At 43.9% G+C, this 114,886-nt stretch overlaps 2 protein-coding genes across 5 annotated transcripts; both read left to right on the plus strand.

Annotated features, from left to right (window-relative positions):
• The first annotated feature begins 26,672 nt into the window (after positions 1-26,672).
• LOC120057349 (A disintegrin and metalloproteinase with thrombospondin motifs 2-like) lies at positions 26,673-84,319 on the plus strand. Of its 4 annotated transcripts, none has more exons than XM_039005931.1 (22): positions 26,673-26,823; positions 28,108-28,532; positions 52,058-52,229; positions 67,665-67,891; positions 70,261-70,344; positions 70,965-71,121; positions 71,231-71,336; positions 71,574-71,720; positions 73,255-73,387; positions 74,864-74,977; positions 75,119-75,264; positions 75,380-75,555; positions 76,828-76,961; positions 77,397-77,562; positions 77,714-77,794; positions 78,191-78,354; positions 79,067-79,226; positions 79,634-79,784; positions 79,943-80,150; positions 80,278-80,407; positions 80,523-80,597; positions 82,552-84,319. In XM_039005931.1, the coding sequence occupies exons 1-22, from the start codon at positions 26,739-26,741 to the stop codon at positions 83,445-83,447; spliced, it is 4,137 nt and encodes a 1,378-aa protein (XP_038861859.1). In that variant the 5' UTR covers positions 26,673-26,738; the 3' UTR covers positions 83,448-84,319. The 4 variants fall into 4 exon arrangements, with proteins under 4 accessions (XP_038861859.1, XP_038861860.1, XP_038861861.1 ...); XM_039005932.1 differs by having other exon boundaries at positions 26,674-26,823; positions 79,634-79,766; XM_039005933.1 differs by having other exon boundaries at positions 26,674-26,823; positions 77,439-77,562.
• Positions 84,320-102,764: 18,445 nt separating this feature from the next.
• si:dkeyp-72g9.4 lies at positions 102,765-103,775 on the plus strand. Its single transcript, XM_039006181.1, has one exon. The coding sequence runs from the start codon at positions 102,765-102,767 to the stop codon at positions 103,641-103,643; it is 879 nt and encodes a 292-aa protein (XP_038862109.1). The 3' UTR covers positions 103,644-103,775.
• The last annotated feature ends 11,111 nt before the right edge of the window (positions 103,776-114,886 follow it).

Genomic DNA, 114,886 nt, shown 5'->3' on the forward strand with positions numbered 1-114,886 from the left:
GTCTGAACTTGGTCTTGATTACATTATCGAGGTGTCACTATGAGGTAATGGCAGCGCGGCTTGTGCCATGCTTTACTGTGGTATGCATGCCCCGTAAATTCTGCTCAGACCTGCAGTAGTCTGCCTTCACTTGAAGAGCTTTCTCTATGTCAACATACAGATCCTCGTTTTCCCTGATTCTGTATTGGCTTCTAAATTCAATTTAGGGAGAAGATAAAGAATATAGCACTGTCCTCAACAATCTAGACACCACACACGTGTTGCATCTTGGGCAGGTTAATTTCATTTACATTGGGAATCAGATGTGCCTTTCAACGTGATTCTGTGCTCTATGATGTAGATATTATTTGTGAGTGAGGGGCTTTATGAATCAGACAGTAAGAAGTTCGAGCCACACATCTCATAAGGATAGCAGTGTGATCTCTTTGCTGGCCCCTGGCTTCCCTCTGGCCCTGTAAATGTCACTAAAGGACCCATCATCTCCCACCTCTTGGCAGAGCTCCACTGATGACCCAGGTCTTCAAATGTCAGTTCCTAGTGAGTTGTACAATTTTATTAACTTTAAAAGGGCTGATCTCACACACGCAAAATAGGAGAGCAAGACGTGCCACTGAAAACATTATTGTGTTTAAATAACGGCTTACTGAAATCTATCAAATGTTGACGTTGCCTTATCTGTTCATCTTATTTAGACAATGTATGAAAAAATGTTGCCTCGTGATTCCAACAGAATAAAACCCCATTTAAACATCATAGTAAGTGCACGTGTGTCCATTTGCACGCATATGTATGTATCTGTGGGCGTGTGCTCTCCAGTGTTTGTGCACGTGTATGTGTCTGTCAGTTAGTCCGCCTGCCCGCCCACGCATATGAACCAGCCACAGCTGCTGCAGGGATGTGATATGTAGGGCCGTGACAGCCTAGCGCTGAGCTCCTCTGATGGAACAGGGATGGAGAGATGGAGGGGAGTAAATGGGAAACACAGCCTGGCAGGGCAATCAGACTAGGCCACGCTCCAGTTGTTGGCCAGGAGTGACGCCACTGCAGCCCCTCTCCTTAATAAAGAGCACACAGCAAGTCCCCAACTAAGGCATCCATCCCCCAGTTGGGACCAAGTACAGTGCATGCTGGTAAATCAAAGCAGAACATTGATGGGATGGATGCTCCTGATTTTTCCATCAATCCATTCTGAGGACAATAATTTGTTTTGTGATGTTTGGTATTCAAGTACAGAGCTTAGGCTACTCAAAATACACTATTGGGAAACACATACAGTTGAAGTCGGAAGTTTACATACACTTAGGTTGGAGTCATTAATACTTGTTTTTCAACCACTCCACAAATGTCTTGTTAACAAACTATAGTTTTGGCAAGTCGGTTAGGACATCTACTTTGTGCATGACACAAGTCATTTTTCCAACAATTGATAACAGACAGATTATTTCACTTATAATTCACTGTATCACAATTCCAATGGGTCAGAAGTTTACATACACTAAGTTGACTGCCTTTAAACAGCTTGGAAAATTCCAGAAAATTATGTCATGGCTTTAGAAGCTTCTGATAGGCTAATTGACATCATTTGAGTCAATTGGAGGTGTACCTGTGGATGTATTTCAAGGCATACCATCAAACTCAGTGCCTCTTTGCTTGACATCATGGGAAAATCAAAAGAAATCAGCCAAGACCTCAGAAAAACTCCACAAATCTGGTTCATCCTTGGGAGCAATTTCCAAACACCTGAAGGTACTATATCTATATCCACAGTAAAACGAGTCCTATATCGACATAATCTGAAAGGCTGCTCAGCAAGGAAGAAGCCACTGCTCTAAAACCGCCATAAAAAGCCAGACTACGGTTTGCAACTGCACATGGGAACAAAGATCGTACTTTTTAGAAAAATGTCCTCTGGTCTGATGAAACAAAAATAGAACTGTTTGGCCATAATGACCATCGATATGTTTGGAGGGAAAAGGGGGAGGCTTGCAAGCCGAAGAACACCATCCCAACCGTGAAGCATGGGGGTGGCAGCATCATGTTGTGGGGGTGTTTTGCTGCAGGAGGGACTGGTGCACTTCACAAACTACATGGCATCATGAGGAGTGAAAATGACATGGATATATTGAAGCAACATCTCAAGACATCAGTCAGGAAGTTAAAACTTACTCGCAAATGGGTCTTCCAAACGGACAATGACCCCAAGCATACTTACAAACTTGAGCAAATTGGCTTAAGGACAACAAAGTTAAGGTATTGGAGTGGCCATCACAAAGCCCTGACCTCAATCCCATAGAAAATTTGTGAGCAGAACTGAAAAAGCGTGTGCGAGCAAGGAGGCCTACAAACCTGACTCAGTTACACCAGCTCTGTCAGGAGGAATGGGCCAAAATTCACCCAACTTATTGTGGGAAGCTTGTGGAAGGCTGCCTGAAACGTTTGACCCAAGTTAACCAATTTAAAGGCAATGCTACCAAATACTAATTGAGTGTATGTAAACTTCTGACCCACTGGGAATGTGATGAAAGAAATAAAAACTCCGGCCTCCACCACAATCTGACGAGACGGGTCAGGATGAACCAATATGGGAGCTATGGTGAAGCAGTGCTTGAGGTCCCGGAACGCCCGGTCAGCAGCAGGGGAGCACGTGAACGGAACCTTGGGAGAGGTGAGTGCAGACAGGGGGGAAGCCAGGGGGCTGTAACCCACTGATAAAGCTGCAATAAAATTTGGCAAATCCCAGGAAACGTTGCAGTTGCACTCTGGACGTATGCTTGGGCCAATCCACCACCACTCTCACCTTCCCGGCATCCTTCTGTACACTCCCTGCAGCGATGATGTAACCAAGGAAGGGGATGGTGGAGCGATGGAATTCGTGCTTCTCCGCTATCACAAAAAGCTTGTTCTCCATGAGGCGCTGGAAGACCTGTAGGATGTGGAGCACGTGTTCTTGGGCTGAGTGGGAGAAAACGAGGATGTCATTGAGGTAGACGAAGATGAACCGGTTCAACATGTCGTGGAGAACATCTTTAACCAGGGCCTGGAACACAGCTGAAGCGTTGGTAAGGACAAATGGCATGAAAAGATATTCGTAATGACCGCTGGCCATGTTGAAGGCAGTCTTCCACTCGTCCCCTTCCTGTATCCACACCAGGTGGTAGGCGTTCCACAGGTCCAGCTTGGAGAAAACAGTGGCCCCCTGGAGCGGCTTCGAAGGCCGAGGCGATGAGTGGTAATGGGTAGCGGATCTTCACCGTGATGTCATTGAGGCCCTGGTAGTCGATGCACGGGCACAGGGTTTTGTCCCTCTTCTCCACAAAGAAGAAACCAGCGCCGGCGGGGGAGGCAGAAGGACGGATACACCCTGCAGCTAGGGAGTCCTCGTTGTAGGTGTCCGGACCAGACAGAGAATACAATCATCCCCGGGGCGGTGTGGTGACTGAGAGAAGGTTGATCCCGAAATTATAGGGTCGGTGCAGAGGAAGCGAAGTGGTCCTTACTGAAAACCTCTTGGAGGTCCTGGTACTCCGCGGGAATGGCGGAGAGGTCCGGGGAAACTTCCGAGCCCCCAGGGGACGCCCTGGGGCAGGCTGCGCTGACTTTAGGCAATGGCCATGGCAGAACCGGCTCCAGCCCATGATGTCACCAGCAGTCCAGTCAATGAGGGGATTGTGTCGCTGGAGCCAAGAGAATCCCAAAACCAAAGGAACCTGAGGAGACTTTATTAGCATGAATTTGATGGGGGTGGTATTAGGGGTGACCTGGCCTATGGAGTGCACGCCCAGCGCTCTAACATCCATGGAAATTGAGAGGGGCTGAGTGGGGATGCCCAGCTCGGACGCCAGGGTAGCGTCCATAAAACTCTCATCGGCCCCAGAGTTGATGAGTACCCAGAGAGATTTCGACTGGTTCCCCCATAGCAGGATGGGATGGAAAGGGGTGTGAGTAAGGGTAGAGGAAAAGTTATCCGTATTGTCTACCAGAATTCTCACCCCAACTGGTGAGCCTGGTCTTTTAGTGGACAGGAGGACAGTAAATGACCAGTAGTCCCACAATACAGGCAACTCTTCGTGTGAAGCCTGTGTAGACATTCAGCTGGAGACAGCCTAGCTCTGCCTAGTTGCATCGGCTTGGGAAGCGGTGAATCGTCAGACTTTGGAGACTCTCGGGGGAACTCGGGTAGCCTCGGGTTCTTTCGGCAATGGAGACGTGGTGGAATGCTTGGGCGGGCGAGTGGAATCGGGCCTCCTCTCCTTCTTACCTTCCCGTAGCCGCCCATCAATCCGGATGGTCAAGGCGATGAGCGAGTCGAGATCCGTCTGTAGTTCCCGGGCTGCTTGCTCATCCTTAACTTCCTCCGATACTCCGTGCAGGAACATGTCGAACAGCGATTCCGGGTTCCAGGGACTCTCAGCTGCCAAAGTGTGGAAATCCACCGCATAATCTGCCACACTGTGGGAGTCTGGCCGAAGCTGGTGTAACTTCAGGGCAGCCTCTCTCCCTTACAATGGATCATTGAAAACCTTCTTAACCTCTGCCACAAACTCCTCCAGACTGAAGCATACGGCTGACTGTTGTTCCCACACTGACGTAGCCCAGGCGAGAGCCTTCCCGGACATCAGCGTGATGAGGTACGCTATCTTTGAGCAGTCCGAGGGGAAGGAGGAGGGCTGCAGCTCGATGATGAGATAACACTGAGAAAGAAATGCCCGATAGGTTCCCGACTCTCCAACGAAGCATTCCGGGAAACCGGGGTGACCGTGGAGGCCGCGCTGCTAACAGCCAGGTAACTGAGAGGCTGAGAGGTTACCGGCATGGTAGGCTGCCTGACAGACAACGCGCATAATTGCTCCAGCAATATGTTCACCGCTAGGCCATGGCGTTCAGCCAAGGTCTGGAACCCTTCCATAAGACCACGAAGCAACTCCTCGTGCCTTCCAATGGTGGATCCTTGGGAGGAGACGGCATTGCGGAGCTGGTCCGAGTCTGCTGGGTTCGTCATGGCCAGTTCATACTATCACGGCTCAGGAGAAGACCTAGATGCAGACAGTTTCGAAGTAACAAAAGTTTATTACAAAAACAGGGGGGCAGGCAAATGACAGGTCAAGGGCAGACAGAGGTTAGTAATCCAGAACAGAGTCTAAAAGGTACAGAATGGCAGGCAGGCTCAGGGTCAGGGCAGGCAGAGGTCAGTAATCCAAGGCGGTGTCACAAGGTACTGAACGGCAGGCAGGGTCAGAGTCAGTGCAGGCTAGAAAACAGGAACTAGAAAACAGGAACTAGAAAAAAACAGGAGTACGGGAAAAACGCTGGAAAGCTTGATGAGACAAGGTGAACTGGCAACAGACAAACAGAGAACACAGGTATAAATACCCTGGGGATAATGGGGAAGATGGGCGACACCTGGAGGGGGTGGAGACAAGCACAAAGACAGGTGAAACAGATCAGGGTGTGACAGTATTCATATTGCATAACTGTAATAAATCTGATTACTTTGAAATGGATACGAACCATAGTCCTCATATTTCTACGTAATATTACTTGTATTATTATTTGGTGAATGATCTAATGGTAAATATTATTTACACTACACATAGCATACAGTGTATGTTTGGCCTCTAACTGTGCAGCTCTGAGCTACAGTGAAATCAATAATTTAATGCTAGGAATTTGATTGCAAGATATTAGCTTCTTGTCGCTCAGCCTCTTAAAAATAATTGCACAACAGTTACCTTGGACACATGCAACTTATAGTATTCCAAGTGGTGATGCAAGGCTCACTACCTTGGCTAGACCCATTGGATACGCTTATGGGCCCATAGTGTTCACATGATAATAGGGTCCAATTGAAGATTATATTATGGTCAAATTCCTCTTACACTAATTCTCTATCATCCTCAGTCTAAGTGGATTTTCACCAATCTACAGTAATTGATATATAACGCATGCTCAACTCTCAAGTTGAAGTTGAACTTGTTGACTGATGCCAAGGCGGCTGCTGCTAACATGAAAGGGAGCAGCTGCGGACCAGAAAACTGCAGCCAAGGCAGCACTGGTCCTCACCTGTCCTGTCTGTCGGGTGAATCATATTGGTAGATACTGTATGTGCTTTAGGCTCCTCTCCATGTGTAGGCTATTGTACTGGCCTGTGTGGTACAGTCTTTCATATGTGTAGTAGTTTGTTGCATCGTATTGCTTAGTTTACCAGTCGTGTCAGCTTTGAATTCAATCTAAGCTCCTACACTTTCTGCACTTTCAGAGAAAGCATCCCAAGTCTCCAATGGTTACAGAACAGCATCATGAGTGCATTCAAGTGCATGTTCCATGACAAATTTTCGTCACAATATGACAAACAGCCTCATTCTGTCCAGAACAACCCAGGGTATAACACATGTCATCCTTGTAACTGTGGATCAAAACATAGTGATTGTAAATGTTGATACTGTAAATGACATGAGTTTTCAAATATGGAAACGTGAAGTGCACACTTGGACACGTGGGTGTGTGGTTTGCTTGTATGACATCAAAGTGGTATTTATTATAATCCTCAATGTCTCATCTATCTTTCAGAACACGTCCGACTCCTCTTGATTTACATCATTTACCTCACTCAGACAACAACAAATGTGCAAAATAGCCAAGTTAGCGGGAGGGATGGGGGCATCTTCTTGTCGCGTGCAGTGTTCAAGTTTATAACTGCTGTCAGGCAAAAGCCATACTGCGCTGTGAAGCGGAGAACTGGAGCTCTCACATCATGTACAGCATGTTACTGTACAGCCACTGCGTTCCAATTTAGCCACTTGTCAATGACAAAATCTGCCATTTTCAACCTCTATATGGGATGACAGGGGCTGTGAGTAGAATGGCAACAGCAAAATATTCCTACATACGGGAATTTGCTATTGGGGTTCAGTATCATGAAAATAATGAATATACATGACCATCTGTTTTTACAAACTCACTTTTCAGCAGTTCTGCTAACATACTGTTAGAGGCAGTCAGACAACTGGCCAAGGTGTAAAATATTCTTCATAAAAAAAAACACTTTTGTTGAAGTCTAAGAATTGTATTCCTTTATGTTGTTAAGCTGGCAAGTTGCTTAGCTGTACATTTAGATGACGTTGTGTGGTAATGTGTGTTTTTTGGCTTTAGTATATGATACCGCACACAGAGATCTGGGATATACTATACACTAGACTAGACAGACACCAGGCCCTCTTGTGGCAGGATGAGACACATGAGGTCCTGCAAATCATATGGAGGCTTATGGCGTGGTGTTGGTTGTAGCTCTTCATTGTGTAATAAGGTGGTTTGATGAACCACGCTTGTATAATGTCTAACCGTTCCTGAGACCTGTAGACTTAAGTTAACACCATGAGCAAATGCCAAGGCTTTAGCTCAGCAGGCTAACATAGCTGTGGCACCCAGACAACCTGGGGTACCTAGAATTTTGTGAGGCTGGAAAGCCTGCCATTTTTGAATAAAGAGAAACAAAATCCATAAATGTTTTATTCTTGTGCAATTTATATCTATAGGCTACATTGAGGTTTAGTGCATAAGCCTAAGCTTTAGGGCTTAATTGTACGCACGCCAAATAGCCTACACAGCCAATCGCCAAATTATGCTTTTGGGAACGGGCAGAAAAAGTTAACGTCATTCCATGGAGGCAAAAAGGACATTGTTGAAGTTTAATTCTGTCACACCCTGATCTGTTTCACCTGTCCTTGTGCTTGTCTCCACCCCCTCCAGGTATCACCCATCTTCCCCATTATCCCCTGGGTATTTATACCTGTGTTTTCTGTCTGTCTGTGCCAGTTCGTCTTGTTTTGTCAAGTCAACCAGCGTGTTACTCCGAGCGCCTGCTTTTTTCCCTTTTCTCTGTTTTTTACTAGTCCTCCCGGTTTTGACCCTTGCCTGCCTTGACTCTGAACCCGCCTGCCTGACCATACTGCCTGCCCTGACCTCGAGCCTGCCTGCCACTCTGTACCTCCTGGACTCTGACCTTGTTATGATATTTTGCCTGTCCACGACCATTCTCTTGCTTGCCCCTTGGATAGTAATAAATATCAGAGACGAACCATCTGCCTCCCGTATCTGCATCTTGGTCTCGCCCTGTGCCCTTATAAATTCAAAAAGACAAAAGCTGCAAAAGGAGAGTTGAAAATAAAGAGAACGAAGGGCCAGAAAAGTAATGTTTGGAAAATGTTTGGTGAAGTTGTAAAGGAGGATGATAATTATTTGTGGTGATTGTCAGTTGCTCTAGAAATTTGACAGTCACAAGATGGGACTTTAAATAGGCATATGCCATGTCAAGGGATGTTTAGATGAGTTAAATGGAAACTGAAATGTGGGCACTGACTGTATGTCTATAACCTCTCTCATAGCCTTAATATTAACTCCTGCAGAATTAAGCATTTTTTTTGCAGCAAAATTATACACCAAATGTAGGCAAAATTTGGTCTTGGGAACAGGAGTGGAGAAATGTATTTCTGCATCTTGAGAGAATGCAATGCTCAGTTCTACTTTGATATTTTATTAGGATCCCCATTAGCTGTTGCAAAAGCAGCAGCTACTCTTCCTGGGACCACACAAAACATGACATAATACAGAACATTAATAGTCAAGGACAGAACTACATCAATTTCAAAAAGGCACATGTAGCCAACATATTAGTGTATATACACACAAACTATCTAGGTCAAATAGGGGAGAGGCGTTGTGCCTTGAGGTGTTGCTTCATCTGTTTTTTGAAACCAGGTTTGATGTTCACTTGTGCTATATGAGATGGAAGGAAGTTCCGTGCAATAATGGCTCTATATAACACTGTATGCTTTCTTGAATTTGTTCTGTATTTGGGGACTGTTGTATAGACCCCTAGTGGCATGTCTGGTGGGGTAAGTGTGTGCGTGTAAGAGCTGTGTGTAAATTGACTATGCAAACAATTTGGGATTTTCAACACATTAATGTTTCTTAAAAAAATAAGAACTGATGCAATCAGCTCCTCAATTCTTACCCAAGGTAGACTGGCATGCATAGTATATATATCAGCCGTCTGATTACAATGAAGAGCAAGACATGCCACTCTGGTCTAGGCCAGCTGCAGCTTAACTAGGTATTTTCTTGCAGCACCCGACCACACAACTGGACAATAATCAAGATAAGACTAAACTAGAGCCTGCAGGACTTGCTTTTCGAGTGTGGTGTCAAAAAAAGCAGAGCATTTCTTTATCACGGAAAGACCTCTCCCCATCTTTACAACAATTCAATCTATATAGTTTGACCATGACAGTTTACAATCTAAGGTAACACCAAGTAATTTTGTTTCCTCAACTTGTTCAGCTTTGATTTGTACCAAATACAACGCTCTCAGTTTTAGAGATGTTCAGGACCAGTTTATTACTGGCCACCCATTCCAAAACAGACTGCAACTCTTAAGGGTTACAGTGACTTTATTAGCTGTGGTTGCTGATGCGTATATGATTGAATCATCAGCATACATGGAGATTCATGCTTTGTTTAATGCCAGTGGCAGGACATTGGTAAAAATAGAAAAGAGTAGAGTGCCTAGAGACCTGCCCTGCTGTACACCACACTTTACATGTTAGACATTAACAAAGGTTCCATAAAAAAAAACTTTGAGTTCTATGATAGAGATAGCGCTGAATCCACGATATGTCAGAGGTTGAAAAGACATAACACATACTGTACATTTTCTCAACAACAGGTTATGGTCAATAATATCAAAGGTCGCACTGAAATTTAGCAGTACAGCTCCCACAATCTTCTGATCAATTTATTTCAACCGATCATCAGTCATTTGTGACAGTGCAGTACATGTTGAGTGCCCTCTTCTCTATAAGCATGATGAAAGTCTGTTGTTAATTTGTTTACAGAGAAATAGCATTGTATTTGGTCAAACACCATTTTTTCCAACAGTTTGCTAAGAGCTGGCAGCAAGCTGATATGTCTGCTATTAGAACCGGGAAAGGACACTATTGGTTAGTGGAATTACTTTGGCTTCCCTCAGACCCAACCCATCTGGACAAGAGGAATACCAATGTAAGAATGCTGTTCATTGACTATAGCTCAGCATTCAACACCAAAATACCCTCCAAGCTCATCATTAAGCTTGAGGCCCTGGGTCTGAACCCCGCCCTGTGCAATTGGGTCCTGGTCTTCCTGATGGGCCACCCCTAGGTGGAGAAGGTAGGAAACAACATCTCCACTTCGCTGATCCTCAACACTGGGGCCCCACAAGGGTGCGTGCTCAGCCCCCTCCTGTACTCCCTGTTCACCCATGACTGCGTGGCCATGCACACCTCCAACAATCACCAAGTTTGCAGATGACACAACAGTAGTAGGCTTGATTACCAACAACGATGAGACAGCCTACAGGGAGAAAGTGAGGGCTCTGGGAGTGTGGTGTCAAATCAAATCAAATCAAATTTTATTTGTCACATACACATGGTTAGCAGATGTTAATGCGAGTGTAGCGAAATGCTTGTGCTTCTAATTCCGACAATGTAGTAATAACCAACAAGTAATCTAACCTAACAATTCCACAACTACTACCTTATACACACAAGTGTAAAGGGATAAAGAATATGTACATAAAGATATATGAATGAGTGATGGTACAGAACGGCATAGGCAAGATGCAGTAGATGTTATAGAGTACAGTCTATACATATGAGATGAGTAATGTAGGGTATGTAAACATAAAGTGGCATAGTTTAAAGTGGCTAGTGATACATGTATTACATAAAGATGGCAAGATGCAGTACATGATATAGAGTACAGTATATACATATACATATACATATGAGATGAGTAATATAGGGTATGTAAACATTATATTAAGTGGCATTGTTTAAAGTGGCTAGTGATACATTTTTACATAATTTCCATCAATTCCCATTATTAAAGTAGCTGGAGTTGAGTCAGTATGTTGGCAGCGGCCACTAAACGTTAGTGGTGGCTGTTTAACAGTCTGATGGCCTTGAGATAGAAGCTGTTTTTCAGTCTCTCGGTCCCTGCTTTGATGCAACTGTACTGACCTCGCCTTCTGGATGATAGCGGGGTGAACAGGCAGTGGCTCGGGTGGTTGTTGTCCTTGATGATCTTTATGGCCTTCCTGTGACATCGGGTGGTGTAGGTGTCCTGGAGCGTAGGTAGTTTGCCCCCGGTGATGCGTTGTGCAGACCTCACTACCCTCTGGAGTGCCTTACGGTTGTGGGCGGAGCAGTTGCCGTACCAGGCGGTGATACAGCCCGACAGGATGCTCTCGATTGTGCATCTGTAGAAGTTTGTGAGTGCTTTTGGTGACAAGCCGAATTTCTTCAGCCTCCTGAGGTTGAAGAGGTGCTGCTGCGCCTTCTTCACAATGCTGTCTGTGTGGGTGGACCAATTCAGTTTGTCCGTGATGTGTACACCGAGGAACTTAAAACTTTCCACCTTCTCCACTACTGTCCCATCGATGTGGATAGGGGGGTGCTCCCTCTGCTGTTTCCTGAAGTCCACAATCATCTCCTTTGTTTTGTTGACGTTGAGTGTGAGGTTATTTTCCTGACACCACACTCCGAGGGCCCTCACCTCCTCCCTGTAGGCCGTCTCGTCGTTGTTGGTAATCAAGCCTACCACTGTAGTGTCGTCCGCAAACTTGATGATTGAGTTGGAGGCGTGCATGGCCACGCAGTCGTGGGTGAACAGGGAGTACAGGAGAGGGCTCAGAACGCACCCTTGTGGGGCCCCATTGTTGAGGATCAGCGGGGTGGAGATGTTGTTACCTACCCTCACCACCTGGGGGCGGCCCGTCAGGAAGTCCAGGACCCAGTTGCACAGGGCGGGGTCGAGACCCAGGGTCTATGGTGTACTATGGTGTTAAATGCTGAGCTGTAGTCGATGAACAGCATTCTCACATAGGTATTCCTCTTGTCCAGATGGGTTAGGGCAGTGTGCAGTGTGGTTGCGATTGCGTCGTCTGTGGACCTATTGGGTCGGTAAGCAAATTGGAGTGGGTCTAGGGTGTCAGGTAGGGTGGAGGTGATATGGTCCTTGACTAGTCTCTCAAAGCACTTCATGATGACGGAAGTGAGTGCTACGGGGCGGTAGTCGTTTAGCTCAGTTACCTTAGCTTTCTTGGGAACAGGAACAATGGTGACCCTCTTGAAGCATGTGGGAACAGCAGACTGGGATAAGGATTGATTGAATATGTCCTTAAACACACCAGCCAGCTGGTCTGCGCATGCTCTGAGGACGCGGCTGGGAATGCCGTCTGGGCCTGCAGCCTTGCGAGGGTTAACACGTTTAAATGTTTTACTCACCTCGGCTGCAGTGAAGGAGAGCCCGCAGGTTTTGGTAGCGGGCTGTGTCAGTGGCACTGTATTGTCCTCAAAGCGAGCAAAAAAGTTATTTAGTCTGTCTGGGAGCAAGACATCCTGGTCCGCGACAGGGCTGGTTTTCTTTTTGTAATCTGTGATTGACTGTAGACCCTGCCACATACCTCTTGTGTCTGAGCTGTTGAATTGTGACTCTACTTTGTCTCTATACTGGCACTTAGCTTGTTTGATTGCCTTGCGGAGGGAATAGCTACACTGTTTGTATTCGGTCATGTTTCCGGTCACCTTGCCCTGGTTAAAAGCAGTGGTTCGCGCTTTCAGTTTCACGCGAATGCTGCCATCAATCCACGGTTTCTGGTTTGGGAATGTTTTAATCGTTGCTGTGGGTACGACATCGTCAATGCACTTTCTAATGAACTCGCTCACCGAATCAGCGTATTCGTCAATGTTGTTGTTGGATGCAATGCGGAACATATCCCAATCCACGTGATCGAAGCAGTCTTGAAGCGTGGAATCAGATTGGTCGGACCAGCGTTGAACAGACCTGAGCGCGGGAGCTTGCTGTTTTAGTTTCTGTTTGTAGGCTGAAAGCAACAAAATGGAGTCGTGGTCAGCTTTTCCGAAAGGAGGGCGGGGGAGGGCCTTATATGCGTCGCGGAAGTTAGTATAACAATGATCCAAGGTTTTACCAGCCCTGGTAGCACAATCGATATGCTGATAGAATTTAGGGAGTTTTGTTTTCAGATTAGCCTTGTTAAAATCCCCAGCTACGATGAATGCAGCCTCAGGGTGTGTGGTTTCCAGTTTACATAAAGTCAGATAAAGTTCGTTCAGGGCCATCGATGTGTCTGCTTGGGGGGGAATATATACGGCTGTGATTATAATCAAAGAGAATTCCCTTGGTAGATAATGCGGTCGACATTTGATTGTGAGGAATTCTAAATCAGGTGAACAGAATGACTTTAGTTCCTGTATGTTGTTATGATCACACCACGTCTCGTTAATCATAAGGCATACACCCCCGCCCCTCTTCTTACCAGAAAGATGTTTGTTTCTGTCGGCGCGATGCGTGAAGAAACCCGCTGGCTGCACCGACTCCGTTAGCGTCTCTCGAGTGAGCCATGTTTCCGTGAAGCAAAGAACGTTACAATCTCTGATGTCTCTCTGGAATGTTACCCTTGCTCGGATTTCATCAACCTTGTTGTCAAGAGACTGGACATTGGCGAGTAGTATGCTAGGGAGTGGAGCGCGATGTGCCCGTCTCCGAAGCCTGACCAGAAGACCGCTTCGTTTGCCCCTTTTACGGCGTCGTTGTTTAGGGTCGCCGGCTGGGATCAGATCCATTGTACTGGGTGGAAGGCAAAACACAGGATCCGCTTCGGGAGAGTCATATTCCTGGTTGTAACGATGGTGAGTTGACGTTGCTCTTATATTCAGTAGTTCCTCCCGACTGTATGTAATGAAACCTAAGATTACCTGGGGTACCAATGTAAGAAATAACACATAAAAAAACAAAATACTGCATAGTTTCCTAGGAACGCGAAGCGAGGCGGCCATCTCTGTCGGCGCCGGAAGTAGATCAGGAAAATAACCTCTCGTTCAACGTCAACAAAACAAAGGAGATGGGCCTCCCGAGTGGTGCAGTGGTCTAATGCACTCTATCACAGTGCTAGCTGTGCCACTAGAGATCCTGGTTCGAGTCCAGGCTCTGTCGCAGCTGGCCGACATCGGGAGACCCATGGCGCGGTGCACAATCGGCCCAGCGTCGTCCGAGTTAGGGGAGGGTTTGGCGCTGTAGCGACTCCTGTGGTGGGTGGACGCATGCACTCTGACATGGTTGCCAGGTGTTTCCTCTGACACATTGGTGTGGCTGGCTTCCGGGTTAAGCGGGCATTGTGTCAAGTACCAGTGCAGCTTGGTTGGGTCGTGTTTCGGAGGTCGCATGGCTCTCGACCTTTGCCTCTCCCGAGTCCGTACGGGAGTTGCAGCGATGAGACAAGACTAACTACCAATTGGATACCATGACATTAAGGAGAAAAATGGGTAAAAAACACCAAAAAAATCAAAAGAGATTATCGTGGACTTCAGGAAACAGCAGAGGGACCACCCTACCCACATCGACGGGACAGCAGAGAAGGTGAAAAGTTCCTCGGCATACAAACTGAAATGGTCCACCCACACAGACAACCTCAGGAGGCTGAAGAAATGTAGCTTGTCACCTAAAACCCTCACAAACTTTTACAAATGCACAATATAGAGCATCCTGTCGGGCTGTATCACCGCCTGGTATGGCAACTGCATTGCCCACAACCGCAGGGCTCTCCAGAGGGTGGTGCGGTCTGCCCAACACATCAGCGGGGCAAACTACCTGCCCTCCAGGACACCTACAGCACCCGATGTCACAGGAAGGCCAAAAAGATAATCAAGGACAACAACCACCCGAGCCGCTACTTGTTTACCCCGCTATCAATCAGAAGGTGAGGTCAGTACAGGTGCATCAAAGCTGGAACCGAGAGACTGAAAAACAGATTCTATCTCAAGGCCATCAGACTGTTAAATAGCCATCACTAGCCCAGAGAGGCTACTGCCTACATACACAGACTTGAAATCACTGGCCACTTTAATAAATGGACACTAGTCACTTTAATAATGTCACTATAAAGTTTACATATCTTGAATTACTCATCTCATATGTATATACTGTATTCTATACTATCTACTGTATCTTAGTCTATGCCGCTCTGACATTGCTCATCCATATATTTATATATTCTTAATTCCATTCCTTTACTGAGATTTGTGTGTATTAGGTATTTATTGTGAAATTGTTATATATTACTTAGATATTGCTGCACTGTCAGAACTAAAAGCACAAGCATTTCGCTACACCCACAATAACATATGTTAAACACGTGTATGTGACCAATACAACTTGATTTGATTTGACCTGAGGACAAACACCTTAATCTAGGCTCAGATTAAAGATATGACAGATAGGAGTGGCTATAGAGTCAGCTACCATCCTCAGTAGCTTTCCATCTAAGTTGCCAATGCAAGGAGGTTAGTCATTATTGATCGATAGCAATAATTTTCCCACCTCTCCCACACTAACTGTACAAATTTCAAATGACAATGCTTTTCTTTCATTATTAGTTTTTTTAATGCATGAGTACGATGGCTCACTAGTCGTTGTTGGAATTTCCTGCCTAAGTTTGCCCACTTTGCCAATGAAGTAATCATGAAAAGAATTGGCAACATCAAATGGTTTTTGTAAATGAATAAGCCATCTGATTCGATGAAAGATGTAGTTGAATTTGTCTTTCTGCCCATCATTTCATTTAAAGTACTCCAAAGTTTTTTTTCTCCATCATTCTTTATGTCATTGATCTTGACTTCATAATGCAGTTTCTTCTTCTTTTTGTTGAGTTTAGTCACGTAATTTCTCAATTTGACATAAGTCAGCCAGTCAGATCTGCAGCCAGACTTATTAGCCACTCCTTTTGCTTATCTCTTTCAGCCATACAGTTTTTCAATTCCTCATCAATCCATGGAGCCTTAACAGTTCTAACAGTCCGTTTCTTAACAGGTTAATTTTTATCAATAATTAGAAGAAGCAATTTTTAAATTCATCAAGTGCAGCGTCTGGATGCTCCTTATTAATCACATCATACCAACAAATATTTTTAACATCAGCCACATAAGAGTCACACCAAAATCTTTTGTATGATCTCTTATACACTATTTTAGGCCCAGCTTTTGGAACTTTGGTTTTCCTGGATATAGCCACTATATTGAGATCACTGCATCCAATGGGTACGGATATAGCTTTAGAACAAAGTTCTACAGAGTTAGTAAAAATGTGATCGATACATGTGTATGATCTTGTTCCTGTAGTGTTTGTAAACACCCTGGTAGGTTGGTTAATAACCTGAACCAGATTACAGGCACTGGTTACAGTGAGAAGCTTCCTCTTGAGCAGATAGCTTGATGAAAACCAGTCAATATTCAGGGCACCAAGAAAGTAGACCTCTCTTTTTACGTCACAATCACTATCAAGCATTTCACACATATTATTTAGATACTGACTGTTAGCACTTGGTGGCCAATAGCAACACCCCAAGGAAAAGGCTTTAGATGTACCAAGTGAGCCTGCAACCACAACACTTCAATAACACTTGACATACGATATTCTCTAAGCATTACAGAGATATGTTATATCCTTGTATTGCTACTGCTGTATCATCAAACATATTATCTAATTACGTCTCAGAAATGGATAATGTACAGTATGAATGTTATCTGATGTTACCACCTGTAGAGGTGTTGTCTTCATCAGTCAGTGTCCAGATTTCAGTTTCCATTTAACCCATCTAAACAGTAGGCTACAGTTCCCTTGACATGCCATAGGCCTATTTGAGGTCCCGTCTTGTGACTGTCGAATCTCAACCACAGACAATATGCATGGAAGCCGAACTGAAATCTTATCAGAAACACGTTGGGTTGTTTTCACAGATTTCGTTTTCCTTAAAACTGGTCAAACTGATGTAATGTGGACATTTTGCAAAGAAAATATTTTCTGTTTTTTTATTTTGCGTTTTTGTATTTTCTCCCCGGTCCCTAAATGTCCTTGCTCCGCATAAGATGACAGAGAAAACTTTACCGATGTCAACTAGATTGAAGCATTCATTCTATCGATTATTACATTATTCTGTTGAGCAAAAGTTTATTTAGTATCCTAGGGAAACATAAAGTGCATTCGGAAAGTATTCAGACCCCTTGTCTTTATTTACATTTTGTTACATTATAGCCTTATTCGAAAATGGATTACATTTTTTTATTAATTTCCTAATCAATCTACCCCATAATGATGTAGCAAAAACATGTTTTTAAAAATGTTTGCACATTAAACATAAAAAATAGAAATATCACATTTACATAAGCAGACTTGTCCTGAAGCCACTCCTGCGTTGTCTTGGCTGTGTGCTTAGGGTCATTGTCCTGTTGGATGGTGAACCTTCGCTACCAGTCTGAGGTCCTGAGCCTTCATGGCCTGGTTTTTGCTCTGACATGCACTTTCAACTGTGGGACCTTATATAAACAGGTGTGTGCCTTTTCCAAATCACAGATGAACTCTAATCAAGTTGTAGAAACATCTCAAGGATGATCCATGGAAACACGATGCACCTTAGCTCAATATCAAGTTTCATAGCAAAGGGTTTGAATACTTATGTATATTTTTAATACATTTGCAAACGTTTCTAAAAACCTGTTTTTGCTTTGTCTTTATGGGGTATCGTGTGTAGATTGATGAGGAAAATGTTTTTGAACATCCATTTTAGAATAAGGCTGTAACGTAACAAAATGTAGAAAAAGTCAAGGGGTCTGAATAATTTCCGAATGCATTGTATATGTACTGTATATACAGTACCAGTCAAAAGTTTGGACACACCTACTTATTTTCTTTATTTTTACTGTTTTCTCCATTGTAGAATAATAGTGAAGACATCAAAACTATGAAATAACACATATGGAATCATGTAGTAACCACAAAAGTGTTAAACAAATCAAAATATATATTTATATTTTACATTCTTCAAAGTAGCCACCCTTTCCCTTGATGACAGCTTTGCACACTCTTGGCATTCTCTCCACCAGCTTTGTGAGGAATGCTTTTCCAGCAGTCTTGAAGGAGTTCCCACATATGCCTAGGACTTGTTGGCTGCTTTACCTTCACTCTGCGGTCCAATTAATCCCAAACCATCTCAATTGGGCTGAGGTCGGGTGATTGTGGAGGCCAGGCCATCTGATGCAGCACCCCATCACTCTCCTTCTTGGTCAAATAACCTTTACACAGCCTTACACAGCCTTCTTCCTATTGGTGTCCTTTAGTAGTGGTTTCTTCGCAACAATTTGACCATGAAGGCCTGATTCACGCAGTCTCCTCTAAACAGTTGATGTTGAGATGTGTCTGTTCCTTGAACTCTGTGATGCATGTATTTGGGCTGCAAATTTCTGCAATTTCTTCCTTTCCTGTGGTGGTCCTCATGAGAGCCAGTTTCATCATAGTGCTTGATGGTTTTTGCGACTGCACTTGAAGAAACTTTCAAAGTTCTTGACATTTTCCGTATTAATTAACTGACCTTCATGTCTTAAAGTAATGATGGACTGTTGTTTCTCTTTGCTTATTTGAGTTGTTCTTGCCATATTATGGACTTGGTCTTTTACCAAATAGGGCTATCTTCTGTATACCATCCCTACCTTGTCACAACACAACTGATTTGCTCAAACGCATTAAGAAGAAAATAAATTCCACAAATTAACTTTTATCAAGGCACAGCTGTTAGTTGAAATGCATTCCAGGTGGCTACCTCATAAAGCTGGTTGAGAGAAAGCCAAGAGTGTGCAACGCTGTCATCAAGGCAAAGGGTGGCTACTTTGAAGAATCTAAAATCTTCCATTTTTTTTAATTTGTTTAACACTTTTTCATTACTACATGATTTCATATGTGTCATTTCATAGCGTTGATGTCTTCACTATTATTCTACAACGTAGGAAATAGTCAAAATATAGAAAAACCCTTGAATGAGTAGGTGTTTCCAAACATTTGACTGGTGCTGTATGTATAATGAGAAAAGAGAAGCTACATGTATCTAATTATCAGGGGCGCAACTTTGGTTTCAGAAGTGGGGGTCAGAGGGTCCTCCCTTTTATGGGGGCAGCTAAAGGTAATTTCCTGAATATCTACACAATCTAATATGACCTATGGCCCTTTTAGCCGTCTCTATTTAGAACAACAAAAAGTGAGCAAAAATGCCCACGGTCATCAAGCTAGGAAAGAGACCATTATTAAATATATTTAAATGATTGATAAGACTTAACTATATTAATGACAATTCAATAATCAATATTAACCAATAGCCTAACAAATTAACAACACTTACAAATAAAGTACAAAGACTTAACTTTTGATTGTCTTTGATTGTCTCTTCCCAACACAACTTCCTTCCCAATCTTTTTTTTTTATGTCTCAATGGAAAGGTTTGGAAATCAAAAGTTTCATAAAAACACACATACACCTCCTACACATTAACACACAGAAACAGTATATCCTCCATATAACTCATATCATAAGCCTAATAGTGTGTATGTAAACTTATGACCCACTGGGAATGTGATAAAAGAAATAAAAGCTGAAATAAATAATTCTCTCTACTATTATTCTAACATTTCACATTCTTAAAATAAAGTGGTGATCCTAACTGACTTAAGACAGGGAATTTTTACTAGGATTAAATGTCATGAATTGTGAAAAACTGAGTTTAAATGTATTTGGCTAAGGTGTATGTAAACGTCCGACTTCAACTGTATCTGTATTAATTCATCATCATCAATAGCTTCGCCCAGGTCTTCCTCACATTTTTGTTTTACATGTTTTGTGTCATCGAGAAAAGCCACTGCAACCCTTGATACAGTTTGGAAATCAACTTTAGAGGTTTGTCACACTGTCTCACGATCGTCTTCTTGTGAGAAAGTGGACCAAGGCGCAGCGTTTGCAAAATACATATTTTATTTTAGAAGAGAGAAAAAACAAGAAACTAACAACTATACACAAACTAACAAAATAACAAACTGACGACCGTGAAGCTATACAGACAAATAGTGCTGACACAAACACTACACATAGACAATTACCCACAAAACAGCTAAAGCCTATGGTTGCCTTAAATATGGCTCCCAATCAGAGACAACCATAACCAGCTGTCTCTAATTGAGACCCAATTCAGGCAACCATAGACTTTCCTAGACACCTACACTGAACACTAAACCATCTACTCTACTAAACCCCCTAAACCATACAACACCCTAGACAATACAAAAACACACAAACTTCCCCATGTCACACCCTGACCTAACTAAAATAATAATGAAAACAAAGATAACTAAGGCCAGGGTGTGACATAACCCCCCCCTTAAGGTGCGAACTCCGGGCGCACCAGCATAAAGTCTAGGGGAGGGTCTGGGTGGGCGTCTGTCCACGGTGGCGGCTCTGGCACTGGTCGTGGTCCCCACCCCACCATAGTCACTACCCGCTTTCTTAACCCCACTGGAATAAGGGGCAGCACCGGACTAAGTGGCAGCACCGGACTAAGGGGCAGCACCGGACTAAGGGGCAGTACCGGACTAAGGTGCAGCACCAGGATAAGGGGCAGCACCAGGATAAGGGGCAGTACCAGGATAAGGGGCAGCACCAGGATAAGGGGCAGCACCAGGATAAGGGGCAGCTCCGGACTGAGGGACGGCAGCTCCGGACTGAGGGACAGCACCGGACTGAAGGGCAGCACCGGACTGAATGGCGGATCCTGGCTGGCTGGCTCTGGCGGATCCTGGCTGGCTGGCGGATCCTGGCTGGCTGGCTCTGGCGAATCCTGGCTGGACGGCTCTGGCGAATCCTGGCTGGACGGCTCTGGCGGATCCTGGCTGGACGGCTCTGGCGGATCCTGGCTGGACGGCTCATGGCTGGCTGACGGATCTGGCTGCTCATGGCTGGCTGACGGATCTGGCTGCTCATGGCTGGCTGACGGATCTGGCTGCTCATGGCTGGCTGACGGCTCTGGCAGATCCTGTCTGGTTGGCGGCTCTGGCTGCTCATGGCTGGCTGACGGCTCTGGCAGATCCTGTCTGGTTGGCGGCTCTGGCAGATCCTGTCTGGTTGGCGGCTCTGGCAGATCCTGTCTGGTTGGCGGCTCTGGCAGATCCTGTCTGGTTGGCGGCTCTGGCAGATCCTGTCTGGTTGGCGGCTCTGGCAGATCCTGTCTGGTTGGCGGCTCTGGCAGATCCTGACTGACGAATGGCTCTAGCGGCTCCTGACTGACTAACGGCTCTGACGGCTCGGGACAGACGGGCGGCTCTAATGGCTCGGGACAGACGGATGGCTCAGACGGCGCTGGGGAGACGGATGGCTCAGATGGCGCTGGGGAGACGGATGGCTCAGATGGCGCTGGGGAGACGGATGGCTCAGATGGCGCTGGGGAGACGGATGGCTCAGATGGCGCTGGGGAGACGGATGGCTCAGATGGCGCTGGGGAGACGGATGGCTCTGGCCGGATGAGGCGCACTGTAGGCCTGGTGCGTGGTGCCGGAACTGGAGGCACCGGGCTAAGGACACGCACCTTCAGGCTAGTGCGGGGAACAACAACAGGGCACACTGAACTCTCAAAGCGTACTATAGGCCTGGTGCGTGGTACCGGCACTGGTGGTACCGGGCTGAGGGCACGCACATCAGGGCGAGTACGGGGAGAAGGAACAGTGCATACTGGACCCTGGAGACGCACATTTGGCCTAGTGCGTGGTGCCGGAACTGGTGGTACCGGGCTGGGGACACGCATCTCAGGGCTAGTGCGGGGAGGAGGAACAGGGCATACTGGACCCTGGAGACGCACATTAGGCCTAGTGCGTGGTGCCGGAACTGGTGGTACCGGGCTGGGGACATGCATCTCAGGGCTAGTGCGGGGAGGAGGAACAGGGCATACTGGACCCTGGAGACACACAGGAGGCTTGGTGCGTGGTGTAGGCACTGGTGGTAATGGGCTGGAGACACGCACCACAGGGTTAGTGCGTGGAGGAGGAACAGGGCTCTGTTGACACACAGGAAGCTTGGTGCGTGGTACCGGACTGGAGACACGCACCATAGGGCTAGTACGTGGAGGAGGAACAGGGCACACTGGACTCTCGAGGCGCACTATAGGCCTGGTGCGTGGTACCGTTACTGGTGGTACCGGGCTGAGGGCACGCACCTCAGGAAGAGTGCGGGGAGAAGGAACAGGGCATACTGGACCCTGGAGACACACAGGAGGCTTGGTGCGTGGTGTAGGCACTGGTGGTAATGGGCTGGAGACACGCACCACAGGGTTAGTGCGTGGAGGAGGAACAGGGCTCTGTTGACACACAGGAAGCTTGGTGCGTGGTACCGGACTGGAGACACGCACCATAGGGCTAGTACGTGGAGGAGGAACAGGGCACACTGGACTCTCGAGGCGCACTATAGGCCTGGTGCGTGGTACCGTTACTGGTGGTACCGGGCTGAGGGCACGCACCTCAGGAAGAGTGCGGGGAGAAGGAACAGTGCGTACAGGGCTCAGGAGACGCACAGGAGGCTTCCCAACCTTACCTGGTTGTATGCTCCCCCATATCAACATCTCTCTCTCTTCGCTCTCCTCCAATAACACCAACAACTCCTCGAATGTCTCATAATCTCCCATCCTTTCACTTTCCTCCAATCTGTCCAATAACTCCTCCACATTCTCCGACTAATACCTTAGTTTAGCCAACTGCTCCTGATGGTAAGCACGGGGAACTGGCTCAATTCTCCCACTTGACCCAGCCACACTCCCCGTGTGCCCTCCCCCAAGAAATTTTTGGGGGAGCCTCTCGGGCTTCCAGCCACTCTGCCTTGATTTACGCTGCTTGGTCCGATGTTGGTGGGTAATTCTCTCACGATCGTCTTCTTGTGAGAAAGTGGACCAAGGCGCAGCGTTTGCAAAATACATCTTCTTTTATTTTAGAAGAGAGAAAAAACAAGAAACTAACAACTATACACAAACTAACAAAATGACGACCGTGAAGCTATACAGACAAATAGTGCTGACACAAACACTACACATAGACAATTACCCACAAAACAGCTAAAGCCTATGGTTGCCTTAAATATGGCTCCCAATCAGAGACAACCATAACCAGCTGTCTCTAATTGAGACCCAATTCAGGCAACCATAGACTTTCCTAGACACCTACACTGAACACTAAACCATCTACTCTACTAAACCCCCTAAACCATACAACACCCTAGACAATACAAAAACACACAAACTTCCCCATGTCACACCCTGACCTAACTAAAATAATAATGAAAACAAAGATAACTAAGGCCAGGGTGTGACACACTGCCTTAAAATCTTTGAAGCATCTTGCTTGTCCAGTGTTTGCTGCACTGAGAGAATAAAGTGTTGTATCTGCAAAGGTTCACCTCTGCACAGTCACAGACTGGTCTTCCCTGGCTGCCTGACCCTGATGAGACCCCTGTCACCATCTGATCCTGATCCTCCAGAGAAAGGCACGACAAAGAATTATCATGGTATACATTTATACATAATATTATCCAAGAATAGAATCAATAGTTCAATAATTGAAATGACAATTATTCCCAGATCTCAGACTGTAACCTACCCATCAACTCAAGATGGATCTTTGTATCCATTCACTGATTGTTATGGTATACTGCAAAATTCACCTGAGCTCTGTAGACTGGTCTTCCCTGGCTGTCTGACCCTGCTGGGATACCTGTCACCATCTGATCCTGCTAAAACATTGTCAGGACTCTCCTGTGAGGATCCAAAGAATCAGGTTACAGTGTATCAGCGCTACAGAACTCCCTCTCTTCCCCAGAGGGGGCTGGGGGGAGGGAGGGTGGATGTGGGGGTTTTATGACACCTCACGCCCATCGTAAATTGTAAGGCAGCAGACGATTTCTGCTCCAGCATGGGTGACTGGAATATCTTAGTGTCCTATGAAAAGCTCACAGCCCAAAACTAGAACATCAAACAATGGACACGGGGACACTATATTTCATCCTCCGAATGCTGGTAATGATAAGAGATGGAATGTGGAAGTTGAATGTCTATTTTGTGACGTCATTAAAAGTTAAATGAAGACGTTATGATGAAAACATTGTAACTGGAAGAGTTTTCATAATGTGTATATGATGTTTACACACTTTACGTTGTTTCGAAAATATCCAGATTAAAGAGAATGTTTTTGTAAAGATGAACTGTGATTTTAGTTGTCTAAACTAGATCATAGTAAATTGTGATACCTTGCCTCGTAACGAGCTACGCCCCAGGGATCCCAGAGAGCCTGCCAGCAAGACGGAAACGCCCCTTTCTACCCGAAGGTATAAAGCATTTGAGTTAAGAATTAACATACCAGACTAGGATGACCACGCGCTGCGGCCGAGGTCTACGATTAGTCACGACCCCAAAACGCAACACGAAGTTGAAGAAGACAAAGGAACCTCTTACAGAACAAGTACGAGTAAACAGACAACTAAGAGAAAGGACATTGTGACATCTTGTGGACAATCAGAGACTTACACCTGAGAACGAAAGACCAGGCCCAACAGAAATACCCAACAGAGCAAACCATTTTTAGATTGTAAATCAGTCTTGCCAGCTATCTAAATTTGTAGTAATCCTGGCCCAATTCCCGACTGGTCACACAGGGCACGTGCCCAGGGGCCCTGACCTCCAGGGTGCCCCCATTCGATTTAGTTAGTCACTCTGATTCAGAGGGGTTGGGTTAAATGCGGAAGACACATTTCAGTTAAATGCATTCAGTTGTACAATTGACTAGGTATTCCCCCTTTTCCTTTCCTTTCTTACTCAGATATCATGGCATAATGTAAGTCATGGCAAAACGGGCTAGAGCTGGCCCTGGCTTAGATCTTTGACAACATGTGAACTATATTTAGTCTCTACGTAAATACTTTTGCACAATGAGCACTTGTTGTCTCTCAAATAGATCATTACAGTAGCTGCTTAGCTAGCTAGCGAATTTTGTGCCATATTAGCATGGACATTGCATGAGTCAAAACACCTCAAAACACGACATGGTATCGATAACAAGATACAACAAGCTGAAACTAGCCACCTAAGATTCCCCGCATGGCAGATTCTTGTCCTTGTTGCTAGCTATCTGACCGTTCAGAATCGTAACGCCACACGGCCTTCTGCCTCATCGATGCGCGAGCATCATTTTCATGACTTTGTCAGCCAACCCAAAATAAAGGAAACACCAACATAACGTGTCTTAATAGGGTTTTGAGCCACCAGAACAGCTTCAATGGCCTTGGATACTAGAAGTGTCTGGAACTCTATTGGAGCGATTAGACACAATTCTTCCACGAGAAATTAGATCGTTTGGTGATTTGTTGATGGTTGTGGAAAATGCTGTCTCAGTCGTCACACACTCTTTTAAATCCCCTATGCTCCATTGAGACCCCTCTTTCAAAGTCACTGAGAAATCTTCTTCTAGCCATGGTAGCCAAAATAATGTGCAACTGGGCATTTTATACATGACCCTAAGCATGATGAGATTGCTTAATTAACTCAAGCACCTGCTTTCAATATACTTTGTATCCCTCATTTACTCAAGCATTTCCTTTATTTTGGCAGTTCCTCTATGTCCCTGCTAATATGGCTACAAATACCATCAATCAACTTGTCTGTGTAATGCACAGCGTAATATGCAATCAAATAAATTGCTTATTAACAGGGGTGAACGTACCACACAGTCCTATTTTACCATGCACATAACACGATGGAGATTGTAAAGGCACGGAATACATATTTTAAAGGCTGCAGTGGCCACATCTTCACATGCAGACCTGGCATGTAATAAAAAGAGATGGGTTATGTGCTTTGGTGAGACGTCGCATATTTGAAGCGTGGTTGAGGGATCTGGGTAATGTCTTGAATACATGTTTCGACAGCTGCCGGACTCAAATGCTCAGTAAATTATAGAAGCCATAGCTAAAATACCTGCAGGAGGTGAGGGCAGCAGAAGAGGCTCAAGATTATGATTGCTTTTTTTCTACTTAAGGATGGCACATCTTTTTGTGGGGTTTTAGCAATTCTACAGTATGTTGATTGCTGTCACTGTGTATAATTTAGAGAATAAAGAGCTATTTTCAACTCAACTTGAAATATATATGGGGGGGGGGGGGGTAGAGCATGGCACTTGCAACACCAACATCGTTGTTTCGATTGGTGGTCATGTAGGAACAGCATGACTAAGTAGCTTTCGAAAAAAAGTGTCTGCTAAATGGCATTCATTATTATTGTTATTATTATGTAAGGCTCCATAGACCATGGGAAATTCAAGGTCAGAGGGTGATGGACAGTCTTGATTCCCACACCGATATGTCTTATAACCATTTGTAAAGTTCGTTATCGATTTAAAGTGGCCAAATATGTGCGCTATATCGTTATCACTGTTCCCTGTGAGTGATAATGTTACATGATACAATAGCTTAATTTCTACATATTACTTTATTACGTTGTGTGTGTGTGTGTGTGTGTGTGTGTGTGTGTGTGTGTGTGTGTGTGTGTGTGTGTGTGTGTGTGTGCGTGTGCGTGTGTGTGTGTGTGAGAGAGAGAGAGAGAGAGAGAGAGAGAGAGAGAGAGAGAGAGAGAGAGAGAGAGAGAGAGAGAGAGAGAGAGAGAGAGAGAGAGAGAGAGAGAGAGAGCACTTTGCGATCTGTTCCGGAGGGGGTTCGGGGCTGGTAGATCGCATTATCTAGAATCTCAAAGTCCGCCTCTCTGATGTGCGGTCTTTTTCTTCATACCTGCAATGGATGTTACGCCTGGATTTGCATTCTTTATTATTTTACTGCATTTAATTCACGCGAATGGACTTTATATCTCCAATGGCATAGGTATGTGTGATTGATGGTTTTATACGTTTGATACAATTGTGTAAAGCTTAGGCTTTAATAACCTGGGTAGGCTACCACCCTTGCGAAAATGATCTGATCACGATTCGATCTTGGAGCATGTTAAATCCACACAGGTTATGTCGTAGCCTATACAAGTTAATTAACATTTTACATACACAGAAATATCGTTGACTAGCTATGGTATTTTTTTTTTGCAGTGTCTCAGTACGTTTCCCTTTCTTTTGCATGAGACCAACTTTTTCCACATTTCTTTTTAATTCAAACACAGTTTACGTGCGCTCAATTTCAGCATCTGAAGAACATTCCAATGGAACATAGATCATGCACTATTGATTCAAATTCGTTATATATATAGTCGTATGAATTAGCACATTTATTGTTAAAGTTTTTATAGCAGTTATAGCTTAAGTTAACCTAAAAACGCCCGTCTCCAAATAATCAATTGCATTTGACTAGTAAAATAAATGGTTGAAATGAAATTCAACTTTACGCTTCAATTGGATTTTACATTTGTAATTACCTGATTTCATGAATATCGACCTCAGTTATTCTTCATAGTTGACAGCTTTAATCATCACCCGGTCTTGACATGTGCTTGTATGCGTGCTGGGTCACAGCTTCCAACCAAAACTGTCGCAACTCGCAAGTAGACAATAGATGCAGTCATGCATATAAATTGATGTGTTTGCTCTGAACTTGGAGGAGACGAGCGTGCTCATCTGCGCGCGAACGGGCGTGAACACAGGGGCACACCGACATTTTTTGTTGTTGTTGATAGGCCTATTAGTCAATGCTCATTATTGCCTGTGGTTTATTGATAAGGTAGGAAATATACCAAAGTTAGTTGTGGTTGTAAAATGTGTCAGCGATAGATTCACATTTTATGATATAATGTGTTTATAAAGTTAGACCCAGCATAAGTTTTGACCTATGCTATAGCAGTGGATGCTGGTGGGAGGAGCTATAGGAGGATGGGCTCATTGTAATGGCCCGAATGGAATTTATGGAATATATCAAACATATCAAACATGTGGAAACCACATGTTTGACACTATTCCACTTCAGCCATTACAATGAGCCTGTCCTCCAATAGCTCCGCTCACCAGCCTCCACTGTGCTATTGATACTATAGACACACACACATGCATGTGCCTGTGTATGTGTGTGTATGAGGGGGGGGACTGTTTGAGTGCATCTGTGCTCCTGTGCACGATTATGTGTGTATTGATCAGTGTGTGATTCTGTCTCTCCCTGTGTATACAGAGTCTCTGCAGCATGTCCTGAGGGAGTATGGCGTTGTTAAGCCTGTGAACACTGATTCAGAGGGCCGCTTCCTCTCAGGTGCTGTCTCTGCACCTCAACTGGACAGCCAGCACCAGCAGGCCCACAGACGCTGGAGAAGAGAGGCTGTAGCCGCCTCAGACCCCAGCCATGGAGACCTGGAGGAGGGAGAGGGTACAGCCAGGCACAGGGAGACACTCTTCTACAATGTCACTGTGTTCGGCCAGGAGCTCCACCTACGCCTGCACCTCAACTCCAGGCTGGTGGTCCCCGGAGCTAAGGTGGAGTGGCACGAGGAGGGAAGCCAGACCACCTATGAGCCTCTACGGGACAGCGACTGCTTTTATGTAGGAGAGGTCACCAACGTCAGGGACACATCCGTCGCTATCAGCAACTGTGATGGCCTGGTAAGTGCTGCACTGTTGATAAATGTGTCCCTCATGTATAGTTGTTACACTGATATTGCTCCTGTAGAACTGTATTAGGTACAGATGATAGACAAAGGGGCAATCCCATAGTATTGAAGGTGGCTAGACTTATGTCATCCAAAAAGACAGGAGAGGTTGGAGAGTTGAACCTCTGGCACATTGTTGTGGTTGTGTATCTCTGCACAGAAGGACTGAAGTGTTTTTTATGTAGGCAGATGTTATTCATAATTGTCTGCATGAAATATAGGACTGTAAAAAACAAAAGCAGCATACGTAATCTCATGTCAGACTTCTCTTTCCCTGCTTGGCATTGCTGGTTGGCCTCCAGCAGGCAGGGCGGCAGTATTCAGTATGCAGGTCTCTGTGTTGAGGGAGGGAGCGAGGCCCAGTGGAGCTGTAAGTCCCTGGAGGCTTACGCTTCATATCCCAGACAGCTACTTTATCCACTCCTCTTTCCCTCCCACCCAGCTGGAATAAAACCACATATCTTAATGATGACATGAAATAGTTTAGCCAAAGCCCCCACCCCGTCTTAAAGATACACAGAGCACTCATTGCAGAGTAGTACTCTCTCAAGGTGGGTTTCAGACAAGTCTGAATTTAGAATTAGCAATAAAGTAAACCATTTGTTAAAAACACACCACTGTGTTTTTCTCTCTTTAACCCCCGTGTCATCTGGACAAAACACACTTGCAGTGATGTGATCAGAACTGTCCAATAAACAAGTCCAGACTATGGTGTCAGAAAACAACTGTCAAGAGAAAGACCGGTATTCAAACATGGACAGTCTCATTGCTGAGTTTCTGTCTGTGACTGTGAGTGACTCTTTCCTACTCTTTCCTCTGTGAGGAGTGTTACATTTCTCTGCTTGGAGCACATAGCACCACAGCATGTCCATACAGAGTACTGTCTGTGTTGTGACAGACTAGTGCAGGTTCTCTATTTAATCCCTCAGTCCACATACAGTCTCTTCGAAAGTATTCCGACCCCTTGACTCTTTCCGCATTTTGTTATATGTTACAGCCTTGTTATAAAATGTATTCAATCGTTTTTTTCCTCATCAATCTACGCAGAATAACCCCTAATGACAAATCAAAAACAGGTTTTTAGAAACACAACACCATACACGTGGTCTGCAGTTGTGAGGCTGGTTAGATGTACTGTCAAATTCTCTAAAATGACGTCGGAGGCGGCTTATGGTAGAGAAATGAACATTCAATTCTCTGGAAACAGCTCTGGTGGACATTTCTGCAGAGCATGCCAATTGGATACTCCCTAAAAACTTGAGACATCTGTGGCATTGTGTTGTGTGACAAAACTGTCCGTTTTAGAATGGCCTTTTACTGTCCCCAGCACAAGGTGCACCTGTGAAATGATCATGCTGTTTAATCAACTTGATATGCCACACCTGTCAGGGGGATGGATTATCTTGGCGAAGAAGAAATGCTCTCTAACAGGGATGTAAACACATTTATGCACAACATTTGAGAGAAATATGCTTTTTGTACATATGGAACATTTCATGGATTTATTATTGAAACATGGGACTAACACTTTACATGTTTCATTGCTATTTTTGTTCAGTGTGGGTTACTCTACTGCATAAGAATTACAATTTACAAGTGGAGTCGGCTAGGAACATTACAGAACTAAGATGTAATTCTAAATTACATAGACAAGTTGAACAATATAGGCCACCTACTGTGGTGCAACAGTAGTGTCGTTATCTGCTTGATCTCTCGCAGTGCAAACACTTGCCTGTTTAAAGTTGATCCTCAGCAACTATAGGGTTGAATAAATTCGCCATCAAAAAGTTGCAATAGTAAACTCCACATCCTTAATGAAAACACTCAGCCAGCTAGCAACTCCAGCAAAGTTTGCAAGAGGATGAAGGTTTGTTTGGCTATAGGTTAATCACCCACTGGTAGGCTATGCAGATTTGCAAGCAATGCGTGTGTGGATCTATCTGTTTGTGAGCCAGCTAAATTAGCTTACCAGTAGACCGAGCGGGCTTTTGTGACTATTATCCATAGTGTCCAGCATGCTGCTGGCACTGGTCATGCTGAGAAGTCTGAAATATGGTCCAACTAGCAAATGTTGCACTAGGAAAATATTCTCAATCCCTTGCTGAATGAAAATCGCCCACAATTCCAGTTTTCATTCAGAAGCTCAAGCAAGCAACATCAAAGCAATTTTGTAACGACAAACCCACCAGTGTTTTCAAATCTGTGCCCCGGCCTATCGTCAGCTGTCGCACAGACAGGCAGACGTACAGACGGACTGACAGCCAGGAGCCACATTTATTTGTCAGCTAAACTACATGTTTATTCTGTATCACTCAACTCTCATTTATGTGTCTCGTTTGTATTGAGAGGATATAGCTAGATATATATTGTTGATGTGTTGCTGTTTTATTTATGTTTTTATTTTTTTATTTCACCTTTGTTTAACCAGGTAGGCCAGTTGAGAACCAGTTCTCATTTACAACTGCGACCTGGCCAAGATAAAGCAAAGCAGTGCGACAAAAACAACAATGCAGAGTTACACATAAACAGACGTACAGTCAGTAACACAATGGAAAAATCTATGTACAGTGTGTGTGTAACGGCAGTCTAAGTCGTCCTCCTCCTCAGACGAGGAGAGGCGAGAAGGATCAGAGGACCAATACGCAGCGTGGTAATTTTCCATAATGAATTTAATCACCACAAAACAATACACTATACAAAATAACAAAAACACATACCGTCACAGTCCTAGCTGGTGCAGAACACAAACACAGAGACAGGAAACAACCACCCACAATCCCCAACACAAAACAAGCCACCTATATATGATTCTCAATCAGGGACAACGATTGACAGCTGTCTCTGATTGAGAACCATATCAGGCTGAACATAGAAACAGACGAACTAGACACACAACATAGAATACCCACCCCAACTCACGCCCTGACCAACTAAACACATACAAAACAACAGAAAACAGGTCAGGAACGTGACAGTGTGCAAATGTAGAAGAGTAGGGAGGTAAGGCAATAAATAGGCCATAGAGGCGAAATAATTACAATTTAGCACTAACACTGGAGTGATAGATGTGCAGATGATGATGTGCATGTAGAGATACTGTTGTGCAAAAGAACAAGAGGATAAGTAACAATATGGGGATGAGGTAGTTGGGTGTGCTATTTACATATTGGCTGTGTAAAAGTACAGGGATCTGTAAGCTGCTCTGACAGCTGATGCTTAAAGTTAGAGAGGGAGATAAAGGACTCCAACTTCAGTGATTTTTGCAATTAGTTCCAGTCATTGGCAGCAGAGAACTGGAAGGAAAAGCAGCTAAAGTAAGTGTTGGCTTTGGGGGTGACCAGTGAAATATACCTGCTGGAGTGCGTGCTACGGGTGGGTGCTGCTATGGTGACCAGTGAGCTGAGATAAGGCGGGGCTTTACCTAGCAAAGACTTATAGATGACCTGGAGCCAGTGGGTTTGGTGACAAATATGAAGTGAGGGCCAGCCAACGAGAGCATACAGGTCGCAGTGGTGGGTAGTATATGGGGCTTTGGTGACAAAACGGATGGCACTGTGATAGACTGCATCCAATTTGCTGAGTAGAGTGTTGAAGGCTATTTTATAGATGACATCGCCAAAGTCAAGGATCGGTAGGATAGTCAGTTTTACAAGGGTATATTTGGCAGCATGACTGAAGGAGGCTTTGTTTCGAAATAGAAAGCCAATTCTAGATTTAACTTTGGATTGGAGATGCTTAATGTGAGTCTGGAAGGAGAGTTTACAGTCTAACCAGACACCTAGGTATTTGTAGTTGTCCACATATTCTAAGTCAGAACCGTCCAGAGTAGTGATGCTGGTCGGTCGGGCGATTGTAGGCAGCAATCGGTTGAAAAGCATGCATTTAGTTTTACTAGCATTTAAAAGCAGTTGGAGGCCAAGGAAGGAGTGTTGTATGGCATTGTAGCTCGTCTGGAGGTTTGTTAACACAGTGTCCAAAGAAGGGCCAGATGTATACAGAATGGTGTCATCTGCGTAGAGGTGGATCAGAGAATCACCAGCAGCAAGAGCGACATCATTGATATATACAGAGAAAAGAGTAGGCCCGAGAATTGAACCCTGTGGCACCCCCATAGAGACTGCCAGAGGTCCGGACAACAGGCCCTCCGATTTGACACACTGAACTCTATCAGAGAAGTAGTTGGTGAACCAGGCGAGGCAGTGATTTGAGAAGTTAAGGCTATTGAGTCTGCTGATAAGAATGCGGTGATTGACAGAGTCGAAAGCCTTGACCAGGTCGATGAAGACGGCTGCACAATACTGTCTTTTATCGATAGCGGTTATGATATCGTTTAGGACCTTGAGCGTGGTTGAGGTGCACCCCTGACCAGCTCGGAAGCCAGATTGCATAGTGGAGAAGGTACAGTGGGATTCAAAATGGTCATTGAAAATAAGAATGTGTTCTTAACCTCGCAAACATCACAACAGCATTGATTCAAGCCAAAAATAGCGATAACGTATAAACCACCAAAATATATTACTTTTTTCACTAACCTTCTCAGAATTCTTCAGATGACAGTCCTATAACATCATATTACACAATGCATATAGAGTTTGTTCGAAAATGTGCATATTTAGCGGCACAAATCGTAGTTATACAATGAGAAAAGTTGCCAAGCTGCCCAGAAAATGTCGGGAGAAATCTTTGGAGAGGCACCTATTCTAATCAATAAATAATCATAAACTTGACTAAAAAATACAGGTTGGACAGCAAATGAAAGACAAATTAGTTCTTAATGCAATCGCTGTGTTAGATTTTTTAAATGAACGTTACTGCGCAATACAGCGTGCGCTAAAGCGAGACCGCACCATAATTCATGGCGGAATTATTATTTGACATTTGTCAACATAAGTACGAATTAACAGCATAAAGACTGCTTACTATTTGCTGAGCTTCCATCAGAATCTTGGGCAAGGTGTCCTTTCTCCAGAACAATCGTCTTTTGGTTGAAAGATGTCCTCTTGTCCTGTCGAAATAGCCGCTAACGTTAGCCATGTGCAGGAGAGGTGTCCAACTCCTGATAGCGCGTCACAAAGAAATCCCAGAAAATCGCAATAAACTGATATAAACTGCTATAAGTCGGTTTAAATTAACTACCTTATGATGTCTTTAACAACTATAACGAATAAAAACATGACCGGAGATATAGAACTGCTAAAACGAAAGCTTTGCAGGACGCCATTGTGATGTCCCTCTTGCGCCAGGCGCACCGTTGAAAAGAACGGTACTTCCGTTCCACGGTCTTATATAGGGCCCCAGATGGTGCAATCCACTCCATTCAAATTCTCACCGCTTACTGACATCTAGAGGAAGGCGTATGCAGTGCATGTAGCCCCATAGCTTACATGGGGACTTATTAACTGACCTCAGAACAGGGACCTCGATTTCAGAAATCTCACTTCCTGACAGGAAATGTGCTGCAGAATGAGTTCTGTTTCACTCAGAGAAATAATTCAAACGGTTTTAGAAACTAGAGAGTGTTTTCTATCCAATAGTAATAATAATATGCATATTGTACGAGCAAGAATTGAGTACGAGGCAGTTTAATTTGGGAACGAATTTTTACAAAGTCGAAATGGCGCCCCCATAGTGTCAAGAGGTTTTAACTGACTGCCTAGTTAAATAAAGGTAAAATAAAAATAAATAAATATAGGTCTATAACAGTTTGGGTCAAGAGTGTCTCCCCCTTTGAAGAGGGGGATGACCGCGGCAGCGTTTCAATCTTTGGGGATCTCAGATGATACGAAAGAGAGGTTGAACAGGCTAGTAATAGGGGTTGCAACAATTTTGGCAGATAATTTTAGAAAGAGAGGGTCCAGATTGTCTAGCTCAGCTGTTTTGTAAGGATCCAGATTTTGCAGCTCTTTCTGAACATCGGCTATCTGGATTTGGGTGAAGGAGAAATGGGTATGCTTGGGCAAGTTGCTGTGAGGGGTGCTGAGCTGTTGGCCGGGGTCGGGGTAGCCAGGTGGAAAGCATGGCCAGCCGTAGAAAAATGCTTATTGAAATGATCGATTATCGTGGATTTATCCGTGGTGACAGTGTTTCCTAGCCTCAGAGCAGTGGGCAGCTGGGAGGAGGTGCCTTTATTCTCCATGGACTTTACAGTGTCCCAACATTTTTGGAATTAGTGCTACAGGATGCAAATTTCTGTTTGAAAAAGCTATCCTTAGCTTTCCTAACTGACTGAGTATATTGGTTCCTGACTTCCCTGAAAAGTTGCATATCGCGGGGGCTATTCGATGCTAATGCAGAACGTCACAGGATGTTTTTGTGCTGGTCAAGGGCAGTCAAGTATGGGGTGAACCAAGGGCTATATCTGTTCTTAGTTCCACATTTTTTTTAATGGGGCATGCTTATTTAAGATGGTGAGGAAAGCACTTTTAAAGAGCACCAGGCATCCTCTACTGACGGGATGAGATCGGTGTCCTTCCAGGATACCCGGGAATGGTTGATTAGAAAGGCCTGCTTGCTGAAGTGTTTTAGGGAGCGTTTGACAGTGACGAGGGGTGGTCATTTGACCGCGGACCCATTATGCACGCAGGCAATGAGGCAGTGATCTCTGAGATCCTGGTTGAAGACAGCAGAGGTGTATTTAGGGTGCAGGTTGGTCAGGATGATATCTATGAGGGTGCCCGCGTTTACGGATATAGGGTTGTACCTGGTAGGTTCCTTGATCATTTGTGTGAGATTGAGGGCATCTAGCTTAGATTGTAGGACAGCCGGGGTGTTAAGCATGTCTCAGTTTAGGTCACCTAACAATACGAACTCTGATGATAGATGGGGAGCAATCCTGGATGGGGGGCAATCCTGGATGGATCAGTTGTCCTGGATGGATCAGATGGACAGATAGAAGGTGCGCAAGAGAAATTATCAATAGGACTATGCGTCATAATTACCAGGAGAAACCTTACCTGCAGTTTGTAAACAATAATTCATAAAACCTTCACATGTATCACTTTGAAGTGATCCAAATGGCAAATACATATTTTGTCTATACTTTTCAAGATATAATATACCAGAAAAAAAAGTGACATTTAATTTGGGGCTTACTGAGTCGGGTTTTAAGGCCCCAGGTCTTCTCATCGTCTGCTCTATGTTCTCCACACATCCCTCTGCATGGCCATGGTATTGCAGGCCAGGCATGAGTATCATCATTAGCAGACTGCACCATGCCAGAGCCGAGCAGGCCGCTACCCCTGCTAAGTGAGAACTGAGTAGGAGGTGCACTACAAGTGTCCGCTTCAGACATCCAGCAGAGGCACAAGCTGTTGCCATTGCCGCAGTATCTATAGGAAACTGAAATTGGAGAAAGTGACATCCACCAAATTATTATTGGGGGGGGGGGGGGCTGAGCAAATCTGTTGTGGCCTATGCTACAGTTGTCATGGAAACCACCCTCTTATGCAATTTGTTCCAAGGGGTCAGCGTGTCAGCTTGGTCTGCGTGTGTGTGTGTGTGTGTGTGTGCGTGTGCGTGTGCGTGTGCGTGTGCGTGTGTGCTTGTATGCGTGCGTACGTGATATCTATCTGTTTTGCAATTTTGCGTTTTGATGGTTTCTGTGTTGGTTGAAAATCCTCCATCAATTGCATTATATTAACTGAGTATACAAAACATTTAGAACACCTGCTCCATGACATAGACTGACCAGGTAAATCCAGGTGAAAGCTACGATCTCTTATTGATGTCACTTGTTAAATCCACTTCAATCAGTGTAGATGAAGGGGAGGAGTACTTGAGACAATTGAGACATGGATTGTGTATGTGTGCCATTCAGAGGGTGAATGGGTAAGACAAAACATTTAAGTGCCTTTGAACGGGGTATGGCAGTAGGTGCCAGATGCACCGGTTTGCGTCAAGAACTGCAACGCTGCTGAGTTTTTCACAGGTATATCAAGAATGGTCCACCACCCAAAGGACATCCAGCCAACTTGACACAACTGTGGGAAGCATTGGAGTCAACATGGACCAGCAACCACGTGGAACACTTTCGAATTGAGGCTGTTCTGAGGACAAAAAGAGGGGTGCAACTCAAGGTGTTAATAAGTTTGGTGTACTCAGCGTATGTCAGTTGTGTATAACCTCCAACATCCAGTTGTTGGGGACTTGGCAGAGGATGCAGCCATCTGTTGACCCCCTCTCTGGTTTGGACCAATAGGAGACACTCTCTTTTGTGGAGCTGAGTGAGCAGTGGAGAGGGGTTAAAGAGGAGCACACTTGTCAGCTAGGGCCATTCCACAATCCCCTGGATCTGGTCTCTATGGATCTATATATCATATATCTATCATATATCTGTGGCCTTTGATGATGCCATTAACATTCCACAAGCCACACTTACCATTGCTACAAGCTGGAGGAAGCAGCATTGAATGATAGAAGTGAGGAGCCCACTGCACAGGCACATTTCCTTTCCTCTCACCAGAGTTCAGATCTCTTTCTATATAAGTGTGGATGAAAACCTGTCTTAATTGTAGAATACAAGAAAGCATTCTTCTTCCTCCACCACTAAGCGCTCATGTGGCCTGTCTGTCTGTCTACCACACTGTCTGTCTATCATGTTGTCTCTCACTGTCTGTCTGTCTAGTGTCCGCCTTCCCTCTCTCCATCTCTCATCCATCTGGCTGAATGCCCAGTCCAGCAGGCTGTGTGTTACATTACCGTTTCAAAGTGACATATTGGCGCTCTTGTCAGGATTTATAGTTGAGATAACAAGCCCAGCTTGAGCGTAAAGAGGATCTTTGAACCGGAAGACACAATGCCTCTGCTGTAGAAAACAGGTCTAAACACACGAATACAGCTGACCTCCTTAGAGATGTCTTGCCGTGTTTTGTTTTTGTTTGATTCTGTGTCGGCTTTCTTTCAGGGCCATGATACTTGATCCAATTATGCAGATGAAAAACATGGAACGTCTTGAAGAATTCCATGACTGACACCGTAGCATTTAGAGTTGTCTATGTATGTCATGGTGTAAAGGAGCACGACCTGGATACGTACAGTAGATGTTTCTGCGGAAAACATTTCAAAGGAAAAGCGTGTCAGGGCACACACAGACAAAGTGTTGAGTGTGACTCTATCCAAATGCAATGTTAAAGTGATGGGCGGGAATGAAAACGAGGAGTTGGGTCTTGATAGTTCCCTCCGGTCCTGTCTGTAGTTACAGTATGCGATGTGATCTCAGCCACCTGGCTTGGCCAGTCCCTGCAGGAGTTGCGGTCTCCAAATGGAAAACCGCAGTGTGGATGTTAGTGTTACGTTCCCCAGTTTCTGTGTTGAAGTTTCTATTTGAGTGTGTGTGTTTCAGGAGATGGCCTCCTGGAATTTCTCCCCAAGCAGCTGATTGGTCGGCCCCAATGGATGATTGGAGAGCTGACCCCGCCCCCTCGTCAAGATGCAGCTGTCTCTAATTACCATTGCCATCTGAAGCTATATAAAAGCCAGTGTTCTGTTCAGGAAGGCAGAGATCATTGCTGGAGAAGTTGGTTGTGATTGCGTGTTGGTTGTGATTGCGTGTTGGTTGTTTATCAGAAAGCGTTGGTAGGTACTGTGTTAGTTGTTGCTGGGAGCAGTTGGTATGTTCTATGTGAGATTGTTGCTCAGCTAGAGCTTATTTGATGTCCTTTGTTTAGTAGTTTGTCTGAGTATTGTTTGATTTAACTCAAGAGAGTTCCGAATGGAGGCAATACATGTGAGATCTGACCCGATGACTCAGGACAGTTTAATGTGTGTGCATGCGTCAGTGGCCTACAGCAGTTTTGCGGTTCCCCCAGCATCTAAGCTTTTCTTCTAATTCAACACATTTTCCCATGGGGCAAAGAGAAAATGTTTTAAAGTTAATTTCCTGCAATTCAACACATTATAATGGTTGAGGAAAATGTCCAGTTTTATAACTACTATTCTAAATTTTTGCAATGAGGCTGAGAGAATTTAGCGTTCTTTAATTACATTTCCTGCTATTCTACACATTTTGCCATATGCTATCCACATGCGTGCTGGGGGGAGGGGGGGTTGTGAGTGTGAGAGAGAGGGAGAGGGAGAGCAATATTGTTTGCATTAGACCATGCTTGTGTATATATTGTACTTTAAACAGTTATTGTTTTATTAGGCTTTTATGATTTTAGTCTGTTGAGGTTAACATTGATGTCGTTGTGTTGATTCCTGACACCCGTTAGCAGGGCTGGCTGCTGTGAGTTTGATTGTCAGCTTGTAATGAAGAATGAATGCAGCCCAGAAGGGATTTCAGTTTCAATCTATCCATGTCCTATATTTCTGCTTCCAGTGGTTAGCAGAGAAAGGAAAGGGATTACTAGAATGAACATCAACAATCCAGCACAAATCACAAGTAGCTTTGGCCCGTCAGTCAATGCGGGAAATTTCAAGAACTTTTAAAGTTTCTTCAAGTGCAGTCGCAAAAACTATCAAGAGCTATGATGAAACTGGCTCACATGAGGACCGCCACAGGAAAGGAAGAGCCAGAGTTACCTCTGCTGAAGAGGATAAGTTCATTAGAAATTGCAGCCCAAGTAAATGCTTCACAGAGTTCAAGTAACAGATACATCTCAACATCAACTGTTCAGAGGAGCCTGCGTGAATCAGGCCTTCATGGTCGAATTGCAGCAAAGAAACAACTACTAAAGGACACCAATAAGAAGAAGAGGTTTGCTTGGGCCAAGAAACACGAGCAATGGATATTAGACCGGTATCATCTAGAAGGCGAGGTCAATACAGGTGCATCAAAGCAGGGACCGAGAGACTGAAAACAGCTTCTATCTCAAGGCCGTCAGACTGTTAAATAGCCAGCACTAGCCGGCTACCACCCGGTTACTCAACCCTGCACCTTAGAAGCTGCTGCTCTATATACATAGACATGGAATCACTGGTCACTTTAATAATGTTTACATACTGCTAGATTTATTTCATATGTATATACTGTATTCTATTCTGCTGTATTTTAGTCAATGCCACTCCGACATTGCTCGTCCTAATATTTATATATTTCCTAATTCCATTATTTTACTTTTAGATTTGTGTGTATTGTTGTGAATTGTTCGATATTATACTGCACTGTTGGAGCTAGGAACACATGCATTTTGCTACAACTGCAAAAACATCTGCTAAATATGCGTATGTGACCAATACGATTTGATTTGATTTGGAAATCTGTCCTTTGGTCTGATGAGTCCAAATTTGAGATTTTTGGTTCCAACCACTGTGTCTTTGTGAGACGCAGAGTAGGTGAACGGTTGATCTTCGCATGTGTGGTTCCCACCGTGATGCATGGAGGAGGAGGTGTGATGGTGTGGGGGTGCTTTGCTGGTGACACTGTTGGTGATTTATTTAGAATTCAAGGCACACTTAACCAGCTTGGCTACCACAGCATTCTGCAGCGATACGCCATCCCATCTGGTATGTGCTTAATGGGACTATCATTTATTTTTCAACAGGACAATGACCCAAAACACACCTCCAGGCTGCGTAAGGGCAATTTGACCAAGAAGGAGAGTAATGGAGTGCTGCATCAGATGACCTGGCCTCCCAATCTCTAACCAATTGAGATGGTTTGGGATTAGTTGGACCACAGAGTAAAGGAGAAGCAGCCTAAAAATGCTCAGCATATGTGGGAACTCCTTCAAGACTGTTGGAAAAGTATTCCAGGTGAAGCTGGTTGAGAGAATGCCAAGAGTGTGCGAAAATTTAATCAAGGCAAAGGGTGGCTACTTTGAAGAATCTAAAATCTAAAATATATTTTGATACTTTTTTGGTTACTACATGATTCCATATGTGTTGTTTCATAGTCTTGATGTCTTCCCTATTATTCTACAATGTAGAAAATAGTAAAAATAAAGAAAGACCCTTGAATGAGTAGATGTGTCCAAACTTTTGACTGGTACTGTATATACAGTTGAAGTCGGAAGATTACATACACCTTAGCCAAATACATTTAAACTCAGTTTTTCACAATTCCTGACATTTAATCCTCGTAAAAATCCTCTGTCTTAGGTCAGTTAGGATCACCACTTTATTTTAAGAATATGAAATGTCAGAATAATGGTAGAGAGAACAATTATTTCAGTTTTTATTTCTTTCATCACATTCCCAGTGGGTCAGAAGTTTACATACACTCAATTAGTATTTGGTAGCATTGCCTTTAAATTGTTTACCTTGGGTCAAACGTTTCAGGTAGTCTCCCACAAGCTTCCCACAATAAGTTGGGTGAATTTTGGCCCATTCCTCCTGACAGAGCTCGTGTAACTGACTCAGGTTTGCAGGCCTCCTTGCTCGAGCACGATTTTTCAGTTCTGCCCACAAATTTTCTATAGGATTGTACCAATACCAATACCATTTTGCCACAACTTCAAAAGTATGCTTGGGGTCATTCTCCATTTGGAAGACCCATTTGCAACCAAGCGTTAACTTCCTGACTGATGTCTTGAGATGTTGCTTCAATATATCCACATAATTTTCCTCCCTCATGATGCCATCTATTTTGTGAAGTGCACCAGTCCCTCTTGCAGCAAAGCACCCCCACAACATGATGCTGCCACCCCCGTGTTTCACGGTTGAGATGGTGTTCTTCGGGCTTGCAAGCCTCCCTTTTTTAGCTCCAAACATAACGATGGTCATTATGGACAAACAGTTCTATTTTTGTTGCATCAGACCAGAGGGCATTTCTCCAAAAAGTACAATCTTTGTCCCCATGTGCAGTTGCAAACCGTAGTCTGGCTTTTTTTATGCCGGTTTTGGAGCAGTGGCTTCTTCCTTGCTGAGCGGCCTTTCAGGTTATGTCGATACAGGACTCGTTTTACTGTGGATATAGATACTTTTGTACCTGTTTCCTGCAGCATCTTCACAAGGTCCTTTGCTGTTGTTCTGGGATTAATGTGCACTTTTCGCACCAAAGTACGTTCATCTCTAGGAGACAGAACGCATCTCCTTTCTGAGCGGTATGACGGCTGCGTGGTCCCATGGTGTTTATTCTTGCGCACTATTGTTTGTACAGATGAACGTGGTAACTTCAGGCATTTGGAAATTGCTCCCAAGGATGAACCAGACTTGCGGAGGTCTACAATTATTTTTTTGAGGTCTTGGCTGATTTCTTCTGAATTACCCATGATGTCAAGCAAAGAGGCACTGAGTTTGAAGGTAGGCCTTGAAATACATCCACAGGTACATCTCCAATTGACTCAAATGATGTCAATTAGCCTATCAGAAGTTTCTAAAGCCATGACATCATTTTCTGGAATTTTCCAAACTGTTTAAAGGCACAGTCAACTTAATGTATGTAAACTTCTGACCCACTGGAATTGTGATACAGTGAATTATAAGTGAAATAATATATCTGTAAACATTTGTTGGAAAAATTACTTGTGTCATGCACAAAGTAGATGTCCTAACCGACTTGACAAAACTAGAGTTTGTTAACAAGACATTTGTGGAGTGGTTGTAAAACCAGTTTTAATGACTCCAACCTAAGTGTATGTGAACTTCCGACTTCAACTGTATATCACAGGAGGTTGGTGGCACCTTAATTGCGGAGGACAGGTTTGTGGTAATGGCTGGAGCGTAATAAGTGGAATGATATCAAATACACCACAGACATGGTGTCCATGTGTTTGACGCTGTTCTCCACTGTTATATATATGATGGGATGTATAGACATTATGGACAGTATATGGATCGAATATGTAGTATATCTGAAGAATATGTAGGATAGAATAGTATATGTATAGCAGTAGTTGAATGGGATATGACTTGACTAGAATACAGTATATGCAAATGAAGTGGGTAAAACAGTATGTAAACGTTATTAAAATGACCAGTATTCCAGTGACCAGTGTTCCATATGTCTATGTACATAGGCAGCAGCATCTAAGGTGCAGGGTTGAGTAACCAGGTGGTAGCCGGCTGGTGACAGTTCAGGGCAGGGTACTTGGCGGAGGCCAGCTCTGTCTCTGATACATCATCCAAAGTATAATTAATAACTTTACCTCAAAGCTCAAAGGGACATTCAGTGTTAGCTTTTTTTAATAACACATCTTCCAATAGGTGCCCTTTTTGCGAGGTCTTTGTGGTTGAATCTGTGTTTGAAATTCACTTCTCGACTGAGGGACCTTACAGATAATTGTGTGTGTGGGGTACAGAGATGAGGCAGTCGTTTAAAAATCGTGTTAAACAGTATTTTTGCACACAGAGTGAGTTCATGCAACTTATTATATGAGTTGCTAAGGAAATGTTTACTTTAGGCTTGACATAAGGGGTTGAATACTTACTGACTCAGTTTTTCATTTTTTATAATAAATAAATAAATAAATAAATAAAAACACAATTCCGCATTGACATTACGGGGGGTTGTGTGTAGGCCAGTGACCAAAAAATCTACATTTTATTCAATTCAAATACAGGCTGTAACACAAACAGCAAAATGTGGAAAAAGTCAAAGGGGTGTGAATCATTTCTGAATGCACTGTACAGTATACTTTTTCCATATTTTGTTACGTTACAGCCTTACGCAAAAAAATTCCCCTCATCAATCTACACACAATACCCCATAATGACAAAGTGAAAACAGGTTTTTTATTATTTTTGCAAATGCATTCAAAACTAAAACAGAAATACCTTATTTACATAAGTATTCAGACCCTTTGCTATGAGACTCAAAATTGAGCTCAGGTGCATCCTGTTTCCATTGATCATCCTTGAGATGTTTCTACAACTTGATTGGAGTCCAGCTGTGGTAAATTCAATTGATTGGACATGATTTGGAAAGGCACGCACCTGTCTATATAAGGTCCCACAGTTGACAGTGCATGTCAGAGCAAAAACCAAGCCATGAGGTCGAAGGAATTGACCGCAGAGCTCTGAGACAGGATTGTGTCGAGGCACAGATCTGGGGAAGTGTACCAAACATTACTGCAGCATTGAAGGTCCCCAAGAACACAGAGGCGTCCACCATTTTTGAATGGAAGAAGTTTTGAACCACTAAGACTTTTCCTAGAGCTGGCCGCCCGGCCAAACTGAGCAATTGTGGGGGAGAGGGGCCTTGGTCAGGGAGGTGACCAAGAACCCGATGGTCACTCTGACAGAGCTCCAGAGGTCCTCTGTGAAGATGGCAGAACCTTCCAGAAGAACAACCATCTCTACAGCACTCCACCAATCAGGCCTTTATGGTAGAGTGGCCAGACGGAAGCCACTCCTCAGTAAAAGGCACAAGACAGCCCGCTTGGAGTTTGCCAAAAGCCACCTAAAGGACTCTCAGACCATGAGAAACAAGATTATTTGGTCTGATGAATCCAAGATTGAACTCTTTAGCCTGAATGCCAAGCGTCACGTCTTGAGGAAACCAGGCACCATCCCAACGGTGAAGAGTGGTGGTGGCAGAATGCTGTGGGGCTGTTTTTCAGCGGCAGAGACTGGGAGACTAGTCAGGTTCGAGGGAAATATGAACGGAGCAAAGTACAGAGAGATCCTTAATGAAAACCTGCTCCAGAGCGCTCAGGACCTCAGACTGTGGTGAAGGTTTACCTTCCAACAGGACAACGACCGTAAGCACTCAGCCAAGACATCGTGGATGTGGCTTCGGGACAATTCTCTCAATGTCCTTGAGTGGCCCAGCCAGAGCCCGGACTTGAACCCGATCGAACATCTCTGGAGAGACCTGAAAATAGCTGTGCTGCGACGCTCCCCATTAATCCGACAGAGCTTGAATGGATCTGCAGAAAAGAATGGGAGAAACTCCCCGAATATAGGTGTGCCAAGCTTGTAGCGTCATACCTAAGAAGACTTGAGGCTGTAATCACTGCCAACGGTGCTTCAACAAAGTACTGAGTAAAAGTATTGAATACTTAAGTAAATGTAATATTTCATATTTTAATTTGTTTTATAAATTTCTCAAAAACTGTTTTTGGTTTGTCATTATAGGGTATTGTATGTAGATTGATGAGGAAAAAATAACAATTTAATCCATTTTGGAATAAGGCTGTAAAGTAACAAAATGGGGAAAAAGTCAAGGGGTTTGAATACTTTTCGAATGAACTTTATGAGTCATATACAGTATGTTACTATACAGCCACTGCATTCCAATTGAGGCACTTATCAGTGACCAAATCTGCCATTTTCAAGACATATACGGGATGACAGGGATGTGAGTGCAAAGGGCTACAGGGCTGGAGTTATTACAATGGCTCGTTCATTCATATCAACTGGACAATAGTACTATTGTCAACCCTATTAAACCTACCACTACCTCTTAGAGATGTGCTTAGCTGCAGTATACAGTATCTGCAATTGCACACAGAGCTGTCTATTTTGAGAGCTAAGGTAGTGCTCAGGTGCTTCCACCCCTGTTCAGACTGACAGACAGACAGACAGCTGTCTGGTTCTTAACAGCAAGTCAGCCTGAGTGAGAGCTCTGCTCTGTCTGCTTCTTATTTGGAACATGTCAGGCAGGCTATGTTCTCCTCTCCCTTCTCCCTACAGACATGACTACCTCTGTATTCATTCATTTTCCTGCCCCCTCTCCCTACCTCTTCTCTCCTGACTTCTCAGCTTTTTTCTCTGGTTTGAAAATAGTTTAAACCTGCCCTTCTCAGTAAAATGGAATTAGCTCTCATCTTTACTTGGAATTGTTTATTTAATTTTTGACTGAATCAAAAAGTGAAGTCCCCTGTACCCAAGATAAGTTTGTTGTCTTATTGGAAATGTTTTGTTGTTTTAGGCCTGTTCTATGGCCTGGTATATTGCAGTCCCTGAAAATACGCATGCAGGCACTCAGAGTTAAACACACACACACACACACACACACACACACACACACACACACACACACACACACACACACACACACACACACACACACACACACACACACACACACACACGCACACGCACAAAAATCATCAAATGTATTTATATAGCCCTTTGTACATCAACTGATATCTCAAAGTTCTGTACAGAAACCCAGTTTAAAACCCCAAACAGCAAGCAATGCAGGTGTAGAAGCACGATGGCTAGGAAAAACTCCCTAGAAAGGCCAAAACCTAGGAAGAAACCTAGAGAGGCACCAGGCTATGAGGGGTGGCCAGTCCTCTTCTGGCTGTGCCGGGTGGAGATTATAACAGAACATGGCCAAGATGTTCAAATGTTCATAAATGACCAGCATGGTCAAATAATAATAATCACAGTAGTTGTCGAGGGTGCAGCACCTCAGGAGTAAATGTCAGTTGGCTTTACATAGCCGATCATTAAGAGTATCTCTACCGCTCCTGCGGTCTCTAGAGAGTTGAAAACAGCAGGTCTGGGACAGGTAGCACGTCCGGTGAACAGGTCAGGGTTCCATAGCCACAGGCAGAACAGTTGACACTGGAGCAGCAGCATGACCAGGTGGATTGGGGACAGCAATGAGTCATCAGGCCAGGTAGTCTTGAGGCATGGTACCAGGGCTCAGGTCCTCTAGGAGGAGAGGGAGAGGGAGAGAGATTTAGACGGAGCATACTTAAATTCACACAGGACACCGAATAAGACAGGAGAAATACTCCAGACATAACAGACTGATCCTAGCCCCCGACACATAAACTAATGCTGGAGGCTGAGACAGGAGGGGTCGGGAGACACTGTGAGGGAGGGGTCGGGAGACACTGCCGGTTCGACGATACCCCCAGACAGGGCCAACCAGGCAGGATATAATCCCACCCACTTTGCCAAAGCACAGCCCCCACACCACTAGAGGGATATCTTCAACCACCAACTTACTATCCTGAGACAAGTCTGAGTATAGCCCACAAAGATCTCCCCCACGGCACGAACCCGAGGGGGGCGCCAAACCCGGACAGGAAGATCACGTCAGTAACTCAACCCGCTCAAGTGACACACCCCTCCTAGGGACGGGATGGAAGAGCACCAGTAAGCCAGTGACTCAGCCCCTGTAATAGGGTTAGAGGCAGAGAATCCAGGTGGAGAGAGGGGAACCGGCCAGGCAGAGACAGCAAGGGCTGTTCGTTGCTCCAGTGCCTTTCCGTTCACCTTCACACCCCTGGGACAGACTACACTCTATCATAGGACCTACTGAAGAGATTAGTCTTCAATAAAGACTTAAAGGTTGAGGCCGAGTCTGATTAAAAAGTTAAAAAATTCCCACCATCCACTTCCTTATGTTTGAAACACAGGCTTCCAGGGATGGCAATTTTGGGGCTTCACAATGTTTCATCGAAATGTACAACTGTGTATCGTCTGCATAGCAGTGAAAGTTACCAAGAGGTACAATATATAGTGAAAACAACAGTGGTCCTAAAACGGAACCTTGAGGAACACCGAAAGTTACAGTTGATTTGTCAGAGGACAAACCATCCACAGAGACAAACTGACATCTTTCCGACAGATAAGATCTAAACCAGGCCAGAACTTGTCCGTGTAGACCAATTTGGGTTTCCAATCTCTCCAAAAGAATGTCATGATTGATGGTGTCAAAAGCAGCACTCAGGTCTAGGAGCACGAGGACAGACTGAAGTGTTTCGCATACATTGTTTGTCTTCAGGAAGGCAGTGAATTAAAAACATTTTTTGGAGAGGAATGGGAGATGTGATATAGGCCGATAGTTTTTATGTTTTCTAGGTCAAGGTTTGGCTTTCTCAAGAGAGGCTTTATTACTGCCACTTTTAGTGAGTTTGGTACACATCCGGTGGATAGGGAGACGTTTATTATGTTCAACATAGGAGGGCCAAGCACAGGAAGCAGCTCTTTCAGTAGTTTAGTTGGAATAGGGTCCAGTATGCAGCTTGAAGGTTTAGAGGCCATTACTATTTTCATGAATGTGTCAAGAGATATAGGATTAAAAAACTTGAATATCTCCCGTGATACTAGGTCCTGGCAGTGTTGTGCAGACTCAGGACAACTGAGCTTTGGAGAAATATGCAGATTTAAAAGAGGAGTCTGTAATTTGCTTTCTAATGATCATGATCTTTTCGTCAAAGAAGTTCATGAATTTATCACTGCTGAAGTGAAAGCCATCCTCTCTTGGGGAATGCTTTTAAGTTAGCTTTGCGACAGCATCAAAAATACATTTTGGATTGTTCTGGAAAAATAGGATGATTAAGCAGCAGTGAGGGCTCATCGATATTGCACGGTACTGTCTTTCCAAGCTAGTTGGAAGACTTACAGTTTGGTGGAGCGCCATTTCCGTTCCAATTTTATGGAAGCTTGCTTCAGGGCTCAGGTATTTTCTGTATACCAGGGAGCTAATTTCTTATGACAAATGTTTTTTTGTTTTTAGGGGTCAGACTGCATCTAGGGTATTATGCAAGGTTAAATCTAGTTCCTCAGTTAGGTGGTTAACCAATTTTTGTACTCCAACGTCCTTGGGTAGTCTGGAAGGGCATCTAGGAATCTTTGGGTTGTCCGGGAATTTATAGCACGGCTTTTGGTGATCCTTGGTTGGGGTCTAAGCAGATTATTTGTTGTGATTGCAAACGTAATAAATCGGTGGTCCGATAGTCCAGGATTATATGGAAAAACATTAAGATCCATAATATTTATTCCACAGGACAAAACTAGGTCCAGAGTATGACTGTGGCAGTCAGTAGGTCCGGAGACATGTTGGACAAATCCCACTGAGTCGATGATGGCTCCAAAAGCCTTTTGGAGTGGGTCTGTGGACCCTTCCATGTGAATATTAAAGTCACCAAAAATTTGAATATTATCTGCCACGACTACAAGGTCCGATAGGAATTCAGGGAACTCAGTGAGGAACGCTGTATATGGCCCAGGAGGCCTGTAAACAGTAGCTATAAAAAGTGATTGAGTAGGCTGCATAGATTTCATTACTATAGAAGCTCAAAAGATGAAAACGCAGTCATTTTTTGCGGAAATATTTAAATTTGCTATCGTAAATGTTTGCAACACTTCCGCCTTTGCAGGATGCATGGGGGATATGGTCACTAGTGTAACCAGGAGGAGAGGCCTCATTTAACACAGTAAATTCATTAGGCTTAAGCCATGTTTCAGTCAGGCCAATCACATCAAGATTATGATCAGTGATTAGTTAATTGACTGTAACTGCCTTGGAAGTGAGGGATCTAACATTAAGTAGCCCTATTTTGAGATGTGAGATATCACAATCTCTTTCAATAATGACAGGAATGGAGGAGGTCTTTATTCCAGTGAGATTGTTAAGGCGAACACTGCCATGTTTAGTTTTGTCCAAGCTAGATCAATGCACAGACACGGTCTCAATGGGGATAGCTGAGCTGACTACACTGACTGCGCTAGTGGCAGACCACTAAGCTGGTTGGCTAACAGCCTGCTGCCTGGCCTGCACCCTATCTCATTGTGGAGCTAGGGGAGTTAGAGCCCTGTCTATGTTTGTAGATAAGATGAGAGCACCCCTCCACAGCAGGCCTGGCTTGGTCCTGTTTGTGGGTGAGTCCCAGAAAGAGGGCCAATTATCTTAAAATGCTATCTTTTGGGAGTGGCAGGAAACAGTTTTCAACCAGTGATTGAGTTGTGAGACTCTGCTGACGGGGCCAGAGACAATTACTCGATGCTGACACATCTTTCTAGCTGATTTACACACTGAAGCTATGTTGATCTTGGTGACCTCTGACTGTTTCATCCTGAAATGTGTAATTCAGCAAAGGGTCCACCAAATGTCTCCTATTTGTCTGCGTCTTCAGTCCAGAGTGCATTGCATGGTGCCGTTGCATGGCCGTTGCGAATGTCAGACTCCACTCTGCGAGGCACATCAATCTGCAGGTTCAACATGGTGAGATTGTAGACTTCTTAAATTGATAGTGCAGTTTGTTTAGGCGATTTTACAGCTAACTAGCTACTTCATGTGCTGATATTGACTTTGGTATTAATATTTCCAGGTTGCAAAAATTCTGATAGTGTCACGCCCTGACCTTAGAGAGCCTTTTTATTCTCTATTTGGTTAGGTCAGGGTGTGACTTGGGTGGGCAAATCTATGTGTTCTATTTCTTTGTTGGCCGGGTATGGTTCCCAATCAGACGCAGCTGTCTATCGTTGTCTCTGATTGGGGATCATACTTAGGCAGCCTGTTTTCCACCTGAGTTTGTGGGATCTTGTTTTTGCACAGTTACTGTTTAGCCTGCAGAACGTTACGTTCGTATATCTTTTGTTGTTTTTTTTTGTTGTTCATCTAAAGAAAGAAAGAAAGAAAGAAAGAAAGAAAGAAAGAAAGAAAGAAAGAAAGAAAGAAAGAAAGAAAGAAAGAAAGAAAGAAAGAAAGAAAGAAAGAAAGAAAGAAAGAAAGAAAGATGTACGCTTACCACGCTGCGCCTTCGTCTCATTCCAACGACGGACGTAACAGATAAACTGAAATTAGACAACCTGTGACAAAACAAGCAAGTATAGTGTAGAGAATCATTGTACCATCTAAACCGCTGTGAAATATATTTTCCATAGCCAAAAATATTGTGTTTTCAGTTGTTTTTGAAGCTGGTGTACAAAACCAAAAGTAAAATGCAAAAACTAAACTTTAAAATGGGATGCATAGAAATAGTGCACATAGAACAAATCTACCACTTCTTAGACTTGATTTCAATGAGAATGACAGATTTATAACTCATATTTCTTTGTGAATTTTATCGGGTTGCCCAAAAAGTTATACTGTATATTGCAGCTTTAACACGGTAAATTATAGGAATTAGTGGTTTTGGGTGGATTTTTACTTTAATGTGGCAGCAGGCCTGACTCTGAGCAGGAAACCCAGACGTGACAGGGCTTCTCAGGTTCTCTCAGGCTCTGCTCTCCCATTTCAGTCTTGGCAGGCCAGGCGTGCTCTGGAGTCTCTCAGGCTCAGAAAAGCCAGAGTCTCACTATTGCAGTGGAGCTGGATCCCATCAGATCTTCACTAAGACGCTGCACTTCAGCATAGTTTATGCTGACTTATCAATCAATGCTCCTGTCGAGGTTTACAATTTGTATGCCAATTTACAGCTACATATCTATTGTGCTCTGGACTCATGTGGTGAAAATGCCAGAGTTGTGGACCACTGATCCAAATGTCTTGACACTGTATCATTTTTTTCAGACAGTTAAGCTGGTGACAGTGATATCATTGTGATTGTTAGGTGAAGTTGATCCTTCAAATGTTAGTTTGAGATTTTCTAGCCCAAATGGCAATGTGCTTTGTTGAAGACAGAGTTTGATTTCAGATTGGGGAGTTTGGATGTCTTTCACAGTGAAGCCATAAATAATTAGTCTGCAAAACCCCAGTCTTGCACCATTGTTTAATAAAAAATAACTGTACTTAGTTTATTCGTTTTACAAGTGGTTGCAATAACAGATAGCCATCCCTGACACGTGGAAGAATGGGAATTATTGCTGTCAACACTTCTGTCTTCTGAACATTCTTTCCTCCGGCCCAGGGTAGAATCATTTCTGTTAGCTCCTTTAATCCCTAGCATGACTTTAATCAGCTGTTAGAGTTCTAGATTTCCTGAGATGAGGTGAGCAACTGCCTTTCTGAGGTGAGGATGTTGTGTGTTTAGCCCTGCAGCATCGTAAGGCAGATTACGTTTGACTTCACAGTGGCTCAGAGAGTTGGCTAATCGAGGTGTATCCGCTGGTGTCGATTTATGCTGCGTCCAGACCTTTCTTTGGTAATTAAACCTCGGGAGGATGTGACAGCTCCTTATGTAAAATTTCCCAGGAGGCTGTGGCTAAACGGCCGCATCAGCGGCCATGCTCTAGCTCTGCGGTCAGGGGGGAGAGAGAGGAGCAGTTCACATTCACACCCCTTGTCTTCACATTCACGAAGACTTGGCTTGGGGGGGGGCACTTGGCTTGGGTTGTCACGCCACATTTAGGCTGTCTGCATTTATTTTTTTATTTTGCTGTTTATAGCCCCATATTGATCAACTAATTTCCCTTTCAGTCTCATGTCAGGTCTACTTGTCAATGCTGTCCTCTCTTCTGGCTGATCTTCAAAGTGGTTGAGATATTGATTATTGTGTATTTCCCTTTCTCAAAGTTATTCTCAGTGTTATTTAAAGCTGCAATAGGTAACTTTTTTGGCGACCCAACCAAATTCACATAGAAATGTGAGTTATAGATCTGTCATTCTCATTGAAAGCAAGTCTATAAAGTGGTAGATATGTTCTATGTGTGCTATTTCTATGCTTCCCATTCTTAAGCTTAGTTTTGCGTATTTTACTTTTGGATTGGTACGCCAGCTTCAAACAGCTGAAAATACAATATTTTAGGTTATGGAAAATATATTCCACAGCGGTTTAGATGGTACAATGATTCTCTACACTATATTTGCTTGTTTTATCACATCAACTGAAATTAGGCGAACTATTCGAATTTTTTCAACCAGGAAATGGTGATTTTTCTCCATAGTGCACCATTAAAAGTTTGTTTTTCATGTTAGAATATTGTGATTGTAGAGTTCAACCCCCCCTTCTCATCTCTCTCTCTCTCGCTCAGGCAGGAATGATCCGTACGGGGAAGGAGGAGTTCTTCATCGAGCCCCTGGTGCGTGGAGGGGGTCTGACGGTAGAGGAGGAGGAGAGCGGAGACGGACGACATCACATTGTTTATCGCTCCTCTGCCATTAAGAGGCCCCCTGTCAATCAAACAGCAGACTCTCACCCCCGAGGTAAAAGGAACTTCCGATACACCTTTACAGACTCCATATGATTTTCCTGACTGTCAGGAGACATGATCAAAATCCTTCATAGGTCATCGTCATTTGTGACTTTCGAGTGCTGAATGCAGATAAGCCTCGTGGGATTTCTGGGTTTAATGTATGAGCTACTCTGTCAGATTATTGTCCTTCATTTTGAAATGTGAAACAGTTATGAAAGACTTGTCTCCTAGACATTCCATTTGTCTCCATTTTGGGAGATACCGTATGTTGAAAATGGCAGTAAACGTTGCTTTATTGTGCAGAGAGAAAACAAATGTATCCCTCTCCATGTCCTCCAAGTTCTCCCGGTCCAGCCTGATGAACATTATGGATGCTATCCAGAGAAAGCACCTTATTCCACATTTGTTTATTCAGATTTGTTTTGTGTTTCCTGATTCTATAAATCTAATATTTAGTTCACTGTATACATAACCTGTCATGACTCCACATGTAAATACGCAAACGCGTGCACTCTCTGGCATGCCTCTACTAAGCAAATCTTACTGGAGGATAGTTCAACCCCCTTGTTTGACAAAGCAAAGGCTACTAAACTCGATTGAACCAAATGTGCTACTTTTTTATCTTCTCTCTGCCGTGTACAGCCATTCGACTTTGCAAAACTGTGATAAAGCATTCTCACTGGATGGGAAAAGTACAGTATGGTGCAATGCCCCCCCCCCCCCCCCCATGTCTCCCATTTGACCCTGTCCATTCCTAAAGTTTGCCAGAACGTATTCCTGACAAAGCAGGAATATACACTGAGTGGGTGGATCAAGACAAGTAATAAAGTTATAAAAGAGATTCACATGTCACTTCAGTTCCAACAACGGAGCTCAGCCTGAAGATATTGGGAGGCTAGACTTGCTTCTCAGTCACTTCAAATTTGTAGTTTCTTTGTCTGAGTAGTTCTACTGTCTACTCTAAAAGATGATACAAAAGGCAGATGTATTCCGGTTGAATTGTTCTATACAAATTCTCATAACACAAATGCACACATTCTCTCACAATTTATATAAACGTAAAGAACACCAATACACACACACGTACAGCACAGACAAAATTGTATGAACTTCTAAAGGGGGAACTGGTGGAGATACAGGAGAACACCCTCATGATGGACTTTGGCGATATCAGCTGGAATGTGTGGATCGGATTAAAAGCTCAGATGTAGTCGCACAAATCCATCAGAGGCGGTTCGGTCGCAGCCAACTCCTACGTGTCAGGGCTGAGTGCTGATGGGATATTTGCCTACAGTAAACTTAACTCCTCCAGGAGAGCATGGTTGACCTAGAGCAGATTCTAGATGGACCTTGTTCAAGAGAATGATAAGGACATTGAGTAAAAATAAACATTAAGGGCACTATTCAATCAGATCAGCTTTAGCCAACATCTGCATATCGGTTATTTTGGCAGTGTCAGAAGTGGAACTGTGTTAGAACTGTCAAATGATTATACCTAAAGCGAACATTGCCATTGGCTGCACGGGGTCACATTAACAGAAATCCTTGTTTACAAGTTGGAACAGTGGAATATGAGATGGAATCTACACCTCCATTAGGATGATAGAAACCCTCATTATTTAGTTGAATGCTTTTTTTAATTTGAGCATAATTATTTCTATATAGCCTGCACTTTCTCGTTCAGAACTTCTAACACAAGAGGGGCGGGCTTCGTGACAATGATCGCAAGAACAGCTGCTCAAAGAAATCAGCCAAGACCTCAGAAAAAAAGTTGTAGACCTCCACAAGTCTGGTTCATCCTTGGGAGCAATTTCGAAATGACTGAAGGTACCACGTTCATCTGTACAAACAATAGTACGCAAGTATAAACACCGTGGTACCACACAGCCGTCATACCGCTCAGGAAGGAGACGCGTTCTGTTTCCTAGAGATGAACGTACTTTGGTTCGAAAAGTGCAAATCAATCCCAGAACAACGTCAAAGGACCTTGTGAAAAAGGTACAAAAGTATCTATAGCCAGAGTAAAATGAGTCCTATATCGACATAACCTGGAAGAAGCCACTGCTCCACACCCACCATAAAAAAGCCAGACATAATGTTATGTTTGGAGGAAAAAGGGGGAGGCTTGCAAGCCAAAGAACACCATCCCAACTGTGAAGCACGGGGGTGGTAGCATCATGTTGTGGGGGTGCTTTGCTGCAAGAGGGACTGGTGCACTTCACAAAATAGATGGCTTCATGAGGATGGGAAATTATGTGGATATATTGAAGCAACATATCAAGACATCCATCAGGAAGTTAAAGCTTGGTCGCAAATGGGTCTTCCAAATGGACAATGACCCCAAGCATACTTCCAAAGTTTTGGCAAAATGGCTTAAGGACAACAGAGTCAAGGTATTGGAGTGGCCATCACAAAGCCCTGACCTCAATCCCATAGAAAATGTGTAGCCAGAACTGAAAAAGCATGTGCGAGGAAGGAGGCCTACAAACCTGACTCGGTTACACCAGCTCTGTCAGGAGGAATAAGCCAAAATTCACCCAACTTATTGTGGGAAGCTTGTGGAAGGCTACCTGAAACGTTTGACCCAAGTTAACCAATTTAAAGGCAATGCTACCAAATACTAATTGAGTGTATGTAAACTTCTGACCCACTGGGAATGTGATGAAAGAAATAAAAGCTGAAATAAATCATTCTCTCTACTATTATTCTGACATTTCACATTCTTTAAAATAATGTGATGATCCTAACTGACCTAAAACAGGGAATTTTTACTAGGATTAAATGTCAAGAATTGTGAAAAACTGAGTTTTTAAATGTATTTGGCCAAGGTATATATAAACTTCCGACTTCAACTGTATCTGATGCAAGACAATGACTTGAGTTAGCTCCTTCATGGCAAGAGTAGGTGAACTATTTCTGAGGATTTGGTAATGTTATCCTGTAATAGCCATGCAGCAGGGAGTGATTTTGAATGGGTCAAAGAAGTGCTGCTGTATATCCTGGTCACCCTTAATACCCTGTTACCCTATAAACACATAGTCATGCCTAATACTAGGGGTGGCTGAAACCTTGCATTACTACTACGTACTGTGTGTGTAGCTAAGAGTGCACGTGTGTACTTGTGTCTGTGTGTATGTGCATGCTTGCCTGGTTTGGCCTGCATGTGTATGTGTGTGTCTGTGTGTCTGTGTTTCACCACCGCACATGTTTTTCATTGAAAGTCATCCCCTAAAATAAAAAATATTCCATTTGTTTTTTGACAAATGTTGGACGGTGAACATGTTTTTTACAGGCGATTTTGTAGACGCTACAGATGTCCCTGGTTCTCTCTGTCTGTACAAAGTGCTCTATGTCTTGTTTAGTCGTTTGGGTTTTGTATACTTCGTCACATAACAGATTTCCTTTATTTGACTGCAGCATCCATTTTGTTTTATTTGGCCGTCATGTCAGTGTTCCAATCTCATCTGAGTGGAGGCGTTATCCCCTGAATGTGGAGCTAGGCTGGGTCTGATGCGGCGGATCAGTTGAGTGACAGAGGGGGGACCTTGGGTAACCCAGGGAAGGTTTAGGATTCTAAACACATCTGGATGGGATTTGGCTGCAGGCAGCAATGGAAGGGGGAAGGAAAGTGTGACCTCAGACGGATGCTGTGTTTTAAGATCCGCTCAGAGAGAAAACAACATCAAGAATCACTTCGTCTTGCGAAGACATGTGATCTTGATACGCTTTTCCCTTGCACCCGAATCCTTTCTCTTCACATTCAGATTGAACGCAGCTGAGCCAGCATACCTCATGAGACCACCCTCATCCAGGGTGACTTTTGTGGTGGGTGTGCTATTTAGGTTTTGCATTGTCACTGAAATGTTCCCAGAGGCCCCTAAGGCTAAGTACCTGCCTCAAGGGCACAACCTCACAGTCCCACCTGGGGTTACAGCTAACAGCATTAGAACTGCACCAGGCACCATGCTATTTATACTTGAAGTATAGACTCTTGTCCCGTATGGCTCAGTTGGTAGAGCATGGCACTTGCAATGCTAGGGTTGTGGGTACAATTCCCACAAGGGACCAGTACGAACAAATCTACAAATGTATGCACTGCACTTACTGCTGTAAATCGCTCAGGATAAGAGTGTCTGCTAATGACTAATGACTAAAACGGTAAATGTAAGTAGCCTAAACACTCCAATAAAAAACACCTGTGGTTGATTGCTTTCTATTCAACCATTTTATCATTTGAAAGCGCTATCATGTCTCAATTCACACTTTCTCATCAGTGTGTAATATGAGGGGTCCAGTATTAAAGCTCACCAGCATCGACACACAGTATCTATCAACACTAATGAGGAATCAATGTCCACAGTCAGTATAGAAACCCAAAGCACGTGACCCACCCGCCTCTGTATCAATCTATTTATAGTCATTGGCAGAGAACATTGTTGTTCTTCGAAGGCTTTACCCTTGAATTATGATGACTTTGTTTTTTAGCTCAGGATGCCTGTGTTGGAACGTGCTGAGTTATGTTTTGATGGGCTGGAATGGAAACGGGGCCCGGGTGTGAGCTGAAGGTAACCTGAGCAATGGGTGTTTTGTCCCCTGTTCCCATGCTTCACTTCCCAAGCTGCTTGGATTGCCAGGTTTGCTCCGTCTATTCCAATGCTTCGATCAAGAGTTCACCTGCAAGAGAGTCCATGAAGACAGAACTCATACCATTGTTTTATGGTAGGAAAGCCTGGAAGTGCATACAAAGACACAATGCTTTAAGATGTATTCTTGTAATATTGAGGAGCAATGATATCATTTTAAAGAGAAATTAATTTTTTATCGTGGAATGTATTACCTTTTTCTTCACACTTAATATTATCTTTCATAGTTTATAAATCTAGATACATTTTCTACATATGTTTTGCCAGAGATATGTAAAAAATGATTACAGTGATCTAATGCATCTCCTCCAGTTTCCCTATTAGAAGTTCTCCCATTTATTCATGAGATTTACTGCCTACAGCATATGAGGTCTTGTACAGTGGCCAGGCAGCAGTAGGGCTGGACCAGCTCTCTGTCCTCTAACCACCCTGTCTTTCTATGAATCCGCCATAAATCTGCTCCTGTAATGAACCCGAGGAGATTGTTTATTGAGAAGAACACATCATTAATGATCAAATAAATATGTTTAAAACTTGAAAGGGGAGCTTTCTAAAAAGAATATGACTGGCCCTTATGTGAACCCTTTCAGCTTGTTATTAGTCTGAGCTTTATATATGTCACTTCTGAGCCAATTGACTCTGTCATAATTCAAGATCACCCCTGTCATCATCCAGGCTCTATTTAAATATGCTGGATGTATACATGCTTTTTGCGTCATTGAAATTGTATTGGCAATTGCAGTACAGTAGAGCATCATTGTTTCCCCTATTGTTGCCACCGCTGTAAAAATGATGATGCCATTTTTTATATATATATATGTGACTCACCGTCTCGATTTGGTCTTATGTAGTTAAATTAGAAATTGTGTTTTTTACATTGGATAAAAGTAGAGACACAGAGCTAGAAAATGGTATATCATACACTACAGTTGAGGAACAATATGAAAGTATTTCTGCTTTGAAAGATGATAAACTTGTAACTACACTTTTGAGAAAATGGCCCTTGAATGTTTTAGTACACCTACTGGAAAGGGAAAGGGAGATACCTAGTCAGTTGTACAACTGAATGCCTTCAACTGAAATGTGTCTTCCGCATTTAACCCAACCCCTCTGAATCAGAGAGGTGCGGGGGGCTGCCTTAATCGACATCCACTTCGGACTGGAGAGCTCTTATTTGTCTACACCCATTTAGCATCGTTCATACCCTCTTAAGCCTAGACCCAGGATTCAAATGTGAGGCCATGTGCTAAACAGTGAGTATGGTAGTGAGTGTACTAAACAACCAAATATTGTACTTAACAACCAAAGATTTCAAGACTAAAGGCTGGTTTATGCTACGTCTATCGACACTTCTGTATACAGTTGTCGCAGTGACATCATGAACATTCTATAGTCGTTCACCATCAAACTTGTCGTAATGAAAAATAAGCTATAAACACAAAAATGACAGGCTCCATGACATCAGCAGCCTGGTGGTCCACAATAGCATAACTGGTGTATTTTAAAACTAATAAACTCATCTGTTTAAAAATCTAGCGAACCAGGCAACTAAAAGCAACTTTCTAAATAATGTTTTGGTTCGTTTCTAGCTTGTTGGCTAACTAGCTAAAGTTAAGTTAGCTGGCTAGCCAGTTCAAATAATGACCATATCATATAGCTGACAACATCTTAACTTTAGCTAATTTGTATTCATTAATACAGGAAAATAAACTCGCAACAAAATCGTTATTTACAAGTTAATGGCGAGCTAATTACAGAAAATATCTTACGGTTGTGAGTGTGACAAAATAAAAGCAGTGCATTCTACCAGAGAATTTTAGAACAGGGACACTGTCTTGTTGGCCTAACGTTACATCTTAATTTGACTTTGGTGCAGGTCATGTTGTTCTTCACATTACCGTCTCTGGTAAACACACGCTATATCAAATAAAATCTAAGTTTGTCACATGAACAGGATATAGAAGGTGTAAACGGTACAGTGAAATGATTACTTGCATAGTGTAGTCTTTTGTTTAGACATGAAGCTAGCTAGCTAAACAATGAACTATAAACCCAACTCCTAACGTTACTACCCTGCATAAATCTACAGGTAGCTAAAGCTAACCACCAACTAGGTTTAATGTTAGCTAACTAGCTAACATTAGGCTATAACTATCAATGAAAACAATAGTATTAATACAAAGATCATATTCGTAACATTAGATAGCGAAACAGCCTTTAACTTTAAATGAAAACAACTTTCTGAACGAATTAGAAACGTATAATAAGTGAAAATGTAGCTAGCTAGACTCTCTTGCTCGTATACATGGATGAACGCTTCTCCCTCTCTGCCACAGATGCCATGGTTGCCCTTAGTTTGAAGATGTATAAAACACCTGTCTTCGGAATACAACAGCCTTCTATGTTCTCTTTTCGACTCCCTCCACATTTGCAATCAAACACCTCAATTTTCTCTACTGCTATCTCCTTAGCTATCACTCTCTGCTTCCACCCGGCATTCCACTGATTTCAAAACTCGGTCCTCTTCGTGATATCTTTAAAAAAACTGCGATACACATACTTTATGTTATAGACAGAAGCGTAATACATGGCAGACCAATCCGAACTCATCTCTTGGCATGTCCAGCCCATCCATTATCTCAGCCAATCATGGCTAGCGGGAAGGTTCCTGGCTTTTTCTGTGGCTAAACCAACTAGGTTCATAATTTAACAATCTATACATTTTTACAGATGGCATAAATCAAATCTAATTTTATTTGTCACATACACATGGTTAGCAGATGTTAATGCGAGTGTAGCTAAATGCTTGTGCGTCTAGTTCCGACAATGCAGTAATAACCAACGAGTAATCTAACCTAACAATTTCACAACGACTACCTTATACACACAAGTGTAAAGGGATGAAGAATATGTACATAAAAATATATGAATGAGTGATGGTACAGAACGGCATAGGCAAGATGCAGTAGATGGTATAGAGTACAGTATATACATATGAGATGAGTAATGTAGGGTATGTAAACATATTAAGTGGCATTGTTTAAAGTGGCTAGTGATACATTTTTTACAAAACAAAGTGGCTGGAGTTGAGTCCGTATGTTGGCAGCGGCCACTCAATGTTAGTGGTGGCTGTTTAACAGTCTGATGGCCTTGAGATAGAAGCTGTTTTTCAGTCTCTCGGTCCCTGCATTGATGCACCTGTACTGACCTCGCCTTCTGGATGATAGCGGGGTGAACAGGCAGTGGCTCGGGTGGTTGTTGTCCTTGATGATCTTAATGGCCTTCCTGTGACATCGGGTGGTGTAGGTGTCCTGGAGGGCAGGTAGTTTGCCCCCGGTGATGCGTTGTGCAGACCTCACTACCCTCTGGAGAGCCTTACGGTTGTGGGCAGAGCAGTTGCCGTACCAGGCGGTGATACAGCCCGACAGGATGCTCTCGATTGTGCATCTGTAAAAGTTTGTGAGGGTTTTAGGTGACAAGCCGAATTTCTTCAGCCTCCTGAGGTTGAAGAGGCGCTGATGCGCCTTCTTCACCACGCTGTCTGTGTGGGTGGACCAATTCAGTTTGTCCGTGATGTGTACGCCGAGGAACTTAACTTACTACCCTCTCCACTACTGTCCCGTCGATGTGGATAGGGGAGTGCTCCCTCTGCTGTTTCCTGAAGTCCACGATCATCTCCTTTGTTTTGTTGACGTTGAGTGTGAGGTTATTTTCCTGCCACCACACTCCAAGGGCCCTCCCCTCCTCCCTGTAGGCCGTCTCGTCGTTGTTGGTAATCAAGCCTACCACTGTAGTGTCGTCCGCAAACTTGATGATTGAGTTGGAGGCGTGCATGGCCACGCAGTCGTGGGTGAACAGGGAGTACAGGAGAGGGCTCAGAACGCATCCTTGTGGGGCCCCAGTGTTGAGGATCAGCGGGGTGGAGATGTTGTTACCTACCCTCACCACCTGGGTGCGGCTCGTCAGGAAGTCCAGTACCCAGTTGCACAGGGCGGGTCGAGACCCTCGAGCTTGACGAGTTTGGAGGGTACTATGGTGTTAAATGCTGAGCTGTAGTCGATGAACAGCATTCTCACATAGGTATTCCTCTTGTCCAGATGGGTTAAGGCAGTGTGGTTGCGATTGCGTCGTCTGTGGACCTATTGGGGCGGTAAGCAAATTGGAGTGGGTCTAGGGTGTCAGGTAGGGTGGAGGTGATATGGTCCTTGACTAGTCTCTCAAAGCACTTCATGATGACAGAAGTGAGTGCTACGGGGCGGTAGTCGTTTAGCTCAGTTACCTTAGCTTTCTTGGGAACAGAAACAATGGTGGCCCTCTTGAAGCATGTGGGAACAGCAGACTGGGATAAGGATTGATTGAATATGTCCGTAAACACACCAGCCAGCTGGTCTGCGCATGCTCTGAGGACACGGCTGGGGGTGCCGTCTGGGCCTGCAGCCTTGCGAGGGATAACACGTTTAAATGTTTTACTCACGTCGGCTGCAGTGAAGGAGAGTCCACAGGTTTTGGTAGCGGGCCGTGTCAGTGGCACTGTATTGTCCTCAAAGCGAGCAAAGAAGTTGTTTAGTCTGTCTGGGAGCAAGACATCCTGGTCCGCGAAGGGGCTGGTTTTCTTTTTGTAATCCGTGATTGACTGTAGACCCTGCCACATACCACTTGTGTCTGAGCCGTTGAATTACGACTCTACTTTGTCTCTATACTGACGCTTAGCTTGTTTGATTGCCTTGCGGAGGGAATAGCTACACTGTTTGTATTCGGTCATGTTTCCGGTCACCTTGCCCTGGTTAAAAGCAGTGGTTTGCGCTTTCAGTTTCGCGCGAATGCTGCCATCAATCCACGGTTTCTGGTTTGGGAATGTTTTAATAGTTGCTGTGGGTATGACATCTCCGATGCACTTGCAAATAAACTCGCTCACCGAATCAGCGTATTCGTCAATGTTGTTGTTTGACGCAGTGCGGAACATGTCCCAATCCACGTGATCGAAGCAATCTTGAAGCGTGGAATCAGATTGGTCGGACCAGCGTTGAACAGACCTGAGCGCGGAAGCTTCCTGTTTTAGTCTCTGTCTATAGGCTGGGAGCAACAAAATGGAGTCGTGGTCAGCTAGTCCAAAAGGAGGGCGGGGGAGGGCCTTATATGCGTCGCGGAAGTTAGAATGACAATGATCTAGGGTTTTACCAGCCCTGGTAGCACAATCGATATGCTGATAGAATTTAGGGAGTCTTGTTTTCAGATTAGCCTAGTTAAAATCCCCAGCTACAATGAATGCAGCCTCAGGATATGTGGTTTCCAGTTTACATAGATTCAAATACAGTTTGTTCAGTGCCGTCGATGTGTCTGCTTGGGGGGGAATATATGCGGCTGTGATTATAATCGAAGAGAATTCTCTTGGTAGATAATGCGGTCGACATTTGATTGTGAGGAATTCTAAGTAAGGTGAACAGAAGGACTTGAGTTCCTGTATCTTGTTATGATCACACCACGTCTCGTTAATCATAAGCCATACCCCCCCGCCCCTCTTCTTACCAGAAAGATGCTTGTTTCTGTCGGCGCGATGCGTGAAGAAACCAGCTGGCTGTACCGACTCCGATAGTGTGTCTCGAGTGAGCCTTGTTTCCGTGAAGCAAAGAACGTTAGTCTCTTATGTCTCTCTGGAATGCTACCCTTGCTCGGATTTCATCAACCTTGTTGTCAAGAGACTGGACATTGGCGAGTAGTATGCTCGGGAGCGGTGCCCGATGTGCCCGTCTCCGGAGCCTGACCAGAAGACCGCTTCGTCTGCCCCTTTTACGGCGACGTTGTTTTGGTTCGCCGGCTGGGATCCGATCCATTGTCCTGAGTGGTCCGCTTCGGGAAAGTCTGTAACGATGTTCGTCTGAGGAAGAAGGAGTAGACCAAAGCGCAGCGTGGGACGTGTTCATGATTTTTAATAAACCTGAACACTATGACAAAAATAACAAAGTGATAAACGAAAATCGAACAACACGAAACAGTTTTGTCTGGTACAGACACAAAGACAAACAACTACCCACAAAACACAGGTGGGAAAAGGCTACCTAAGTATGGTTCTCAATCAGAGACAACAATAAGCAGCTGCCTCTGATTGAGAACCACACCCGGCCAAACACACAGAAATAGAAAACATAGAACACACGACATAGAATGCCCACCCCAACTCACGCCCTGACCAAACCAAAATAGAGACATAAAAAGGATCTCTAAGGTCAGGTATTCCTGGTCGTAATGATGGTGAGTTGAAGTTGCTCTTATATCCAGTAGTTCCTCCCGACTGTATGTAATAAAACCTAAGATTTCCTGGGGTACCAATGTAAGAAATAACACGTAAAAAAAACAAAATACTGCATAGTCTCCTAGGAACGCGAAGCGAGGCGGCCATCTCTGTCGGCGCCGGAAGTAGATGCTTATTTATTAATAACAAGTTTGTTATTAAGGCACATGAAAATTCATATGTTCCAGAATGTTTACGTTCAAATGCCTCTCCTGTGAGGTAGTGACGCATGACATACGCCTAGTTTCCTATGCACTACCGTTCAAAAGTTTGGGGTCACTTAGAAATGTCCTTGTTTTGAAAGAAAAGCTACTTTTTTGTCCATTAAAATAACATCAAATTGATCAGAAATACAGTGTAGACATTGTTAATGTTGTAAATGACTATTGTAGCCGGAAAAAGCAGATTTATTTATGGAATATCTACATAGGCGTACAGAGGCCCATTATCAGCAACCATCACCTCTTGTGTTCCAATTGACACATTGTGTTAGCTAATCCAAGTTTATAATTTTAAAAGGCTAATTGATCATTAGAAAACCCTTTTGCAATTATGTTAGCACCACTTAAAACTGTTGTTCTGATTAAATAAGCAATACAACTGGCCTTCTTTAGACTAGTTGAGTATCTGGAGCATCAGCATGTGTGGGTTCGATTACAGTCTCCAAATGGCCAGAAACAAAGGACTTTCTTCTGAAACTCGTCAGTCTATTCTTGTTCTGAGAAATGAAGGCTATTCCATGCGAGAAATTGACAAGAAACTGAAGATCTCGTACAATGCTGGGATGTGCTTTTAAATAGATAGCAATTGATGCAATGACTGAAAGTCTATGAGAACAGCTAGCATGTTATTGTGCTAATGCTATTATGAAGATATACAGTGCATTCGGAAAGTATTCAGACCCTTTTACCTTTTCCACATTTTGTTACGTTACAGCCTTATTATAACATTTATTAAATAAAACATTTTCCTCATCATTCTACACACAATAGCCCATAATGACAAAGCGAAAACTCCTCAGTAAAAGGCACATGACAGCCCGCTTGGAGTTTGCCAAAAGGCATCTAAAGACTCTCAGACCATGAGAAACAAAACTCTCTGGTCTGATGAAACCAAGATTGACATTTTCTCTGCAGATCCTCAATTTCTTGGATGGTTGGATGTGTAGCGTCGCTGCACAGCTATTTTCAGGTCACTAGAGATGTTGTATCGGGTTCAAGTCCGGGCTCTGGCTTGGCCACTCAAGGAAATTCAGAGACTTGTCCCGAAGCTACTCCTGTGTTGTCTTGGCTGTGTGCTTAGGGTCTTTGTCCTGTTGGAAGGTGAACCATCGCTTTTCATTTCACCAATGGATAGAGAGAAGTTATTCTCAGGAGCAAACCCAAGATTTTGCGATTGTCTTAACGAATCTCTCTCTTTCAAACCTGTTCTCTGGCAGGACGGAGATGTGTGTGTAAACAGTCGAGAGGATTATACTTTTTAACAAGCTGTCAGATCAACCTATCGTACCACAAGACTTCGAAATGGCATAGAGAAGGTTATGCACTGTGAATCAGCTCATGAGTTTAAATTCAAATTGAATTGGCCACACCCCACAGGATGTAGAATTTGAGTTTGACTGACAGGAAGTAGAATTCTATTCAGTACAATTCAAAGAAATTCCACTCAGTCATATGCTACATGCATTCACATGCTATCGTAATTATCTGATATTATCTGACAACTACAACCTTATCAATATGGAGAATGTAGCTAGTTTGACCATATAGTCAATGTTAAGCAAATTAGCTAACTTTATTAAGCTGGCTAAAATCTTATTGGATGAAGAATTGTTTCTGACTTCAAAAGCACTTGAACACAATCATGTTGGATTTATGACTTCCCACTTTCCAGTTTTCCATTTCCCGCGAGCATGTGAAGCCAGCAATAGAACATGAGTTTCATTGAATCTGACAGGTCACACTTTCAGATATGAAAGAATACATCACTTTTCCCAGGAAACAATGTTCATATACTGTACTCTTTTAACCATAGTGCTTAGAATAGCCTATTATATTTCCACCAACCGTTTAATTTGTTTGGCTTCTTTTTGAAGGCCTCAGGGTCAAAGTGAGGGTTAAACTAATGCATTCTGGGAAATTTAGCATTTTCCCATACTGAAGAACATTTTTGTGATTAATGAAATATAATAACTTAGAATTTTTGCATACAGGTTTTGTTTTCCATGATCATTCATTTTAAAATCAATTGTTTCAACAATATTTCCAATACAGGTATATGTAAACTCAGTAAAAAAAGAAATGTCCTCTCACTGTCAACTGCGTTTATTTTTAGCAAACTTAATGTGTGAATATTTGTATGAACATAACAAGATTCAACAACTGAGACATAAACTGAACAAGTTCCACAGACATGTGACTAACAGAAATTGAATAATGTGTCCCTGAACAAAGGGGGGGTCAAAATCAAAAGTAACAGTCAGTATCTGGTGTGGCCACCAGCTGCATTAAGTACTGCAGTGCATCTCCTCCTCATGGACTGCACCAGATTTGCCCGTTCTTGCTGTGAGATGTTACCCCACTCTTCCACCAAGGCACCTGCAAGTTCCCGGACATTTCTGGGGGGAATGGCCTTAGCCCTCGCCCTCCGATCCAACAGGTCCCAGACGTGCTCAATGGGATTGAGATCCCGGCTCTTCGCTGGCCATGGCAGAACACTGACATTCCTGTCTTGCAGGAAATCACGCACAGAACGAGCAGTATGGCACATATTGTCATGCTGGAGGGTCATGTCAGGATGAGCCTGCAGTAAGGGTACTACATGAGGGAGGAGGATGTCTTCCCTGTAACGCACAGCGTTGAGATTTCCTACAATGACAACAAGCTCAGTCCGTTGATTCTGTGACACACCGCCCCAGACCATGACGGACCCTCCACCTCACCATCGATCCCACTCCTGAGTACAGGCCTTGGTATAAAGCTGATTCCTTTGAGGATAAACGCGAATCCGACCATCACCCCTGGTGAGACAAAACCGAGACTCGTCAGTGAAGAGCACTCTTTGCCAGTCCTGTCTGGTCCAGCGACAGTGGCTTTGTGCCCATAGGCAACGATGTTGCCGGTGATGTCTGGTGAGGACCTGCCTTACAACAGGCCTACAAGCCCTCAGTCCAGCCTCTCTCAGCCTATTGCGGACAGTCTGAGCGCTGATGGAAGGATTGTGCTTTCCTGGTGTAACTCGGAGTTGTTGTTGCCATCCTGTACCTGTCCCGCAGGTGTGATGTTCGGATGTACCGATCCTGTGCAGGTGTTGTTACACGTGGTCTGCCACTGCGAGGACGATCAGCTGTCCGTCCTGTCTCCCTGTAGCGCTGTCTTAGGCGTCTCACAGTACGGACATCTGCAGTCCTCATGCCTCCTTGCAGCATGCCTAAGGCACGTTCACGAAGATGAGCAGGGACCCTGGGCATCTTTCTTTTGGTGTTTTTCAGAGTCAGTAGAAAGGCCTCTGTAGTGTCCTAAGTATTCATAACTGTGACCTTAATTGCCTACCTGTTACCTTAATTGTCTACCTAAGCTGTTAGTGTCTTAACGACCGTTCCACAGATGCATGTTCATTAATTGTTTATGGTTCATTGAACAAGCATGGGAAACAACCCTTTACAATGAAGATCTGTGAAGTTATTTGGATTTTTACGAATTATCTTTGAAAGGCAGGGACCTGGAAAAGGTCTGGCATTGTTGCTGGCATTATATAACGACATGTTTGATGTTTTACGTACAACATGTATATTTGTATAAAATACACCTACATGTAATATAGAAGAGGCGTTTCAATTTCATTGAATTGAATTCTATTTCCTTTTATTCAAATTTGAATTTAAGAGGCCTTCTCAAATTCAATTCTGAATTTAATCCAACCCTGCTGTTAATTAGACACATTTTATTTGTCTGTATGTTCCAAAAATGGCTATTGACTAATATAGAATATTAAATGGTAAAAACACATTTTTACCACCATGCACATGCTGGATTACTTGCAAGGATACAGCACCATGTAACGAGTGCGCTGAGAGTCGGGAAGCAAATTCAGGGAGTGAGTGTTTTAATACATAAAAGAAACAATGACCACGAAACACAAACAACGCACCGACATGAAAACAGAGTCAATAACACCTGAGGTAAGAACCAAGGGGAGTGACAGATATAGGGAAGATAATCAAGGAGGTCATGGAGTCCAGGTGAGTGTTATGAGGCGCTGGTGCGCTTGACGATGGAGACAGGTGTGCGGAATAATCAGCAGCCTGATGACCTAAAGGCCGGAGAGGGAGTATACATGACACACAAAAACATTTTGGGAGAAGAATACAATTTGAGTCAACACTTTGTTTAATGTTTTGTAGGCTAATATCATCCAGTTTAAATAATATTTCTGTACAATGCCATTAACTACTGTGACTCCTCTCTAAGGCCTTCATCCACACATACTTAATCTGTCTGTCTGTGTTGTTCAGGGTCAGTTATAGGTGACCTGATGGACCTGCAGGCCCTGTCCAGAGGAGTGCAGCAGCAGCATCACAACCTGATCTGGAACAGGACCAGGCAGGCTCGGGCCCGACGCCAGGCCAACGAGGAACACGAGCTGTTCAACATTGAGGTCCTACTCGGGGTGGACTCCTCTGTGGTCCACTTCCATGGCAGAGAGCACATCCAGAAGTACCTCCTCACCCTCATGAACATAGTTAGTACCATATACTACGCAACGCTACGCTACGCAACGCTACGCAACACGACACTACACTAAACCTTTTTCACACATGCAACCATTTCCATCTCTGAGGTGATTTTCTACCACAAAATCATTCTCTAACCTAAACTCTAACCTGTTCTATGTGCTTCAATGTGTTTTCCCCTTTTTCATTTCTGTCTCTTCCACCACCCATCTCCCCTCAGGTGAATGCACAGTGGCTCCTGTTTGAGACCTTGCAGAATTATTAATTTAATTCGAATGATTTTCTGGCACTCTGGCTTCAATTAGCCAGCTACCTGGCCAGTGAAAAAGAATCCAGCCCATGCCCTCCGGTGGATCAGGACAGGGGCCAGTGCTAATGAGGGCCCTGCTGCCAGGGTTATTAACACAGGGTTAGGGATGTGGTGGGGGGGGCAGGGTCATGGGGTAGGACCAGGAAGATATATATATATATATAGAGAGAGGGGAGGAACTAAACAGGGGACGGTAGATACGTATAAGGATGAGGGCAAAAGAGTGTGTGTGTGAGAAACAGCGAGAGAAGGGTGCGATGGGAGTCTGGTGAATATTGATCAGATGCTTGTTTTATTTGGCCAAGGGAGGAATTTGCTTCACATCTGTATCTATACCAGCAGGCCTCCCTTCGCTATTTCACTTGTTAGCACGATCCAGTAGAGTACTGTTCACTTTGCATGAATTTGAAAGCTTCATGACGGCTCATTTTCTAGAAATATAAGAAATACAAGATCAAATGCACTACCCAGAAACACACTGTGGCACAGTTCTGTTATTCCTCAGTAAGGGGAGTCATTTAGCCATTTTACATTTGATCCACTGAAGCAGAGCAAGAGGATGAATCCAAGTAAATCAATTCACACAGGCAGACAGGCAGACAGACAGACAGACAGGTCAACAGAAAGATGAGACTGTCAGGCAGATAGACAGAGGCCAGGCAGGCAGAGAGACCGACCGAATGCCAGACAGACTGAAGCCAGGTGGGTAGACAGAAAGACAGACAGGTTAACAGAAAGATGATGAGACAGGTGGCCAGACAGGCAGACAGGCAGAAAGACAGACATACAAACAAACATAGGCCAGGCGGGCAGACAGACAGAAAGACAGACAGGTCTACAGAAAGATGATGAGACAGGCGGGCAGAAAGTCGGACAGGCAGGAAGGAAGGAAGGAAGGCAGACAGACAGACAAACATGGCCAGGCGTTCTCAGGGCTCAGGGGCTCAGGTGCAGCTGGCCCAGCCTATCAAGAGGGAGGGGCCCAGACAGACACAGGCCCCAGGGGGTTTCTACCAAGGACATCTTCTGAAGGTTGCTTAGCAACTCTTATGCAGAAGAAGAAGAGGAGAGAGAGAGATAGAGAGCATGAGGGAGACAGGCAGTGTTCTCCTGTGGGGACTGGGTACTGGGGACTAGTCCTTAACGGGTCTGTTTAGCTCTAATAGGCTCGTTTGGATTCTTGTGCATTGGTGCCAATTAAACTGCATTCAATTGCATATTACATAAAGGATTCGGTGTATCAGGTATCTAGACTCCAACGCACACGTTTCCTTTTAGCCTTTTTCAAGAAACCCTGTAATGATCCATTGTAGTGAAATGGCTACCATGTGTATTAGATGAAATCTGATATGGTAATACAGCTAAAGATTTTCAATCAGATTTACCTTTTACATGATCCCATGTCAGTCAGTTTGTCAGTGTGCGTGTCTGCTCTCTTGTCAGGTCTCTATTCTCCTCCCCTGGCCTCATTAGCTCAGCTTATCTGACAGGGGACTGTCCTCCTTCTATTCCTCTACGCTCGCTCACTCACACTCACTCACTCACTCTCTCTCACACACACACACACACAGAGAGAGAGAGATCACACTCTCACTCACTGCACTGTTGTGGGCCTCCTCCCCTATGCCAGGAAAGGTGAGGTGTGTAAATGAATAAGGAGTGACAGACAGACAGGGCCAGAGGAGACTATCCCTCTCTGGGAGATGCACACTCAGACTGAGGACACCCCTGCCTCTCCTACTAATCTTTGACAGTTGGGACTGGAATAGTGACAGAAGACATAAAATATGTGTGGATACTTTTTTTAATTAGACCTCCTCTTAGAGAGAGAAGAGCATTCCTAGCAAGAGGTGCATTTCTGGGGAAGAGGTGCACATGATGCATTGATAAAATTCCAACATATCAATGTCAGATGGAAACACACCAGGTCCTGTTAACTGCTCTCTCCCTCCTGCACAATATCCAACCTCTCTCAGATAAGTCAGCCAAGTGATATGCATTATGGTCCTGTACTGTAGTCGCAGGCCACGTGCTCCTGTCAGTCTGTCTGTCTGTCTGTCTCTGCAGGTGAATGAGATTTACCAGGATCGTACCCTGGGTGCTCACATCAACGTGGTTCTGGTCCGTATCATCATGCTGTGTCCTGCCAAGGTAAGACACAATAGGCCTCAGTCATTCACTCACATGGTCAGCAGATGTAACCTGTAGCAGACTGATTCCCATGTCAGAATACTCTGGTACTGCGGTGGGGCTCTGTTGGAGCATGCGGGGTTGATGCGGTAAGGGATCTGATTGTTTTGCCCTCTACCTGTTAGTCTGTATAATCTTTAAAATGCCAAATAAAAAAAGCTTGATCAAAAACAGAATAGTCCTTTACTGTATTTACTTTGGTTAAGTAAATGTAATAGTAAAACCCTATTATCTCTAGTCTGCAAAAGCATTTTGTTGTGTGCGGAGTTACATCAATTGTATTATGGATTGGATGTGTCCGTTTATATGAGAGAATTCCTCATTTGCTGTCATGGAACCGGTGTGCATTTGTCACTTCAAGAGTACCACCTACTGGCTAGAAGGATATGCCAGAAATACTTGGGAAAAAAGCCTTTTCAATGCATTGCAGACATACAGGGAAATATACAAAAATAAGTTGTCGACATCCTCTTGATGAGTCACCCTCATCAATAACTGATTGAGTTCGTTAGCATAACTATGTTGTAAGAATGGACTGAGGTAATGTGGTCACAGTTGGTCCTTTCCTGTATTGTCTCCAGTCTATGAGTCTGATAGAGCTGGGCAACCCGTCTCAGAGTCTAGAGAACATTTGTCGCTGGGCCTTCCTGCAGCAGAAGGAAGACAGGAGTGATCCAGAGTACCATGACCATGCCATCTTCCTCACCCGACAAGAGTTTGGTCCCTCCGGCATGCAAGGTACTGGAGATACTTAATGTGCTCTCATACGATATACACATCATGTGTGTTCACACAGTATACATATTCCTTCTTTTCTCTCTCTTTTGCTCTCTTTCTCGTTGCTTAGGTTACGCTCCTGTGACGGGTATGTGCCACCCAGTGCGGAGCTGCACTCTCAACCACGAGGATGGCTTCTCCTCTGCCTTCGTCGTGGCACATGAGACTGGACACGTGTGAGACACACTTATACACACCGTTCAACACACAGTATGCACAAATATTGTACTATTGTATGTATTACAACAATAATATTGTATGCATGACAACAGTTACTACTATGCATTTACATTTCGTAGGATAACAAGAAACTCTATAAAAAAAAATGAATACACAGGACACATGCATGAATACTCACAGATGTGTATTAGTGCCTGCTGTTTATATGATGCCATCCTGTCTTCCCCTGGCAGGCTGGGTATGGAGCATGATGGCCCCCCTGGTAATGAGTGTGGCGACGAGGTGCCCATGGGCAGCATCATGGCCCCTCTGGTGCAGGCTGCCTTCCATCGCTTCCACTGGTCCCGATGCAGCCAGGCGGAGCTCAGCAAGTACCTGAAGTGAGTCCAGGTCAATGCTGACCTCTGACCTCTCTCTGTTCCCACAGTCAGGACCGACACATCTCAATCCCCCATAGAACATGGCTTTACAGTGCATTCGGAAAGTATTCAGACCGCATTACTTTTTGATCGTCCTTGAGATGTTTCTACAACTTGACTGGCATCTACCTGTGGTAAATTCAGTTGATTGGACATGATTTGGAAAGGCACACACCTGTCTATAAGGCCCCACAGTTGACAGTGCATGTCGGAGCAAAAACCAAGCCATGAGGTCGAAGGAATTGTCCGTAGAGCTCAGAGACAGGATTGTGTCAAGGCACAGATCTAGGGAAGGGTACCAAAAAAATGTCTGCAGCATTGAAGGTTCCCAAGAACACAGTGGCCTCCATCATTCTTAAATGGAAGAAGTTTGGAACCACCAAGACTCTTCCTAGAGCTGGCCGCCCAGCCGAACTGAGCAATCGGGGGAGAAGGGCCTTGGTCAGGGAGGTAACCAAGAACCCGATGGTCACTCTGACAGAGCTTGTGGCCAGACGGACGCCACTACTCAGTAAAAGGCACATGACAGCCTGCTTGGAGTTTGCCAGAAGGCACCTAAAGACTCTCAGAGTCTTGTTCTGGTAAAACCAAGATTGAACTCTCTGGCCTGAATGCCAAGCATCACGTCTGGAGGAAACCTGGCACCATCCCTATGTTGAAGCATGGTGGTGGCAGCATCATGCTGTGGAGATGTTTTTGAACGGCGGGGACTGGGAGACTAGTAAGGATTGAGGGAAAGATAAACAGAGCAAAGTACAGAGAGAAATTTGATGATAACCTGCTCCAGTGTGCTCTCCAACAGGATAACAACCGTAAGCTAACAGCCAAGACAACGCAGGAGTGACTTCGGAACAAGTATCTGAATGTCCTTGAGTGGCCCAGCCAGAGCCCGGACTTGAATCCGATCGAATATCTCTGGAGAAACCTGAAAATAGCTGTGCAGCGACGCTCCCCATCCACCCTGACAGAGCTTGAGAGGATCTGTAGAGAAGAATGGGAGAAACTCCCCAAATACAGGTGTGCCAAGCGTGTAGTGTCAAACCCAAGAAGACTCGAGGCTGTAATCACTGCAGAAGGTGCTTCAACAAAGTACTGAGTAAAGGGTCTGAATACTTATGTAAATGTGATATTTAATTATTATTCTTTTTTTATACATTTGTTCAAATTTCTAAAAACCTGTTTTTGCTTTGTCATTATGGGGTATTGTGTGTAGATTGAATCCATTTTAGAATAAGGCTATATCGTAACAAAATAAGGAAAAAGTCAAAGGGTCTAAATACTTTCCAAATGCACTGTATGTTGTCTAATGGTCTTATACAGATTAGATCAGGTCAGTTATGGAGGTTTCTCTGTCTTGTTCTCTTCTGTCTTGCAGTCATGTGGCTCATTCCTTATGTGATTACAGTGAAGGGTTAGGGTTAGATTTTGAAATGTTTATTCAACTGTTAGATCGAAACCAAAGTCTTCAATTCCAATGAACGTTTTTCTCCCACAGCTCCTATGACTGTCTCCGTGACGACCCCTTTGACCATGACTGGCCGGCGTTGCCACAGTTACCAGGGATCCACTACTCCATGGACGAGCAGTGTCGATTTGACTTTGGCGCCGGCTACACCATGTGCACGGCGGTGAGTCCTTCATCAACTCCTCAACCCGTATGCCCAACAAGCTGACTAGTCGCCACACCAGCAGCATCTAGTGGCGTTACCAATTGAATTGAATATCCATCCCTTAGAAAGACTGCCATCTGGGGCTGGTAAAATCCAATAGAGCTTGAGCTTCACTCCAGGGTCTCTCTAATGACCATCGTCCTGACTTCCTCCTTGACCTCCTTGTCTAGGTCAGGGTGTGACCATAAAATTGGAGCCATCTTAGCTTTTAAAGCATCCAGGGGAACAAATCAGATTTTTCTGAAGTCATGAGTTCAAAGCAGGCTGACTTGACCTATCGCTGCAGTATGACCTCATTAGTCTTTGGATGAAAAGAACTACAAAACAATAACGGTATATTTAATTGCCTCTCTAAAGAGGAAATCAACACTTCAGAGTCAGTTATATTGAACTGTTTTTCATTGTATCGCTTCAAGAAGGCTGAACTATTTGGAGAGATGGTTTTTGTTTGATGTGGAAAGGAGAGAATAAAGACAGCTGGGACAGCAGGTTTTTGGATCACATTCTGGAGTAAATTGGAGGGAGTGCCTATTGGACACTTTGCTTCACTCTCTTGTCAAATTATTTCCTTAGCTGCGAAGGGTGGCCCGTTCAGCAAAGCAGGTAAGGGATAAGCCTAGGTCCGAGAAGTAGAGTGTCCATAACTTCTTTGTTTAATGTTGTCCACAAACCATGTAGCTGTTAAGGTGTCTGTTAGGGTGGTCAACCATGTCACTGTCTATCCTTCGTGACATTCATGTACATTTGTGTCGATCAGGGTTAGTATTTTATGAGCTTGGTGGACTGTGGTTTTACAGACCTGTCCTCGTGTGTTCACACACACACTGGCACACACACACACACACACATCTGACTCCATGATTTGTTCCATGTCCTTCAGGCCAGGTTACATGCACTGTATGTTCGCACGCAGCTTGTTCGTTTATCTGATGGTGATGGAGTAAGCAAAGACGGGGTGATTTTAACCTACAGTCTAAACTACTGGAGTTAAGGCGTTAGACCTGAAACATCCTCCTGCAAATGTATCTGACTGTACTGTGTTGTGAGGGACCGCAATAGAGTCATAGTATGTGTGGTTCTATGTACTGTATGTAATTCAAACATTGGTGAATCAGATTTGACCAAGTTCAATGTCTTGTTTAAGGGCCTTGGTAATATATGTACTTCACAAAATGTAAGTATTAAACATAGACGTCCTTAATGACAGCATTATTTATTGACCTGTGTAAACCGTATCTTGTGTACAGTTACAACTATTCACAATTTTAGCGATTATATTGGACTGGTATAATATTAAGTTAATACCACCAACAACAATGTTAAACGGCTGTGTACACACACTACTGTTGATGTTTTCTTGGTTGACATGTCAAGGCTGTGGGAAGCTTCCTTCAGCTGCATGTGTGAGAGAGAGCATGAATCTGTTTCTTTTAGTACAGCACCTACGACCCCTGCAAGCAGCTCTGGTGCAGTCACCCAGACAACCCGTTCTTCTGCAAAACCAAGAAGGGTCCGCCCATCGACGGCACTACGTGTTCACCGGGGAAGGTGAGAACGATTCCTCTTTACACGTTAATGCTTTGCTACAACGTCTGTGTAAACATAAGCAGTGGCAACTCTCTTCCTCTCACCCTGGTTCTCTCTCTCTCTCTCACTCTCTCTCGTCCCATCCCTCTCCCTCTCTTTCAGCATTGCTTCAAAGGTTACTGCATCAAGTTGACCCCAGACATTCTAAGGCAGGATGGGGGCTGGGGCACGTGGAGTAACTTTGGCTCCTGCTCTCGCACCTGTGGGGGTGGTGTGCGCTTCCGGACCCGTCAGTGTGACAACCCGACGTGAGTACAACACAAGACGACACACAGATAGATGTGCATTTACTCTCTCTTCATAATAGGAAGATATCTAAAATGTCAGGAACTCCCGCTGTCTTTCTCCCGTGCCATAACACAGCCCTGCCAATGGAGGACGCACCTGCTATGGCAACAGCTATGAGTTCCAGCTGTGCAACCTAGAGGAGTGCTCCAAGCCTTTCGCTGACTTCAGGGAGGAGCAGTGCAAGATGTGGGACCCTTACTTTGAGTATGACAACGCCAAGCACCACTGGCTGCCCTATGAGCATCCTGACCGTAAGTCCACAACGCTGTCTGGGAGTCAAAAGGCCTGGCTTTGAAAAAGACAGAGGGGCCAGAGAAGGGTTCAGACTGACGTTAATATGCTTTAGCAACATTCTTAAACATGTGGACAGTGTTATAGCGTAACTACCACTTTTTGGACACTAAAAATAAGACGCTACTATTTGCCATATTGTTACACCTGGAATAGAAGCAGAGTATAATAAGAGTTGGACTTTCTCCGTCTTGTGCATCAGTGGAGGCTGCTGAGGGGAGGATGGCTCATAATAATGGCTGGAACGGAGCCATGTGTTTGATGCCATTCCACCTATTCCGCTCCAGCCATTACCACGAGCCTGTCCTCCCCAATTAAGGTGCCACCAACCTCCTGTGTTGTGCATGCCCTTCTCCATCCATGGACTGTCGAGAGGCCAGATGGCTTTTTTTAATCAGAAGTTGACCTGGAGGCTTTGTTGAGACAGAGAAAGGAACAATTCTACACCACTGCTCTCATTCTTCCGTTGTGAGGCCAGGACCAATTTCCATGGCAAACCATCATAAAAATCTGAAGTTACGTAAGGTTGGCCCATAGCTAAAACAGACAACTGAGCTCTAAGTGGAGAGCAGGGGGAGGAGGAAAGGGAGGAGGAAGAGCATCTGGCTGCGCTGATATTCACAGTACTTCACGAGGCTGTATCAGCTCAGTTAATGACCCAGCAGCTCAAGTCTCTTGGCAACCATAATGATTGTTCTGAGTGGGGTCAATGGGGAATGATTGGTTTACCGGGGAATCTGAGAAGCCCTCAGACAGACAGGCCATGCCTCTCCACATGTCAGGGGAACGTCGGTCAGGCCAGTGTTTAAATAAGGACACATGGAAATGTCATTACTCAGGAATCTCCCTCCTGCTTTCCTCCGGGGTGGAAAGATTGTTATTGTGTTATTTGATTAGCTTTATAAATGAAGGGTTTCATTACACACCCTTACAGTGTCCTTTTGCATTATCCTGTTGTTATTGCCATAAATGTGTATCCTCATGACTTAAACAAAATAATGCAGACATAGTATGATATAGAATTCCAAATATTGTTTGTTCAGTTGGTTTCATTTGTGCCAGTGGAATATGGACCGGAATATGGGCACAGTCAAAGAAAGCTGAAGACCAGTACATGTCTTCAGCTTTCTTTGACTGTGCCCATATTCATATTAACTGTGCCCAATTATATGACTATAATTCCTTTATGAAACCCTATATCATGTTCTCCTCCCCTCTCATCTGTACTGTAGCTGATGAGAGATGCCAACTCTACTGCAAGTCTAAGGAGACGGGAGACGTGGTGGCCATGAACAGGATGGTGCACGATGGCACACGCTGCTCCTACCAAGACCCTTACAGTACATGTGTGCGGGGGGACTGTGAGGTAGGCATCGGTAGGTCTTATGGCCTACAGAAGTCATGCATGAAGGGACATTATGAAATACGGCCATAAACATTACGACGCCTTATACAATCCCATAAATCTCCTCCTGCTACTGGGTATTTGCACTGGTCTGGTGCAATTGAAGTTATGACCGTTTTCCATATGGGTTTCCCAGACTGTTGATCCATACTGACGAGAACCATTGGTCGCTCTCTCTCTCTCTCTCTCGCTCTCTCTCTCTCTCCTTATTTTCCCTTTCCGTGCAATACATATTGAAATATAATGTATTATACTGTCTGTCCACCTTATTACAGCAGTATGAGTAATTAGGTGGACGGCACTGTACAACTCTCAAATGTTGACTGTGCAGAGGGAGGAGGTTGTCAGAAAGAATTTTGTCAGAAAGAATGTCTTTGTCCTGATTGACCCATCCAGGTCCCATACTCCCAAACACTGACTCAGCGTATCTCTCTACAGCACGTTGGCTGTGATAACCAGATAGCCTCAGACATGCAGGAGGACAAATGTGGGATATGCGGTGGAGACAACTCCAGCTGTAAGATCATCAAGGGAAACTTCACTAGAAGCGTTAAAAAACAAGGTGAGCCCCTCAACATCCTCTACCCTCACTTCACAATTTGTTATTTTTTAATGGGAGTCTAGGGATGCTCTTCTCGGTATCTTAAGCTAATTTTATACCAAGACGAGACTCTTCGTCATCACACATCTATTTTGTTTGCGGTTTGTTTCAGGTTTCCTCAAGATACTTGAAATCCCCCGAGGGGCCAGGCATCTGTTGATCCAGGAGTTCAAGGGGACCCCTCACATCCTAGGTAGGTTTATTTATGGACAGTTCTGTGAATAACAGAGTGGGTCGTTAATATCCTGGACATTGGCCTCTATAAATCAGTAATCTGTGACTAGCTTGGGTAAGGAAGGTTGTTATTAATTGCTGCTTCAGTCAGGTCTTGGCTGCGTTGGGTTTGAGAGTACAGACAACTCTAGCTGGCTGCCAATAATGGATCTGGACTGCTGGGAAGAGATCACCTGCGGATACTGATTTATACTGCTCTAATGCTCATCATCATAATCCTGCCAAATGTCTCTGGTTTGTTCCTCATATGAATAACCAAGTTTAGAAAATTCAAGTTTAACCAAAAGTGTAATTCTGAGACGGAAAAGAAACCAACCATTAGGATTTCCTTTTCTCATTGTTCTCCTTGTGTCAGCGGTGAAGAACCAGGCCACAGGTCATCTGTTTCTGAATAACGAGGATGAGTTCCCAGAGTCCCGTATGGTGATAGAGAAGGGGGTGGAGTGGGAGTACTACAACGATGACGACACGGAGACCGTCCAGACCACAGGACCTCTGGGATACGCTGTTCTGGTCATGGTGAGTCAATATACTCAGGTCCCTGACAAGTCAAAATGACTGCGATGACCTGTATTAATGTGTAGCCTACATGCCACAGAGCAATGTTTTTAATATCATTGTTTAGTCCTTACCCACTTTTAGTTAAAACCACCTCACCAACGGATATACTAGCAGTAGCTTCAGGAAATAATTTAACCTGAAATGTTCTCTGTGCAGTGAGTATCCACTATCCAGTCATATCGTTGGCAAAAACCTCAGTGCATCTGTTTGCCTCATGTGGAGTTAGTTAAAGGTCCAATGCAGCTGTTTTTCTCTCAATATCAAATCATTTTTGGGTAACAATTAATTACCTTACTGTGATTGTTTTCAATTAAAATTGTCAAAAAGAAATCAAAGTAGCTTCTTAGCAAAGAGCCATTTCTCAGGCAAGAATTTTGCTAGGACTGTCTTGGAGTGGTCTTAGGGGAAAACGAAAAATTAGCTGGTTTTGGCAAAGATGTTTCTTACTGGTTTATTAACTCATTTACTGCATGGTGATGTCTCTGGAAGGCCATAACTGCATCCCACATAATATTATTACAACCTAACAGTGTGGACCTTTAAAAGAAAAGCGCAGTAGTTAAAGAAAATGTACCATATCATTGTCGCTGTCATGTTTGCCACGTCTCAAGCTGCTCCTTAACTTACTATTTGTCATTTGTGGCATTTACTGTATCTTTTCCTCCCACAGATCCGTTCCCACGGTGACTCCAAAGTGACCCTCTCCTACAAATACATTCTCCACGAGAAGCTGCAGTCATCCATAGAGAGCAACCTGGTGCAGGAGGACACAGCCTACTTTGAATGGGCTCTGAAGAAATGGTCTCATTGCTCTAAACCCTGTGGAGGAGGTAGGTAAACAAGCGTGTCTTTTAAAAGGGTCAATAAATATGCCATTCAAACCTTTTACTGCAGTGGGCTGAATCAGGGTCACACATTCTGGGGTAGTCTTCAACAAATCTACTTTGAAACAAAAGTGTAGACCTCACACACATGGTTATGGGCTTAGAGAAAGAAGACACCTATACCATGTACATTTTGAGTTTGCATCCCAATGTTACACTTTATATACTGTACATCACAGAAGACTGAATTATATTATGAAATTATAAAAAATATGAATAACATTCCACCCATGAAACCAAAGAGGGCGCTTTTTGTCATTGACTGCAGGAAAGGGCTACCTGTCAAATAACCTTGGATGTTGACCGACATTGTTGATGTGAGTGGTATTGTGCACACTCTGTACCCTCGATAGGTAAGCAGTACACACGGTTTGGCTGCAGGAGAAAGTCCGATGGGAAGATGGTCCACCGCACCAACTGTGTGAACATCGACAATCTCAGAGCTATCAGCAGGGATTGTAACCAGAAAGAGTGCTCCCAGCCAGTGTATGTGAATGCATTTATGTATGTGTTTGTTTGATACATGTACTGTGAATGTTCTACGTAACTATTGTATTACTATGTCTGTACATAAGCTTTTAATATTCCTGTTGTCTCAGTAAGTCATTTCTGTTCTCACTCTACCTGTATGGTGATGTGTGTGTGTCTACTCTATTCTCCAGTTGGATCACTGGGGACTGGGAGGAGTGCAGTTCATCCTGTGGGAAGACTGGCTACCAGAGCCGCTCTGTACGCTGTCAGCAGCCCCTCTCTGGCGGTGGCCAACGTTCCATACACAGCAAGTACTGTAATGATGACAGGCCAGAGGGACGACGACCCTGCAATCGCCAGCTCTGTCCTGCCCAGTGGAGAGTAGGACCCTGGTCCCAGGTACGTAGGCGTTGAAAGACAAATGTGAATAATTCTCCACCATTACCGACAGCAAATATAAGATAAACAGGAAAACACTTGTTTCCATGAAATCTTTAACTCAGAGGAGTGTGTGCGTGTGTTTTAGTGTTCGGTGACGTGTGGCAACGGGACCCAGGAGCGCCAGGTTCTGTGTAGCACTCCTGATAACTCAGTTGGACTCTGCATGGAGACCAAACCCATCACACTCCGGACCTGCCAGCTAGTCCCCTGCACAGGTGACTGTCAAATCTCAAGGCTTAATGAACACAAGTACATACAAATATATTACTGATACAATATTGTTTGATTTTCACACCGTGCACAATCCTTTTCTGTTTGTTTTGTTCTCAGGTGACGGAAAAAAAGTTTTGATCCAGTGGCTGTCACGGTCCAACCCCGAATTTCCTGTACCCAAGATCTCCTCAAGTAAACGCCCCCTCTATAGCGCGGAGTGTGGGGTCCGCTGCATGCCTCTGCTCACCTGGGCTCTACCCTTCTCTCTCTGCCTCTCTCTGCGGGGCAGACTGCATTGATAGTGGCACTCTGTTCTTCTCCTCTTCTCCTCTACACTGGAGGTTGGCTCCGAAAAGCTCCTGCCTGACTTTGGCTTCTCTGTCTGGCTGAGGGATGGAGGCTTCCTGTACTATGGTCTCTTTGGCTCTTTCTCTCACACATATACACTCTATCCTTCAGGGGTCTTACTGTACTGTAGGCTGCAGAGCTGGCCTTGGAACACTCGCTGACGAGAGAAATGGAAGTTCCCATCCCATCCCGATAAGGCTCTATTAACGCCTGGATGCAGGACTATGGTCGTGGCCTAGCCTCTGTATATGGAGTTGCTCACTGGTTGCGTGTTGTTGGGTTTCAACCTGGGACACTCCATGGAAGTGAATATGGAGTTTTGCAGTGGATTTGATAACAAGAAGAGACATTTATTCCATGGTTGTTAACACAAAAGGTGCAGCGGCTCATTATAGTTATACAGTATGCATACACAATTATCAACAGAAATAGTTCCACAGAAAAAAGGTGTGGATTACTATGCCTCTCCATTACTGACTGTTACCATACCGTATATGTATTTTTGTATCAATTCTACCTAAATATTTAAGTGAAACGTTTAATGAGCATTAAACCGTATGGGAATTTAGTAAGGAGGCCAGAATGTTTATGGGGAGGTGAGTATGGTTCATTCTCACTTTCCGAAAGTACTGTGAATTTTACTCAAAACACATTTTGTGCGTCAGACCAAGGACACAAAAATGTGTCCTTATATCGCTAAATGCTTGTTTGTTAGTGTATAATTGTAAGGCATTAGTCAAAACAGATACTCAGATACCTCATGCAATGATTTTGTCATAAACATCTCGAGAATACCTTTGCCTTATCAGGCTGTTGAGAGAAATGAAAACATGGCTTTTTCTTGAGTGATACAGCAGAAGCATGCTGAGGATGAAAAAATTACTTGAACTTGATGTTTACAACCAAATGGGTTCTATTCACAGCACCTTCATGGACAACACAGATATCGTCATTTATTATCATTGTATCATTATTGTGGAAAGCTATATTCTGTCCGCCGTGGGGAAAACCCTGTGTCAACAAGACTTAAACTATGACTTGGGAGTATCTACAGTATATCAAATTGTGTTGCCTGTATTAAGGACCAAGTTTCTGAACTTGGTGACAATGAATTGTGTGCTTTCACCAGCCAACTTGTAAGGCCTGAAAGCATGTGTTCCTTACTATATATTGGTCCAAAAAAATTGTTTTATCAGAGATACTGGATTAAGAGTTTTTATGCTTATCACGAGACATTAAATGTGTTCCTTTTACACCAAAGGAGGACACATTTATTGTTTCCCTTGACAACCAGTTTATATCAGTTATTGTTAATCTGTTTTGGCTTACTGGTGTTATGCAGTTCTTAACCAAAGTGTTTACTAAATTGTTAACTGCGTACAGTACCTTCTGATTTAATGTACAGTACTCAATCAAGACAAACAGCTCCATACTGAACTGCATAGACAGCTTCATATATTTGACAGGGAGAGTGTATCATATGACTTGGGTTTCTAGTTTGTTTTAGCAGTACAGACCAAACACAACAAATAAACTCCTAAAATGATTCAACTTTTTGTCTCACAGATTATACACCGCGAGTGATGAATAATATGATGAATAACAACTGTATTACCGTTTTACATCCATTCAGTCATTCAGCATCCCCTTCCTATATGCTTGCTTAATCACAGTAGCCTTTTCTGTTACTTCCTCACTTTTTCTTTCTTTGGGGTAGTTTTATGCTTTATTATGTTTACCCTAACATCTGGGCCTATAGGGGTTGTGTTTCTGAGATGAGTGTTGCTTTGTGTTTCAGGGCAGTGTAAAGGGGATAGGTCAGCGTTCTGTCGTATGGAGGTGCTGAGCAGGTACTGCACCAACCCTGGGTACAGACAGATGTGCTGCAAGTCCTGCGCCGAGGGGAACTTCACCACTATGGGCCAAAACCTCACCACTGGGCCCTGGAGGTACACCACACTACCCACCCCCATCAATGGCACCTATTCAACAAACCCCACAACAACCCTCAGACCCAAACCCACCGCTGGGATATATAGCACTGACTTTGCTTACGTTGAGCATGATGATTATGGGGAGTATACAACCAAAACCGACGAACACAACACAAGTAAAACATATAGGCCTACCACCGCCCCTGGATTAACCACTAGACAGCCCAGAAAAATAACCACCTCCCCGGTTACCGCCAGAAGTACTCCATCTCCAACCACCACCACCGAGGAGACTACGTTTCCCAGAACCTCCATCATCACCGCCACTACCGCTGAAGCCACCACAATCTCCACCAGTCAGGACCCATCAACTCTCAGAACGACAAATGTCCCCAAGTCCACCACAGCTTGGGTTGATGTCATTGAGAGGGAGTCCCGGACAACCCCGGCTCCATCCACTTCCAGACCTAAAGGAGACAAGAGACGGAAGACCATTCCAACACAGCGTAGGGTCGTTGTGACACTCATGCCCTCCACCATAGCCCCCCACCGGACAGAGGACAAGAGGGAAAACAACCCGGTGGACGTGCCGTATCGGATCGTTGGTGTAGACAATGAGGTCTTTCAGAACCACTTTGTTCCTAGAATACGGCCTCCGTTCCGAGAAACGACACGGAACAAAAGGATACAAGAGCTCCTCGCCGAGAAAAGGAGGCAAGACTTACTTCTCAGACGAGCGAAAAGAAAACCAGGACCTTGATAGTCAGTCATTCAAGTCATCTTTGTTCGTGCTCTATATGGAGATATTCCTATTGAACACCTGCATAACAATTTTGCTTTATTGAAACCAGAGTGAAACCACTCATTCCAGTTCAGAGACTGTCAGTCATGTAGAAATTAAAACTTGCGGCTTGAAGATTGGAATTTGGCCTGCTTCGCTTTTTTTATCCAATGAGGAAAGGGGACAGCAATGGACAAAACAGACAAAATATTGAGAAATGAATATACAATTACTATTCTGTAAATACATCTTTTGAGCGATAATTGCACATTTGTACTTGCTGCTCGGCAATGAAGAGATTTAATTGTCTTTTATGCTTTGATGTTATTACATATCGTACTTTTGTTAATATTGTGAACAGTTTACAATTTGGACCTTTGTAGCTCAGTTAGTAGAGCATGGTGCTTGCAACATCAGGGTAGTGGGTTTGATTCCCAGGACCACCCTTACGTAAAGAATATATATAAACATACATATATACAGTGTATATATAGGGGAAAGTGGAGTATGTTGAGGCATTTTTTACATTCAGTATCAAGGGAAATATACTGTAGTATTCTTTCTAACAAAGATATCTACATATATTTATTTGTTGTTTTTCCCTGGACATAATCAGAATTAATGTAAACATAATAGTTTTGAAAACATAACATTAGTGGTACTGTATCTTGGCACAACTTACGCCAGGAATGGGATAAGTTGAGCATAGGGACAGGGTATGTTGAGCATAGGGACAGGGTAAATTGAGCATAGGGACAGGGTAAGGAGAGCATAGGGACAGGGTAAGGAGAGCATAGGGACAGGGTAAGGAGAGCATAGGGACAGGGTAAGGAGAGCATAGGGACAGGGTAAGGAGAGCATAGGGACAGGGTAAGGAGAGCATAGGGACAGGGTAAGGAGAGCATAGGGACAGGGTAAGGAGAGCATAGGGACAGGGTAAGGAGAGCATAGGGACAGGGTAAGGAGAGCATAGGGACAGGGTATGTTGAGCATAGGGACAGGGTAAGGAGAGCATAGGGACAGGGTAAGTTGAGCCACCTTGGGGTAAGTGGGTGATGGTGTCCTGTGACAGTGGGGGCTGGTGCATGTTCTCAGAGCGTAGGACATTAATGTTCTAGACACATTTCATGGGAATGTTGCAGAACTCAAAACATAAGATATTAATGTTCTAGTAATGTTTCATGGGAACATTCTGTTGCTGAGCCAATCAAGGCACTGATCAGTGAACCACTGATAGCTCTTTGTCTGTTGGCAAAGTTGAGTATACTCCCACACACAGTGATTAATTGAACTTGCAAAGTGTAATCATGTGTGTCAAATATGTAAGTTATAAGCACTAACTCTCATTCAACATGTCCTCACCTGGGATTTGAACTCACAACCTCTTGGTCCACAGTACTCCAATCTTCCTGCTCTCAATTGTCAGATTAATGGATATTGGGCACGGACATGGTGGCCATGTGTGATCATTGATTTTATTTACTTATTTCAGCAATTTAAGGGCTTTGTGTATAGGTGTCTAATGTTGGTGGGGCATATTAACCTGTTTTAGAGATACTCCTGAATCACTATCATCAATAAAATACTTTTAACAGAGCTGGGATTTAGTTTGAAAGTGCATTCACCCTACTGCTTACACCTATCAAGTTGTTTCAGATCTACACAAGTGCCTAGGGAGGAGAGTTTAGGGTTTCTTCTGGACAGCTCATTACTATACTAGCTCATTAAACACATGCCCTTGAGAACCCTTATTGGGACAGTGGTTAGGGTGTTAGTCATTGAAGCTGCTGGCCTGGGCTTGAGACCTGCTAAGGGAGTCATCCTACGCTCACGTTCTCAGCAATATATGTTAATGACAGTTACAACACACGTATCTGTTCTAATTAAAATGAGTTTGAAAGATGGGAATCTGTAGGATTACCTTTGAGCACAAATGATGACCATATTTCCACTACCTCTCATATGTTATCAGTTTTTATTAATTCTATACAGCTACCAAGTTAAATAAAAGTTTAATTGTTTTCTTGAAATCCACACCATTCAAAAATGGTTGTAGCAACTTCAGAGTGCACCTTTAACATATTGTGATGTCTGATATGTCCCAAGTGATTCGGTTGCAATTTGTCTGTTTTTCCACATTAAAACTTGGAGATGGAACTATGTGTTGTGTACTGTTTTGGTATAACTGGCGTCATCATTGCTTAAATGGCAAATGTGAGAGTGCAGACATGCTACTGTAAATATACACATTTCTGATATTCTCAGAATATGGCAACCATGTTCTGGATATGTTTTTAGCAGAAGCAACACTACCATCTTGGCCATGTTTTGGTAACACATTAGGAATGTTCCAGATAGAGAGCTGATGTGATTCCTAATCAGAGACATGTTTGTTCTACAAGGTATACAGTATGTGGTGCAGATTTCAAAAAGACAATAGAGAGTTCTCTTTAACTTCTTCGGGCTATGGGGCAGTATTCGGAAGTTTGGATGAATGAGGTGCCCAAAGTAAACTGCCTGTTACTCAGGCCCAGAAGCTAGGATATGCATATAATTGGTAGTATTGGATAGAAAACACTCTAACGTTTCCAAAACTGTTAAAATAATGTCTGTGAGTATAACAGAACTGATATGGCAGGCAAAAACCCGAGGACAATCCATCCAGAATTTGTTCACCCTTGATTACTATGGCTGTCAATGGGAATATAAAAGATAGTCCTCCCAGATTGCAGTTCCTAGGGCTTCCACTAGATATCAACAGTCTTTAGAAAGAGTTTCAGGCTGGTTTTATGAAAAATGAGCTAGAATTTGTAGTTTTAGTAAGTGGCTCCCATTTTGGCTGTAGTGTTTGTTGCGTGTTCCGGTGAGTGCGCGTACTTCATTATTTATCTCCGATAATGGTCTCCGGTCTCCGTCTTAAATTTGATTGTTTATTTACATATTAGGGTACCTGAGGATTGATTAGGAACGTTGTTTGATATGTTTGGAAGAAGTTTATTGGTAACTTACAGGATTCATTTGTATGCATTTTGAACGAGGGAAACCGGTGGATTACTGAGTTTAGCGTGCCAAAGAAACATAATTTTTGGGAATATAAAGAAGGACTTTATCGAACAAAAGGACCATTTGTTATGTAGCTGGGATCCTTGTGATTGCAACCAGATGAAGATCTTCAAAGGTAAGTGATTTATTTTATCGCTATTTCTGACTTTCTTTACGCCTCTGCTTGGATGGAAAATGTATGTAATGCTTTTGTGTGCGGGCGCTGTCCTCAGATAATCACATGGTGTGCTTTCGCCGTAACGCCTTTTTGAAATCTGACAACGCGGCTGGATTAACAAGAAGTTAAGCTTTTAAATGATGTATGACACTTGTATTTTCATGAATGTTTAATATTACGATTTCTGTCATTTGAATTTCGCGCTCTGCAATTACACGGGATGTTGGCCAGGTGGGATGGTAGCGTCCCAATGATCCGTAAGAAGTTTTTAAGATGCACAACTATTTAGGATTCTACTGAATAATGACATTAACATATATTACTAAGAATGTGAGTGTAGGGTAACTGCCCTAGAAGGTCTTGAACCCAGAGCCACCAGCATCAATGACGAACAACCTAACCACCAGCCCAATAAGGAATATCTCTGGAGCATGTGCTTATTAGGCCAGAATAGTTAGGCCCTGTCCAGAAGAAACCCTAACACCTCCTCCCTAGGCACTTGTGTAGATCTGAAAAAACTGGATAGGTGTAAGCAATAGGGTGATGCACTTTGAAGTAAATCTCAGCTCTGTTAAAAGTACAGTCAAGAAAAGCTTTTGTTGATGATAGTGATTCAGGAGTAACAGTAAAACAGGTTAATATGCCCCACCAACATTAGACAACTATACAGAAAGCCCTAAAATGATTGAAATATGTAAATTAAATCAATGATGAGAGAATAGTCAAAGTAACTGATACTGGCATAATGGCATAGCAGAACACTGTGAACCAAGACATTATGAGTTCAAATCCCAGGTGGGGACATTGAATAATAATTACTGTATAAATTAATATGTAATCATGCATGTCAAATATGTATGTTGGAAACACTATATTAAAAGCATTATGTGTGGGTATCCCTAACCTTGCCAACAGACAAAAAGCACTGCAAATGGATTAGAAGTTCACCAACCAGGATCTTGATGGGCTAAGCAACAGTAACAAGGTGTAATAAAACACTTTTCTTTGGAACCATCAGGTGACGTCCTGACAACTGAAACACAGAAATGTTCTTGCAATGTTCCCATGAAACGTGTCTAGAACATGAATAACTTATATTCTGAGATCATGGTAACCATGTTCTGTGTATGTTTGCTGGGATGTTGGTGGAATATTCTCCTAAACCTCAGAAAAAATGGCACAGGAATGTTCTTGCAACGTTCTCATGAAACGTGTCTAGAACATTGATATTGTACATTGTAACCACGTTCTAGATAACTTTTGACATTAAGGGAATCTAACTTCAAAACCAAAACATGCTAAAAAAGGTTCTCAGTGTCACGCCCTGACCGTAGAGAGCGTTTTTTGTCTCTATTTTGGTTTGGTCAGGGTGTGATTTGGGTGGGCAGTCTATGTTCTATGATTTTCTATTTCTATGTGTTTGGCCGGGTGTGGTTCTCAATCAGAGGCAGCTGTCTATCGTTGTCTCTGATTGAGAACCATACTTAGGTTTCCTTTTCCCACCTGTCTGTGTGGGTAGTTGTCCTTGTTTAGTTGCTTGTGAGCACTACGTTGGCTTCACGTTTCGTTTTGTTGTTTTGTGAGTTTGTTAAGTGTTCTTCGTTTAATAAATAAATAGAAGAATGGATTCTAATCACGCTGCGCCTTGGTCCACTCCTTTAAACGGCCGTGACACTCAGAAGGTTTTTACTAACATAGATAGAATGTTCCCCTAAGTATGGGAAAACTGGACACTCAAACATTAGGGGAACATTCCGGATAACATTACAAAAATGTTTTCTCTCCCTAGAATGGTAAGCTGGGTTGTGAGCCTCTGCTACTCCATCATAGCCTCTCTTTCGCAGTTACATGTTAGTTTTCTTTTTTGTCAATGCACCTCTTCAGTGGTATCTTTGTCTATTGTTTTATTCCTTGCTGCACCTCAAATTGACTTTTTCCCTTTTCTCACTTCCTTACCTGCTCTTTCAAAAACCTCAAGGGGGGCTAGACCCCTGCTTGTTTCACTTGTGTACACAGGGAATGATCATGTCTGCTCTGTCACAATAAAAATGCAGTTGAGTTCATATGCATAAAACGGACAACATGTATCATAATTTGTATGGGGTATGGTGGCCCATGGCTATTGGCTCAACTTACCCTAAGGTGAACCTTCACCCCAGTCTGAGGTCCTGAGCACTCTGGAGCAGGTTATCATCAAGGATCTCTCTGTACAGACCAGAGAATCTTGTTTGTCATGGTCTAGGAGTCCTTTAGGTGCCTTTTGGCAATCTCCAAGCAGGCTGTCATGTGCCTTTTACTGAGGAGTTGCTTCTGTCTGGCCACTCTACCGTAAAGGCCTGCAGAAATGATTGTCCTTCTGGAAGTTTCTCCCATCTCCACAGAGGAACTCTGGAGCTCTGTTAGAGTGACCATCGGGTTCTTGGTCACCTCCCCGATGAAGGCCCTTCTCCTCCGATTACTCAGTTTGACCGGGCGGCCAGCTCTAGGAAGAGTCTTGGTGGTTCAAAACTTCTTCCATTTAAGAATGATGGAGGCCACTGTGTTCTTGGGGACCTTCAAAGCTGTTTTGGTACCCATGCCCAGATTTTTGCCTCGACACAGTCCTGTCTTGGAGCTCTAGGACAATTCCTTCGACCTCAAGGCTTAGTTTTTGCTTTGACATGCACTGCCAACTGTGGGGCCTTATATAGACAGGTGTGTGCCTTTCCAAATCATGTCCAATCAATTGAATTTACCACAGGTGGACTCCAATCAAGTTCTAGAAACATCTCAAGGATGATCAATGGAAACAGGATGCACCTGAGCTCAATTCCGTGTCTAATAGCATATTTTTTATAAATTTGCAAACATTTCTATAAACCTGTTTTTGCTTTGTCATTATGGGGTATTGTGTGTAGATTGATGAGGAAAAATGTGTATTTAATCAATTTTAGAATAAGGCTGTAAAGTAACAAAATGTGGAAAAAGTCAAGGGGTCTGAATACTTTCTGAATGCACTGTATATTGTATGCTAAATAATTGGTAAATCATTATTTTATACTAATTATCTTTCTCTGAGCAATAGTTTTTGTTAAACAAGTTATAAAACAAATTCTCAAAAAGGTAGGGGCTTCCAATACCTTTCAATATTTCACCTTCTAAGATGTTTTATGAGTTGGAGAACACATTGGGTGTGCATGGCCACTGGTGTGCTTTGCCAAAGACCTCTATTTTCATGCCATCTGACCAAAGCACCAGTTCCATTCCAAGTTTCAATGCCATTGAGCAAAAAATAAAGCTCTTTGGCCATGCACACCAGCGGTGGGTTTGGCTTCGAAATGAAAATGCATAAGCAGAAAATAACCCCATACCTACTGTAAAATATGGTGGTTGGAGCTTTGATGTCATGCCAAATAATCTCCCCCGTCCAAATAGTGTGTCCCCCTACGTCACAATGGGATTCTATGAGTTCTAATTTTTGTTGCTAGGGCTGTTGCTAGAATTTGCAACATTCTGACCGGATTTTCAATACTACGAACCAACGCGTCCGTTGCTATGCTGGTTGCTTGGTTACCTCGTAGCGGTCGGGAAGGAAGGAGGACACCGGCAGTTCTAGTTCTATTTCACCTCAGAAGCGCTCGTTCACTAGCAAGCCGCGTGCCGCTTAGGCCGCCCAGAGTGGCTCGCTTGTGGGCTTTCTGGAATCATATAGCAGCACCTTGTGCGTCAAGAATTCAGCATAGCAAGGTTGTATGAAGGTCTAGTTATTAACCTCTCTAGGGTACATGAGACGTTAGCGTCCCACCTCTTCAACAGCCAGTGAAACTGCAGGGTGCCAAATTCAAAACAACAGAAATCCCATAATTAAAATTCCTCAAACATACATTTTACACCATTTTAAAGATAACTGTTGTAAATCCAGCCACAGTGTCCGATTTCAAAAAGGCTTTACGACGAAAGCAAACGAAACGATTATGTTAGGTGAGTGCCTATTCACAGAATAACACAGCCATTTTTTCAGCCAAAGAGAGGATTCACAAAAAGCAGAAATATAGATAAAATTAATCACTAACCTTTGATCTTCATCAGATGACACTCATAGGACATCATGTTACACAATACATGTATGTTTTGTTCGGTAAAGTTCATATTTTTATCCAAAAATCTGAGTTTACATTGGCGCCTTACGTTTAGAAGTTCCAAAACATCCTTTGATTTTGCAGAGAGCCACATCAATTTACAGGAATACTCATTATAAACATTGATAAAAGATACAACTGTTATGCATGGAATTTTAGATGCACTTCTCCTTAATGCAACCGCTGTGTCAGATTTCAAAAAAGCTTTACGGAAAAAGCAAAAACCATGCAATAATCTGAGGTTGGCGCTCAGAGCCCAATCAAGACACAAATATAGCCGCCATATTATGCAGTCAACAAAAGTCATAAAAGCATTATAAATCTTCACTTACTTTTGATGATCTTCGTCGGAATGCACTCCCAGGACTCCCACAAGAAATTTTAGTTTTGTTCGGTAATGTCCATCATTTATGTCCAAATAGTTACTTTTGTTAGCACGTTTGGTAAACAAATTCAAAGTCACGAAGCGCGTTCACTAAAAGCAGACGAAATGTCAAAAAGTTCCGTTACAGTCCGTAGAAACATGTCAAACGATGTATTGAATCAATCTTTTGGATGTTTTTAACATAATTCTTCAATAATGTTCCAACCGGAGAATTCCTTTGTCTTCAGAAAAGCAAATGGAACGGGAGCAAACTCTCATGTGAACGCGCATGGTCAGCTCGTGGCTGCTGGCAGACCTCTGACTCATTCCTCTCTCCTTCGGCCCCACTAAATAGTAGAGGCATCAGACAAGGTTCTAAAGACTGTTGACGTCTAGTGGAAGCCTTAGTAAGTGCAACATTACCAATATCCCACTGTATCTTCAATAGGAGCTGAGTTGAAAATCGACCAACCTCAGATTTCCCACTTCCTGGTTGGATTTTTTCTCAGGTTTTTGCCTGCCATATGAGTTATGTTATACTCACAGACATCATTCAAACAGTTTTAGAAACTTCAGAGTGTTTTCTATCCAAATATACTAATAATATGCATATTCTAGCTTTTATGGCTTTGTAGCAGGCTGTTTACTCTGGGCATGCTTTTCATCTGGACGTGAAAATACTGTCCCCTACCCCAAAGAAGTTAAATGGGTAAATAGTTACATGCTCTAAAACGCTCTGGTGACAAACACATTTTTTGCTGCCCTGTTTACAATCGTCCACATGGCTGGGAGAACCTATTCAAGTAACGTTAAGTAAATACATTTCTAAAATGTAAAAATGTTTACTGTTTTATTAGCTAACTAGCTAACGGTACAGTGCAGACTTACTCAAATGAGCTGCTAACGTAGCTAACGGTAGTTATCTATCTAGCCAACTTTGCATACTGTATAGATAGCTAGCTAATTAAGTGAATTAAATATCACCAGCAACCCACCTTCATATTAGCTAACGTTAGCTATCTTGATGTATTTATCACTGCTAGCTACCTGCATTTGTAGGTAGCTAGCTAACAGCCATGGAGGAGGGTGAAAGGATAGCAGCCCCAACTGTCAAAGTGAGAGAGTAACGTTAGGCTATTCTGGATAGGGCAGGTACTTTTGTGTAGTTCCAGTCCCTAGAAGTGAGGACGGAGATAATAATAACATAATATTCAGTGTGGTCTAATTTGAGTATAAGGAAGTCTGTTTCTTATCAGGTTTTCTGTCCTCAGATACAGAGAGCTGTGAAAGCCTGTCTGCAGACAAAGAGGTCACAATAAAGAGCAGTGGTTCTCAGTCCTGGTCCTGGGGATTCAAAGGGGTGCACATTTTTGTTTTTGCATTAGCACTGCACAGCAGATTCAAATGGTCAACTCATCAAGCTTCAAGTGGTATTTATGTGTTCATTTGTGACGCTATCCTTGATATTATCCTGCTATTGTCACATGCTACACATGTACAGTGGGGAGAACAAGTATTTGATACACTGCCGATTTTGCAGGTTTTCCTACTTACAACGCATGTAGAGGTCTGTAATTTTTATCATAGGTACACTTCAACTGTGAGAGACGGAATCTAAAACAAAAATCCAGAAAATGACATTGTATGATTTTTAAGTAATTAATTTGCATTTTATTGCATGACATAAGTATTTGATCACCTACCAACCAGTAAGCATTCCGGCTCTCACAGACCTGTTAGTTTTTCTTTAAGAAGCCCTCCTGTTCTCCGCTCATTACCTGTATTAACTGCACCTGTTTGAACTCGTTACCTGTATAAAAGACACCTGTCCACACACTCAATCAAACAGACTCCAACCTCTCCACAATGGCCAAGACCAGAGAGCTCTGTAAGGACATCAGGGATAAAATTGTAGACCTGCACAAGGCTGGGATGGGCTACAGGACAATAGGCAAGCAGCTTGGTGAGAAGGCAACAACTGTTGGCTCAATTATTAGAAAATGGAAGAAGTTCAAGATGATGGTCAATCACCCTCGGTCTGGGGCTCCATGTAAGATCTCACCTCGTGGGGCATCAATGATCATGAGGAAGGTGAGGGATCAGCCCAGAACTACACGGCAGGACCTGGTCAATGACCTGAAGAGAGCTGGGACCACAGTCTCAAAGAAAACCATTAGTAACACACTACGCCGTCATGGATTAAAATCCTGCAGCGCACGCAAGGTCCCCCTGCTCAAGCCAGCGCATGTCCAGGCCCGTCTGAAGTTTGCCAATGACCATCTGGATGATCCAGAGGAGGAATGGGAGAAGGTCATGTGGTCTGATGAGACAAACAGAGCTTTTTGGTCTAAACTCCGCTCGCCGTGTTTGGAGGAAGAAGAAGGATGAGTACAACCCCAAGAACACCATCGCAACCGTGAAGCATGGAGGTGGAAACATCATTCTTTGGGGATGCTTTTCTGCAAAGGGGACAGGACGACTGCACCGTATTTAGGGGAGGATGGATGGGGCCATGTATCGCGAGATCTTGGCCAACAACCTCCTTCCCTCAGTAAGAGCATTGAAGATGGGTCATGGCTGGGTCTTCCAGCATGACAACGACCCGAAACACACAGCCAGGGCAACTAAGGAGTGGCTCCGTAAGAAGCATCTCAAGGTCCTGGAGTGGCCTAGCCAGTCTCCAGACCTGAACCCAATAGAAAATCTTTGGAGGGAGCTGAAAGTCCGTATTGCCCAGCGACAGCCCCAAAAACTGAAGGATCTGGAGAAGGTCTGTATGGAGGAGTGGGCCAAAATCCCTGCTGCAGTGTGTGCAAACCTAGTCAAGAACTACAGGAAACATATGATCTCTGTAATTGCAAACAAAGGTTTCTGTACCAAATATTAAGTTCTGCTTTTCTGATGTATCAAATACTTATGTCATGCAATAAAATGCAAATTAATTACTTAAAAATCATACAATGTGATTTTCTGGATTTTTGTTTTAGATTCCGTCTCTCACAGTTGAAGTGTACCTATGATAAAAATTACAGACCTCTACATGCTTTGTAAGTAGGAAAACCTGCAAAATCGGCAGTGTATCAAATACTTGTTCTCCCCACTGTACGTGTGCACATGCATCTATCTATCCAATGTTATCATGATTTGATATAAGGGATAGAATACTTTAGTAATCCACAATGACCTGGTGATGTAAAAGTCTAATAATTACATTATCTTCCATATTCCTACAAATACCTTGTAACTGGAGATTCCTGCCTACAGTTACCGTGTAGGGCACTGCAAGGTTGGGTGACCAGGGCCATCTGGGACTGCCTCCTGGAGAAATTCAGGTATGTGAAGGCTACCTGTGTCCTGCATAACTTCATGAGGATGAACATGAGGACCAGGAGGATGTTTCAAGGATGGGGTCCAACAACGCAGCAAGAGAGGCAATCCGTGGGCGGGAGATCTTTACTTCCTACTTCTTCGAAGACGGTGTTGTTCCCTGAGGTCATCTTGAGTGACCGAGGTCGTGAACTCTGGAACAAGGTAATAACATTACAGGCTATATTCTGTCACCAATGATATAAATAGCCACGTTTATTTACTGATGTTTGATTTTCTTGCTATTGCAAAATGTCTTGCTATTGTCTTACTCTCTGCAGAGATGAGGAACCCTCATGGCACAATACCATCAGAAATCCATGAGAAAACATATTTCTGTTGTTTTCAGGCTGGGCACCTGGCACCATTTCCCAGTCCCGATTCCAGTCCCCGTCCTGGGTCCAGGCCTCCCAAGGTGTCCACGCTCTACACAACAGAGGTCATCGTCCACTGCTTCTGTTGGAAATACGTGACAAAAGGTAAGGAGGTGGCCTGGTGCAGGAGATGCCGCTAGCATTTTCATGTGTCTTGTTTGTCTCATGTTGTCAATGTGGGTGAATTTGTCTGTCCATCGTCCGTCATCTGGATGTTTTGCCCATCCTTGTTTTCACTGCTTGGCCAGCACCCCGCCTCAAGACGGTAGGTATTTTACTACATTGCGTCTTGTTGTATATTGTATGTTATTGTAAATAACCTTAATAACGTGTTGTAATATTGTTATAAATTTGTATAAAGAAGTGTTTTTTTGCAGACATTGGCTTAGATGTTGGTAAGTTGTTTGGTAAGTATATAGCATATGTATCTGTTTTTATTCCAAGTAACGTTTACAAGCATGTAAATATTTGTATATTTTCCATTTGTTTGCTGGTAAATATTTGAAACTTGCTTGAGTTGGCTGTAAATGTATACATTTGCATATTAAATGTATTCATTGCAGGTAAAATTTTCAATTGACTAAAATTGACTGTTCAGTTGATCAGGTACAGACTTACTGGTCCTTAACCCCCTTCTCCGTAGCCATTAATCTTTTGTGTCCAATTCCAAATCAAATTTTAGGCCAGGGTTGGTATGGAATTAGACATTGGTTTGTAGTTAGTGTTTGCATGTCTGGAGGTTCTATATTTGTGTATGTAATATGGCAGAAGTGTCCCGGAGTCCATTACACAGCAGGGTTGAGTCATATTGCCATATTGCTACACCTATCCAAGCCCCATCAGGTCAAGCACTACAAAGATAGAGTAGGGGGTTAAAGGCCTTAATTAAAAACAAAATCCTTCTCCTGACCTGTGCCTTGACGTGGTGAGAGGGCTTCCAACTAAACCAGGCCCATGTTATTGAACCCTTGACTGAGACTGGCTGCCTGTCGAGGACAAGTGACAGGAAGAACTAGCCGCAGCACCTGATTCTGCCTCTTTCATCTGTCGTCATCTCTTAAATCTGTCTCTCCTCTCCCTCCAGATGAAATTCTGCATCTATTGACGTCTGATTGCCCAGCAATCCGCCCACTCATCCCATCCCCTCCTCCATCTCATTACATCATCTAAAACTACTGTTATTGTCATGTCATTATCTGCTAATAAAGTTTGCTAGCCGTATCATACTGGGCATATAATTACTACGCAGCCTAAATAATGCCAAATGTTTAGTGCTTTTCACACACAGGTGCATGAGCCATGTAGTATTCTAACACATTTGTCAATGGAAACAACAATATAAACTATGTTTTCATACCTGATAATGTAATAAAACTGCAATTGAAATATACTACTGTTGTCCTCCTTTGACTTTTGAACTGTGTCAAGAATGGTAAAGAATGCTAATATCCACATAATGAAGATTGCATACCAAATAAAATACATTTTCAGGAATATGTAGGCCTGCAATGCCAAACCATCTCTTGCTCCCCCAGTGGTAATGAGGTAATAATAATGTGCAGTAGAGAACTAGGCTCTCTATGATGCTGAACACCTTGCGGTGTCCACCGGGTGGCACTAATGCCTGTCTTGTCTTCTAGCCAGATATTTCAACATTTACTATAGATGCAATTAATCGCGGGTACAATAATATAGGCTATACCATGGAAAGTTTCACTTTCGTTTGTAGCCTTACTTTCAAAAGATGAATATGTACTTTTTTATTCCCTTTCTGAAGAGAATTTGAAGAATTTATTTTTATATAGGCAATTGTGTCATTATGTAGATTGTTTTGTATGGTTTGTTCCAGCCATGTGTTTGTTGTTTGTATTGTTTTTTGTCTTTAACCTCCAACTGATTGCTTTTTCGTGTCATTTATCTGTATGGGTTTCTGGGATCAGTCAAAAACAGCAATTCCACACAGCCAGAAAGTCAATTTGATATGAATTATAATTTAATTTCACATTGTTTCATTGAGTAGGCTACATGCATTCATGCAGAGTAAAAGGTTTGGACGTGTTCTACTTTCATCAGAAACCCAGACAGTGGATGTGATTGAATATAGGGTCCTCACGTTCCTGTGTAATATCATTTTCAATCCATCTGATACTGTACATCATCTGATATAAGTGATTATGTGATATGACCATGTGGTAAACGACACATTGATTGATGAGTAAAGGTAGGAATTAGTCTTGAATACCAGACCCTAGGTAACAGTGAGTGCCTAGGGTCTGGTTTCAATGACGGAGGGGGAAAACAATTCCGGGGTGGGTCCTCTTCAGACAAACATCCCTCCTAACACATCACAAGTGTGGGAAGGCAGGGCTTAAAATGTGGGCAGGAACTGTGCTCATGAAAAATCATCCCCCCATAGAGATAGTTAGAGGATTCGTCTTGATATCTGTGCCATTTTATTTGTCACATGCGCTGAATTCAACCTTAACATGAAATGCTTACCTACAACCCTTAACCAACAATGCAGTTGGTAGAGTTAAGAAAATATTGACTAAATAAATTGAAGTAAAAAAATACAAAAATACAAAAGTAACACAATTAAATAACAATAATGAGGCTATATACAGGGGGTACCGGTACCGAGTCAATGTGCGGGGGTACAGGTTAATCGAGGTAATTTGTAAATGTAGGTTGGGTTAAAGTGACTATGGGGGTGTCAATAAAAATAGTCCGGGTGGCCATTTGATTAATTGTTCAGCAGTCTTATGACTTGGGGGTAGAAGCTGTTAAGGAGCCTTTCGGATCTAGATTTGGTGCTCCAGTACCACTTGCAGTGTGGTAGCAGAGAGAACAGTCTATGACTTGGGTGACTGGAGTATTTGACAATTTTTTCGGCCATCCTCTGACACCGCCTAGTATATAGGTCCTGGATGGCAGGAAGCTTGGCCCCAGTGATGTACTGGGCTGTATGCACTACCCTCTGTAGCGCCTTACGGTGACGCAACCGGTCAGGATGCTCTCGATGGTGCAGCTGTAGAACATTTTGAGGATCTGGGGACCCAGGCCAAATCTTTTCAGTCTCCTGAGGGGGAATAGGTGTTGTCGTGCCCTCTTCACAATTTTCTTCCTGTGTTTGTTGTTGATGTGGACACCAAGGAACTTGAAACTATCGACCCGCTCCACTACAGCCCCGTCGATGTGAATGGGGGCGTGTTCGGCCGTCGTTTTCCTGCAGTCCACGATCATCTCCTTTGTCTTGCTCACATAGAGGGAGAGGTTGTTGTCCTGGCACCACACTGCCAGGTCTCTGACCTCCTGCCTATAGGCTGTTTCATCGTTGTCGGTGATCAGACCTACCACCATTGTGTCGTCAGCAAACTTAATGATGGTGTTGGAGTTGTGCTTGTCCACACAGTCGTGGGTGAACAGGGAGTACAGGAGGGGACTAAGCACGCACCCCTGAGGGGCCCCCATGTTGAGGATCAGCGTGGCAGATGTGTTGTTGCCTACCCTTACCACCTGGGGGCGGCCGGTCAGGAAGTCCAGGATCCAGTTGCAGAGGGAAGTGTTTAGTCCCAGGGTCCTTAGCTGAGTGATGAGCTTTGTGGGCACTATGGTGTTGAACACTGAGCTGTAGTCAATGAACAGCATTCTCACATAGGTGTTCCTTTTGTCCAGGTGTGAAAGGGCAGTGTGGAGTGTGATTGAGATTGCGTCACAACACCATCATCCCAGAAAACCTAGACCAACTCCAAACATGTGTTTGATACTATTTTATTCACTCCATTCCAGGCATTATAATGAGCCGTCCTCCCTTCAGCAGCTTCCACTACTTTTAGCAGGAAAATAACCCTAAAACACAAGGCAAAATATACAATGGAGTTGCTTACAAATACGACATTGAATGTTTCTGAGTGGCCTAGATACAGTTGACTTAAATTGGCTTGAAAATCTATGGCAAGACTTCAAAATGGCTGTGTACCAATGATCAACAACCAACTTGACAGAGCTTGAAGAATTTTTAAAAGACTAATATGCAAATATTGTACAATCCAGGTGAGCAAAGCTCTTGGAGACTTACCCCAAAATACTCACAGCTGTAATCACTGCCAAAGGTGATTCTAACAGGGGGTTGAATACTTATGTAATCAAATCAAGATACTGTACCTTGTGGTAAAGGTGCGCTGTAGCTAGCACAGTGCGTGGGGGCAGGTTAGCCTTCTTGTAGGTAAATTCCCTTGACCGAGAAGCCTGGGGGCTGAACCCAGTTGGTCTGCCTAACCCAACAAGTGCACATGGGTTTACTAGACAGATTTGCAAGGGTGTGCAAAGCTGTCAAGGCAAAGGGTGGCTACTCAAATATATCTCAAATATAAAATTGATTTTATAACACTTTTTAGTTTACCACATGATTCCAAATGTGTTATTTCATAGTTTTGATGTCTTCACTATTATTCTACAATGTATAAAATAGTAAAAACTAAGAAAAACCCTGGAAAGAGTAGGTGTGTCAAAACTTTTGACTGGTACTGTAGGTTTACAAGAGAAGGGAGCTAGCAATACTACCGTATGTGCAGGTAGAAATGTGGCTAGTTTGCTTTCCAGCTAACTAGCCAAGTTAGCTTAAGTCTTGCAGCATGGGCTAACTGTGTCTCGGTAGCTAGCCATGTTACAGTAGCTGTCACCAGAGACTGGGAAGTAGAAAAGTAATTCAACTCGAACCAAAATGTTCCTTTCGGTAAGTACTAAACACTGTCGATAAGAGCTGAGGTCCTACGTTCGGCAGGGTTAACCTCAACATTCGCCTGTGAACTGTTATGTAGGAATTCAGGAATTTAAGTCATGCTGAGGAAAGCTTCAGGAGCCGTCGTGATCATTTCCGCAAGGAAGAGATGCGAGAATGACCACAAGGCGGGCGAGTGGCGCCTCAGAAGGAGGAATGGGCTCACCTTATTCGCCACCTGTTTGTCTCCGACAGACGTTGTGTGATCGGTTACTTCAGCATTTGTGATCGCCTGAGAAATCCAATTGTGAGATATCGAAACAAGTATTAAGACATTAATACATTCACTCACAAATGACCACTGTCCCAGCTGCACTAGATAGATAAGTACATATACCGATACAATTTACTTTGCATTTAGTAGTCCAACAGCACAAAGAACTAATGAATGTTTGAACACGTTCTTCTTGGCCATGGGCATTCTGAAGCGCCGGCCAGAGAGAAGCCTCTCGAACTGAGGGTGTAGAGGGTGGGAGGGGTTGCTAATGACAGCCAGTGTCTTCTTTTTGGTTGCTTTGTGGAACAGAATGCTCAAATGTGCCTGTGGTCGACCAATTACTTTGCTGGCTGTGTTTACTATTCTGGTCAGTTTGCTTTTGCTCCTCACGCTCAGATGACCATGCCAGACTGTCATATTAAATGCGAGGATGCTCTCCACCAAGCTGCTGTACACCCTCTCCAGAACATCCTGGCTGACCCCAAACCCCTTTAATTTCCTGATTAAGAACAGGCGTTGGCTTTCTTCCAAAAAACTCAGCTTGTTATCAATTTGTGTCCCTAGATATTTAAAACACTTAACCACCTCCACTGGTTGGTCGTTCAGAGAGAGTGGTTGAGACATTGGTAAGTTGTTGCCGTTGATGATCAACTCCTTTGTCTTTTCCACATTGATGTGGAGGGCACTTGACCGACACCATTCTTGAAGGTTGTTGGTCTGTTTAAAATAGCTGTCCCCATCTGACGTAGCAACTTTAAAAAAGAGTCCTACCAGAGCCATGTCATTTGCGTACTTAAAAAGGCTCACATTGTTTCCTCGGATCTTCATCTCGTTAGTATAGATAGAGAACAACAACAGTGAAAGGACACACCCCTGGGGCACTCCTGTGTTCTTGCGTCACGGCCCTGCGTTGAATCATGGGAACCATTATCCTTTCCTCCTCATCCTGTTCTCCTCTCATCCTCCTCTCCATGCTGCCTCTTTCGTCCCCCTGCCCAACCTCCTACTCTCTTCTCTCTTTCCCTTTTTTGCCGCTCCACTCACTCCTTGTACCTTCCACACTCTTACTCTGTACATCAATAAAAATCCATTTGGCACATGATTATGCTCAGCCACAAAATGGGATGGAGGTGCTATTTTTAGCCGGCTAAGGGAGGAGAGGGGAGCGAGAGAGAGAAAGGGGGTGGGATAAACCGTTCTTTTCGTTCTGTAGCTGTATGTCGGTCAGAGGCACAGAGCTCTGTGGCAGCTTGGCTAGAGGCGGCGAGAGGGGTGAGAGGCAACGAAGACGAGCAAACGACACCACCAGAAACACAAATAAGACACAGGTAGGAAGCTCTGCTGCATTCTACATAGAACAGGCAAAGCCAGACACCGGGACTGATAGCAATACTAATAGATGGTACGTGCCCTGAGGAAATTGAATGGTTATATCATAGCTGCGTACATGGCCAGGCAATAAGTACACAAAAACAATGTATGTGCTGATGCTCAATGGCAAAATAGTTGATATGCTTCAAATATCATTCATTCAAGTTCAAGTATTTTGGTACCCTATGGGATGTGTAGAACAAATATACGTCATAACCTATATTTGAGATTCTGCATAAAATTAAGATATTTTTAGGATAATAGATGAGATTATGTAATAGGGATTTGTTTTGCTATGTGAATGAAGTCCCCATGCCTAATGTAAGCTAGTAACACTGGTCTGACTGTCGGTTTGTCAGTCTGTCTTCTAAACTCACTGTTCCTGAGACAACATGAGAATATGGAGGGGCAAAATTAGTTGTTTACATGGCGTCCTAAAATGGAGAGCTGTGCTGTGCTACCTTCAATGAAAAGGAAAGCTAGTAGTTTAAGCCCACTCAATGTTAATCTGTGCTTTTATATATTTATTAGTGTGTGTGTGAACATGTTTTTGTGTGGTGTGTGTGGGTTATTAGGTGGGTGGATTATGTGAGTGTGTGTGTGGGTTATTAGGTGGGTGGATTATGTGAGTGTGTGTGTGGGTTATTAGGTGGGTGGATTATGTGAGTGTGTGTGTGGGTTATTAGGTGGGTGGATTATGTGAGTGTGTGTGTGGGTTATTAGGTGGGTGGATTGTGTGGTGTATGTGTGGGTTATTAGGTGGGTGGATTGTGTGGTGTGTGTGGGTTATTAGGTGGGTGGATTATGTGAGTGTGTGTGTGGGTTATTAGGTGGGTGGATTGTGTGGTGTATGTGTGGGTTATTAGGTGGGTGGATTGTGTGGTGTATGTGTGGGTTATTAGGTGGGTGGATTGTGTGGTGTATGTGGGTTATTAGGTGGGTGGATTATGTGAGTGTGTGTGTGGGTTATTAGGTGGGTGGATTGTGTGGTTTATGTGTGGGTTATTAGGTGGGTGGATTGTGTGGTGTGTGTGGGTTATTAGGTGGGTGGATTATGTGAGTGTGTGTGTGGGTTATTAGGTGGGTGGATTGTGTGGTTTATGTGTGGGTTATTAGGTGGGTGGATTGTGTGTGTGTGTGTGCCTAATATGAGCACACCCTGAGATGTGATGAGGGAAAGCAAGGTTACCATGGAGACGGGCTCAGCACATCTTTTCTGTAAACGATTGCACATACAAATCAAATACACAAATGCATTTCATATGCAATTATGCATTTAAAAAACATACAAAGAGCATGGTCAATTACACTTTGCCTGTTTTTGACTTTTTCCTTTATTTAACTAGATGCAAATTGATAATTCATTAAAAAAATTGTCATTCTCATGGCATTGTTTACATTTTCCACAATCCAAGCTTTGCAAAAACAAAAAGTTATTCTCAGAGACTGACCTGACCAGCCTCTCTCTCCCTCCTGTTTCCCAGGCATGCGACCCCGCTCCAGACTCCTGGCTAAGAGGTGCCTGCCCACCATCAGGGAGGGCTATGAGGAGCTGGTCCAAGACATGAACCAGGCCAACAGCCGCCACCTCCCTCCCCATGGTCAGGCGCACTCACTGTCTACCCATGACTACTTCCTGTCCATCTGCCAGCTCGCCCGACCAACCTTCCCCCAGGGCGAACCTGACTGTGACATCCTCACGGTGGGCGCTCTGGCCTCCCTGAGGCTGCACAGACTGAGTGACCGTGTGCCACCCTGTCAGCCTCTGATCTCTAAGGTCAGCCGCCACACACAGTCAGAGCAGGAGGAGAGTCAGAATGAGTGTAGTGGCCCAGAGAGAGTGGTGGATGTCAGTTCACGTCAGACCTCCAGTAGGGTTGTCCCCAGTGTCTCTGACCCTCTGGAGTTCCTCTATGGTCACAGGGAAGGACTCCTCTCAGCCGCCTGTCGCGCCCATGACTCACAGGGCTGGATGGGCGAAGGGAGTCAGAGTGCGACCCAGCGTCGACCACGACCCCCGGTATGTGCCGACAGTTTCCCCCGCATGTGTTCCTCGCCCGTGACCCAGTGCAAAAGCAGCTGCTGTGATCTATGGCTGGTGGACCCTACTGACCAAAAGAAGCCAAACCCTGACCCTGCTCCACCACAGACATCCTCATCAGACCAGCAGAAACCTGGTGCCTCCAGCTCATTCTCATGGATGTTCCAGAATGACCCAGACAGGGCACCTGCAGGTGAGAGGGGGAAGTGCACTCGCTACATGGACAATCACACAATGGTGTCACACTGGATCGCTGACTGTCGCTCGGCCTGGAGAGAAGCCAGAGTCAGGGCGTGCATGCTTCCTGCCATCGCAGAGATGTAAACTTGTGTAGCGTTGTTAATCCCCACTTTTAAGTACTGTACATTATGGATCCTTGATGTACTTATGTACCGCTTAATTGGTACATTTGGACAATGCAGGTCCATATAGTAACATGTAAAAATTGCATTTTCATGCCTGACCGTTTTGTACAGTATGTAGTGTAAGACATATTGTAGACTAGCGTATGCCTCACATATATCACAGTAAGTGGAATGTTGACAGTGCCTAGAAGACATCAGTATTAGGGTAACCTCGTAAAGTTGAACAAGACAGGATTTTGGAAGGATGATCACGCGAGACAAGTAGTAGGGTGAATAAAGATGTGTGGAAAAGATGCAGAATTTGCTATAAGGATTATGCACAAAGACATATGACTTGAAAAATGACAGATCATAATCTTTACTATTGAGTGAGTGATATCTCACTCCATTATTGACGAATGATAACTCTGGTCAAATAAAACATTCTACTTTTCATAACAATGGGAATGGTACAGTTTAGAATCAGAACGAAGGATAATGTGATCCGATAGCTAGTTCAGGCTCTCTGTAGGAGAGCATTCAAACTCAGACTATTCTCAGTGGTTCTGAAAATGTCTCTTGCGATTTCCTCTCTCATGTATGATATGAGTTATGCAATGACAATGTAGATCTGTGCAAAACTGATGAGTCTATTTAAATCTTCCACTAAGTAAAGCCATGATGAAATGGTACATCATATTCACACTGAGTGAAACAGCATGTGACATTGTAGTATATTCTTTTTTGATTGTGTTTAATGGCCCTCCATGACAGTACAATGAACTCTGTGTCAAAATATACAAATGGAAAGACAACAGTATAATTGACTTGTAAAAGGTTGACAATACAATCGTTCGATCTTGTATGGTATGGCTTTTGTACCTCTGTCCATTGTTGGCTCGTAATCTAATAAAATTGTGTTTTACCCTGCCTCTGAGTGTCCAAAACATAGACCTGTTGCACTAGGAAATATATCCGTATAGTGCAAGATAAACAAGTTATCCTAAACCCTTCTGTGATGGGGAGATAATAAAATTGAAGTCCTGCTCAGTATCAATTTTTTTACCCCTTTTTCTCCCCAATTGATAGTTACAGTCTTGTCCCATCGATGCAACTTCCGTACGGACTCGGGAGAGGCAAACGTCGAGAGCCATGCGTCCTCCAAAACACAACCCCGGCAAGCAGCACAGGTTCTTGACACACTGCTCACTTAACCTGGAAGCCAGCTGCGCCAATGTGTCAGAGGAAACGCCGTACAGCTGGCGACCAAAGCCAGCATGCATGCGCCTGGCCACCACAAGGAGTCGCTAGAGCCTGATGGGACAAGGACATGCCAGCCGGTCTAACACTCCTCTAACCCAGACGACGCTTGGCCAATTGTGCAACACCTCATGGGTCTCCCGGGCGCAGCCAGCTACGACACAGCCCGGGATCGAACCCGGATCTGTAGTGATGCCTCTAGCACTGCGATGCACTTGGGATGCCCCCTGCCCTATATCTTGAAGCATTATGACGGATTCTAAATTCCTAGAATTAACCAGGGATGTTATTTGTACAAAGATTTAACAGGAATTAGATTACAATAATGAATATACAACTGAGTTTCCGAGGTATCTCAGTTTCAAGGTCTCAACTTGGAGAGAGAAAGCCTTGTGAGGTATTGGTCAGTCACATGTGCGAGCCACCGGTAATTATTAATTATGCTAAATCATGTAAATATAACTTGTCTGTGTATAGCCATATATAAGACAACTGCAACAGATTTTAGACCATGTTAAGAGTTAATGGAAAACTGTTTAAAAATATATTTCACAGTTGAAACACACTAAATAGTGTCTCATAGTGTATCCTTTGATGTCTCCTACTAGTGCTGGTATTGTGCTTTGTTTTCATGCTATCTGAATGACTCAAACGTTATAAGAAAATCAATAGGGGCCCCTTGCCATGACATTTTTGGAATTTCATTTGTATTTGGATGATTGCTAGTTTCTCAAAGATTATCTTATTTTTTTGTATATATACTGCTCCATTATCTTATCTGGACTCGTTAGGAACTCACCTTTCATCTCATATTAAACTTGTCCATCGATAACAAACAGAATGCATTTTTGGTTTAAAATCTATGAATTCTTTTAGATGAATAGCAATAAATTGATCGCTGAATGTGCTATAGTGATGAAATCCCCATCACCTGACTCCCTATGATGTAAAGATATCAGGCATGTGCTTTGTCAGTGGCTGTAATGTAGGGTTCAGCCAGGAGTTGATGGACAGTTGTTGTGGAATTTCTAAAGAATCAGGAGAGACTTGGATAATTCTTCAAACAATCATACATCATTAATTATTGCAATAACAGAGCCCGACAATACAGGAAATGCTGAGGTGTTATATAGTGGACCTAAAAATGCTTAGTCATGGCTGGTTCCACCCCTTCCCGGGTGGGTTCAGGCATCATAAGCTACCTTGTTTTCTTCTTGTGGCTATGTGTATCAGGTCATAGCGCACAAACAAGTGATACCGTTAGTTCCGTTACTCCTCTCTGTTCAAGCCAGCCTCTGTTCTCTTCATATCTCCACACAGCTGTACCCTTGGAAGACATTAAAAGACAGGATGGACCGAAAAACTGTGGTCACTCTTAGAGGCTCTTTGTCTTGACTGTGTGTCACTGGTGTAGACATGAGTAGGCAGGAGGCGGTCGCAGGTTTAGAACTACTGAATTTATGTCGGCACCATTGATCAAAGCGGGACAAAACCCAAATACTGTTCTGCTCAAAATATATCTTTTTAGGTTTAAGGCTCCTACAGCACATGTGCATAACAAAGTTTAGCATTAAGAACTATTAAAGTAATTCTTCATTGCATTGTCTCTGCTATACAAGCTTAAAAGAGGTTATACAGGATTTTTCCCTCACACTCCCTGGTTTTGAAACTCATGTCAAAAATCATAACATTTCTTTACTAACACAAATATTAAAAAATATAGGTAGATCAAACAGGAGTACATGCTTCATCAGTACACAACAGACCCGACCTCTCCTTCCACAATGACCCCCTCCTGTCACGTTCCTGACCTGTTTTCCCTTGTTTTGTATTTATTTAGTATGGTCAGGGCGTGAGTTGGGTGGGTTGTCTATGTGTTGTTTTCTATGTTGGGGTTTTGTGTGTTCGGCCTGGTATGATTCTCAATCAGAGGCAGCTGTCAATCGTTGTCCCTGATTGAGAATCATACTTAGGCAGCCTGGGTTTCACGTGTGTTTTGTGGGTGTTTGTATTTCGTGTCAGTGTTCGTGCCACACGGGACTGTTGTTCGGTTAGATTATCTTTTGTTATTTTGTTTCGTGTAGTGTTCAGTTTATTGTGAATAAAACATGGACACTTTCCACTCTGCGTTTTGGTCCAGACAACCACCCTCCATGTCAATCCCACTATACCAAAGGGCAGCACCGGACTGAGGGGCAGCACCGGACTGAGGGGCAGCACCGGACTGAGGGGCAGCACCAGACTGAGGGGCAGATCCTGGCTGGCGGGCGGCTCTGGGGGATCCTGGCTGGCTGGCGGCTCCGGCGGATCCTGGCTGGCTGGCCCTGGCGGATCCTGGCTGGCTCTGGCGGATCCTGGCTGGCTGGCTGGCGGATCCTGGCTGGCTGGCTGGCGGATCCTGGCTGGCTGGCTGGCGGATCCTGGCTGGCTGGCGGATCCTGGCTGGCTGGCTCTGGCGGATCCTGGCTGGCTGGCGGATCCTGGCTGGCTGGCTCCGGCGGATCCTGGCTGGCTGGCTCTGGCGGATCCTGGCTGGACAGTTCTGGCTGGTCCTGGCTGGCTGGCGGATCCTGGCTGGCTGACGGCACTGGCTGCTCCTGTCTGGCGGACGGCACTGGCTGCTCCTGTCTGGCGGACGGCACTGGCTGCTCCTGTCTGGCGGACGGCACTGGCTGCTCCTGTCTGGCGGACGGCACTGGCTGCTCCTGTCTGGCGGACGGCACTGGCTGCTCCTGTCTGGCGGACGGCACTGGCTGCTCCTGTCTGGCGGACGGCACTGGCTGCTCCTGTCTGGCGGACGGCACTGGCTGCTCCTGTCTGGCGGACGGCACTGGCTGCTCCTGGCTGGCGGACGGCACTGGCTGCTCCTGGCTGGCGGACGGCACTGGCTGCTCCTGTCTGGCGGACGGCACTGGCTGCTCCTGTCTGGCGGACGGCACTGGCTGCTCCTGTCTGGCGGACGGCACTGGCTGCTCCTGTCTGGCGGACGGCTCTGGCTGCTCCTGTCTGGCGGACGGCTCTGGCTGCTCCTGTCTGGCGGACGGCTCTGGCTGCTCCTGTCTGGCGGACGGCTCTGGCTGCTCCTGTCTGGCGGACGGCTCTGGCTGCTCCTGTCTGGCGGACGGCTCTGGCTGCTCAACACAGACGGGCAGCTCTGACAGCTCGGGACAGACGGGCAGCTCTGACGGCTCGGGACAGACGGGCAGCTCTGACGGCTCGGGACAGACGGGCAGCTCTGGCGGCTCGGGACAGACGGGCAGCTCTGACGGCTCGGGACAGACGGACAGCTCTGACAGCGCTGGGCAGACGGACAGCTCAGACAGCGCTGGGCAGGCAGGCAGTTCAGACTCTGGCTGCGCTGGAGAGGAGGAAGGCTCTGACAGCGCTGGACAGGTGGGAGCAACTGGAGAGAGAAAATGGAGAGACAGCCTGGTGCGGGGGGCTGCCACCGGAGGACTGGTACGTGGAGGTGGCACCGGATATACCGGACCGTGAAGGAGGACACGCGCTCTTGAGCACCGAGCCTGTCCAACCTTACCAGGTTGAATGGTCCCCGTAGCCCTGCCAGTGCGGCGAGGTGGAATAGCCCGCACTGGGCTATGCTGGCGAACCGGGGACATCATTTGTAAGGCTGGTGCCATGTACGCCGGCCCGAGGAGACGCACTGGAGACCAGATGCGTTGGGCCGGCTTCATGACACCCGGCTTGATGCCCAACTTAGCCCTACCAGTGCGGCGAGGTGGAATAGCCCGCACTGGGCTAAGCATGCGTACTGGGGACACCGTGCGCTCCACCGCATAACACGGTGTCTGACCAGTACGACGCCCTCTCACTCCACGGTAAGCACGGGGAGTTGGCTCAGGTCTCCTACCCGGCTTTGCCACACTCCACGTGTGCCCCCCCAAGAAATTTTTGGGTTTGACTCTCGGGCTCCCAACCGCGTCGCCGCGCTGCCTCCTCATACCAGCGCCTCTCTGCCTTCGCTGCCTCCAACTCTGCCTTGGGACGGCGATCTTCCCCTGGCTGAGCCCAGGGTCCTTTGCCGTCCAGGATCTCTTCCCAAGTCCAGGAGTCCTGGGTTTTTGGCCGCTGCTGCTGCTGCTGTTGCTGCCCTTTTCCACTCCGCTTGGTCCTTTGGTGGTGGGTGTTTCTGTTACGGCAGATTTCCTCCTCTTCGTCAGAAGAGGTACTCTCTAACCTGTGAAAAAACCACTAAAACCAAATGAAAAGACCCCACACAATAAATACAAATTCACATAGTGCCTACATTCTTCATAAAATCAGAATAATTAATTGGATCGTTTCCTGCATGTGACTGGTCGTCGTCGCACAACCTCGGCCTCCCAAGAAACTGAGCACTGCTTCCAAAACATATTCCGGGCGTTCTGCCAATTGGTCTGAGAAGGAGGTCATGACACCCAGTCACCTGCATGAACCAAGGATGATACAGTCCCTACAATTCAATGCCATCTCTTCATAGACAAGAAAATATTGAATGCATAAAGCAGTGCATGTAAGCAATAGTTCATAATGTAAGACAATGTCATAATCTAAGCAGAAATATTCAACCAAGCAAAATATGAAACGTTGTAAAAGAATGCTTTATTACACAAGTACATTATCTTTGTAAATGGCTTCTGTTGTGCCACTGAGTTTAAAATGTTTAACATTCTACACATACCATATACAGTTCTAAACTGCCAGTGTCAAAGAAGGCCAAGTGGATCCTTTCTCAGCAAAGCGCTTGCTCCTAGTTTAGTAAAGAACACCTTGCAATCACAGAGTCTGGGCGTTCAGCCAATGTTCCACTCCCACTGAGCCGACCTTGTGAGAGCAAACCTCTGTCAACAGGTGCATTTCTAAGTATGCGAAAGGTCAATATTCACTGTCTTCAGCAGTAAAGGGTAGCCGTCGTTGTCATGGTCCGAATCACACATTTATTTAACCTTTGTTTAACCAGGTAGGCAAGTTGAGAACAAGTTCTCATTTACAACTGTGACCTGGCCAAGATAAAGCAAAGCAGTTCGACACATACAACAGAGTTACACATGGAGTAAAACAAACATACAGTCAATAATACAGAACAAAAACAAGTCTATATACAATGTGAGCAAATGAGGTGAGATAAGGGAGGTAAAGGCAATAAAAAGGCCACGGTGGCGAAGTAAATACAATATAGCAATTAAAAACACTGAAATTGGAGATTTGCAGTAGGTGAACGTGCAAAGTAGAAATACTGGGGTGCAAGACAGCAAAATAAATAAATAAATACAGTAGGGGATGAGGTAATCGTTTGGGCTATTTATAGATGGACTATGTACAGGTGCAGTGATCTCTGAGCTGCTCTGGCAGCTGGTGCTTAACCTGTCTAGGAACGGGGTTCGTTACGCTAGCGGAACCCCTCGCCAACAGCCAATGAAATTGCAGGGCGCCAAATTCAATCAACAGAAATCTCATAATTCTAATTTCTCAAACATACAAGTAATAGACACCACTTTAAAGATAAATTCTCGTTAATCAAACCACAGTGTCCGATTTCAAAAAGGCTTTTCGGCGAAAGCTCACATATCATTATGTTAGGTCAGCAACTAGTCACAGAAAGCATACAACGATTTTCCAACCAAAGAGAGGAGTCACAAAAAGCAGAAATAGAGATAAAATAAATCACTAACCTTTGATATTCTTCCTCAGATGACACTCCCGGGACAACATGTTACACAATACATGTATGTTTTGTTCGATCAAGTTCATATTTATATCCAAAAACCTCAGTTTACATTTGGCTTTGCCTCCAAAACATCCCGTGAATTTGCACAGAGCCACATCAATTTACAGAAATACTCATAATAAACATTGATAAAAGATACAAGTGTTATTCACAGAATTAAAGATATACTTCTCCTTAATGCAACCGCTGTGTCAGATTTTTAAAAAGACTTTACGGAAAAAGCAAACCATGCAATAATCTGAGTACGGCGCTCAGAGACCAACACAGCCCAAACAGATATCCGCCATGCTGGAGTCAACAGAAGTCAGAAATAGCATTATAAATATTCACTTACCTTTGATGATCTTCATCAGAATGCACTCCCAGGAATCCCAGTTCCACAAAAAATGTTTGATTTGTTCGATGAAGTTCATAATTTATGTACAAATACCTCCTTTTTGTTAGCGCGTTTAGCCCAGTATTCCAAATTCATGACGCGCAATCACTAGGATTAGACGAAATGTCAAAATGTTCCGTTACAGTCCGTAGAAACATGTCAAACGAAGTATAGAATCAAGCTTTAGGATGTTTTTAACATAAATCTTCAATAATGTTCCAACCGGAGAATTCCTTTGTCTTCAGAAATGCAATGGAACTCAAGCTAACTCTCACGTGAACACGCATGGTCAGCTCGTGGCTCTCTGGGAGAGACCTTACTCAATCCCCTCTCATTCGCCCCCACTTCACAGTAGAAGCATCAAACAAGGTTCTAAAGACTCTTGACATCTAGTGGAAGCCTTAAGAAGTGCAATATGACCCCATAGACACTGTGTATTCGATAGGCCAAGAGTTGAAAAACTACAAACCTCAGATTTCCCACTTCCTGGTTGGATTTTTCTCAGGTTTTTGCCTGCCATATGAGTTCTGTTATACTCATAGACGTAATTCAAACAGTTTTAGAAACTTCGGAGTGTTTTCTATCCAAATCGACTAATACTATGCATATATTAGCAACTGGGACTGAGTTGCAGGCAGTTTACTCTGGGCACGCTTTTCATCCAAACGTGAAAATGCTTCTCCCTAGCCCAAACAGGTTCAAGCTGGTGAGGGAGATCTGTGTTTCCAGTTTCAGAGATTTTTTTTTCTTCGTTCCAGTCATTGGCAGCAGAGAACTGGAAGGAGAGGCCAATGAAATACACCTGCTGGAGCGCGTGCTACGGGTGGGTGCTGCTATGGTGACCAGCGAGCTGAGATAAGGTGGGACTTTACCTAGCAGGGTCTTGTAGATGACCTGGAACCAGTGGGTTTGGCGACGAGTATGAAGCGAGGGCCAGCCAACGAGAGCGTACAGGTCGCAGTTGTGGGTAGTATATGGGGCTTTGGTGACAAAACGGATGGCACTGTGATAGACTGCATCCAGTTTGTTGAGTAGGGTGTTGGAGGCTATTTTGTAAAATGACATCGTCGAAGTCGAGGATCGGTAGGATGGTCAGTTGTACGAGGGTATGTTTGGCAGCATGAGTGAAGGATGCTTTGTTGCGAAATAGGAAGCCAATTCTAGATTTAACTTTGGATTGGAGATGTTTGATGTGAGTCTGGAAGGAGAGTTACAGTCTAACAAGACACCTAGGTATTTGTAGTTGTCCACACATTCTAAGTCAGAACCGTCCAGAGTAGTGATGCTGGGCGGGCGGGCAGGTGTAGGCAGCGATCGGTTGAAGAACATGCATTTAGTTTTACTTGTATTTAAGAGCAGTTGGAGGCTACGGAAGGAGAGTTGTATGGCATTGAAGCTCGTCTGGAGGGTAGGTAACAGTGTCCAAAGAAGGGCCAGAGGTATACAGAATGGTGTCGTCTGCGTAGAGGTGGATCAGAGACTCACCAGCAGCAAGAGTGTAAGGCCTGGGTGTCGGAGTGTGGAGTCAACACGCAGGAAACAGCAGGTGCCAAATACAAAATGTTCTTTAATGAACACGGACCATCTAGTCCACCCTATTAACACACTGGGTGTACTATCTAACCAACTCCAGACACGGGGAAAAGGAACACAGTCCAGAAAACACGTAGCACACAATCAACACCACTACTTACAAGCAAACAATCCCGCACAAAGAAACGTGCGGGCCGGCTGACTAATAAGCCCAACTAATTAACCCTAATACACCACAGGTGAACCCAATAACCACATAGGGAGGGGGAGGAAAAGATCAGTGGCAGCTAATAGGCCGGTGACGACGACCGCCGAACGCCACCCGCACGGGAAGGAGAGCCTGCCTCGGTCGAAGTCGTGACAAATGACTAAAATCTGAAATTAGTTAGAGTGATATCCAAAAACCACAAATAACAATAATTTACATTATGTCAACACTCATTCAATGTACATCAACCATCCTTATCAATATCTTTGTCACTATCACTTATCGTAATATTTAGAGAACAAAACAAACATGATTATTCTCCCCTTATTAGGCAATGTTCTCATTGTAGTCTACCCTAATAATGTTACTCTATATTTTATTACCAACCTCTGTGTAACGGTTGTTCTCCTCCTTTTCATCCGAAAAGGAGGAGTAGTGATGGAACCAAGGCGCAGCGGGTTGTGAACACATAATTTATTTAAAGACAAGACGAAAAAACACGAACTTCACTATAACTAACAAAACAACAAACGGAGTAGACAGACCTGGACGACGAACTTACATAAACACGAAGAACGCACGAACAGGGAAAATAGACTACACAAAATGACGATGTACAAAACAAACCGAACAGTCCCGTATGGTGCGACAAACACTGACACAGGAGACAACCACCCACAACAAACACTGTGAAACAACCTACCTAAATATGACTCTCAATTAGAGGAAACGCCAAACACCTGCCTCTAATTGAGAGCCATACCAGGCAACCCTAAACCAACATAGAAACAGACAACATAGAATGCCCACCCAAACTCACGTCCTGACCAACTAACACATACAACAAACTAACAGAAATAGGTCAGGAACGTGACACTCTGTTGGATATTCACTTTCTGCTTCACACTTATTAAATGTCTATTATTTTAAGATTAACATGTAATGCGCCGAATTTATAAAATACATCGGCTAATTTCAGAAGGGAAAATATAAACTTTGGAGGGAGCTTACTTTCTAAGGTAGCTGTCGAGACTAGGTTTCTTTTAGTTTATAACTTTCACTATAACTGACCTGCACTGTCCATCAGTCCCCTGTAGATGGAAGTCTGTCGATAATAAGTCTGGCGCCTGAGACGGCGAAGACAGGAAATCAGACACTTTCCATTTTGCCTACTCACGAATTGGTTTAGAACGTCAATGTTTGGAATATCAACAAAAAGTCATCGGGAGTACAATAAATGCTAGTCTTAAATTTAAAAAAAATCTCTACATGTTCAACATTTCAATGGTTCCATTTAACAGGGCATAGGTTGTGTTTCAAAATGTATTACCAGGACGAAGGAAATCCCATAAGCATTTATTGTTTTATTAGTTAGGGGTAAGTCAATTCCTCGCACTTTTACCAAAAGTCGCCATACGCCAGTCTTTTTCTGAGACTATTTCCCAGACCCTGTAGACAGTCATATAATGCTTTAACCTTATCTTTATCAAATGATCCATGAAGGGACCAATTCAGAATAGTTTTCTTACCCCTTACGTACGTCTATGTTTGGGTGTGCAAGTTTGTATATTATTATTTCCATTATTACTTCATCAAATCTCCAGTAATGAATTATAAACACAAACAATTTCTCATTCATTTTTTCATATCTTCACAGAATCCATATATTGGAACCCCTAGATAACATTCTATATCAAAACGTATTAACCAAATACAGTATTCAACTCTCACTTCTCTATTTTCACTACTCATAGCGCTCAGGCTGCATAGACATTTATCCTATGCCTACAAACAATACTGCCAATGCCAAATCCCCACTCTGGGATTTAGGATCCTTGTCACTTTTTTCACCACAAATTCATTTTTAAATTTACTTACTGAAATTCAGTGGGTTGTCCTATTCAGGTTCGTGAATGTGACGTGTTCCCCCAGGCAATCATCAGTGGAGGTCTGGTCAGGGCGGGTCCACGTCGTTTTTGGTCGGACAGGAATTTCCTTCACTCTCCCACAAAGAGAGCCACCGGTGTCTCCTACGCAGACCTTCACTGATGCTCCCCGCAGACAGAATCACACATCGTTTTTCGTGATGCCATTAAACTACGTCCACCCGCATCGCAC

Source organism: Salvelinus namaycush, chromosome 12 (assembly GCF_016432855.1).
Source record: "Salvelinus namaycush isolate Seneca chromosome 12, SaNama_1.0, whole genome shotgun sequence".
Lineage (NCBI taxonomy): Eukaryota > Metazoa > Chordata > Actinopteri > Salmoniformes > Salmonidae > Salvelinus > Salvelinus namaycush.

Bases quoted from the DNA above. Each gene is read 5' to 3' on its own strand.
- LOC120057349 (XM_039005931.1), top strand. From the start codon at position 26,739: ATGGATGTTACGCCTGGATTTGCATTCTTTATTATTTTACTGCATTTA. The intron at 73,388-74,863 runs GTGAGTCCTTCA...TGTTTCTTTTAG, and splicing joins GCTACACCATGTGCACGGCG to TACAGCACCTACGACCCCTG. The intron at 80,598-82,551 runs GTAAACGCCCCC...TTTGTGTTTCAG, and splicing joins TGTACCCAAGATCTCCTCAA to GGCAGTGTAAAGGGGATAGG.
- si:dkeyp-72g9.4 (XM_039006181.1), top strand. From the start codon at position 102,765: ATGCGACCCCGCTCCAGACTCCTGGCTAAGAGGTGCCTGCCCACCATC.